General features: G+C 48.8%; 2 protein-coding genes across 2 annotated transcripts; both read right to left on the reverse strand.

The window, feature by feature from the left end:
• Positions 1-7,623: 7,623 nt before the first annotated feature.
• Positions 7,624-58,753, reverse strand: PKP1 (plakophilin 1). The gene is made up of 14 exons (XM_073320054.1): positions 58,552-58,753; positions 49,885-49,985; positions 38,138-38,535; positions 30,099-30,243; positions 28,697-28,904; positions 27,158-27,335; positions 23,947-24,061; positions 23,229-23,384; positions 22,720-22,896; positions 16,581-16,734; positions 15,693-15,879; positions 10,614-10,698; positions 9,363-9,466; positions 7,624-7,693 (listed from the first exon to the last, which is right to left on the reverse strand). Exons 1-13 carry the CDS (start codon positions 58,751-58,753, stop codon positions 9,395-9,397), a joined length of 2,178 nt encoding a protein of 725 aa, XP_073176155.1. The 3' UTR covers positions 7,624-7,693; positions 9,363-9,394.
• Positions 58,754-68,842: 10,089 nt separating this feature from the next.
• LOC140901495 (uncharacterized) lies at positions 68,843-104,929 on the reverse strand. Its single transcript, XM_073320421.1, has 8 exons — positions 104,627-104,929; positions 93,812-94,416; positions 92,639-92,792; positions 90,711-90,831; positions 86,688-86,842; positions 69,850-69,954; positions 69,346-69,442; positions 68,843-69,009 (listed from the first exon to the last, which is right to left on the reverse strand). Exons 1-8 carry the CDS (start codon positions 104,927-104,929, stop codon positions 68,843-68,845), a joined length of 1,707 nt encoding a protein of 568 aa, XP_073176522.1.
• Positions 104,930-106,064: the final 1,135 nt, after the last annotated feature.

The following is a 106,064-nucleotide window of genomic DNA, read 5'->3' on the forward strand; positions in this document are numbered from 1 at the left end:
TTACCAGGAGCCCCCCAGTACTCCTGGTTGGTGAAATGAGGCCTCTGGAAGCCCTGTACAAAAGCAGTTGGAGACTTAGGATTTGACTCTTTGTAGCTAGTGTTCTCCATGTATAGTCCACGCCGCAGTTTGCTGTCCATATCACAGCAGTCATCTTCCTCTTAAGTCTCCCCACCCTTTGCATCTACACCAACTCAGCCAAGAGTAGGATAAAGGGTGGAACTGAACTATAATTAGTGTCAATTGCGATGATCCCTTCCCCTACTAATTCCATATGCAAACGTGTGGACATGGTCCAAAAATGCATTCCAGCTTTAATCAAGCTGGTCCATCGTGTCCTATCCTACTCCTCTAGCTGTCACTATCTCTGATGCTTCAGAGGAAGATGGCAGGAGAGGTATACAGAACAATACATTGGGCAGCGGGATTCCTTCCTGACTGCTGCAGCATAAGATTTGGGAACATAAAATATAGGACCAAAAAGGAGCCCCGTGGGCCACTGAGCCCGCACCATCCCGAAAATCTTGTCATAGCATTCCATTTGTAAATGTGTCAGGATCTTATCTTACAACTAGTTTGGTTGGTTGTCCTCACTCCTCCTAGCTTCACTCCTCCGATACCTAGAAGCCTTCTACTCATTTTCAGCCCAAATCAATGCCGGTCTGTGACATCTTCTGCAAAAATGTCCGTTCTCTTAAATAACTCTTCTCCCTCATTGGTGTTTACTCTCTAAATACATTGGCAGGTAATCTGACCACCTCTCAGCCCACATTTTGCTAGACCAAACAAGCCAAGCATTTTTCAGTCTCCTCTCCGAGGATCAGTTCTCCATTGGATGGGATGGGAACCTGGGACACAGTGACCATGAGATGGTCGAGTTCAGGATCCTGACACAGGGAAGAAAGGAGAGCAGCAGAATACGGACCCTGGACTTCAGAAAAGCAGACTTTGACTCCCTCAGGGAACTGCTGGGCAGGATCCCCTGGGAGAATAACATGAGGGAGAAGGGAGTCCAGGAGAGCTGGCTGTATTTTAAAGAATCCTTATTGAGGTTACAGGGACAAACCATCCCGCTGTGTAGAAAGAATAGTAAATATGGCAGGCGACCAGCTTGGCTTAACAGTGAAATCCTTGCTGATATTAAACACAAAAAAGAAGCTTACAAGAAGTGGAAGACTGGACAAGTGACCAGGGAAGAGTATAAAAATATTGCTTGGGCATGCAGGAGTGAAATCAGGAAGGCCAAATCACACCTGGAGTTGCAGCTAGCAAGAGATGTTAAGAGTAACAAGAAAGGTTTCTTCAGGTATGTTAGCAACAAGAAGAAAGTCAAGGAAAGTGTGGGCTCCTTACTGAATGAGGGAGGCAACCTAGTGACAGAGGATGTGGAAAAAGCTAATGTACTCAATGCTTTTTTTGCCTCTGTCTTCACGAACAAGGTCAGCTCCCAGACTACTGCACTGGGCAGCACAGCATGGGGAGGAGGTGACCAGCCCTCTGTGGAGAAAGAAGTGGTTCAGGACTATTTAGAAAAGCTGGACGAGTACAAGTCCATGGGGCCGGATGCGCTGCATCCGAGAATGCTAAAGGAGTTGGCGGATGTGATTGCAGAGCCATTGGCCATTATCTTTGAAAACTCATGGCGATCGGGGGAGGTCCTGGACAACTGGAAAAAGGCTAATGTAGTGCCCATCTTTAAAAAAGGGAAGGAGGAGGATCCTGGGAACTACAGGCCAGTCAGCCTCACATCAGTCCCTGGAAAAATCATGGAGCAGGTCCTCAAGGAATCAATTCTGAAGCATTTAGAGGAGAGGAAAGTGATCAGGAACAGTCAGCATGGATTCACCAAGGGCAAGTCATGCCTGACTAATCTAGTTGCCTTCTATGATGAGATAACTGGCTCTGTGGATGAGGGGAAAGCAGTGGACGTGTTATTCCTTGACTTTAGCAAAGCTTTTGACACAATCTCCCACAGTATTCTTGCCAGCAAGTTAAAGAAGTATGGGCTGGATGAATGGACTATAAGGTGCATAGAAAGTTGGCTAGATTGTTGGGCTCAACGGGTAGCGATCAATGGCTCCATGTCTAGTTGGCAGCCGGTATCAAGTGGAGTGCCCCAAGCTTCAGTCCTGGGGCTGGTTTTGTTCAATATCTTCATTAATGATCTGGAGGATGGTGTGGATTGTACCCTCAGCAAGTTTGCAGATGACACTAAACTGGGAGGAGAGGTAGATACGCTGGAGGGTAGGGATAGAATACAGAGGGCCCTAGACAAATTAGAGGATTGGACCAAAAGAAATCTGATGAGGTTCAACAAGGACAAGTGCAGAGTCCTGCACTTAGGACGGAAGAATCCCATGCACCGCTACAGACTAGGGACCAAATGGCTCGGCAGCACTTCTGGAGAAAAGGACCTAGGGGTTACAGTGGACGAGAAGCTGGATAGGAGTCAGCAGTGTGCCCTTGTTGCCAAGAAGGCCGATGGCATTTTGGGATGTATAAGTAGGGACATTGCCAGCAGATCGAGGGACGTGATCGTTCCCCTCTATTCGACGTTGGTGAGGCCTCATCTGGAGTACTGTGTCCAGTTTTGGGCCCCACACTACAGGAAGGATGTGGAAAAATTGGAAAGAGTCCAGCGGAGGGCAACAAAAATGATTAGGGGACTGGAACACATGACTTATGAGGAGAGGCTGAGGGAACTGGGATTATTTAGTCTGCGGAAGAGAAGAATGAGAGGGGATTTGATAGCTGCTTTCAACTCCCTGAAAGGGGGTTCCAAAGAGGATGGATCTAGACTGTTCTCAGTGGTAGCAGATGACAGAACAAGGAGTAATGGTCTCAAGTTGCAGTGGCGGAGGTTTAGGTTGGATATTAGGAAAAACTTTTTCACTAGGAGGGTGGTGAAACACTGGAATGCGTTACCTAGGGAGGTGGTGGAATCTCCTTCCGTAGAAGTTTTTAAGGTCAGGCTTGAGAAAGCCCTGGCTGGGATGATTTAGTTGGGGATTGGTGCTGCTTTGAGCAGGGGATTGGACTAGATGACCTCCTGAGGTCCCTTCCAACCCTGATCACCCTAGCAGCCCTTTCCTGCACCTGATCTGGTGCCTTCATCTTTCTTGAACACAGGGGACCCATGTTGATCACAATAATCCAGTTGAGGCGGTCTGACCAGTTTCAAATGGGCGTTTTACTCTTCAGTACTTCCACCGGCAGGGAAAGCAAAACCACCACCCTCCAGAGAGAAAAGTTCAAAGACATTTCAGCCATTTTTATTGGATTTCAGATTTTTCCAGTGAAGCAAATACATATGGTGCAGCCAAAACAACTGACACTATTCTCACATCTCTACAGCATAGACCGTACAGCTACGGATGGGTCAGTTACAAAGACAGATGATGATCTGACACTTCCCTTTCCTAGGAATTTACAATACATAAAACGAAGCACATGTGGGGACCCCCCCCCAACCCACAGAGCTCACCTCAGCCTAAGTTAAGGGGGTTATTTACATGACTACTGTCCTCTGGAAATATCAGGCCCAAACATGTGCGGCAGGGCCAGCATTGGGTATGTTCCCTCCCTGGTAATTCTCTTTCCCCCTCCCACCCACCCACTACAAACAAGAGCACATGCTATGTACACTGGGCTTGTTCTCACTGGTATTGCTTTGGGGATATGCTAAGCCCAATTTTGGCATTCAAACACCAACAAACAAAACATCCTTGGCTCAAAATACACTTAGAATGAGGGAGGAGAATATACTGTCGAAGAGGATGTCACAGTTAAAGATATGCATTTACAAACCAGCGCCTCTCTGAACAGTACGGTGTTACTCCTGGGAAGTGAGATTTATGCCCTTACCACGTCAGGTGTTTTGCTGAACTCTGTTCTCTGGCAAATGAGCTGCTTTGAGGGGACACACCCAGCCACTTGGTTGCAGTGACCTCTGTTATCCCAGTGGGCTGATTTTCCTTACAACCGTTTTATACCAGCATCATTCCACTGACTTCAGTAGAGTTACCCCAGATTCACACCACGGTGCGAGAGGAGACTAGAGTCTACTTTCACCAATTTTTACAGGGAATAGTAGCTGTAAAATAGCTCCGGGGGCACAGAGATGGCTGATAATGTGTGATTTGCCATATCAGCTTCATGGGCTCTCTTATGTGATTCAGTAACTAACCCCACACTAAAGGGACAATGTTTTTGAAGAAAGAACAAGGAGGACTTGTGGCACCTTACAGACTAACAAATTTATTTGAGCATAAGCTTTCGTGGGCTAAAGCTCACTTCATCAGATGCATGTAGTGGAAAAAATGTTTTTGAAGCTATTTTCTAGCTTTAGCTAAAATGCTCTATGGAAGTAATGGAATTTATACCAGGTATGGATCTGGCCCTTTGAGTGCAGTAATTACTAATGAAATCCTATCATCTTTATAAAGTACCCAATTACAGCAATTTGTGCCTTAACGAAAAGTGATATACGACATTCAGCTACTCTGCAACTGACAGTGATGGTGCCTTAAAATAAAGGCACTGTATGTCAATTAACTGCAAAATTACACTGCAAGTCCCTCAGTATGCCATTGATGCATTTAACAGTTCATCAGGTTGTCCCTATCCTTCAGTATGCCATTGATGCATTTAACAGTTCATCAGGTTGTCCCTATCCCTCAGTATGCCATTGATGCATTTAACAGTTCATCAGGTTGTCCCTATTAACTTTACAGCTATGGACATTCAGCTCCAGAATTTCAAAGGAGTGTGTCCCATTTACACGTACAACTCCATGCATAAACTGCAAGCGTACAATTGTTGAGATTGCACCTACAACCACCAGTAATGAGAAATGTGACGCCTGCCAAAAATATGCACAATGCACTTTAAAACAGAAAAGATATCTTGCACAAGCCAAGTTTGATGTTCTCCTAAGAACATTTTGAATAACATAAATGGAGCGGTTACGTATTTGAAAGGTATGATGGCATCATGTCCCAGGGCCAAATTCCCTCTTGAGACTGGGACTATGATTTTGTTTAGCCTACAAAGTTGACAAATCCATCCCAGGGAGCCTTTGTTCTCCATCTGTTTCACTTGGCTGACATCCTTGCACAGAAAGCTCAGAAATAAACATGTATGGGTACAAGCAAAGAGATATTGTTCATCAAGGTGCAAAGGGTTAAAAATACCTTTTGCATCCCAAGTGAAAAAGCAACTGGCTAACAGCTTCCACCCTACCATTTCCTTCTTGCCTTTTTACCCGGGCTGGAGACGCCCTCTCCATTCTACTGTAAAAGGGTGCAAGTTCTGCCCCTTTGCTCAGACCTAGAGAATAGCCATAGCAGGACCAACCTAAACTCGGTGAACCAGATCCCAGCTGGTGTAAACTGACAAAACTCCACTGACGATAACAGAGTTTGCTGCATTACCCCAGCTGAGGAGCTGACCCTAGACTTTTGCCTCCCAACAAAACACTTGCATTATTTTCCTTCTCTCTCACTCACTTCCTTAATGACTTCTTTCCAGGAGCTCCACGGAGCCCTCGAATCTGTAGAATGACTTGTTTGCGCTAAGCAATGGTGTCACATGCAGGACAACTAGCCCAGGTCTTCTGCAAACATGTTCCATTCACATAGCTGATCCTATCCCTTTCCCCAAACAACACACGTTCACTCAACAGCACTGGAGTTAGTGTGGACTTTTTCAAAAGAGCAAGACAGAGCCATCGGTTTCATCCTGCTAATGTCATAGAAGAAACTGATTAAGAAGAAATATACTGGTAGGTCTTTTCTACCACATACAGGATGAACTGGATAGCATCTGGGACCGGAAAGTATTCCTGACTCTCTAACTTCCTTAACCACTCAAATACTAATATTTTATGTTGGTTTCTACCAACAGTGATAAAACAGCTGTTTGTCTTTGCCTTTTATCCCCATTTAGTATGCACAATGTCCCTGGGAAACAATGTCATGTCCCATTGTCAAGCTGAGCCTATCTAATGCCAAGCTTTGCCAGTTACAGCATTATTAGGAAAGCAATGGCGGTATTTAGTAAGATACATGTCTTTTATGTTTGCTGTGGTGTTTTAAATGGTTTCTGGCCTCAGCAGCTTCCATGCTCTAGACTATCGGTGACTAATGTACAGTAACATACAGCTTATGAGAAGATTTTCCGAGGCCCTGCTTCCAGTGATATTTCTCACACATGTTTCAGAGTAGCAGCCGTGTTAGTCTGTATACGCAAAAAGAACAGGAGGACTTGTGGCACCTTAGAGACTCACCAATTTATTAGAGCATAAGCTTTCATGGGCTACAGCCCACTTCATCAGATGCATAGAATGGAACATATAGTAAGAAGATATATATATATATATATATACACACACACACACACACAGAGAACATGAAAAGGTGGAGTATGAGGCTAATTAATTAAGATGCGCTATTACCAGCGGGAGGAAAAACTTTTGTAGTGATAATCAAGATGGCCCATTTAGACAGTTGACAAGAAGGTGTGAGGATACTTAACATGGGGAAATAGATTCAATATGGGTAATGACCCAGCCACTCCCAGCCTCCATTCAAAGCCAAGTTAATAGTATCTAGTTTGCATATTAATTCAAGCTCAGCAGTTTCTCGCTGGAGTCTGTTTTTGAAGCTTTTCTGTTGCAAAATTGCCACCTTTAAGTCTGTTACTGAGTGGCCAGAGAGGCTGAAGTGTTCTCCTACCAGATTTTGAATGTTATGATTCCTGATATCAGATTTGTGTCCATTTATTCTTTTGTGTAGAGACTGTCCGGTTTGGCCAATGTTTTTTACTCCTGCTCATAATAGCTTATCTTAATTAATTAGCCTCTTACTCCACCTTTTCATGTTCTCTGTATGTATAAATATATCTCCTTACTATATGTTCCATTCTATGCATCCGATGAAGTGGACTGTAGCCCACAAAAGCTTACACTCAAATAAATTTGTTAGTCTATAGGGTGCCACAAGTACTCCTGTTCTATTTCTCAGACATGAATTTGCTTCTTGAGATTTAGAAACCATGTAACCTATGAGAGAAAATACTTATCTCTGAATATGAAAGCTCACTTGACAAAGAGTCAAAAGCAGAAAGAAGTCCATGTCCACCAAGTTTAGAAATAACCAGCCATCTAAAACATTATGGTTTGTATCTGTCTACAGTGGCCATCTACAATGGAATAAACACATAGCATATAATTAGTAGTTTTACACATTTGCATAAGAATGGGTTGTGACATGGGTTGGTACAGTTGTGTTTAGTGCATATATACACACACACACACACACCCCTATATGGTGGGATTTTCCTAAGTGCCTAAGTGGGTGAAGGTGCACAACGCCCATTGGCTTTCAGTGGAAATTGTGGAATTAACTGTTTTAAGTATCTCTTTGGAAAATCCCACTCTGTGTGTATCTGTGTGTCTACACACACACACACAATTTGAAAAAAAGAGTTATTGACAACAGAAAACTTTAAACTCAAATTCCTCCTCCCCCGCCCTCCCCCCCAAAATGCTTTAAAATATCTGTATCAACCACAAAAAAATTGCATACTTCGTTTGCTTTACAGTTGGATTAACTCTATAAACACTGTATATCTGTAATGTCCTAACTGATCCCTTGAGGTTTAAGTCATTCCAGACACGAACCAACGACAAACTCTGCAAGGGAAAGACAAACAAACACCTTGATTACTCATTTCAAAATGTCTTTTTCACATTCAGAAACGTCCTCACCCTTTGACTCTCCGTAATCCTCACATCCTTTCCCTGTGCTGTTCCCCTCCCCTCCCTGAATCTGTGGTAAGGTTACAAGTATCTATCAGACCATGATTCTCAGCGGAGATGGTTACATTATTTGTCACAGCTGAAATTCACCGCTGTGCAGGGGGACTTGATTCCATCATTTTTGCCCCACCACGGGGACATTTTGGGGGGCCCACAGTGTTTGACCACACAGGACATACCGGGGGGCCAATTACTAATTTTGGATGCCCCAATTTCTGGGGTGCCCAAACGCCAGATGTGAAAGGCCTGATGTGTTAGAGATGCTGAGCAGCCCCAACTCCTGTTCGCTTCAGTTGGAGTTATGGGCAATCAACACCTCTGAAGATCAGGTTCTCCCAGTGGCATGCAATTGTGCATTTGCATCCAAAATGGCGACTTTCACACAGCGTGACGTCACGCACACCATGCGTGTGAGGCCACGCTGTGCAGCGGATGCCATTTTGTCCTACAAAATGGTGTCCTCCTTGTGGTGTGACCTCACACGTGGTGCATGCATGCCATTTTGTTTGCATGTTTGGAGACTGGACAGAATCGTCCCATGGGCACAGCCAGTCATGGGGCATCCAGTACATGTGTGCATAAAATGACGGCATGCCACTGGACCCTACATGTCTCAGATTGCTTGACCAAAAATTGAAGCAATGAATTTTAGTGAGTACTTCAAAATCCTGGTGGCCTTAACCTCTCAGCCTTAGCTTCCCTACCTGAAATATGCAGATCCTAGTACACTTCTTAGCTATCTCAATGGGCTTTTCTGAGGACTAATGAGGCTCATAAAGTGCCTAGAAGCTGTTAAGTGCCATATTAAATTTGGGAATCATTCCACGCTAATCACAAGGTCTGATTAATGTGACTCGTGGTTCAAGAATTAACATGTTCTTGGAGAGAGCTGAAACAGAAGCTGCATTGCCCAATAATTGCATTCTGCAAACTGCTGTTGAACAGTTCATATTCTAGCTTGGGAAGAAAGGTCAAAGCCACTGAAGGGCTGTCCTAGTTGTAGAGAGGAGGTGTCATGGTCACATCACATGCTGTGTTCAATGTGCGAGGCCCTGTACGAACATAGAGAAGGTACAGTTTCTGTCCTGCCGACCTCATCCGTGTAGCTGTTACACCATGTGAGTCGGAAGGAAATGGCTTCCCTACATCTTAGACCAATGAGGCAATTTCTGTGTTAGAAACAGCTAGGGCTGATGATTGGAATTTTTTCCTCCCCTATTGAAAATTTGGACTGTTTATTGAAAAACCAAAAACTGGAAATTTTTGTTGACCTAAAACTAAGTTTTTGGCCGAAAAGGTTTTCGATTGAAAGTCAAAGGTTTCTTTAAAAAGCACTTTTTTAGTGAAAAATGTCACTGACTCAAAAAAACCCCTGTTTTCTGGTGAAACAGGGTTTTCATGGAATATTTGCAACTGGCCCTAGAAACAGCCTCACATGCTTACCAAATGTAAGTGAGCAGAGCAGCATTTACATGACATGACACTGCTGCTGGTTTGTCCTTGAACACCATGTTTTTTCCAGCACTGACAATCCCCTTCTCACCTGCAGGCTGAACTTGTGCTGAAGGTCTCTGCTTAGAATCTGGAAGACAGGGTCCTGAAAGTGCTCCCGGTTAAGGACCCCAACATGTTCTTATCGAATCCTTGCTGCAGAATGAGACATGGAAGTTATTGGAAGGCAGTTAATGCAGGTAACTTGCAAATCAATAATTATCTAATGTCATTACCCATGAGTCAAATTCCTCAGTCCTACCTCAAAGGCCACCTGCATCCAGCAAGTTGGCTGCATGCACTCACTATGTCCTTTGCAGAAACGTTAATGTTGTATGCACCTTATGCAATCTTTTGCCTGCACAAAGCATGCAGTGTGCATGCAAACAGTCACAGTTATTGAGGGAATGAGTCTTTCCTGCATTGTCTTCCCACTATAGATAGCAGGACCTCAACCTGCCTTGCTGAGGAAATATCGTTGCCTATACTGGAAAGTCAGTAAGGATCAGGTATGTATGATGCATATTTGTGCAACGACCATGTGTAAAATATGCTAGAGTGACTGTCATGTCAAATTGGAGGTGGAATTGGTGTCTTAAGGAGGGCTGCTGTAAGGTTAAAAACAGGAAAAAAAAAACCCTCACCATCAACCTTTGTGTGGATTTGAGGCCCACAAGTTGCCCCCATTTTCCACACTTGCCCCTTCCCCTCAGTCAATCCTTTTACTCCCTTATGCTCTTGGCTTTCCATGGTGTGGGGAGGAGAACCCCGGTTTGGTGAAAGAAACCGGTCTGGAACAGAGGCTAGTCGCGACTCTGCCAGTTTGGGGATTTTGCTGGGGAAGGAGAGGGAACCTGACAAATGCTGGCTGCTTCTCTTGTTGGTCTAACGGATTATTCTGTCCCTGAAGTAGGGGAGGTGACCACAGGGCAGGTCTGGGGATAAAAGATGAAGTGTGGGACTAGAGAAAAGGAACCCATGTTGGGGGCTGTCACAATCACTTCTCTCGCCACACAAGTTAGGGACTGCGTGGAGCTGCTTCTTCCACTCGCGCTGGCTTTGCACCAGTGGATCTGCATGGGCCTCAATGGAGTTATTTACACCAGCGTAAAGGAGAGGTGAATGAGGCCCATATGTTGGTGGGCAGCTCCAAGGGCACTCTCAAAGCCCCTGGCTTTTCTCAGACACTGGCAATATTCAACACTGACTTACATCCCTAGCAAATTGACCTCGGGGGTAAATCCAGCCTGCTGCTATCCAGTTAGCTGAGAATCAGGAAAAGGCTAACACTTAGCTTCCTCACCTGTTTGAGAATGCCCTGGAACTCCCTGTATGACCACAGATCACTCAGCAGGAGGCGAGCGGCTTCAGCTGCTTTTGGACAGGAGCTGGAAGGATGAAAGAAATCCAGTGACTCTTAGCTGGCCACAACCCACCAATGCAAACAACCCAGCCCCTGTCAGCATGGTGTGAACCAGCTCCACCATTGCAGAGGGTTGGCCAGCCACAATGGAGATCATTCAGCTACATGCTCACAGGTTGCTTTGAAGACATCATTTGGGCAAATGCCAAGGAGGAGGGGGATTTCTGGGATGGTCCAAAGGGGAGTAACTCAGAGGAATGGGAGGAAGCGGAGCTAAAGAGACACTTCTGAACTGTAGAATCTAAAAAGCTGCAAGACAGGAGGGAAATGGCACAAGCCCCGACTCCTTTGGAACTAGATAGCACAGCTCACTCAGTAATACAATGAAAGGAACAACCTCGCGCTACTTTGGGGGGACAGCTGAGATGCGACAGAAGAAACAACAACAATACAGGTCGAACCTCTCTAGTCCGGCACTCTCTGGTCTGGCAACATCCATGGTCTGGCATGATTTTATTTTGTATTTTATGCTTTATCTACTTATTTCCTTGTGCCAATACAGTAAAATTTTGTAACAACACTAACACTTTGTTACGAAGAAAGCCGATAAGCCTTGGCTAGGCGGCGTTGCAAGCGTTGTTTCATTTATTCGCCCCAGCGAGATAAAAATAAAAAGAGACCCGTTTGACACAATATTGTTCAGCAAATTCTCTGGTTCGGGACTGGTCAGGTCCCAAAGGTGCTGGACCTGTACTAGTACCACCCCTGAAATACTTACTCAGCAAAAATTAATGGGAGTTTGCCCAAGTAACAACTTTGTGAACAAGACTCAGGCCTTCAGGGGTTTGCTTCAGGTCTTCTAAGATTTTGGAACACTCCAGACCCAGAACTGGATCCAAACTTCACGGCTGACTCTGATCACTATAACAGGCCCAGTATAAACCCTGACCACCCCGGACTTTCAGAGAGTTCTGACACAGTTCATACTCTGCAACTTGGCCCCAGCTCCAGCCAAAACCTGGACAATGAAGTGCTAGAAAGCAACTCATGCAGGGATGTGGCCAGCTCTAGGTGGGACGCAGCTGTGTCCACATGGCCAGACAAGTAGCAGCAGCAGATGCTGGTCAGACTATGTGAAATGAAGTTGACTGACTATTGGTAAAAACAAACTGACCCCTCCAAACAAGTGTGAAAATTACAGGCAATGATTTCTGCTGAGAGAGAAGGTCAGTTTATACTATGGCCGATGTACACAGTGGCTGGGTTTTTGACTCTGGAAATCTTTCGGCCTGTGACAAGCTAGAGGCTCTACCCAGTTAAGTCCCAAAGGAATGCTGTAAACCTGTAGCAGATTAAGGGTCTGATCCAATTCCTAATGAATCTTTCCACTGACTAATGGAAAGCTGGATTGGTCCTTGTTCACCAGAGGTTGCAACAGTCCCTGGGAGGTGGGAGATCCCTGTTCTAGTCCCTTTGCAGAGGAGGGACTGGAACCGTGATCTCCCACAGCTTGGGCAGGTAGCCAGCCACAGGGGACAAAAGAGTGATTTGCATTTTATTAAAAGGGCCCAGAGATGGCGGATCCCTGTTCAAAATCCTTCCCCTCAGCAGGCACAGAGGGGAATTGACCAAGGAGATCCAACATTCCAGGTGAGCACCCTAACCAATATACTATAGAGTATATTTAATTTCACATGCTTAGCGGTTGCTTGGCCTAATCAATGGTTAATTAAAATGGAACAACTTCAACAAAAAAGCCTGAGAGCGCTTGCTGTTTAAACCTCTCCTCAGGCCTCAGCAAGACTTGAACTCAAGTCTATAATAACCTAGGGGCTTCCCTAGCAAGTGGGCTACAGAGGACTTCTAATGCTTAGGCCCAATTAATAGTTAATTAAAGTGGAACAGTGTCAACAGGAAAGCCAGGGCAGCTCCCTGTTCAAATCCCTTCATGACAGTCGGTCGCTGGAGGACTCAAACCCCTGTCTTCAGCGGCCTGAGCAAGCCCCCCATCCCTTTACCACAGAAGGCTGCTTACAGCAGTTTTTTGCCCAATTCATATTTAACTAAAGAAGACCAGCTTCAGCAGGCAAGACAGAAGGAAAATGTTGTTTAAATCCCTTCTTTTCATTAGGAACAGGGAAGAATTGAGCCAGAGTCACTGCCATTTCAGGTGAGTCCCTAACCACTAGGCAACAGAGGACTTCCTGTTGCTGTGTCTTGCCTTGGCCCAATTAATAGTTAATTGAAGTGGAACAGCTTCAGCAGAAATGACTAACGGAGCCCCACCTCACCATACCTCTAAGTCCAGCGGTTGGGACATTCACTGAGATGTAGGAGAACGTTGCTTAAATCCCGTCTCAGCAAACTGCAGGTGATTGAACCAAAGCCTCCCCTAGTCTAGGTGAGCACCCAAAATGGTGGGCTAGAGAGTGATTCTTAGGCTTTCTGTGGCCCAAGTAATGGTTAATTATTTAATTAAAGTGAAACCGCTTCAAGAAGAGATGGAGAACAACCCACATCAGAGAACCCCTGGGGTCAGTGATCAGGGCACTCACCTAAAAGAGGGTACACCCTTGTTCCCATCCCTTCCCATCAAGTACAAGGGGAATTGAAGCACATCCCAGCTGAGGGCCCTCGCCACTGAGGAAAGGGTTAGACAGTAGACAGCCACCTTCTTCCCCATCTCCCCTAGTTGTGCTCTGTGGTGCTGGGCAGGTACTTGACAATCACCCATGAAATGGTGTAGACGCCTAAGTCACCTGACTGCAGGAGAGGGGTTCCTGGCTGTGAATCACAAGCAGAGATAGGGACCAAACTCCGTGACAGGCTGGGCTTAGCATGGTCCTCCACCCCCTCGGCAGCATCCCCCAGTGGCTGGCTTAGGTGGCTCCCTGCCTAGCGTGCTGGCTTTTGGGGATCCCATTCTGCGGTGCCGGTCTCTCCCCATTCACCGGCGAGGGAGCCTAAGCACCTAACTCAGGCGTAGGGAGTCCCGAATACTGCCACACCCAAGTCCCTGTGTGCTGAGACAGAGGGGAGCCGAGTCTACTTGGCCCATATTACAGGCAAGCAGCTTGGCGACCGTACGGGCGCTGAGAATGGACATGACTCAGGCAAACAGCCCTGAGACCAAAGAGGGGTTGTTGGGTTCATACCACAGACTCACCGCCAAGTCCCCAGGAGCTGCGAGTGGGCCTGCTTTGTGAATGCCACAAGCACGGAGATCACTGGGGAATGCAGAATAGGCCCCATCAGTGCGCACCAGAGCCTCACCCCTGCAAACCAGGGTGGGGAACTGAGAACAAGCAGTCTCACTGCATGCCCTAGACACAGAGCCCTGAGCCTGGGGGGCCCAAATGGGTGAGAGAGACATTCTGGAGCTCCCCTTTCCCCCGTGCTCCTGCGGGGGGAAGGGGAGGCGCAGGGTGAGAAGAGCGCTATACAAGCTTGAGCCAGTAACGGTGTAGTGACTGGGCGTTGCTCATGAAGTCTGCCTGCCCATTCTGCGCTTCCATTTGCTTTTCTCTGTGTGCCTTCTCCACAGCTCCAAACACTTCTCTGAGTATCTGAGCTTTCTCCAAGACGAGTCTCCTCTCACCTTCTGGGAGAACCTCATTGCTCATGCCGGTGCCAAGTGCCAACCAGTTCAAGCAATTCTCTGCCTCATTTATGAGTTTCAGAGTAACAGCCGTGTTAGTCTGTATTCGCAAAAAGAAAAGGAGGACTTGTGGCACCTTAGAGACTAACCAATTTATTTGAGCATGAGCTTTCATGAGCTACAGCTCACTTCATCGGATGCATACTGTGGAAGCTGCAGCAGACTTTATATATACACAGAGAATATGAAACAATACCTCCTCCCACCCCACTGTCCTGCTGATCACTTTAGATAAGCTATTACCAGCAGGACAGTGGGGTGGGAGGAGGTATTGTTTCATATTCTCTGTGTATATATAAAGCCTGCAGTTTCCACGGTATGCATCCGATGAAGTGAGCTGTAGCTCACGAAAGCTCATGCTCAAATAAATTGGTTAGTCTCTAAGGTGCCACAAGTCCTCCTTTTCTATTTATGAGTTTGTGGATTCTACTGCCATGGTTATTGCTTTTCCTCAGAGCCTGGCTGATGACTGAAGCACCAAGTGGATAATGCACTGGACTGTGACTCAGGAGACCTGGGTTTGATTCCTGACTCTAGCATTGGCCTGCAGGTTGACCCTGCCTCAGTTTCCCCATCTGTAAAATTAGGATAATGATCCTGGCTTTCTTTGTCAAGCACTTTCTAGGAGTATCGTTAATAATAATAATGCTGGGAACCCAGAGCTATAGCAACTGATTGAATAAGAGGTACATGGGATTCATAACAACATCACTGATATTTAGGGCTGGGATTTTCAGTGGAAGTTAGGTGCCCAAATCCTATTGAATTTCAATGGGATGTAGGTTCCTAACTCCCTTAGGATATGTCTACACTGCAGCGGGGAGGTGTGACTCCCAGCATGGGTAGATAGACTCATGCACCAAATAGCGGTGCGGAGATTGCAGCATGGGCTAGCTGCCAGAGTCCAAGCCTGCCTGAGCCCTGGATCCAAGCTTAATTGGCTTGCCTGAACCTTGGCCCCTGCCACAACATCCACACTGCTCTCATTAACAACTCAAGCATAGCTATATGCGTCTGCCTACCTGCGCAGGGAATCCCGCCACCTGCTGCAGTGCATAGCTCCCAGGCAAGCCCCAGCCTCGATACAGAGGGGTCCCCACTGAGAAGTGAGCGCTTTCCATTTGTCACCACAAGATGGTATCTGAGATTCTGCAGTCCTCCCCCATAACAAACATCACGGCCTTCTCAGCCCTTACAGTGATAGTACCTGGTGACCGCTGGGTCTTTACCAGTGGTCACTGAACAGCATTGCATCAGGGATGCAGTTGCTCTGGGCCCCATGGGCATGTGCACAAGTTGGCTGCATAATCTCTTAACGTGCTTGCACATGGCCCTCCAGCCTCCTCTTTGCCATCACTCACCCATTTCGGCTCAGGTTTACTACATTATTTAGCATGCTGCTCGTCAAATAAGGCTTGGCCATCTGCGGGTTGGACATGATTAGGTTCCGCATGGTGTAGCAAGCGGAGGACATGATATCTCCCAAATTGCTGTTGTTCCCGGACTGGAAGGCCAGGAGACGGGACACATCTGGAAGCACCTGGGGAGCTAAAGAGGAGGAATATTCCAGTCAGGACTGAAATAAAAACCAGTGCAGATAAATCAGATACTTGAGTAAGTCCTATGCAACACAAGGGCTGCAGAATCAGGCCCTAAGTGAGGCATTAATAATCATGCAATAGCTGCTGTGGCCTAGATCTCATAGGTATCTATGCGCCTAACTCAGTGGGAGTTACACACCTAAATACCTTTGAGGATCTGGTCCTATTTGATCGAAACAATAACAATGGACATGGCTTGGTTACGCTCGGGAAACCGTATACACCACCCCAAGAAGCCAAGTCCAGCCCAACCAGGGGAAACACTCCCTCTCCCAGAAAGAGGCCCAGAGAAACCAGCTGATCTCTCTTATCCATGAAGCATGCCAGGGATCAAGTGAGAGGCCCACTAATGGGATGAAGTAGCATTTGTTAATCAGACTGTGCACGACTCCAAAAGATGTCATAAGGGTTCCTTATGGTGGCTACAGGCCAGGACAAATAGCATCTCTTGGCCAGCATCACAGCCCTGATGCTCACCAGCCGTGGGGAGGGGACGTGTGACATCAGTGCATTTTTTTTGACGAATCTATGTCTGGTGGTGATGCTTGGCATAGTTCAGCTGATGGGTTTACAACAGAAGATGGGCTTGTGAAAGAAGGGGAGAGGTTAGTCAACCACTCAGAAACTGCTTTTATGGAAGCTCCTTACCCATGGTTTTGTGGAGAATAGGATGTCGGGACATGTTGCTCAGCAAGGAAGCCCCAGATCGGACAACTTCACTGTTACTGGATTGGAGGAGCCGCGCTATACGAGGCAAACCCTTCTCCTTTAAGCCAATCAGCTGGCTCATTGCATTGGACATCTAGGGGATAAACTAGAATTTGTTAGTGATGCCCAACCCATGCAGGACAGGTGTACTTGAACAAAAAAACTTCAGAAACAGACTTCAAAAGAGAAACTGCAGAACTAAAATTTATTTGCAAATTTAACACCATTAATTTGGGCTTGAATAGGGACTGGGAGTGGCTGGCTCACTACAAAAGCAGCTTTGCCTCTCCTGGAATTGACACCTCCTCATCAATTATTGGGAGTGAACCACATCCACCCTGATTGAATTGGCCCTGTCAACACTGGTTCTCCACTTGTGAGGTAACTCCCTTCTCTTCATGTGTCAGCATATAATGCCTGCATTTGTAATTTTCACTCCATGCATCTGAAGAAGTGGTTTTTTACCCATGAAAGCTTATACCCAAATAAATCTGTTAGGTGCCACCGGACTCCTTGTTGTATCCATACAGTATTTCTGGGTATACACACTATAGTATAGCTAGGTCATAAAATAATCATCAATATCATACTTTATTCTTCTGTAGCCTCTTGGATCCAAATCCTCAAAAGGAATTTAGGTGCTTAACTCCCATTTATTTCAATGAGAATTAGGTGCCTAAACACCTTTGAGGATCTGGGTCTCTCCTATGCATCCCTCTCTGTCCATGAACAACTTATATTAGGGGCTGGGGAGTCAGTTCTCGCCTCAGCCTGCGTGGGGTGGGAGGGTGCGGGGACAAGGTGGGGAGGTTTATGAGCTTAAATCCTATCAACATTAATTGGAGGGTTTTGAGTTTCATGCACAAACTGCCCCTCCCCTGCCACCCATCCCACCCCAAGAGGAACAAACCACTCCTTGTACAGCTAAATGATACTTTTTAAAAGACAGGTTTCAGAGTAGCAGCCGTGTCAGTCTGTATTCGCAAAAAGAAAAGGAGTACTAGTGGCACCTTAGAGACGAACCAATTTATTTGAGCATGAGCTTTCGTGAGCTACAGCTCACTTCATCGGATGCATACCGTGGAAAATACAATGAGGAGATTTATAGACACACAGAACATGAAAAAATGGGTGTTATCATACACATTGTAAGGAGAGTGATCACTTAAGATGAGCTATTACCACTTTTAAAAAGACAGGCACTTGCATGAAGTTCTGTCCTTGTTTACACTGGTGTAAATCCAGAGTGACTCCGTTGGCTTGATGCATGCCCAGCAACTCAGTCCATTCAGTTAGGTGCCTACATATGGACACAGAAGCCTGACTTTACGCCTTGTTTTTTGAATTCTTGGCCTCAGAGACCAACACTGAACAATTTTATTATGTTGCCAGACAGCTGCATTCTTTCTTCCAATAAAGGCATGTATTATTGGCATAGGGTCGTTTCTCCTCTCGGGTAATCAGCTGCAGTTCTAACCACTAGCACATTCTACTGGGTTGCCATGACAGACAGCTTGATTGCCCACCCTGCGTACACCACAGACATGTGTTGTGTTACCTATTGGTGCTAAGAGGATTGAGGTAAGTATCCCAGGACACTGAGGAGAGAACGGATCCACTAGCCTGTGACCTAAAGGGCTAAAGGATTCCATTCTGCAAACTCCCTGCACGTAGAATTCTGTCACCTTCAATGGAAGATCTGTCTGAGGAAGGCTTGTAGGATAGGCTTTGCAAATTTCCTTTGCAAGTTTCTCCCTCGCAATGTTGAGCTCATTAAAATTCACATTTGCACATGAAAAGATAGTCCAACGGAAAAAAAAAAAATCATGTACTTCCATGTCATTTATGTGCTGCTTTTGTTTTGTGCTCTGCAGTTCATCTCATGGCAACCCTGCAGTACTCTAGGAAATTTTGGGAGTGCAAACAGAGATCAATATAAGGAAAAATGCTGTAAATCTTAGCTGAAAGGAACGTGGATCTAACACACAAGGCATTGTGTGTCCTAGATTTCAGCCAAAAGACTCAGCTTAACAAAATGAAGTTTATTAATTGCCTACAAATACCACATTTCAACAAATCTCTACAGAAGAGACCTGGAATCTTCATGGCAGGAAATCTGAGTAGCGTGATTATTCTGGTAATAGAATGCTGACCAGTGTAGCATTCCATTCCATCTCCCCTTTTAAGTTCTACATTCCTACCATTCACAAAACTCTACCTTCCTGAGTCAGTAACTCACCTCACCAATCTCCCTTTTCCTTTGTTGACAAGTCTTTTCCTAAAATACATAATCAATCCCAGCTCGAGCCTGGGATATTCAAAGGTGTCTAAGAGAATTAGACACTCAACTCTAAAGGAGGGGAAAAATTCGTTTTGGGAAGGATTCTGAAAATTGGCTTTATTTCGAATCGGAAATTCTCTGTGAAGGAAAATACTGAAAAAAAAAGGTTTCAGGGTGGTAGGAATGTTCATTTCAACAAAACCATTTCTTCTCAATGCTGACTTTTAAAAAATGTAGTATAATCTAGTGTTTTTAAAAACGGAAACAAAACGTCATTTCAAAATGAAACATCAAAATGTTTTGTTCCAAAAAACATCAAAACCAGACGTTTCAACATTGTTTTGGAGGAAAACCACAAAGATAAAGTACTGCCAAAGTTCTAGTGAAATCAACCTGATGTTGTCAAGGTTCCTCCCCCACTCTGAACTCTAGGGTACAGATGTGGGGACCTGCATGAAAAACCTCCTAAGCTTCTCTTTACCAGCTTAGGTCAAAACTTCCCCAAGGTACAAAATATTCCACCCTTTGTCCTTGGATTGGCCGCTACCACCACCAAACAAATAGTGGTTACTGGGGAAGAGCTGTTTGGACACGTCTTTCCCCCCAAAATACTTCCCAAAACCTTGCACCCCACTTCCTGGACAAGGTTTGGTAAAAAGCCTCACCAATTTGCCTAGGTGACTACAGACCCAGACCCTTGGATCTTAAGAACAATGAACAATCCTCCCAACACTTGCACCCCCCCTTTCCTGGGAAATGTTGGATAAAAAGCCTCACCAATTTGCATAGGTGACCACAGACCCAAACCCTTGGATCTGAGAACAATGAAAAAGCATTCAGTTTTCTTACAAGAAGACTTTTAATAAAAATAGAAGTAAATAGAAATAAAGAAATCCCCCCTGTAAAATCAGGATGGTAGATATCTTACAGGGTAATTAGATTCAAAAACATAGAGAACCCCTCTAGGCAAAACCTTAAGTTACAAAAAAGATACACAGACAGAAATAGTTATTCTATTCAGCACAATTCTTTTCTCAGCCATTTAAAGAAATCATAATCTAACACATACCTAGCTAGATTACTTACTAAAAGTTCTAAGACTCCATTCCTGGTCTATCCCCGGCAGAAACCAGCATATAGACAGACACACAGACCCTTTGTTTCTCTCCCTCCTCCCAGCTTTTGAAAGTATCTTGTCTCCTCATTGGTCATTTTGGTCAGGTGCCAGCGAGGTTACCTTTAGCTTCTTCATAGAATCATAGAATCATAGAATATCAGGGTTGGAAGGGACCCCAGAAGGTCATCTAGTCCAACCCCCTGCTCAAAGCAGGACCAATTCCCAGTTAAATCATCCCAGCCAGGGCTTTGTCAAGCCTGACCTTAAAAACCTCTAAGGAAGGAGATTCTACCACCTCCCTAGGTAACGCATTCCAGTGTTTCACCACCCTCTTAGTGAAAAAGTTTTTCCTAATATCCAATCTAAACCTCCCCCACTGCAACTTGAGACCATTACTCCTCGTTCTGTCATCTGCTACCATTGAGAACAGTCTAGAGCCATCCTCTTTGGAACCCCCTTTCAGGTAGTTGAAAGCAGCTATCAAATCCCCCCTCATTCTTCTCTTCTGCAGGCTAAACAATCCCAGCTCCCTCAGCCTCTCCTCATAACTCATGTGTTCCAGTCCCCTAATCATTTTTGTTGCCCTTCGCTGGACTCTCTCCAATTTATCCACATCCTTCTTGAAGTGTGGGGCCCAAAACTGGACACAGTACTCCAGATGAGGCCTCACCAATGTCGAATAGAGGGGAACGATCACAACCCTCGATCTGCTCGCTATGCCCCTACTTATACATCCCAAAATGCCATTGGCCTTCTTGGCAACAAGGGCACACTGCTGACTCATATCCAGCTTCTCGTCCACTGTCACCCCTAGGTCCTTTTCTGCAGAACTGCTGCCTAGCCATTCGGTCCCTAGTCTGTAGCTGTGCATTGGGTTCTTCCGTCCTAAGTGCAGGACCCTGCACTTATCCTTATTGAACCTCATCAGATTCCTTTTGGCCCAATCTTCCAATTGGTCTAGGTCCTTCTGTATCCTATCCCTCCCCTCCAGCGTATGTACCACTCCTCCCAGTTTAGTATCATCCGCAAATTTGCTGAGAGTGCAATCCACACCATCCTCCAGATCATTTATGAAGATATTGAATAAAACCGGCCCCAGGACCGACCCTTGGGGCACTCCACTTGATACCGGCTGCCAACTAGACATGGAGCCACCGATCACTACCCGTTGAGCCCGACAATCTAGCCAGCTTTCTACCCACCTTATAGTGCACCCTTTACAGGTGACCCTTTACAGGTGAGAGGAGCTTTCCCCTGGCCAGGAGGGATTTCAAAGGGGTTTACCCTTCCCTTTATATTTATGACAGATGTCATGAAGCGTTTGGATTTAGGCAGAGTTGCATATCCCAGAGGCATATGGTTCCATCAAAATTTCCCAAACCAGCTCTACCCAACTCCCACTGAAAGTCAAATTCCCTATGCCCCTTTGAGAAGCCTCACCCCACTGACAAAAGGGATAATTTTCTCAAATTTGAAAGAAATCAAAGCTTTTCATGTCCAAAGACTGAGCAAATCAAGGCTGACAGGTTAGTGTTATCCTTTCACCAGCTAGACATGCAGCAGAAGACTTCCCCAGTGTCATCGTCGGTGACCTTTGGGTGGGATGCTGTAACACACAACACTTCTCTGCGCTGTGTACCCATGGGACCCCAGTAACAAGCAAGCGCTGAGAGAATGAGGAATCAGTCAACACTACATTCAGCTAATGCAGCAACTCATGGTGTCAGACTCCATTAGGTGGTCGAGGGACAGCTGCATAGAACACATCCCCGGACATCGGCAATACCAGGAGGGATGAGCTGGAGTGCCGATGAGAAGCGCAGTCAGAAAAGTAACAAATACTTTCTTCATAGATTGTATTTTCTAAAAGGACAACCAACCTCATTCTCAATTACCGAGGGACAATCTCCACTCGTTGATATACTTTGCTTCCCACAATCAGCTCTCTGTACAACTTTTCATGAGTGATGTACCCGAGTATTTGGATTCTAATATCTAAACTGTATTGTTAAATCTATTCACCGAAATTTGGGTTATTGCTGATAATGTACTCTAACATATGATTTTTAAAAAACTAACTTTGTATTTGTGGATAATCTAAACACTATACCCAGATGTACAGACACTCTTTTCCCAACTTATGCATTATCTGTCTCTCTCTATATTTTTAACATTAGCTTTAATAAAATTTTAAAATCCATTCATTTATCTATTTAGCCATCTCACTTAAATTAAAATCAATGAAGTTTAGGCAAGAACAAGACCAGATATTCACCATGCCCATCCCCTATTTTGCACACACGCAGATAGTGTCTTAGGCCCAGTCCTTCCTACCTTGGCACACAGACCTCAAAAGGCAACACAACCAGGGTACTTCTGCTGGGTGAAAGCCATGAAGAGTGTGTGCTGTGCAACTATGTCCATCATTGCTAGTATGGAAGAAGGTTTGCAGTGTCAGCCCTAGCCAGAGGAGTGCTGAGGGCGTGTCCAGAGGATCCACGGACTAAATCCTCAGTGCACTCTGTGTCGGATGTGTGCGTGCAATGGCATTAGAGTTTAATGCTGTAATAGAAACTGTGGAGCAATTCAAGGGTGCTCTGCAGTTTAGAAGAGGTGCTTTCCCCCTGTAGAGCCCATTGAGGTGTGAGTGTGTGAGAGAGAGAGAGAGAGAGAGCGCTCACCAGTCCTCTGCTGGCAGTGAGGTTCTGCAGGGCCCCAGCACAGGCCTCTAGGGTGGCATCTTTCTTGCTCTGGTCCATCAGGTTCAGGTATGTGCGGATGGCATCAGAATGGTAGAGCCAGCTGGGCCCTCTGGGTTTGTACTCCTCATCGGGAATGGGTAGAACATACTCATCAATCTAAGGGGAAGTAATAGATTGACATCCAGGAGCTTGGCGTTTTCTACATGAATCACACGTCATTATCCCTGGTTGCTTGGGCGGTCACATACAAATATCTGCATGCACCTATCACGTACAGACAACACATCTAGTGTGGCTGGGCATATGCGGCCACTCTCTCAACTCTCCCAGGTGTACCAACTGGAGGACATGTTACTCTATGTAACTCCTCATACCCCTTTTCTGGTCCTGATAATGCAGGGGCAGGGCAGCTCTTCACTCGAACCCAGTGACAGGGGCTGAGTGAATGGTGCATTTTGCAAGCACTCAGAATCAGGAGCACGTCTTACCTCCAGCTTCCCACTCCTGCTGTTGAAGCAGCCTGTGAGGGTCTTGTCCACATAGGCATTCCTGGCCATGTGGTTGAGCTGGGTGTATTTATTGGGCACCTCGGCATCCAGGCGGTAGGATAGATTGTGCAGGATACAGATGCAGTTCTCCACGGACTGAAATCAGCCCCCGAAAAAACACACAGTTTTACAGTCAGACAGGAACATGGAACAGTATGCGCATTGTAACAATATTTAATGACAGTCAATGATGTGTTGCGGTGTAAGGCAGATAAACCCTGCTGCCTGAACATAAATATAATACACCAAACTCTGAGGTCCTTACTCTGATTTTATTTATGGCTTGTCTACATAGGGACATTCTGGAAAATTAATCTGAATTACCTTTTAAAGTGGATTAGTTAAACTGCATTAAATCCCTGTGTGGACACTCTTATCTGGAGTTAGAGTAGACTTAATCTGATTTAGTTTAATTCACTTTCAATTCACTTCTAAATCAGAGCCAGATTTTCAGAAGTGTTCAGCATACAGCAGCGACCATTGTGACATGTAGGCCAGAATTTTCAAAAGAGCTCTGCACCCATTTGCGCACCAAAATCAATAGCCGGACTATCAAAAGAGCTGTGCACGGTCAGTGCTCAGGGTGTACTACTAATTGGCTAGGGCTAGGCACAGGCTGGTGAACTGTGTGTAAGTGGGAAGCTCATATGTCTGGTACCTTGTCATCAGGCCGGCTGGCAGCCACACAATTCTGGGTATAAGTCATGACTGAGTCAATCAGGCCAGGGTAGTTTCTCATGGTGTGACGTCCAGCATCTGCAGAACTCAGGTTTCTGAAGGAAGACATTTTATAAAATGTAGGGAGATAAAGCAAGACAGATAAGCAGCTCCGTTAGCTGGGTATTTTCCATCAGCCACTGAGCTCCCTACATAATTCTGTTTGAATTCAACCCACTTGGAAGGATTGCCTTTATAGGGTGAAATTCACCTCTCTGCAGGGGGCCAGTGCACCACTTAAGTCCCACTTCAACTCTGACGACTAAAGTGGGACCTAGGTGGTGTATAGGCCTTGTCACGTTCCTCTCCAGAGGGGTGAATTTCATCCATGGAGATTTTCCTTTTAGGGTAAGTCCAGAGGGAAGATATCCCCTTAGAGAGAACAATGTAGGTACAGTGGGGACACGCAAGATATCTGCTTAGAGTTATTTCCAGAGAGAGGGTAGAATAATGAGTAGCTGGAGATTGCCACAGAGAACAAGGAGCCCACCTTCAACGGGCGTAGGTCAGTGTAGCAACATTGACTTCAATACCACCATTACCACACAGCTCTTTCTAAACAAGCACATTTATTCTTAAAGTGAAAACATTACAGAGAAAACATATTAAATCAATACAACGTACACGCATGCTAATAAGCTTACCAGAGATCACCCCAAACTCCAGCAGGCGTTTGGGCTGGTGACCAGTCCTTCAGACCTCACACAGAGGGTTTTCTGTGGTCATCAGTTCATAACAAGAACCCCCATGTCTCTCTGAGTCCCTCCTTTCTACTGTTTGGGTCTCTGATCTTGTCCTCATGTGACAGGTGACCACCATGACTAGCACACAAAGGTCCCCTCCTCAAGGCGAAGCTTTAAAAAGTACCTTGTTTAAGAGAGTCCTTTGAAGCCCCTAACATTTCCCAGGGTTTACATGAGTCGTGTCTCTCCCCTAGAGACATTACATACGATCTCACAATACGAACTCCTAAAATACTTTAACTGAATTCAGTAAGGTTTAGCTTAATCCAAGAAGGTTTGTCCAGGATATTGCCGGAATGTGTCATCTCTCTCACACGGGGACACCAGGTTTTAAGAAAAAGGGGCAAAAAACTTAGATTTAAGTGGTGATGGTTTCGCTGCGCTACACTCTGGATCAGGCGTTGGCTAAGACAGCAGAGTTTTAGCAGCGGCATGACATGATCTTGTTTTAATGCACCGGTAGCTTGCAAATGAGTGGTTTGCAATAGCTCACAGACATCTGCCAGACAGAAACTCTTAACAAACCTGCGTGGCTAGGCTTTTGTCAATGAGCAGATGTCCAAGTCCCGCATTATTCAAGACCTATTTTAGGCCCAAACTGACCTCAAGTTTGGAATTATCTCCATGTCATTGCTATGCATTATGGGCACAAGACATGACAAACCAGTGCACAGAAGACTGACCCTGCCCCCTGGATGGCTATTTTTGCAGTATCCCCCAATACTGCCATTTCTCCATTAACATGTATCCGCATATTTGAGCTCCAGTGCCTTTACAGGGATGGAGCAGATGACAGCCCTGCTTACAAGAACCATTCTGCCGCATAACTGCACATGGAAAGTTCTCCTCCAAGAGAGGGATGGAGGCAGGAGCGCGCTGTCCTTCAGAAGTGATCTCCAGCCTCTGGGGGCTGATAGTGACAGGCAGAGAAAGCTGCAGTCCCTGCTGCAGTCTGCTTCATCAGTTTCACAAGCGAATGTAGCTCCCATTAGCTAGCGTGTCTGGTAAGGGCGCGGTCTGTTGCTACATTCCCTAAGGCAGAGCTTTAGTTCATTAAAGTACCTAATTATACAGCTTTTTCATCTCCCCACTGAGTTGTTCCCAACGTGATGGGGAATTTGGAAGCTGGTAGAAGAAACTGCAAGTCAGGACGAAGATCTTCATGCCAAGAAGTTCTCTGGCTTTTCCAAGGAAGAAATAAAACCATCCCAGGCCCAAATACAAGCCTCTCACTTTGACACCGACACTTACACTGGGATGGGCCAACACCTAGTGACTGTAACTGGAATGAATGGATCCAGTATGAAAAAAGAGAATCAGCTGGAATTTGCTGGCAAGAGATAGTCATTAGAGCTGGATCGAAAATCTGGGGGTTTAGTCCCACACAGAAAATTTTGACTTTTCATCAAATAATGGAAAACAATTTTTGTTTTTTGGCAATCAAAATTTTAAAAAAATTCAGCTGAAACCTGAACATTTTTGGCCCAGAACCACCAGCCTCATCCCCCACCACAAATTCCTTGTGTTAGCTAAAAAATTTCAAAAAGTTTTCTAATGAAAAATCAAAACTTTCCAAGGAAACAGGACACTTTCTGTGAAAAATTTTTGTTTTATCAAAAACCCAATTTTCTGTTGAAAAACAAGTTCAGTGGGAAATGTTCATCTAGCTCTAGACACCATGAAAACTTTATGAATAGGCTTGGCAGAATTTCACTTGTATTTTTTTAAATCATGACTGGCGTGGAGAAAGTGACTAGGGAAGTGTTATTTACCCCTTCACATAACACAAGAACTAGGGGTCACCCAATTAAATTAACAGGCAGCAGGTTTAAAACAAACATAAGGAAATACTTCTTCACAACACACAGTCAACCTGTGGAACTCCCTGCAAGAGGATGTTGTGAAGGCCAAAAGTATAGCTGGGTTCAAAAAAGAACTAGATACGTTCATGGAGGATAGTTCATCAACAGCTGTTAGCCAAGATGGTCAGGGATGCAACCCAATGCTCTGGGTGTCCCTAAACCTCTGACTGCCAGAATCTGGGACTGAACAATGGGAGATGGTTCACTTGATGATTGCCCTGTTTGTTCATTCCCTCTGAAGCAACTGGAACTGACCACTGTAGGAAGACAGGATACTGGACTAGATAGACCATTGGTCTGACCCAGTATGGCCGTCCTTATAATTTTGATGGATAATATCAATCATGCTTATTTTTAAGCTTTTTATTTATTTATTTTTTAATCAATTTAAATGTTCACAGTTGCAGGAAATTTTGGGAGATCAGACAATAATTAATGACAGTAGATGTTGAGATTCAAAAAGTTAAAGGTTTATAACTGTTAAAATAAGGGGTCCATTTTAAGCATAGCCACAAAGGGTGTGAGCGATGCTTGTCTGCTGACCTACCTCAAACAGCCTGTAGCATTGAAGAATACCTCAGGGTCAACAATTTCTCTTGTCCTATTACTGACACCATCAGACCACCCCGAGAAAGGGATGATAACACAATCTGTCAAGACAGGGAGGGCTTCGTGTATCAAATCTTCTTTCAGCTCATCAGTGGAGGACAGGTTCCACAGCAACCCTAGAAAGAAAATGCAAGACAAACATTAAACCTTAAGGTCTTGATGCAGTAAAGGCCTGAATCTCCTATCACTAACATTGCAACTAGGGAATAACTCCATGAAAGTTACATCCATGCAAAACTGGTGCAAAGAAGAAGAGAATCAAGCTCTAGGTCTACAATCGAGGCATTCAAGATAGCCCCCAGGTTTGGAGAGACACGCTCTGGTCCAATCTCCCCATCCAATCTCAGTTCTAACAGAAAAGGCAGTTTCCTCTGTAACTAACCAACATGTCACTCCATGATCAACCTGCGTGGTGCTGCGTGTGCTGTTCAAACTAGGCTTCCCAGTACAGACCCAGAATGTCACCTCTTCTACCTAGTCCACGTTATCTTGAGAAGGGTCTTGAAACTAGTTCTCCCATAATACATTGTACTAGCTCAGTGGTCTCCATCCTTTCCAGGCAACAAAAACCTCTTGTATTTCAAGCAGTGTTCACTGCTTCCTATTTAACCATGTGCCCTCTAACCCCCCATGGGACTTGGGCATACTCTAAGTTCTAGTTTCAGAGTATATACAGTTAAATGGGAGACAGTAGAGGCATCATACCGGCCTGGGACAGAGGCCCTCTATTACAGTACAGAATGGAGCCTGGTGTCCCAGCCTCAAAGATCATATTTCTGTACACATTTCAGTCTGGGGCAGTGAGGGGAGTGGACCATTTACCCAAGGCTCAAGTACACTATAATCAAAGACAACTCGGGCTGACCCAGTGTTAGCACATGCACGTGATCCCAGTAGAACCCAACTCTTCAGGGTAAGCCTGGGACACTAAATAGACTGTGTAATATTCTCTGAAACAAACCCCCAAAACTCACCTCCTGTCAGACCAGGAAGGGGAACTAAGTGCCAGAGGATGGGACCCTCCTCTGAGAATGCCCTGGACCCAGCTCTCAGGTGATCACATGTAGGTCCTGATGGCTCAAAAGCCCTTGATGGTCACAGCTGTGGTGGTAAACCTGGTTGCATAGGTGTGATCTCTAAGTCTCAGACCTGATTCACAGGCCAGTGGTTGGGAACCCCTAACACTGTACGCAAGATTCACAAAGCTGATAAATTGGGCAATCCAGGGGCCTGATCCTGCACAGCCTCGCACTTTGTGTTGTCATTTGCACATGGGGAAAGCGAGTACAAAGTGTCATGCTGGTCTGATAGTGTTGTACTTTGCACAGGTGCATATGGCAACGCAAGGTGGCAGGCAGGTGAATCTCAGGCCCCAGTATCTAGGAGCCAGATCCCCAGGTGTTATAGGCTGGTGTGGAAGTCAATGGAGTTATCCTAAGTTACACGAGCTGAGGCTCTCTCCTTTGCTTGCATGTACCTGTCAGCTGTTTCTGTATTTCAGTGTTCGGAGTTCTCCTCAGGAGGCTCACACACTCCCTTATCCCATTCTGCCGTCGGGTTTCTAACTTGTTGGCAGGATTTCTGAAGACCAGATTTCTAAGAGCCCCAGCTGCAGCCTGCTGGACATTTTGGTTTGGGCTGCGGAGGAGTTCAATTAGCTTGCCAATTCCACCTAGCCGGTAGACCTGCGAGAGGAGAAGACAGACAAGGATCAGCATCCCATGAAAAGCTCATCTATTTGCTCTGGTGTATTAAAAGACCACGGCGACAGAAGTTAATGCAAGAAGACAGCATAGCGCGTACTAATTGGAATGGAAAGGATACCCTGAGCATTACAGGATGGCTAGACCCAAAATACCCCATTTTTTACAAGGCAGTCAAATGGCTTGATAGCTATAGTCAAGAGCGTCTGTGCTGACTGCCTTGATGACTAGGGTATAAGATTAGTGGACAGAGCACTGGACTGAGATCAACTGGGTTCTATTCCCGGCTCTGTTATTGACCTGCTGGGTGATGTTGGACAAGTCACTTCATAGCTCTGTGCCTCAGTTACCAAATCTGTAAACACAGGGATAATGAATTATACCAATTTTGTAAAGCACTCTCCACTCCACCTATGAAAAGAGCTGGTATTGTTACTAACAGATGTCAACAATTAAGACTTGCAAGTAATGACCTCAGCTGGAGTAAATTAGTGTTTGCTCCCACTGACTTCAGCAGTGCTACGCTGATTTCTGTCACCTGAGGATCCGGCCTCACGAGTCTTATTTCTGCGGTGAAAAGCTACCTAGAGACCACATTATAATTGTAATATAGCAACATTCCATAGTGCTTTATACAGAGGCAACACGTATGTTGGCGTAACATACACTCAGAATCAAGGGGCCAAATTCTGGGCTGATGTGTAAGGGGACGGGGGTGTGAATCTAAGTCTAAGGCAGCCTACAGTTGATGTAACATACATGTTGATGAGACTGGGAGAAGGTAGCAGTCACACAAGCTTAGACTCTCTGTAGATTGGTAGACTTAATTAGTCTCAGCACTGAATTGGTCCTACTTCTCTGAAGTAACCAGAGCTCCTGTGAAAGGAATTCATTGCTGTGAGCCTAGGAGTTAGTGAAACCACCTGTTCATGAATGAATGAAACTGTCAGCTGGGGAAAAATGCCTTGATATTTGGAAGCCTCACTTAATGAGCCTTGGGGCACATTTTCAGAAAGTGCTCAGCACCCACAATTCCAGTCGAAGGCAATGGGAAATAAAGATGTTTGGCACTGCTTGAAAATCAGGCCCCAGAGGTCTCACGTGGACCTTCTAAAATGAAGGCACCCAGACCCAGAGCCCACTTCTGAAAATGCAGCCACGAACAAGTTAGTTTACCTCTTGCTTGGCAGATTCATCCTGGAAGCAGGTGTGCTGGAGGTAGTATGCACCCATGGCTTGAGATTTCTCATCCGAGGAGCACAGGAGCTGTATGGCTTTCTGGATGGTCATTGCCACGTTGTCCAACTCATCAGTGCATATTCTAAACAAAAAGAAGGGAAAGGAGTGGATCAGTCGCTATGTGGCAAGTGCAAGATGCTTTAGAGGCTGATGACTTCTTTGAAAGATGCCACCAGATTCAAGTAGGCAACGGCCCCTCAGCCGACTACCGTTAGAGCTTATGGGTTTGTTTATCTAGACAGATCTATCAATACTGCAATATGGTCCCTGCAAAGAGAGCTGCAACCACCAAGAAACCTGGTGGGCTAAGTATTCAGGTCATGACTCAGTTTTTACCCAGTCCTTACTCCCACTGACATCCATAATAATGGAATGTCGTTGTTTGTTTACAGAAAGAAGACTGGGAAACTGCGTGTGACCTCTTGTAGATTTCAGAATGATACCCATGATCATACGCATCTACCTTAACCTTTGGGGTGCTAAATCACAGTTTTGTTTCAAGGAAAGCCATTGCTGTTTGTGGCCATGTTATTGTCAGAAAAAGAGCCTAGAGAGGGAGGTTTTAAGTGGAGTTACAGATGAACACCGACAGTGGAATGATTGCAGATGTCTATAGAATCCCGAGGTGAGTTACAAGAGAGTATGGACTTGGTGTGGGGCAGGGGGGATGGAAAGCGTGGGAAAAAACCCACCCAGACCTTTGAAAATGCACCTCCTTGCCGTGGAAACAGGGGGCCTGATTATCTCCTGCCTTGCACCTATGCAGAGTGGGTAGAAAGTGCTCCCAATTCACAATGCTAATGACAACACAAGGTGCAACGCGAGGAAAAATCAAGCACTAGCAGTCCAATTGTTTGTTTAATTTTATTTAAACAATTAACTGAATGCAAGTGGAAAATGGTAGGTCACAGGATGGGTGAGACTAAAATGTTCAGGGGATTTGGTGGAGCAAAGCATCCAAAAGTTCAGCTTCTGCCATGATGTTTTCCCTTCTCTGCGCTCCCATTTACATCAGTGGGGTTTTACCGTTGACTTCAGTGAGGTCACGATCAGGTCCTGTCAGGACATTATGTCTTTGGGAACTGGATGTTTCTTGGTTTCAGCATATGGAGGGAATATCCCTGATGGGAAAATCCAGCAGACTCTAAAAGAGAATTATATCTTTTCTATGGGATTTTTAAATTAACCTATGAGATTCTATATGGAGATATGATCCTCTATTAAATTCTATTAAACAATCCACAGAAAGGTGTCATTCTCTATTATGTTGTATAGGCTGTCCAGAATAATTTCCATGGCATTCTAATGGTTTCATCTCTACTAAGTTCTATAGGGCTTCCCCATAAAGGATAACCCCTCTTGCTGAGATTTTGTTATTAAGCCAGAAACCAAGAAGTGCGGAGTCATGTAAAATGGGGGCAGGAAAGGTTGACTTTGAACCTTCGGAACCTCAGAAGATGTTTGGTTCGGGCCATGTTTTGGTGAAGGTTCAGGATAGTGTCATTTTATCTAAACCTTTCTGACCATCTCTACCAGGCTGATGGTAGCTTTGGAACCAAATCCCTCTCTCCACAAACAGAACAGGCACAGCATGAGCTGTGACAGGAGAAGTTTCTCCCTCCACTGTACCCATGCTGTCTGGGAGAGGAAAGTAGGAAAGTTCTATCTCCAGGGATCATTCAATCTTTAGCCATTCTGCTGAGAAGACCAGCCGATGACTGCCAGCTGTGATGGCGGCTCTGATGATGGCATCCAGTTCTAGAAGTTCTCAAAGCAGGGGCAATTTTTATAGGCGACCCACCAGGGTCAGTTTTTCAAGGACAACTCCCTACACGGGCATTTCTACAGAGTGACAAATCCATCCCCAGCCAGAACCATAGGGGGAAATCTCTGCAACCAGCTCCAGTTCCACAGTGGAAAGGGTCAGTAACCAGAATCCATTTTCTCCAGGGGAATTCATCCAGGGGAACAACTCCTCACTCAGGTTAAGTTCTACAACCAGAGCAACTAAACAGAATGGAAACTTTTCTTTTTTGTTATTGAGAGTCTAGGGGCCCAGGGGACAAAGGAGCAGGGAGGAGCTAAGAAAGCCACTGCTCATTGTTTATTAAAAACATTACAGAGAAGGTAATATCCACAAGCCCAGCGATTCCTAACATATGACTCAAACCCCCTTGCACTGAACACCTTTCCACAACCATTAGGAACTCAAATATGGCTCAGAGCATTGTCACTCATCTTTGATCCACCCAAATAATTACAGTTGAAGCTTTGGCACCATAGGCAGCTAGCTAGGAGGATTCCCTTACATTCTTCATAGATTCATAATGAAGGCCAGATTGGACCACAGTGATCATCCTGTCTGACCTCCTGTATAAAACAGGACTAAAATTTCCCCAAAATAATACATGTTTTGAATCAGAGCAGATCTTTAAGAAAAACATCCCATCTTGATTTAAAAATTGCCAGTGATGGGGAATCCACCAAGATGGGGCATTTTTCTAAAGGATCTGCTCTGGGAATTATTTTGAGGGAAGTTCTATGGCTTGTGTCATACAGGAGGTCAGTCTGGATGATATAATGGTCCCTTCTGGTTTTCGAATCTCACCCTTGGCAAGTTGCTTTAATGGTTTGAGAGCTAAAGACCTGAGAGCTGAACCCCAATGTGCTATTCACAAGACACTGAAAGGAGACAGTTTTCTTCCTATCGTGAACGATTGCAGTACGAACCCCAGCCATGCCAGCTGTGATGGATGTCATAACAAAAAGATGCATCACTCTACCTTTGGGAAACAGACACACACTTCAGGGGACTCTTTCTGGCCTCTAGTGGACCAGGCTGTGATTACTTGTGCTGATAGTCATTTGCAGAGGCAGTTTACAGCAGGGAAGAACCACTCAGGGCTAGGCTCCACATTTGGGATTGACCCATGGTTCCATCAGCATGGACAGGGAGGATACACTCCCTGCTAGTGACCTCTCTTCAGTCTCCCAGTCATCTCCGGAAAGGAGCTCCACCAGGCATCACGACCTCCACCAGAGACGGGTCTGCAGTGGCTGGAGATAGCAGGTCAGTGGGGGGTTGCGCTCTGACTTTTCAGAGGACTTGGTATTGCGTTGCCAGGATGTCCTGTGTTAGCCACACATGGACAGTGATGACCCTATCAGGCTTCGTCCTGCATTCCGGCCAGGCAACAAGTCCAGAGGATCCCATTCGAGTCAACAGCTTTGCTGCCTGTTCCATAGCATCCAGTCTGATGCCTGTGGCCCTTTTCTTTAGCCAGCTCCGGTTTCTCTCAGGTTTTTAGTGCTCCTGTGTCAGTTATTCTCAATACGACTTACGGCCATGCCCACACCTGCTGTCACTTCTGAAGTGATGAAGCATTTGCTCCATGAGATGTTTACCAACGGGGGCAGGCGGGTCACTGCATGCCATTGCCACCGACAGCCACGGTTCACAGCCACACATTTGAAGGTGTACCCAGCGGATGTATCTGAGCCTCTTTCTTCCACCTACAGCTGAACAGTGAGGGTAAAGCAAACACGCCAACCACGTCTTGAAAGATGATCGCAGTGCACATCCGGCATTATGGCGGACACTGTTCCCCTTCCGAAATTCAGGGCCTGCTACAGCTCAGTTCCAGCAGTCCTCATGCTAGGGAGGGTCTGCAGGTACCAGAACTCACCTTTTCCTCCTTACAGAGAAGAGCATCGAGTCCCTCTCTGGCAGGTTATCATGGAGAAGGTCTAACTGGCCTAGCACGGTGGGATTTGAATCTGGGACTTGAAGTGCTAAAGGCAAGAGCCTCTACAGCTTCAGCTAAAGGTAGGACCTCCCTAGCTGGTGGCAGTAATAGTTTCCTGTCCTCCTATGTGTACCAGCTGGAGAGGAACAAAAGATGCCCTTGCTCCTAGTGTGCTTTATATACAGCATGCCCATCACTAATTGCTCATAGCGTTCAGTTTGAATCTGGTGGCCTTGGAGCAAAGGGAGCTTTCTCCTAACTGGGCAGAATCGCTACAGATCATTTAGCCAACATGGCCAGCAATGAGTGACCAAGTGCTGGCTCCAGATGACACACCATACGACTGGAAGAGGAACTGACTGCAAAGAGTTCCACTTTAGGGACAATCAAATGGCACTACTTGGGAACTGAGCAGCTGCAGCAGCCATTGGAATAAGCACAACAAAAGACATGTTCTGAGCCCTCAAAGACTTTGAGCTGGGACGTGTGGTTCTCAGTGAGTCCCACCATGCCCCAGGGCGTAGAATAGGAATATCATGCTTTACCTCCAGGCGAAGGGGGAAACAGAGGTGAGCAAAGAGGAGATTGTCTGCTGTGAGTTAAACAAGCTGAAGATGTTGTTATTCACATAACCACTGCGTCTGCCTGATAACTGTTCAGAGCAAACTCTCCAGCCAGGACCTGGTGTACTGGGGGGAAGCTACAGGTCTTCAAGAGGGAAAATTCTCAAATCAGACCAAGATCTACAAGCAGATCTGAACAAGTTCTACAAGGGGTCAACTATCCCAACAGAACCAGTTCTACAAGGCGGGGGGAAACCCGCAACAAGGTTTTGTTTTACAAGAACAACAATTCCACAATCCAAATCTACGAGAGACAATACGCTTCAATCACAGCCAGATAGGGAAGGGAAGCAATTCCCCAACCAGAACCAGTGGTATATGACTGGAGTCCTTCTTGTACAGAAAGTACTGCACAAGAGAGGTCATTTCTAGAAGGGGAAGATTTGTTGTCTAAAGAACTCAGAGAAAACACACAACCAAGAATAGTTCTAGAAGTACAATAACACCCTGACCAGATCCAGTTCTGTACGAGGGATTACTCAGTCGAACTTTCTAATGCACTTACCATCCTGGTACCAGAGTGTAAATAATACCATAGCCATACCAAAAAGTTAAATCAACGGTATTTTCCATTTTCTCTTGCTAAGAGCCACTGTGATATGTGCTTGTAGTTCTTTTTTAATTCCACTCATCCCCTTCTTCCTTTTACTTCTTTGTACTTCTCCTCCTCCTCCTCCTCCTCTTTTCTCTGTATCATTTACTTGTCCCCACCGAGGTAGCTTCAGAATTATTGAAGAAAAGCCAGGGTAAAAGGATGTCTTTACATTTTCCCAGCCCTATTCCACAGCAAGACCTCTCCAACCTCAGCCAGTTCTACAACGGAGATGGAACTAGCAGATGGAACTAGAACCAGATTGGCTACAGGGATCATTCAGAACAAGTCCAGCTCTATATCAGGGGTAATTCTCTGTCCAGGAATGGTTTTACAGCAGGGAGAGCACCCATATCAGAATCAGTTCCACAAGGAGGACCACTCGCGATTGTAAACAGTTCTCCAAAAGAGAAAACACTCCAATCCAGCTCAATTTTGCAGGGTACAATGCCTGCCTATGCACTGCATCAACCTGGATCGATTCTAAAAAGGAGAATTTACTCAAAACAAGACCAGTAGTGCAGTGTGGTCAACCCCAAAACCAGGGCTCTCTCTGGAGAGGACCATCAGTCCAGAGAGATTGCTAACAGGGACCCCAGCCAGAACCCAGTTCTGCAAGAGGATAACTGCACAGAACCTGTTCTACATAGGAGGCAATACCTCAAGCACTCTCAGTTCTGTGGTGGGGAACCACTTATTCAACTGCATAACCATGTCCAGTTGTTCACAGGAGACAATTTGACAAGCAAGGCTAGTGTATCATTGCAGAAAACTTATCTGACACAAAACGTTCCTAGTATGAGGACAACGCCCCACACAGTCCCCATTCTGCAAGGTGAAAACTCCACCTTAAGAACCACTAGTACACAGTGAACAATGCCACAACCAGGGAAAGTTCTCCAATAGTAACCATTACTCAGCCAAGCCCAGTTCCTCAAGGACAACTCCTCTCAATGATGAGGACAGATGCCCAAGAAAGACCTGTACTTCCAAAAGAACAAAACACTGTCTAGGTCTCCAAGGGGCAGAACTCTCCAGCCAGATCTAGTTCTGCAACAAACTGCACCCAGCCCAGAAGCAGTTCTATAAAGACGGCATGTCACCAGTGAGAACACTTCTACAGAACCTAAAAAACGCACAGGTGACAACTCCTCAACCAGACCCAGGTTAATAACAACCCCCATCAGAACTAGTTTTCTTCTCCCCAGCCTCCAAGCAAGAGTGGCTTTTCAAAGGGAACAGCTCCTTAACCTGATCTACACAGAGGAAGTGTTCTTAATCTCACTTCGCTCTAGAGGGCACCACTCACTAGGCAGAGCCACTTTTACCAGACAGACCACTCCCCAAACTAAACTAGTTCTCTGGTGGGGGACAACCCCCCGCCAGGTTCAATTTTAAAAAGGACTAAACTCCCCATCCAGAACCAGTTCTACCAGGATGACACCTCCCCAGCCAGGTCTAATGCTTCATGACAGACAACTCCTAAATCAGAACCAGTTCTGCAGGGTGAGCCACACCACGAGCTGGGAGGGTTCTGCAAAGGGGACCACTCCCTAACCAGGGGATGTTTGGAACTGGAGAGCATTTCTGACACAAGGGCAGTTCTCCCTGGAGTAAATCTTCAGAAAACCACAGCCATTCTTCAAGACAGCATATCATTCCATAATTACGAGTAACTCTACATATGAGAAAAGCCCCGTGTATACCAGCTCTTTCGGTAGGGAAACAGCGACCCAGCTGGGACCAATTACTTAAAGGCAACATTCACCTTATGCAGAAAACATCTTCATTGTTGCAGCTGTTCACAGGGTGTATTTCTTCACCCTACAGCCTCTCAGCCTACTGCCCGTAACTCCTTGGTCAGAAATTCCTGGAATGAATTGCTTCTAGTTATGTAAACGGCGGCTTTCCATCCCAAAACAATGACAGGGTTTATGAAATGAGCCAATGGACAACATCACGCTCTGAGCAATGTGCCATCCAGCCACAAGGTAAGCCACGGCTAAACTGAGTAACATTTTGCACATGTAAAAGAAGCGAAGAGTGCGCATACATAAAGCCAAATCGCCAAAAGATAATGCATCAACAGGCCAGTTCATGGAGTCTCAGACCCTGCTAAACAGCTGTGGACAATTTTCAATGAGGGAGATTTACAAGTGGTATGTAAAGCTAAGAGCCAAAACTCAACGATGATCAAGGGGCATGAACTGGCCCCCATAATGGAATTTTCACAACCTCTGGTTCGTGCTCTCAGGCTGAATTAGGCAAGGCTTTCACGCAGATCCTGTTGTGATCGCTATTTTTATTGTAATTATTCATTCTATGCAGTGAAGCAGCGCCTCATAAACCAGGGCCCTCTTGTGCTGGTGCTGTACAAACAGAGAAATGGCTAGTGAGACAATGCAGGTTTGAACACCATGGCTCAGAGCATCACCTCCTGAGCACAAGCCAGGCTCCTCAATCTCTGAATGTAGATGTTTGAGAGAAAGTGACGTTTGGGACACGACGCATCCCTGCCACCCCTCGTATACCTCTCACACTTGTAAGTAAGTATCTGATGGGATTGCATACTGCGTATAGGGAAGGGAATGAGCAGAGTAGAATAGATCACAGCATAATTTGGGATCCGATTTTGAAGTACTTTCACTCTGTCCTCTTTCTGGACAAACTCCCAGTTGGACTAAATCCAAGGCCCTTAGTGAGCGTCTGCTCGTCCTTACTCGCCTCCTGCAGAAATCAGCCAGTGCTGCCTAAGCAAAGGCTTGGTTTGGGAGTGCAGTGGGACTCAGTACCTCTCAGGATCAGACCCTTGGGAAGGACTCCAGGAGCTGACCATTTGGAAATTGGACTTGCAGTATGAAAACCGGTGCTTTTCTGTAGGGAAATGAATGCCAACCCAAAGTGGCATGGTGAGCAGGGGAGGCACACAACGGAGGTCCCTGCCATTCTAGCGGTATCACCCTGCAGAGAAGTCCCAGGCTAATCCACTGACCTCACAGGCACGTGGGAACTCACCTGGAGCTGGACATAGAATGCCCATACACCCCGTCCTGCCTGCCGCCCGTCACGGGCTGGGCGTACAACGCATCCGGCTTGTTGCAGGAGAGGCTGTGATCCGGGATGGGTTTCCTAGCGGTCCCATGGTGGGTGCTGCAGCTGCTGTACGTGCTCTGGCGGTTCAGGGCGGTCTTTTGCACGGCGTGGCTTCCCACCTGGTTTCTCCTGAGCGTGCCCCGGGGAGGCTCACAGCACAGGTCAGGCTCACTCCGGCTGCTCTTGAGGCAGTAGTTGCCACCGGGACTGGTGGGGCTGCAGACGGTTTTGTTGAGGTGCCGGCTGCCCCAGCCCTCCATCTGACTGTAAGAGCTGAAGCGTCGATTGTCTGTCTCTCTTTTAAGGGTCCCGTTGTACATCTGAAGGGGGAGGAAACAAAACAATTAAAAGGGGCTTGAAGTGACTCCCAGGAGTTCACCAAACGGGGCCAAATCCTGAGGGGCACTGAGCCCTGGCTTTAATGGGAGCTGTGGGCACACCACACATTAACTACAACAGGACCTGCTCATGGTACTTTGATGATCCCCATTATCCTAGTATCTGAGCACCTCACAATCTCTACCATCTCTCTCCTCACAGGTAGGGCAGTGTAATATCCCCATTGTACAGCTAGAAAACCGAGGCTAGAGAGACTAAGTGACTCACCCAGGGAGTTTGGGGCACAGCAGGGAATTGAACCCTGGTCTCCTTGCATCAGGTTAGCACCCTAGCCCCTGAACTACCCCACCTCCTTGTAGTTTTACTTAATATTGTGTATTAATATTCATCCCAAAGGCTTCTAAGCCTCTTACAAACTCTAGATACACCTGACCTACCTCGCCTACCACCAATGTGCAGCCACCTCTGGACTGGAACGTGGCAGCCTTTGAACAGAGTGCAGCAACACTGCCATCCAACAGAATTTGGCAGGGCATCAGGGCACCTGTTCCATTTCTCACAGACTGGGATCCGATATGTACCCCAGGGGTCTGGAGCTCAGGTGTCTGTGTCACGTGAAAGGCATCACGCCCGTCCCGTTACAGACGCTGACTCTAACCCTATTCTATCCTTCCCATTGCTTGCTTTGTCCTTATTAACTCTTCTTACCCATCTTCCACCCTGACAGACACACTAACCCGTAGGTGAGAATTCCCCCGTGGAGGCCCAAAATGGGGCCCATGTGGGGAAAAGAGGATGGATTTATGCATTAAAGGAGTGAATGAATAGCTCATGCCAACAATAACGTTTGAAGTTTTGAGAACAATAAGGTGGAATTTCTTAAGAAATGCCAGGGCTAAGCCAGCAAAAAGCCACCGTATTTAGTTAAAAGAAAGGGGCCCAGTTCTGACCTGATACACTGGTGTACATCCACAGTGACTTCAGTGGAGTTACTCCAGATTTAGGCCAGTTACACTGGGGTGAGATTCTGTTGCAACAACACTTCTGGATGCTAACTGTGGCATCTGCCTCTCAGAGGCCTGCACTTGGCAGAGGCTTGGGAACGTTGCCAGCTAGGAAAGGGGGTGCTAAGGTGTTTTACCCCACATAAAAAAAACCCAAACAAACCCAGGCAGTTATGGCAGCTTGCCTGATAGACACCTAGTAACACTGGAATTCCTGGCCCATTCCTCTTACAGCGCAGTGGAACCTGCATTGTCAGGACACCCATGCGGACACAGCCTTCGGTCCCAGTTACACGGCTCTCCTGGTCAGCAGAAGATGCCAGTGGGATACGAGCGCTGCTGCTAAGGCAGCTGTGTCGTGAGGAGGCCCCGCGGCCATGCTGCAGGCCAGAAAAAAACGGAGCCTTTGTCCACTGCCTGCTCAGTGCTATTCTAATGTACTCAGGTCCTTCTTCTTCTAATGTACTCAGGTTCTCCCATCACCACTGTGTCTGAGCCCCTAGGCAGGGAGAGCTGCGAGACACGTTGTCCCGATGCCCATGGCCAGTGCCTGTCTTTGACAATGAAGGAGCCAGGCACAGAGAGCGCGGAAGGGAAATAAAACGCACTCCTTAAATCTCCATCAACAGGCCAGGCCCTGAGCTCCTTGCTCAGCCCTACAAATGCTCATGGACGATAGGAAGCTACACCCTGAGATCCTGCCATGGGGCTAAAGCTGCTCTCAGTTCTAGCAGCATAAATCTGGAACGACTCCAGAGCAACTCAGCATCACTGAGGACAGAATCTAGTTTTCATGTTCACTCAGTCCTAACCCAGGCAGACTCCCATAAAAGATTAACAGAAGTCTTCAAAATTTGGCCCACCAGCATTGAGTGGCATTAGGGTTAAACTGGTTCCTCACAGGACCCCCCCATTAGGCAGGGCTCCTAATTCCACACATCCCAGTTGAGTGGAGTGAACCGCACTCTACTGAACAAGGGAAGGCTCCCTTTCTCTGCATCCTCCAGCTAAGCCAAGCTTTGGCCCAATTTGCCCTGAGAGAACAGGGTAGGGGAAGAGATGACTTGGTAACTTACTGGTCAGCTACAGCAAAGAGGAACTGGGGAATGATGAAACACTGTCCTGGGCCCCCATCCAAACCCTCCCTATGAATTCTGGAAAGGGATAAGCCACAGCCCCATACAAATTAGAGCTCCCTTGGAAATTCAGGCCTCGAACTCAGTGTCCGTGGTTGAGAGTGGGGCTATAACGTTGCCCTGCAGCTCAGAACAGGGCAGCTGCAGATTTTCACCTCATGAACTCCCTGCCTACCCTACACATAGGTGCTGAGTGGATTTGTTGAGAGACCCACTTCTCTGCTTTGGCCTCTGCTCTACCTGCATATAAGGCCTGATCCATAGTCAGTGGGAGTCTTTCCACTGACCTCCCAGGGCTTTGCCTCAGGCCCATACCGTACACAGCAACCCTCAGATAACGACTAGGGCCATGACACTTGAAAGAGTTCTAGAATGGGAACAGCCCAGCAGCTGGCAGCATCCGCAGTGAAGCTCATGCGCTGGCTTCGGTAATGAGCCTCTCACCACACAGCAGCTGTTTTCCCAGGAGTTTGCAAGAGGTTTCCCAACTACCCTACCCCACCCAGATAGGAGCTGTGCTGACTTGCTGGTGAGGGCTCACTGTCTACCAGACAAGAGCCTTCCCAAAAAAGGCAATAAGCTGGAATTTGCCATTCCAAGAACAGTGGGGAGGAGAGACAGGTTATCAGCTAAACAACTGCCTGCCTGCCGTGCTAAAATGCAGGATGAAATAATTCCCCCACTGCATACACGCCAAGACAAACAGTGTGCTCACGCCCCCACCCACACACCTCCCCATATCTGATCTCCCGGCAGACCCCCGATGTGAACACATAGAAAAGAAAAACAGCAGCTTCACATCAATAATATATTAAGTCCTTAATGGAAACATAATAGATAGCTGAAAGGCTGCAGCAAAGGCCCCAGGAGCTCAATATCTCTGCCAAATTGCTGACAGCTCCTCAAAATAATCCTACCAGAGTGAAACCCTGCACTGACTCATAAAGGGAAGCCATAGCAAGGGGGAGGTACTCAGTCTAACAACCTGCTGCGTCTTTATTCCACCCAGCCCGTAGAGATCACGTACCCTTGAGAGCTTGCAGAGAGCAAAGGTGATGATGGGTAGGCAGGAGAGAATGAGCCCAGCCACTCCTGAGATGTCAGAGCCTCACCCCACACTAATTGCATCCTCACCATTGCTAGAAGCTTCCCAAGGGTCACTGTGGAGGTTCCCATCTCTAAATATGACGTCTCCGTGTAAAATGTAATACTGAGATGGCTTTGGTCAAAGGCCATCTCCTTGGGGCCACTAATCATTGGTGCAAGGGTGGCATTAGCCACTGGATACAGCCAAGTCTTCCCCACACAGCCATGACTGGTTGATGGAAGTTGTCACAGGGCTGCTACTCAGCGAGGCTCTCTGGTGTGACACTAACCCGATACACCTGCCTGAAACTGTTACCAGAGTCCATCTTATACACCCACCTGCCTCCCTCATGTGTATTGCCCTTTCCTCATTGCACACAAAATCCTCCTCTGAGCTGCTGGGGCTGTGCTGTGCATTCAAGTAGCACGTCCACAGCGGGTTTGTGTTTGTTGGAAGGCAGAGGACATTTGGTCCTGCCAACTATTCACCAGCTTGAATTCAAACCTCTGCTGACTAGCATACATGAGACGATGAGAACACCTGCTGCAGGCAGCTTGTTCAGACCTCCAGAGTAGTTAAGAGAGCCCACTTATTATCAGGAACCTTTAGTCTGACCCCTAGGTTACCTAGGGAGGTGGTGGAATCTCCTTCCTTAGAAGTTTTTAAGGTCAGGCTTGACAAAGCCCTGGCTGGGATGATGCAGTTGGGGATTGGTCCTGCTTTGAGCAGGGAGTTGGACTAGATGTCCTCCTGAGGTCCCTTCCAACCCTGATATTCTATGATTCTATGATTCCTTAGCCAATCAGTGCTGATCCTGTAAGAGGCCGGTATTGAATCATATGATCGAGACCCTCCACCCTTCCCTAGGTCCTACTTCCTGGAAGGCACCAGCACAAAGAGAAAGAGCTACTGGCTGGCGAGTTCATTATACCCGGTATTCTAACTCTGACTGAGGAATGAGCACGTCCACCAGAAAAGCAGCAGGGTCCCCTCCAAACCGAGGAATTGCTCTGGCTTCCCTGATAAGCTCATGAGCTAGCCAGCCCTGCCTTTGAACCGCTTTAACAAGCGACAGGGGAAGGTCCTCTTGCCTGTGTCAGTCAACTCAGGTTGCAGGGACGGAGGAGATATTTCCCCTGCTTGGATGCAGTGTGACATCCTGCTGGGGCGTCCCTTCCTCCCCTCTCAGGATGAGCACAGGGGCCAAATCCCAGCTAAGTAGGCTCCAGCATGCCTCCTTCTCTCTTCGCTGAACAGAGTTTCCTAACCACGCAGAATGTCCTCTGCTGTCACACTGATCTGGGGCTTAGGCCAGGTGGGGAGGATAATCCAAAAATCAACAGCTGGCACAAGTGAGGGAGGGAACGCTCCTGAATACAAGGCCTGCTTCTCTACTCCCCATCCCCAGATTTATGGAGAGGAGAGGACAATCGGGCCAACAGACTGGGTCAAATCCCCTCTCATTTACACTGGACTCTGGATCTGCCCTAGGTAGAGCTGAGCAAAGAACTACTTTTTCAGTTTGGTGGCTGAACTAAAAAATACAAAAATTGTTCGTTTCATTCGACCCAAAATAGTTTCCCCCTCCCCCCCATTTTGTTTTTTTGGGGTTTTTTTTTTTTAACTCTTGGTTTGTTTTAAACAAAGCTAGCTAAACTTCTAAATGAAACTTCATTTCAAAATGAAAGAGTTAAAACATTTCATTTAGAAAATGTCAAAACAAAACATTTTGACTTGTTCCATTTTTTCCCCCCAGACAAAAGTATTTGCTGAATTAGAGCCAAATACATGAATAGTTTCACTTGAGCCAAAGCTGGATTTTTTCAGTAAATAAACAATTCATCTGAAAATTTCTGACTGGCTCTCGCACTAGGGTCACAGAGCAGTCTGGATCCCTGTCTAAAATACACAGTGGTTATATACCTATCTGAGCACAGTGTCACCGGCTGTTTCCCCACCTACGCCAGTTTCCTGGTCATAGCAAAGAGAGGACCAAAATATATTCGTGAATTACAGCAGACATTGATTGCTCAAAGGAGATGTACAAGGTAATGAATGTAATGAACATTCAGGGAGTCCCCTGGAACCAGACCCAATAGTACGGGGTGGGAGAAAAGGAGCAGGAGAGGGGACACAGAGAGAGAATGTGCTGATTATAATTACCCTTGTTCTCCTTTATCATGTGGTGTTTCTCAGTTGGGAATTCCACTGGTTTGTACAGTCATCCAAGAGGATTGCTCATGTGCGCACACACACATACTCACATTGGATCAGACAGGGTACAGGTCACCAAAGAATTTGTCCAAATCACTTCTTTTCTCTAAAATGTAGCTAAATTGATCACTTAATTAACTCCAAGCGTGGGCTTGGTGCCTCACCTGCAGTGCTCTCGACCTAATATCTAGCCAGCCATCCGTCCAATCCAGGGTGATCGTACCGTATAATAAGAGAATCTGAGCACCAAAAGGTAGCTCTGAGGAATGGCATTCAACCACTCTGCTTCACCTTGACCAGAAACTGGGGGCTGCCCCATGGGATCTTGTGGGGGGAAAGGAATGAGCAGCAGGGTAAAATTGATTAAGGATGCCTTGTTCACCATCTAGACTAAGGGGAACCAACTCTGGAGCAGGAGGAGAACATGTTGCAGTGGGGGAGGTTTAGATTGGATATTAGGAAAAACTTTTTCACTAAGAGGGTGGTGAAACACTGGAATGCGTTACCTAGGGAGGTGGTAGAATCTCCTTCCTTAGAGGTTTTTAAGGTCAGGCTTGACAAAGCCCTGGCTGGGATGATTTAACTGGGAATTGGTCCTGCTTTGAGCAGGGGGTTGGACTAGATGACCTTCTGGGGTCCCTTCCAACCCTGATATTCTATGATTCTATGATTCTATGTGACTAAGCAGTTTATGCACCCAAGACTCTTCTCCACTTTGCAAGAATCATGTAATTTTTCCTTTCCATTACGTGGACAAGTATCACTTGGGTGAAGCCAGGTGGTCCAGCATTTACTATGGGGAACAGGCTTATTTGAGGATTAACAAAGCGGAATAAATCACTACTTCCCACACACACCTGCCACAGACCCCCAGGCCATAATACAGGGATCTGAACTTCTCCTGGGTGTTTGCTCAGGGGTTTGGTTCAGCCTCACATCTAGCTTTATTATTTTTTTAAGAGTGCAGAGCAGGGCTGGCAAAGCCCAGAAATTGCCCCTGAAAATGAGAAATGAGGCAGAAAATCAGGATTCATTCTTCACTGCAAGTTTTGCAAATCTCCATACAAAAGCGCAACGAGAGTCCCCACACAGAGATCTCACAGTGAGACTTTCTGCTTTTCCTACAGCAGCTCTGCGCAGCCCTGAGCAGCATGGATTCCCTCGGTGAGTTCAGAATTTCGTACAGTCCCTACCAGCAGGGCAGAAGATCCACGGCGATACTGTCTAAACTTGTAGCTCTGGAAAGCTGAGGTCCTCCTAGTCCCATTGACTCCAGGGAAGTCACACGTATCCTGCTAGGGCCCTGAGTTTGAGTCTGAAATTCTCATCACCCCTGTGAAACGACCTTAGAAATCCAAGCCTAGTCCCTAGGGGTCATTGATCCATATAAAAATACAATGAGGAAGGGGGCTGAGGGGCAATGGCAGAGTTGCAAAGGTAGAGGAGCTCTAAGAGTCAGAACTTCTCTGACCAAATATCAATCCATTTCCTTTACGAGCAGTAAAATCCACCCACATCTAAATTAACAAGCGTATCTAGGACACCATTCCTCAGCCCAGGATTTCAAAGCACTTTGGGATAATTAATTAAGTCACATAACACCCACAGGGGGTAAGTAAAAATGTATCATTATCCCCATTTTACAGATGGAGAAACTGAGTCATGGCAAGTCACATAACAATATTCATTAGTATTATGGTTAACAACACTTAGCCCTGTTATGGTGCTTTTCATGCACAGACCACAAAGCACTTTACCAAGAGGGAAGAGTCATTCTCATGATCCCCACTGATCAGATGGGGAAACTGAGGCACAGAGAGGCGAGGTGACTTGTCAAGGTTGCATGTCAGTGCCAGCACCAGGAATTGAACCCAGATCTCCTGATTTTCTTTGCAACTCCACGACACCCCCACACACTCCAGTGGCTGGACGTTTCTGAATTCTGCACCTAAGAATGCAATCTTTTTATTACCCAGCTCTCTCTCTCTTTTTTTTTACTCATTCCCAGTTTCAGTTGCATTTCTAGAGCAACAGACAGCAAAAAAGGAAATGATGCCATATAAACATGTTGAGACCGAGTCTCTCCCAGGCCGCAGGGAAAAGCTACAGCAATGAAATATGACTGGGTCCCACCCTGAGTGATGGGTGGAGAACACCCTTGATCTTGCTTGTGAAATGGAGTGGCTGCTGCACGGCACGGCACAGCAAGGGGAACACTTGCAAAAGCAGCAAAAATACATTGTTCCTCCAGAGACGCTCATCCCCTCCCATTCACTTCTGGAAGCTGCTTCTCTGTCGCAGGCAGAGAGGTAACTTTGATCTAGTTCTGTGAGGAGCCAACTTGCATTGGCCAGGGAAGCAAATGTTAAGCTTGCGGCTATTGTGAAGGATGCAAAACCTTGGATCGGGACTCACGGATTTGGGCGCCTGCGCTTGTGGTTGTATGAAACAAACAAAATTCCTTTTTCTTTAAGAAATATGCCCCAAGCATCCTTTTTTCTCCACAGATGTTTCAGTAGCAACAAATAACGACCTTGATCCTGAAATCCTAACTCAGGCAAAACTCCTGTTGAAGTCAGTGGGAATTTTGCCTGCAGAGAGAGTGCAGGACTGGGGATAACAAAGCCATATTCCATGGTCTGCTAAGGCCCATTCTGCGCTGCAGCTGGTGGAGGACTCAGTGTGAGCAGGTGGACTCTGCTGGAAGAAAGCAGGTAGCTAGAGCTCTGCCACCTCCTGCACCAGCTGCTTCCACAAATGTCATGAGTTTGAGGGTCTCAGGACAGTTCCTAGTGGAGAAGTGTCACAAAAGGGCATTTACTCATTAATGTAATAACAGGCACTAATTTACCTCCATTTACTGTCCATGTTAGCATCATCATCAGACAGACCAAAGAGTTAAAGGGTCATGGACACCAACTTATGGCCTCCTTGCTAGGATGGCCAGCTGTCTGCCTCGTTTGCAGAGACAGAGCACTCTGCTGCTTAGTATGTACCCATTCATTGGGCAAGCGGAGCACTCAAGCCTCTAGGGCTGCCAATCCAACACCTTGCATTCCCCACAACATTAACATAAAAGAAAAAACTAGAGGGCAGGGCAACATCGGCAGGGAAAGGCAACCGCGGGCCTAAAGGGTCTTTTGCTGTGCTAATTATATGGGGCTTCTGCTCCAAGCATTCCTTCCCCTTTCAGAACCCTCTGGGTCAGACGCTGGTCAGTTCAGTACAACAGCTGCAGCTTGGATGAGTCCCTGGCTGTCAATAGGTCTGTGATCACCAAGATGGGGAAGTGGTGGCAACCTCTAGGTTCAGGACTGACATGCAAGCTGCCTGCAGGTGCGTACAGTACCTGCAAGGGCCTCTCGCAGGCTCCCGTGCATGACTCAGACCCCACTGCGCAGTGTGGCTCCATGCAGCCATCAGCGAAATGAGATCACACAATCCACCACTCCCATGGCATGATGATGTAACATTCAGAAGGGCCCACATTTACCTAAACACAGGTCCTCTTTCTGTCAGAACAATCCGACATAAGACTGTTGTACCATGGGTCATCAGCAGGGATAGAACCCAGGACTTTCATCATCAAAAGTCTCTACCAAGGGAACACCAAAGGAGAGCACCCATAGGGCCAAGTTCTGATGCCCTCACTCGGGTTGAATACTACCTTATTCCATGAGTGGTCCAACCGATCTCAGTGGTGCCAAGTGCAGAGTAAGGTACTACGCAGCAGGAGTGAGGATATCAAAATCTGGTCTTTATTAATAAGTAATTTGCAGGCTTTTATCTATGTGTGCCAGCCACTAGTGAGAGACATGATCACACATGCTTATCGAGAGTGCATCACATAGTAAAATGAGATACAAGGGAAAACCCAGGAGTGACCATGCAGATTCTCCAGGTAAAGAAAACTGCAGAGGAAAGAGAATAAACGAGTAACACGCAAACCATAGGCCAACCAGCAACTCCATGTACTTCCTAGATAACTTCTCTTATCACCAAAGAGACATTGGGTAGAATCAGTGATTCAAGGTCACCTACCAAAAAGAACAATATTTAGAGTGCAAATTCTTCAGGGCAGGGACTGTATCTTACTGTAGGGGATAGAGAAGGATTTCCTTTAGTACTTTTCATACTCTGGGGATAGACAATCAAGGCTTGCAAGGATTATAATGGATCACTGTGCCCAACGTTTTGTCTGGACTCAGTGCAAAACCATAAGTGATGTCACGTTCTTATCACTGCCCTGCTAGCTCAAAAACCTTTAAGACTTCACAGAAACGATAATTCTAATCAAGACATCATGAAAGGTGTTAAGGAAATTGCCCCTCTTATTATTGCCACCTTTTCCATTTCTTAAAGTAGAGGAAATGCAAATGGGAGACACACCTGCATAACAGAGTTTAGACATTTTATTAGTTTCAAGCAAACTTGAAGACAGAGCTCAAAGTTCGCTGAAAACAGGTGGTGGTGGAGGTTGGGTGGTGGTGGTGGTTGCATTCCTTTACTACCTCTAGGGAGCAAGCAGAGTGGAAAAAGAAGTTCCCCTGTCTGGATGTAGTGTGTAATCTCACGGGCCCAAGCAGATTTAGGCCTGGGGTTACATTTTCAAAAGCACCAATGTAACCAAAGACTCAGCACCGTTTTCAAAAGTCACCAAGGAACTTAGGACCCTCACTGAAAGTCTATCGGACTCAGCCACTTTGAGGAACTGTACCCCTGGCCCGTACCTGGAGAAGAGACCTTCAGAAAACAGCCAGGTGCGGCACAAGTCAATAGTGAAGTCGTGCCCAGCTGCAATGCTAGGGGGCACTGTGCTGTTGCGGGTGCCATCTTTGGGAGAAGATGTAGAACAGAAGCCCTGATCATTCCCAGTCATCTCATCTGCTTTTTTCCAAGAGGACTCGGTGACCCTGAACCCTAAGTCCTAACTCTAACCAGCACTGAGTTTGGGGATAGGTTTGCATTCGGATCTGACCTGTGAGTTCATTGCTAGTTACCACTCAGGTCAGATACACACTCTCTGCCTGCTGCTCATTCAACACCGGGCGCTCCTGGTGGCCACAGCTGTTGTCGGTCAGCTGGCGCTGGCTAGGGGATATGGAGGATCATTCAACAAAGCAAAGCACAGAAGACGTGAACCAGTATCTAAATTGTAACCAGCCTTTGGCTTTCACCAGCCAACAAAGACACAGCATTTATAGCAAACATGCGGGAACAAGAGAAGGAGCAAGAACAAAGCTAAATAAGGGGAGATTTAAATCCCCAAACTGCCAGCTGCACCCCCAGGGTGTTTTTACACAATGGCCAAATCACTGAAAAGTATCACCAGGCTTTGTAGGGTGCTGCAAATACCACTCAGGTTATCCTGGATTCAGTGCCATCAGCTTGGCTAAACAGAGGGCTCTGAAATGCAGCATTTCCGTCTCAGGCAGAGCAATTAGGTGGGGCAACAGCTTCAGTGAGACCTACCTTCCTACCTACCCCCCGCACTCCTGTCACTGAATCTTTCCCTTATTTGCAGAGATAAGCCTGAAGCAAAATACTGGATCCGATTTCAGAAACAAGTTTCCTTGAACCTACCCCCATAATGGCCCCAAACCATCCACCCAGAAGTAGAGGAGAGTTCTGATCCAGATTGTGGACTGCTGAGATCCAGGCTTCTTGTGCTGCCCAAACAAATTTATTACCTCCGTTCTCAGGGGAACAAGAAAACTTCCTCCCTTGCCCACCTAGAACATCTGGAGGCTGTTGATGTCCATCTTACTCTTGTCTCCACGGCACAGTTGGCTCCTCATATTGACCAGCAGTCCACTCCTATGGACTCTCATGCTGTGAGTTGCTCTCTGTACCCCCCAATAGCAAGGCACAGAGAAAAGAACACCTTACCGGATACCCCCAGTTGCTGTTTCCTGTCTGGGCTTTGGCATAATAGCTGCCCCGGGTCGTCCCATAGTTAATGCCATCAGCCAAACCATCATACATGGAACCTGCAAGCAGAAGAACAACATTAGGAACGGAAAGCTAAGCTCCTATGTGGTTTGCATGTGGGACAAGGAGTTCTTTGTTCTCTGATGGGTCAAGGTCTTCCCTACTGTCCACCAGAGAAGGACAATGGATGTATCACAAATCAGGGAGAAGAGAAGCCCTCTCTCAATGGACATGGCTGCATAAGGCTAGAAGCCCCTTCTGAGTAGTCATTGGGAAAGGAATAAAGGGCAGGAGAGGGGTGATCCGACCTTCCAGTCACCTCTAAGGATCACAGTCTTCCATCTTTTCTTGTGTTGGGTAATGCCTTGCTCCGAGAGCAGTCCCATGAATTTCAACTACTCATTGTGAATCAAGGTGAAAGATTCTAGCCCTTAGCTAATGGTGGTGGAAATGGAGTTTAGAGGTTCAGTTCTGTCCTTATCCAAATCTCTTAGATCAAGAAGAAACCCTGCAGGTTTTCTAATCAGCTACCAGCATAACTCAGCCCAGAAACATGAACTTCTCAACAGCCTACAACTGACCAGCCCTGCTGTGTAAAGCCTCTTTCCATCTACCTCCCACTGGCAAACTCTAAGAAGGTAATCCTTGCTTCATTTCGCCAATTTCCCCTTCCTTCCAAAAGCCTTTTATATGAGGTCACATTGACCGTTAAGAACAAAGATTAGAAGAAGTGTTAACTGTCCTCCAAGCTGGAACTCCATTGTACCTTGTGACAGCACAATACAGTGTGAGTTAGTAAGACCTACATTTTTGAAAGTGCCCACTAATTTTGGGTACCCAAAATGAGACATCCAAGGCCTGGTTTAAGGAAACGTAAAGACCCACTGGCTCCAAATGATGGAATTTCACTGGAGCGCTAGGCACTCAACACCTCTGAAAATCAAGCCCAAAGCATCTCAATTTGAGCACCCAAATTAGCGGGCACTTTTGAAAATTTAGCCCCTTCATCTCTTGAATTTCCATTCAACACAAAAGTCTGGAAAAGAATTTGTTCCATTTCAGAATGAAAAAGCAGAATTTCAAAATTTCACACGGAAAGGAAATCTGAAAAAAATAATCAAAAATACTTCATTATGAAAATTCCAAAAGAAAATTGAGCCTGGAAGCCCAAGCTCCATGGTCCCTGGCCCAGCCATGGCTGCCAGAGCTTCCAGGCTCTCTGTCAGTCTGGCTCACGGAGAGCCAGAAGCCAAGAAACTCTGGGAACCTTGGCTGAGGCCCTCCTAGGCTCCCAGCTCTGGGGCAGGCAGCCTGGAAGCCTTGGTGCCCACAGCCCCAGGCCAGTCTGCATGGCTGGCTGTCCCAGAGCTGCAGACTCTGAAAGGCCTTGGCTCAGCATTCCACCTGGTGAGCTTACAGGAAACCTGGCAGATTTCTGATGGACACCTGCCTACAGGTCATCCAAAGGTTCCATGAAATATTTTGTGTTCTAGAAACAGGCATTTGTTGATAAAGCCTTGTTTCATCAGAAGATTCCTCACCAACTCTCTTTCTCTCTCTTACATCTTTGACTGTTTGGTGTGCCAGCTCTGAGACACCCTGCAGTCATTCACACTGAGCTGTTCCTCTTCAAAGTGCCTTACAGCCACTAATACCAAGATCCTCAAAGGTATTTAGGCTCCTAACTTCTAACTCATTAATAACACCCACATTGGGGCATGAACAAACATGGCGCAGGTGAGCACTCCAGCCCAGCCAGCCTCTGGAGGCTGGCACATTCTAGTTATCACTCTAGGCCAGAGTAATAGCATGGAGGATGACCACGACCGTGTGATCATTCTAGGCTGGAGCACTATACCAGAGGGGGAGAAACACTGATCCAGAAGAGGTAGGAGAAATTACCCAGAATGGGCATCTGCAGGGAAATTTTCCCCGACCCCTCAGTGCCCATGTCTAGACTGAAGATTCTATTGTCCATTAAACTCAAGAGGTTCGGAGAGTAACTTCTCTAGAACCAATTCTTAATTTGGGCCAGGACTGAGCACCAGCATCTCTAGGCTTGGTAGTTCACAGCCCCGGCACGTCTGAGCTTGCCACATCAGTTATGAAAGTGAAAACCATTTATTGAGCCCCGGCAAATAATTGCTTGAGCCCCAGCACCTCTTTCATTACAAATTAAGCACTGTCCAGAACTCTATTAATTTCTCTATAACCCTACTCATTTCATCCGTATTCACTTCCAAAGGACTTTCCTATAAGGGCTGTATTGGCAAGACATGTGTGGACGGATGTACGGCACACTCGCATCTCTCCAGTTTGAGTACTCCCCCACTCTGTGCATTCCCCTGGCACAATTCTCCATGTTGATTTCAATGGGACAGGTTACTGCACTGAGTGCTGGGGTGGGGAAGGAGGAAGGTGGGACATGAATCTATGGGTTTAACCCATGCAGTTCTTCCCGGTGATATGTGTTAGCTAACAAAGCCAGCACTAGGGACAGATCCTTTGGCCCCAGTTGCCTGGAAATAATTTCTTAGCTAACGCTCTCCTGATCTGTTCTCACGTCCAGTAACACCCAGAGTGGAGCTTCTATGCCTTCCTCCCTTGCCCACTTCCCATGCAATTCAACAGCTCCCCTTTTTGTAAAAGGGCCACTCTCTGCAGCCTTACAGCTCTGCAGGCTGGGAACTTGCTGCTTTATTCAACTTCATGACAAGAGTCAGGAGAAAACTCCATTAACTAAAAGTAAGGGAGGGGTGGAGCCTGGCTCCATCCCATAATGCTCTGTGTAACCCAGCTAAACATAGCACAACTACTTCATTACACACTCCTGAGGCCAGGAAGGGTTTGGTGCTCAGGGCAGGTCGTGGGCTTATCTGACCCTCACTGTTTTGGGGATAATTTTTCCCCACCCCTCCTTTTTCATAAGGACCTTGCCCTGAGCTGCAGCAAGACCCTTTCTTTCCCTAGCTGAGCATCACCCCGAGTCATTCGCGCTCGATGCTCGTCAATGGAGAGAGTGCTAAATGCTTCTTGAACTGGGTCACCAGCCAGCAGAGTTGCATGGTCATGGCCTGCCAGGCTGACAGATATTGTCTCACTGTTTCTTTGTACTCCCCCCATCGGTCTGTAAGACTTAGACTGTAAGCTGTTTGGGGCAGGGGCTGTCTTTTTGTTCTGTGTTTGGACAATGCCTACACAATGGGGTCCTGTGTACTCCAACAATACAAATAATAAATAAGCCCCTTTGAGGCACATGTTTGCTTTCCTTGTGTAGCCTCATTACTATGGGCTGGACTCGCAAGGAATTTTGCATCACGGACAGTTCGCCCCCCCGTGAGATTTAACAATTGGCATTATTACTGAGAATTTCTGTTGTATATATAGCACCAAATGTGCTATGCTCTTTAAAGCCTGGGGTGTGAAATCTGCATTCTCCACTGTCATGGAATTGTGGCCCTCAGCTGGTAGAATTGGACAGGAAATTCAAACTCCATGCAAGAGAGCATCAGGGGCATGGGGAAATCAGTGTAAAACATCAGCCTCATTTTGTCCTGTCCTACTTAAGCAGTTGATGCTTCGGTTTATCATGAGCGGGGGGGGCTTTGATAGGAGAGGAGGACAATGTAGGTCTCCCATAATCTGCCTTTCCAAGTGGAGGTGGCTGTTGTGTATCCCAGATCTCGAGGCTCTGGAATTGAAAGCCAAAGTCTCCTGGAAAATGGCATGGCGAGGGGTGGAAAAGGGAGAGTACCAAGGAAAAGTCCCAGAGGAGGAGCATTTATGGAACTCTTTATTGGGGCTGGGAAATCCGCTGGTCCTGCTCACTGGGGAAGAGCCTACACTTGCCACCAGAAGTATTGAGACCTAACGGTTCAATGTGTACTGTACACCATTTATTTTAGCCCGGCAGTTAATGAGATCTTTAAAACGCATGCACTTGGACTAAGCCGGAGTCTGTGTAAGCCAGAGGGTTCCTAGTGGCAGGGTGAGACACAACACGAAGGACCACACCCTCAGCAGGTGTGGATCAGCATAGCTGCCCCAGGGGTACTGGCAGAAAGAAAAGTGGCACTGGAACCATTTGTATAGTGGGGGTGCGGAGAGCCATTGAACCAACTGCAAACCCTGGATACAATGAGAACAGGAGGACTTGTGGCACCTTAGAGACTAACAAAGGTATTTGAGCGTAAGTTTTCATGGGCTACAGCCCACTTCATTGGATGCATAGAATGGAACATATAGTAAGAAGATTATATATATAAACACACATACAGAAAACATGAAAAGGTGGAGTAAGAGGCTAATTAATTAAGATGAGCTATTACCAGCAGGAGAAAAAAAACTTTTGTAGTGATAATCAAGATGGCCCATTTAGACAGTTGACAAGAAGGCGTGAGGATACTTAACATGGGGAAATAGATTCAATATGGGTAATGACCCAGCCACTCCCAGCCTCTATTCAAAGCCAAGTTAATAGTATCTAGTTTGCATATTAGTTCAAGCTCAGCAGTTTCTCACTGGAGTCTGTTTTTGAAGCTTTTCTGTTGCAAAATTGCCACCTTTACGTCTGTTACTGAGTGTACACGATGGAATCCACTTCAAGCCAGGGGGTGGGGCAGCACGCTTAGTTCCGGCGCCTGTGAGCTGCACTGAAGTCAACAGCAGCTATGCTGATTTACACCAACTGAGATCTGGGCCACAGCATTATAGTTTGCAGCTGTACACACTAAAGGTGACATTGAACAGAGAGATGCTGGCAAGAGCAGGCTCGGGGCTGGTTAGACTGCTGTATGGATCTCTATCGTTCCTTAGAAATAGCTTTTCTTTTACAAAGAAAGTAAGTCTTTTGGGTCTGCCCCTGCAAACCTTGTGTCCTGCTGAGAGGGTCTTCAGTAGGGCTGCCCATGTGACTAAGGGCTAGCTGCAGTGAGTGAGTTGCAGGAATGCCATTAGTCAATGGAAGTTAATCAGATTCCTCACAGGCAACCTGACCTTAAGCAGGGCTAAAAGGACTGATGGAGGGATAGGGGAGGAGATAAGCTATGTCAATGGAGCAGTTTTTCCATTTTTTTTGCAAATTCAGAAGGTTGTTTTTTTTCCAAACCTTATCTATTTAAAAAAAATGCAAAGTGACACCACAGGAATAAACCACAGCCACCCAGTAAACAAGGAACAACCCAGGAACCCACACCACAGCAAGGGAATGGGTGTGTATTAATCTCGTTCATGTAGCGGAGAGCAGCACAACAAGAACCAATGGCTGGAAGTTGAAGCCAGACAAATTCAAATTAGAAATAGGGAGAGCGATTAACCATTGGAACAAACTAGCAATGGATAGCGATGCATTCTCCAGCTCTTGAAGTCTTCATCTCAAGACTGGCTACCTCTCTAGAAGACATGTCTTAGCCAAACACAAGTTACTGTGCTCAATGAAGGGCTAATGGGATGAAATTTTATGGCCCATGTTATGGCTTTAAAAAAAAATATCAATGTATGTTTATTCTAACAGCTCTGGAGTACGCAAAGTCCTCTATCCAGCCACAACAGAGATCGGCCTGGGGCGGCAACAGAGTAAGCTTCCCACACTCACTGCCATAGCAGTAGGAGCTGTAGGGACTCATCCCAGGATGAGAGAGTTCATTTTCCATGGCCCATTTATTCACTGGCCTCTCTGCACAAGGTGGGCACTGAGTCGCTGTTGATGAAGACACCTGCTCACTCAGAATCAGCCTGATTTGGGGTGGAATTTTCAAAAAGCACCTCATTTTAGGACCACAAGCCCCGTTGACTTTCTACAAGCTCCTGGGTCACATAGGACCTTTTGAAAAATCCCATGCTAATCCAACTCCTTTCAAGTGACTTTGCTTTGAGATTCCACCCCCGCCCCACTCTCTAGGGAACTTTGGGATATCTGCTCTGATTCTGGGACCTTGTGCAATTTATATATCATGTGATGAACCCAGCACAATGTTGGGTGCCATAACATGAAATGCTATTTAGTCCCTGAATACACACAGAAGAATTAAAAAGCAGAAAATGTCCCAGAGTCGATGTTTCCTAAATATCTTGGCCAGGAATGTCCAAGGTGATTACCAACAATTAGCCAAATTTTCAACAGCAGCAGCCAGGTGTGAAGCATGGATTTAGGAGCCTATCTACCTAAACAAGGTGCCTGGTTTTCTAAAGCACGGAGTGCTCTGCAGTTCCCATTGAGATCCATGGGAGTGGTGGGTGCTCAGCACTTTGGAAAATCAGGGTGTTTATTGGATCAAATCCTCAAGGGCGATTCTGTTTCAGAATGTAAATATCTGCCCAATTTCTCCAGACATTTTTGAATGGCACCCACTCCTGCCCATCAGCCGTAGGCTGAATCCCCAGCAGAGCTGTGGCAAAGGTGTGGGGCAGAATCGTCACGGACACCTGCAAAGATTTCTGCCTACAGTTGAGGTGTTTGTGGTGAACAGCGACCATAACATCACGAACTGGCAAAGTTGTCTGAGTCCCTGCCTCTTCATCCGGCACCTACTGTCAGCCTGGTTTGTTTCTTATTCCACCAGATCCTGAGACCACAAAGCCTTAATCGATAAAAGTGAGAGGAGCTAGGAACAGATTTACACATGACCACATCTTCCAGTTACCCCTGTGATTAGCGCCTTCAGCTGCCACAGACAAGCTTGCCTCTGCCCTCTTCAACACCAGCTCCTGGCTCCCACAATCACAGCGGTCACAGCTTCATACACTACCATCCTGGCATAGTATGGGGTACTGCCTACACACATTCCGCCACAGAGCTGCTACATCCCCCATGCAGTGGGTTTGGCATGCAAAGGAAATAGTTCAAGGGGGCTTAGGAAGCCAGCTGGAACTGTATAAACATTTGGCCCCTACCCCAAACTCCATAATGCAGCCCTGCTTCTCCTCGGAAGCCAGCCCCACATTTGAAGTCAAGTGCTGCTGTTACCTAGAACATTTGGATATTTGACCCCTCTCATATTTGAGTCATCTATACATATCTGCCTTGAGACTCTTACAACCTTGCAAAGCCAGTCTAGATCCTCAAGGGTTGAGCAGAGACCTTTGCATGTCTCATTCAGCATCAGTATCACTCATCCTTCCTGCTAACACCTCTCACTATCCTTCCATCACAGCTGGACATCTTCTCCCCAGGAGGATGTGTCCCAGCTTTGCCGCTCTGACAGCAGGAGTGAAATCCAGATCACAAGGCCACTGGAAATCACAAGCACAACTGAGACCGGAATAACTTGGCGCAATGGATGGTGAGAGCGGCTCAGCTGTAGGTGACCCAATCAGAAAGCCCTTCCTGACACATGGACCACGCTGCACGGGGAGGGGGAGAGGGTGGGGACGCAGTTTGGCTCTGAGGTTTTTTTGGTTTTTGTTTTTTTCCCCTCTGCTGGAGAATTTCTACAGTTCCCCAAAGGAAGAACAATGAAGCAAACTCTAAAGAGAAAGGATGGTCCTGGGGTTAAGGCTCTGCCTTAAGAGACAGGGCTCTTCAGTTCTTTTCCCATCTCTGCCACAGACTTGCTGTGTAACCACGGATGAGTTGCTTTGCTTGTACCTCACTAACCCGGTCTGTAAAATGTGAGCAACGTTGCTGACCTGCTTTTCAGTCGGGTTCATAAAAGCGCTTTGAGCTCAGGTGCACAGTTATAGTAATGAGCCGGGGGAGAGATGATTGTCACCTTTCAAATGTGATAGGGATTCCTCATCCTCCATCATCTCCTCTTAGGTGCTAACAAATCGACAGAGCAGCGATTGCTAGAGCAAACCAGTGATTTACAAAGCGCATTTACATTTACAAAGAATGTATCCTGTGATTTACAAAGCGTGGGCTCTCCATCACTCTAAACTCCTTAGCATGCCTGAGCTGCTACACTGTCCCTGTGTAAAGACAGCACATGTCTAGCTGGCTGCATTGAGCCTTGCAGGGCCATTACAGGAAACCATGCGTTGGGCTGCTCATGGTCAGTGTTCCTAAGCCTGGACTAGAGGCACAAAAGGCACAAAGCTGTGAGCCCAGATACAGAGCAGGTCATAAGACATTTGGCAAATAATCCAAACAGCAGGGAAATACTCAGAGGAAAGCTGGGAAAATAGATCACTGTCTGGGAAGTGAAACACTATTTAGAGTCAGGGAACGAGTAGTTAATAATGCTTTGCACCTTCCATCTGATGCTGCCAAAGCACATCATGAAGATACATTAACTATGCCCCAAAGCAAGCCATGAGAAGGGGATGATTGCCACTTTCCACATGGGGAAACAGAGGCACGGGTGGTTAAAGTCACTTGCTCAGGATCACACAGCAACAGTCAGGGATTGAACCCAGAGGTCCTGACTCCTAGTCCTGTGCTAGCCCTTCCAGAGGCTGTAAGATTTCCTGCCATTTCCTCTGGACAGAGAAATCCCAGCAGGCAACTCCAGAGAAACGGGCCAGCTTGTCTCTTTTCGACAAAACCCAGCAGAACCAAATAGCCTAGATTACAAAGACCCCAAATAAAAACCCACTGTGGGTTCTCAGTTGGCTCAGGGAGGGGGAACGTGAATCCCTTGCTACTCGGAGCGCGGCAGCGCGGAGCAAACCCTTCCTTTGTTTTACCTCGGTTGGAGTGCCCAAGGTTCGACGACTGAGAGGATTTTTGCTTCTGCCGTTTCACCGTCATCATCACCTGCTCCTGGACTCTCTGTTTTCCCGTGCCCCTAGTTTTCAGCTTGTGATCCGAGGGCAAGGCCAATGTAGAACTGGCCTGGTCTTGGAAACACTCATAAGCCAGGGCTGTTTTCAGCGGAGAGTGAAGCATGGCTGCAGAGAGAGCGAGTGGAGTACAACTTCACCTGACTGCACTTCAGAAAACACAATGGTAACAATTCTTGAGCTGGGGTTAAACCTCAAGAATCCCTCCTTGCCATACGGCCCTCTGCTGCTGGCTTCTCCGCGCTCCTTCCCCTGGCTCTCCGGCTGGGGTGTGAGCTGGCACGCCCTCCGTCAGACTGGATATACAGCCCCCTGCCTGCACACACCCACTCCGAGAGCACAGCACGCTCAGCTCAGGTGCTGCAGGGCAGGCAAGTTATTGCTGACCTGGATGCGATTGCGCTTTTTACACTCATTACATAAATGCACCAGGCAATAGAGAAGCGAGAGCAGGCAGGTGGAGTGGGAGGGGAACAGACTCGGGAAACTTCATCCTCGGAGTGACGGCTTCCAGTTCCCCTTCATAGATTCATTGCCAGCTGTGTGTCTAGATAGAAAACTCACCCTGCGTGACCGCCCTCCTCCCCGGCAATTGATCACTGGGCCCTTCCCCATGCAGCCTGCTCCCGCCCTTCTTTGCTTTGAGGTTTTTTCTTCTCCCTAGTATGAACTGGATCAGCATCCAGCACCAACAGCCTAGGGGATAGGTGGCTTCTCTACGCTGCAGGGTAAATCCAGGTCTGCTACAGTGGCCACGCTGCAGTGTAAACCCGGGTTTCAATTGCTGGACCCAGGTCTCTCAGCCGTGCCAACGCGTCCGTATTGCGCTATGCTGAACTTCTGACTTTGTTGCAAGCCCTGTCATTTTGCAGCTCAAGCTGCAGATCCAAGTCTCAGCAGGACTCAGGCTCTGACCCACCCCCACAGCAGAGTCCATGGGCACAAGTCCAGAGGAGTTCCTGGCCCAAGTCAGACTGATTTCTGCACGGACAGGAGCGGGGTTTGGGCTCAATCCAGAGTTTGAGCTGCCTGGGTTGACAGCGCAGCACAGACGTACCCTATGGGGCAAGAGACGATTTCAGACGTGGTGTCTGTTCAGAGGACGTGTGTGGGGGTGACGCACTACACAGAGCTCAGGGGAGCTGGGTTCAGATCCTGGACCTTCCACAGACACCCTGTGTGACCCTTGGCAAGTCAATCTCTCTCTGACTCCGTTCCCCTTCTGTCAAAGGATAACCCTCCCTTTGTCCACTTAGCCTGAAAGTTTTGGGGGGCAGGGAATGCCTCCCACCATGTGTATGGATAGTGCATAGCACAATAAGGCTCTGTGCTCGGTTAGGGCCTCTAGACCCTGTTCTAGTCCTGCCACTGAAGCACAATGGGGAGCCCTCCCCAAGGGAGACCCCTCCAGAGTCAGAACTGGTCCTACTTCTGCTCTTCATTCCATGCACTCAACAGGAAAATGCACGGGACCCTGGCCCGGATCCTCAACCGTCTGTAGGTGCCTAATTCCCATTGATTTCAATGGGAGTTAGCCCTTTGAGGACCTGGGCATCACTTCCACTCCAACATGAAGATGGCCTACAGCTTCTCACTAAGAAAATCAAATGCAGGTACCGGATACATGTATAATACATGTGTAACCCTTCTGCCCATCAGAGTCAGCAGCAAGAAGGGCCAGGTTCGGTATCTAGGGGTTCCGTTCCAATAACGCAATGCAAAAGCAGCTCGAGCCCCCACCCAGTGACCTGAGACAAATATATACCACCCCCCTGGGCGCCTCTAAGAAGCAATACTTCCCCTCTTGCAAGCACAGAGTCTGAGTGTAGCAAAAGCCTTTTAATAACAGAGAGAAACAATGTGGCATTATGTTGGGGAAACACCACCAACAGGATTCATAACACAACCCATGAGCAAAAACCCACCCCAAGCAAATTGGGCCATGTCCTTTCCCTTTGGTTCTTGAGTCCAGCAACCCAAAAGTCACCCAAAGTCCCAAAAGTCCAACGACCCAAAAGTCTCTGTCCTTGGTCAGGGCAGCCCCAGAGTTCAAAAGTTTATCTACAGTTTTACCTCCCAGCCTGGGTGGAAATGGGGGGGGGTTAAGGGGCACCTTATGTGGTCCAAAGCCAACTGCCTTGCCTCTGCATGGGGCTCCACTCCGCTCTGCTCCACCAGCCATCCTGTGAGCCACTCCAGCTGTCCCACAAACTGTTCTGCTCCACCAGCCATCCCATGAGCTGCTCTGCAATATAGCGTCAGCCCCCCTCCCCAACACAGCACTTAGTGATTTCAGCTTTTAGTAATTTTAGCTCTTTAGTGATTTCAGCTTGTAATAGGGGAGCCTCAGTGCTGGTGCATCATTGACCCAAAGTGAATTCAGCTCAGCAGCCTATAACTAGACTCCTAATAGAATCAAAACTAGCTCTGATATTCCACAATGGAGAGAGAAGATACATTTAGAGCCCTCACCAGGGAGCCCATACCACCAAATATTAACACCTATCCCCAACCTCTCTCAATTCACTGCATTTTGGAACTATGACCCTTGCCTAGCGAGTGCTGCTTAGTTGATGGTGAGTCCCTCCATCATAACAAAAGGCCAAGTACAGTTCCACTGTCCTTGATTCACACAATCAGGATACTAACAGTTTATTCTTCCTGCCCCAATAACAGAGAAACTGGGGCTCCTACAGCAGCCAAAGTGATCATCTAGGCAGGGGGGTGTGCCTATGCAAATGAGACCAGCCCCTGAAGTTCTTTTCCACAACCTGCCACAATTTGCCACCAGGCGTCAGGGTAGAGCTCATCCTGACTCTGCTTGCACATGCATAAGAAGCAGAGCAGGTCAGAAAATTTAGGAGTGGGGGAAATTTACGGGGGCGGGGGGGGGGTGTTGACATTAAAAAATAGAAAATTTCAACCCAAAACTACCAAAACCCATTTCCCCCTCAAATTTTTTAGCTTTGAGTTTGTCAGTTTTCCAACCAAAAATATAAACATTCTTGGGGAACCAGATACTCCCTGCAACCATTTTTGTTCGGTCAAAAGCCCAATTTTCCAGCCCTAACAAACAGGTGCATCTGTAGGACAGGGAGTGTGAAACAGACAAATTCAGATGCAGAAGCAGGCCGAGGCACTAATTAGGATCGGTGTAGGCACAGGTACCGCTGAGTACAGGTGCAGGGCTCAGACACGCTTCAGGAGGAACAAGCTCCTCTGCATTTCTGTACAGAGATCCTTATAATGCAGAGACTTTACATGCTTCATCCTGAGGCTTCTCCTTACTGGACCTCACTGACACAGAGGGTCAGTGATCTGGCTTTGCATGGCCGGAGGGCTAACTTGAAGTGCTGGCTGGGGTCACACATAAGGTTGATGGGCTTTGTACAGAGATGTGAGGAAAACACAGAGGGGACTTGGTCACCATTTCGTTCTGCCCTTTTTCACACCTCCCTGAAACATTTTGTGAAAACAGTCATTTGACTAGGGTGACCATACGTCCCGTTTTGGCTGGGACAGTCCCCTCTTTCAGCTCTGTCCGGGCCATCCGTCCATTTTTGCCAAAACTGGGCATTTGTTCCAGCTGCAAGGCAGAGCGGGGGAGGGGGGTAGTCAGCTGAAGGCAGCGCTGCTTACAGAGCTGACCCCCCCCAGGCGGCGCGGAGCTCAGGTGGTCAGCCCCAGCCACGGGCGGGTGGTCAGCCCCAGCCGTGGGCAGCACAGGGAGGCCAGCTCTGGCAAGCCCAGCGGGGGCGGAGAGGGCATGGCTTGGGAGAGCCCCAGCCACCCTGTTTTTACTTTAAGAAATATGGTTGCCCTTAATTTGACTGCAAAAGTGCCACAAATTTCACACTTTCGTGACGCCAGGATCACTATCAAAACAGCGAGAAAACACGGCAACGTTCACACAAAGAGCACTTCAGGTGTAGCTACGAGTATTTCACCCACTTTTCTTCTCACTTTAGTCCCTACTCACTCGCTTGTCCACTGCACGACAAAGTTAATTATCCCTCATCTGGGATAACCTACACCGGTGGAGCATCCGCCAACCAAACCAAAGAGTGCGGTTTTTAAGAATCTTACTGCAAAGAACCAAGGCCATCAAAATCACCGTAAACAAAGGAGCGTCCTTGCAGCTCAGTGACAATGGCAGGTCTGGCCGGCATTAGAGGCACCATCTGCACCGTGACACAGGGGAGACAATGCTGAAGGTGTGGAGACTCAACCCCAGACCTGCTGCGGTGTCTTATCAACAAGCAGGGTGCAAATCCATGCATCTGCAACTGTCATTAAGCAAAATGCCCATCTGCTGTCCTGGGGTGGAGCACACGATTCTCTAAGGCATCACAGGAGCTTAAGATGTGAGCGATGGAAGTGTGGCGGGCAAAAGCAGCTGCTGGCCAGCTTCCAACGAGGTGCCTAGCACTGATGGATGCTTTCACATACCGGAGCAGAACATGATAATGCCATGAGTCACCGCTCCACACCTCGCAGACTAAGGGTGACACACCTTGTGCATCTGGCCTGTTCAAAGCATTTTTGTTCCGAGTTTCTGGGACTCTTGCCAACCCGCTGATTACAATCAAAGGGCTCGCTCGCCTGATACTGCTCCCAGAATGCTGCAGACCTCTCTGTTGGAACTTGTCGAGCGCTCCTGAATTGACAATGCCTACGGAGCTCGCTTTCAGGTATCTTCCCGGGAAAGAACAGCTGACCGGAAATCTAGCCGTCCACCAGATTTCCAGCATCAGCCCCTGACCACATGTAATGTTTCACAAAAGGCCCTTTCCTCCCCAGCAATCGGACCCACGCGATGCTGCCGTGGCATGTGGACCTGCAGAAGGAGCTGGCTGGATGGCCTCGCAGCCAAGTGCGGCCCAGCAGGGTGGGATTTTGACTCCTAATTACATGCCACAGCACTGAAGCACATAACATTAGAATGGCCCCTTCTATGGCACTGAGGAGGAGAAGGCTTCGGGGGGGGGGCACTGGGAGTGTCTGGGGCAGCCTCCCCAACATTGCTCCTGCTTCCAATGAGCCCCCTTGAATCTCCCACCACCACTGTTCCCTCTAATTTTTGACAGGCCGTGTGCGCAAAAAAATGTTTCTGTGCAAATTTGTGTGTGCGCGGTGTTTCGCCGTGTGTGTGGGATTTAGGGTCTGTGTACGTGCGCACACGTGCACAGCTTAGAGGGAAGAGTGTCCACCACCCCGGCCCCTTCCCTTTCGCCCTCCTGTCAGCAAGACCCTGAGGGAGCCAGCTGCCGCATCCTCCTTTCCCTGGCAACTCCAATCCCTAGCGGGGCCATTGAGAGCAGAGCAGAGCCAGGTCCTCTGCCCTCCAAGCTGGTGCTATCGTGTCTGGGAGGAGTCACCGCAGGATAAACCCTGCTCAGGCCCTGCAGCCTGGTCGGGTGAGTGAGACGGGTGCTGCATGGCATGCCTAGAGCAGGGCCCAGTGTGCTAGATTCGGTACAGACACCAAGTCCTTGCCCCAAGGAGCTCACACTCCAGACAAGGCAGAGAGGAATGTTCTGATCCCCATTTTGCAGCTGGGGAGGTGAGGCCCGGAAAGATTAAGTGACTTGGCCAAGGTCACACAGAAAGTCTGTGGCAGAGCAGGGAATTGAACCGAGGTGACCTGAGTCCCGGGCTAGTCACAAGGCCAGCTCCTCCATCTGCCATTGGTATTTACAAGCTATAACAGCCCAGAGATCTTCCTGTGGCTCTGAGGTTTTGCAAAGCTTGGGTTAGTTTTTACAAAACTCAAATTTGGAGCCAAATTTGCACCTTAGAAATATCAATTTTATGCCAGCAGTCTCTCTGTAAGCCTGAGAAAAAAGTGAATGTTAATATTTTCCATAGTTTATGGCGCTCTGCTGGCTGCAATTAGCCAACTGGCTACAAGCGCGACAGGTGTTTATTGCCACTGGGACAGAGACTTCAAGCCTCTCAGAGGCCAGGTCCTGCCTAAACCCAGCTCAGTGCTGGCAAGAGGCACCATTTCTTTGTGAGTGACGGGATCTCAGCCGGGCTGTGGCCCATCCCGTGATGACATGAGAAACTCCAGCCCTCTGTGAATTCCATCCCTGCCTGGGGAAACCCCTCTCATGGGCCACTTCCCCCACTGTCCCACCGCCTGGGGCAGAGCAGCCAATCGGGGCTCCTGCAGGGCGCAGGCAAGACTCCCACCTCCTTCCCACCCCATCCCCAGGGACTGACGCCGTTCTCACAGGAGAGGGAGAGCAGAAAGCATTCAGCAGTTTAGGGCAGTTCCTCCGTCCTATGACCCCAACACCACCCTGCCTGGGAAAGGGCCCCATTGCAGCCTGAGGGACCTGAGAGAGGGGACGAAGAACACCCAGAGGAACAGAGATGAAGCCAGGAGTGGGGGAGATGACAGAACTGATGAGAGGACAGGATTGATTTGGAGGTTGGGGGACAGAATTAATTGCTGGGCAGGGAGCAGGCAGATGAGCAACCATCTCAGAGAGGTGATTAAGAAAAAGCAGAAAGCCTACAGGGAGTGGAAGAAGGGAGGGATCAGCAAGAAAAGCTACCTTATTGAGGTCAGAACATGTAGGGATAAAGTGAGACAGGCTAAAAGTCAAGTAGAGTTGGACCTTGCAAAGGGAATTAAAACCAACAGTAAAAGGTTCTATAGCCGTATAAATAAGAAGAAAAGAAAGAAGTGGGACCGCTAAACACTGAGGGTGGAGTGGAGGTCAAGGATAATCTAGGCATGGCCCAATATCTAAACAAATACTTTGCCTCAGTCTTTAATAAGGCTAATGAGGAGCTTAGAGATAATGGTAGGACGACAAATGGGAATGAGGATATGGAGGTAGATATTACCATATCTGAGGTAGAAGCGAAACTCAGACAGCTTAATGGGACTAAATCGGGGGGCCCAGATAATCTTCATCCAAGAATATTAAAGGAACTGGCACATGAAATTGCAAGCCCATTAGCAAGAATTTTTAATGAATCTGTAAAATCAGGGTTTGTACCGTATGATTGGAGAATTGCTCACATAGTTCCTATTTTTAAGAAAGGGAAAAAAAGTGATCCGGGTAACTATAGGCCTGTTAGTTTGACATCTGTAGTATGCAAAGTCTTGGAAAAAATTTTGAAGGAGAAAGTAGTTAAGGACATTGAAGTCAATGGTAAATGGGACAAAATACAACATGGTTTTACAAAAGGTAGATCGTGCCAAACCAACCTGATCTCCTTCTTTGAGAAAGTAACAGATTTTTTAGACAAAGGAAACGCAGTGGATCTAATTTACCTAGATTTCAGTAAGGCATTTGATACCGTGCCACATTGGGAATTATTAGTTAAATTGCGTAAGATGGAATCAATAGGAAAATTGAAAGGTGGATAAGGAATTGGTTAAAGGGGAGACTACAATGGGTCCTACTGAAAGGTGAACTGTCAGGCTGGAGGGAGGTCACCAGTGGAGTTCCTCAAGGATCGGTTTTGGGACCAATCTTATTTAATCTTTTTATTACTGACCTCGGCACAAGAAGTGGGAGTGTGCTAATAAAGTTTGCGGATGATACAAAGCTGGGAGGTATTGCCAATTTAGAGAAGGACTGGGATACCGTATAGGAGGATCTGGATGACCTTGTAAACTGGAGTAACAGTAATAGGATGACCTTTAATGGTGAGAAGTGTAAGGTCATGCATTTAGGGATTAATAACAAGAATTTTAGTTATAAGCTGGGGACGCATCAATTAGAAGTAACAGAGGAGGAGAAGGACCTTGGAGTATTGGTTGATCATAGGATGACTATGAGCTGCCAATGTGATATGGCTGTGAAAAAAGCTAATGTGGTCTTGGGATGCATCAGGAGAGGTATTTCCAGTAGGGATAAGGAGGTTTTAGTACCGTTATATAAGGCACTGGTGAGATTTCACCTGGAATACTGTGTGCAGTTCTGGTCTCCCATGTTTAAGAAGGATGAATTCAAACTGGAACAGGTACAGAGAAGGGCTACTAGGATGATCCGAGGAATGGAAAACCTGTCCTATGAAAAGAGACTCAAGGAACTTGGCTTGTTTAGCCTAACTAAAAGAAGGCTGAGGGGAGATATGATTGCTCTCTATAAATATATCAGAGGAATAATACCAGAGAGGGAGAGGAATTATTTAAGCTCAGTACCAATGTGGACACAAGAACAAATGGATATAAACTGGCTACCAGGAAGTTTAGACTTGAAATTAGACGAAGGTTTCTAACCATCAGAGGACTGAAGTTTTGGAATAGCCTTCCAAGGGAAGCAGTGGGGGCAAAATATCTATCTGGCTTTAAGATTAAACTCGATAAGTTTATGAAGGAGATGGTACGATGGGATAACATGGTTTTGGTAATTAAATATTCATGGTAAATAGGCCCAATGGCCTGTGATGGGATATTAGATGAGGTGGGATCTGAGTTACCCAGGAAAGAATTTCTGTAGTATCTGGCTGGTGAATCTTGCCCATATGCTCAGGGTTCAGCTGATCGCCATATTTGGGGTCGGGAAGGAATTTTCCTCCAGGGCAGATTGGAAGAGACCCTGGAGGTTTTTCCCCTTCCCCTGTAGCATGGGTCACGGGTCACTTGCTGGAGGATTCTCTGCTCCTTGAAGTCTTTAAACCACGATTTGAGGACTTCAATAGCTCAGACATAGGTGAGAGGTTTTTCGCAGGAGTGGGTGGGTGAGATTCTGTGGCCTGCGTTGTGCAGGAGGTCAGACTAGATGATCATAATGGTCCCTTCTGACCTAAATATCTATGAATCTATGAGTCCCGCACGGCACTTTGCTGGGCCGGCTGAGCCATGAGCGAGCCTGAGGAGACGGGCTGCTGGAGCAGGGCTGGTTTTTACCACAGCACAAGACGGTGACAAAGTTCAGTGCAGCAGCAGAATTGCTAGCGGTAGGCAAAGGGCGTTCTGCCTCTCCACTGCCCTGGGACCTCATCCCCCGGACTGAGGACTCTGCGCCCCCCTGCTCCCGGCTCTGACCTACAGATGCTGACTGTCATGCATGGCCATGCATGACTGTCAACCTGACTGTCATGCATGGCCCTGCTCCCCTTGCTCCTTATGCTCAGCAATGGCTGCCTGCAGGGGCATGAACTGAGTTACCAAGGAGTTCTTAACTCCCCAAGCCCTATCTGAATTACCTCCTCCCCACTCAGACCAGACAGAGCTGGGTTTTCAGGTTGCCTGGACCAAAAAAACATGTATCCGTAACCATGCCCTGGTGTCTCATGCCCTGGTGTCTCGAACTGCTGCCGAGCCATTCGGTCCCTAGTCTGTAGCGGTGCATTGGATTCTTCCGTCCTAAGTGCAGGACTCTGCACTTGTCCTTGTTGAACCTCATCAGGTTTCTGCAGAAAAGGACCTAGGGGTTACAGTGGACGAGAAGCTGGATATGAGTCAACAGTGTGCCCTTGTTGCCAAGAAGGCCAATGGCATTTTGGGATGTATATGTAGGGGCATTGCCAGCAGATTGAGGGATGTGATTGTTCCCCTCTATTCGACACTGGTGAGGCCTCATCTGGAGTACTGTGTCCAGTTTTGGGCCCCACACTACAAGAAGGATGTGGAAAAATTGTGAAGAGTCCAGCAGAGGGCAACAAAAATGATTAGGGAACTGGAACACATGACTTATGAGGAGAGGCTGAGGGAACTGGGATTGTTTAGTCTACGGAAGAGAAGAATGAGGGGGGATTTGATAGCTGCTTTCAACTACTGGAAAGGGGGTTCCAAAGAGGATGGATCTAGACTGTTCTCAGTGGTAGTAGATGACAGAACAAGGAGTAATGGTCTCAAGTTGCAGTGGGGGAGATTTAGGTTGGATGTTAGGAAAAACTTTTTCACTAGGAGGGTGGTGAAATACTGAAATGCGTTACCTAGGGAGGTGGTGGAATCTCCTTCCTTAGATATTTTTAAGGTCAGGCTTGACAAAGCCCTGGCTGGGATGATTTAATTGGGGATCAGTCCTGCTTTGAGCAGGGGGTTGGACTAGATGACCTCCTGAGGTCCCTTCCAACCCTGATATTCTATGATTCTATGGAGATCAGCACCCCACGGTGCCAGGGGCTGTACATACAGCTGGGGAGAGCCACTCCCTGCTCTGAAGATCTAACCCAAAGGGTGGGATGGGAGACAGGCACAGAGAGGCAGTGATTTTTCCCCAGGTCACCGAGGAGCAGAGCTGGAACTAAAAGCCACATCTTGTGAGGCCCAGTCCATTGCTGGGTTAATGAGGGTCCTGACAGCCAAGCTGGAGGGTGTTTCTGACTGGAGGGGGCTGTAGGCCTTCAGAGCGAGAGATGCTTGTGTCTTTTCCTCTGGGCTCTGAGCATCTAGAGCATGAGACGCTGCAGGTTTAGATGCTCTCCGGCAGGAATACCAAACAGAACTGGCTGGGCATTTTCCATCAGAAATTGCAGATTGGACAAAACCAAGACTTTTCATGGGAATGTATTAGTATCAATGAAGCTTCTGTGAAACTAGAAACATTTTACTAGTAAAAGTATGTAAGAGAACACTGAGAAGAGAAAATCAGTAATAGTACTCACATATATCACTTTGTATCCATAGATCTCCAATTGGTTTATAAAGGTGGATAAGACAACTATCTCCTCTTTCCGGATAAGGAAAACTGAGGCACTGAAGGCAAATGACTTGTCCAAAATTACACAGTGAGTCTTCTTCGAAGCTTGGAACAGCACTCGCCAGGCCTGGATCCCAACTCCCCACTCCAGCGACTGAACCGTGTTCAAGAAATAACTCCCACTGTACATGTGAACACCAAGCAGGCATTCTCAGAACCATAGACATGAAAGGCTAGAAGAGACCTTGTGGGGTCATCTAGTCCAGCACATTGCACTGAGGCAAGACCAAGTAAACCTGGACCATCCCTGACACGTGTTTATCCAAGCTGGTCTCAAAACCCACCCCCCACCCCCAAAGATGGGGGTTATTATTCCAAGGATTCCTCCTGCTTGTGTTAACCTATCGATCAACAGACCATGAGGTCACATACTAATATTTTTGACACACAACACAACTCCACCTCTTTCGTCCAGCCTCATCAATCCATCAGGGATTCCACTGACATTCCAGCCATCATGCCGGGTTTCATTCTGTGCTGCGCTACATCATAATCTCCATCATTTACTATCACCTCTAGATCATCTCACCTTTTCTCCAGGCTCCTGGCCGCTGTGCACAGCCTCTTGAATATTCTCCTTCCTCTTCTTTATTTCAGAGAAAATCCATCTTCTCCCTTGGGCTGTTGGAAACACCTGCCAGAGAGAGAGAGAGGGGAGTCCCCAGGATAATGACACAGGTGTACACTCAGTCAACAACAGCACATCTCTTTGCTACTGGAAGAGGGGATGGGGGCAGGTCCCCTCCTGCTGCAGGTGCAGTTTCCCTCTCTTCCCGAGGAAAGCGACTGTCTGGGAGGAGCCACACACTTTAGGGGCTGAGAGTGGATGTGCCATATCCCCTCCCTCCGAGAACAGTAACTCTGTTATAATATTTATCAGGCTGCAACGCTAGAGACAGACAATGAAGAGCATGGAGGTGAAGTTCCTTGGTTAGAATAAACTGAATGGAAAACAAAGAAATGACAGTCGCTCAAAGGGGACTAAGCTACAGCAACCTACAGCTGCTTTACTTCTGAAGGAGAGCCTCCGCACAGGTGTTTAATGCACTTTAACGTCACGCCTTTAGTTAATTCAGCTTAATTTGTCTGAGTATGCCCTAACAGCAGTGTCAGTGTAAGACACAGGAGGTAACTGTCCTGCTCTACTCAGCACTGGGGAGGCCTCAGCTGGAGTACCGAGTCCACTTTTGGGTGCCACACTTTTGGAAAGATGTGGGCAAACTGGAGAGAGTCCAGGGGGAGATCAGCAACATTGAAAAAAGGTTCCAAAAACCTGACCTGTGAGAAAAGGTTAAAAACATGGGCATGTTTAATAAGAAAAGGCAGCTGTGGGAGGACCTGATAAGCATTCCGGGGTCTTATACGGAGGACAGGGATTAATTGTTCTCTGTGTCCGCTGAAGGTAGGACAAGAAATAATGGGCTTATTCTGTAACAAGGGAAATTTAGGTTAGATATTAGGGAAAACTTTGTAACTCTAAGGGCTGTTGAGGTCCGCAATAGGCTTTCCAAGACAGGTTGCAGAATCCCCATCACTGGGGGCTTTTAAGACCTGTTTGGACAAATACGTGTCAGGGATGGTCTAGGTTTAATTGGTCCTGCCTCAGAACAGGTGGCTGGACTATATGACCCCTCAAGGTCTCTTCCAGCCCGGCATTTTTATGATTCTGTGAATGCCTGCTTGGCACCCTGCTTGGCATTCACATGTGTGGTGGGTGCTATTCATTTAACATGGTTCAGTGGATAGGATAGAGGGTTGGGACGGGTGGGTTCTTTTCCAAGCTTTGAAGTGGACTAGCTGTGTAATCTTGGGCAAATCACTTGACTTTAGTTCCTCAGTTTTCCCCATCTGGAAAGAAGAGATCTTATCTACCTCTGTAAAGTCATTTGAGTTCTATGGATAAGTGACGTGTTGAGTATTACTAATTTTCTCTTTTCGGTATTCTGTTATATACTTTTACTAGCAAAATTTTTCTATCTGTTTTGACAGACAACTGAGTTTTTCACTATATGAAGTTTTTCAAGGAAAGGGTCTACTTTCCACAGAACATTTCATCTTTCGGGGGGGGGGGGGGGGGAGGAACACCCAAAACTGGCCCTAGTGCCTCATGGGAGTTGAAGTTTGGAGTCCTTGCATTCCCATTCTCCTGTACAGAGGGACTTCCCCAGCCAGACTACATCTGCTATGATGCACCATCGCTTCTCAGTAGAGGGGAGCTCTATCGTGGGATATGTAGTTCACGCAGGGACCCCAGCCTATGAAGAAGAATGGGAGCACAAGGAACTTTAACTACAGCTCTCATGAAGCACCCCGGCAGTGTTTCCAAAATGAAAATTTCAGTCAAAAGTTCTCAAGTTTTAATTTTTTGCCCCCCAAAATGGAAATTTTCCAGGGGCAGGGGATGTTTTCTGACCAGATCTAACTTTTAGCTTGCAATCCTTCATGCCAGCCCCTGTCTTTGTATGTACCAGAGACACAATATCAACACCCACTTATCCCATTTACCTGTTCTCCTTCCCGGGTTGTAAGTGACTAGTAACTACAGTTTGCTTGTAAGTGCCAAGCCCGGGGAGCCCAAAGAGGCAGGAGGCAGAAGCTCAGGTGCGTGTCACAGAACGCTGCCAATTCCATTGGACCTCCTGCGTCACCGTGGCTTGACGTTAAGAAGATCCCAGTGCACGTGTGGCATGATAGGGAACATTTCACAGAAGTCCCACTGAAAATATTTGTCCCTGCACGTCAGAAGGCAGGTAGACCGCAAAAGCCAAATACAGCCTGGGCATAAGCAGGCACAATGCTATTGGAGTCACTTATGCCAGGACCGAATTGGATGGTGTGGCTTTAGGAAATCCCGGCCTACTTTCAGCCATGCAGAGAGGGAGGGGGAATCTCGGGGGAGATGTTACATAATGGTTTAGCAACGTATACCCCCAGTCATAAATATAAAGCGAAGGGTAAACACCTTTAAATCCCTCCTGGCCAGAGGAAAAGCCCTTTCACCTGTAAAGGGTTAAGAAGCTAGGATAACCTCGCTGGCATCTGACCAAAATGAGCAATGAAGAGACAAGATACTTGCAAAGCTGGAGGGGGGAGAAACAAAGCCTCTCTCTCTGTCTGTGTGATGCTTTTGCCAGGGACAGAACAGGAATGGAGTCTTAGAACTTAGTAAGTAATCTAGCTAGAGAGGTGTTAGATTATGTTTTCTTTAAATGGCTGATAAAATAAGCTGTGCTGAATGGAATGGATATTCCTGTTTTTGTGTCTTTTTGTAACTTAAGGTTTTGCCTAGAGGGATTCTCTATGTTTTGAATCTGATTACCCTGTAAGGTATTCACCATCCTGATTTTACAGAGGTGATTCTTTTTACTTTTTCTTTAATTAAAATTCTTCTTTTAAGAAACGGAATGCTTTTTCATTGTTCTTAAGATCCAAGGGTTTGGGACTATGGTCACCTATGCAAATTGGTGAGGATTTTTATCAAACCTTCCCCAGGAAGGGGGGTGCAAGGTTTTGGTGAGGATTTTGGGGGGAAAGACGTTTCCAAACAACTCTTTCCCAATAACCGATTAAACGTTTGGTGGTGGCAGTGAAAGTCCAAGGGCAAAGGGTAAAATAGTTTGTACCTTGGGGAAGTTTTAACCTAAGCTGGTAAAAGTAAGCTTAGGAGATTTTCATGCAGGTCCCCACATCTGTACCCTAGAGTTCAGAGTGGGGAAGGAACCTTGACACCCCCATATGACACAACTTGGCAAAGTGATGCAACGAGGGTGTGAGTTATGGAGCACTAACCTAATAAGGGGTGGTGCACAGCTTGACTCACAAGAGTGTAGGTGCTTACGTGATGACACCTGATGCATGCCAGGGCTCCAGATCATGTGGGTCAGTTGGATACTGGGGACAGCTCGTACAGGTACACGCCTAGTCACCCCACACCTGGGTGCAACCTGGAACCATGTAGTCTCGGGAGTGGAAAGGGCCTCACAACGACTCACCTCTTCCACAAAGGGGAGTCACTCCTCTTAGAACTCTCCCTGTGGCAATTTTCACTTGGTGCCTGGGGACTGTTGTATTTAGATGGACCAAAGGTGTTAACATTAAACAGTGTTAAACAAAGTGCAGGGTTTTGTATACAGAGACCACACGCTGCTTAGTACCATGGCAAACAGACCATCAAAAATCCTCTTACCTTTTATTAAAGATACAGAAAAGAAACAGTTAGAGCATTTGAAATGTAAAGTATTAAGTAAGGCTCTCATCTGAACAGCTTGAGAGTTTTTAAGAGGGAAAATCCCTGGGGTGACAGTCTCTTAGACGGCAATAACTGTCCATTTTGGAGAAAGAAAGAGGTTGGTTGAGATGGGATGGGATGGAGCTGCTGCTGCTAGAGTCAGATCCCGTTTCATCTTAGGTGGTGGCTGGAATTCAGCTGGAGCTGGAAGGAGTGGCGATGCCACCTAGGTCCGTCTCTCTGGCCCGGTCTGGTCAGGATTAGGACAAAGGAGGTCTGGAGTCTCAGGAGACAGTGGGGGGTGGCAGCCATGAAGGTGAAGCTTGCTCCAAAAGCCTCCTTCTGTTCTTCCATATTCTCCTCCTCAAGCCTCTTCCTTTTGGGGTCCTTAAAGGGAGCACTGGGTGGAATAGTCCATCCCCTCATTATTTTATCCACTAATTAGGCCTAATATCCGAGACAGGAATTTTGGTTCATGAATTTTCAGTTGCACATTTTCTGGTTTTACCATGCATGATTTCAACACAGTCCTTAAGCCATACGAGCAAGCCCCCCTTTTGTTTAGACTAAGTTAGGGTTTTGTGTGTCTCCTTTTTATACCCTTTCCCGAGCAACAGTATAGGTTTTGTGACATTTTATTAACTTAAATGAAAAACCATGGAAAAAAAAAAAAAGCACAACGCAATTGAGGGTAAGTTGTTAGGCCCAGTGATCACAACAGGACTTAGATCCATTACTTGTAACCTGCACCACTGGAGCTCTATCCCGGCATTACCCCGGAACCTACCACAGACACACCTACACGCCCAGAAGAAACACCCCAGAGCAGTGCAATATGCTGGCTACTGTGCGGCCCACTGCCCTCTATTGGATGGAATCAGATCTGGCTGGGTATTTACGTCACCACTTAGCAGCTGGAGGTCCCATAAGAGCCATGCATACTACGCCTACTGACGGCCAATGGGAATTTTCCACTAGCCTGAGTAGAAGCAGCAGGTGGTTTTGGACCTCTATGAAGACCGTACGTTCTCTTCACGATGCTGGGTAAGTTCATGACTGGATCTTACAATGCCGCCACTAACGACGTATTCACCAGCTTAATTATGGGCTGGACCCAAAGTCCCTTGAAGTCAATGCAAAGAGTCCCATCGATCAGGCCCTTGGTGAGTACCTGGCCCTGGGAGTACCTGGCCAGTCCTCACTCCACTATCAATGGCAAAATTCCCACTGACTTTGCCGGTAGGCACTTAGTGCAAGATTGTTAAAAGGTATTTTGGCATCTCACTCTCCATTGAAATTAACAGGAGTTAGGCACCTAAATACTTTTAAGAGTCATACCATAAGTAAGTAGGGGCTAGCCAGTATCCAACATCAGTCTGGATTTCTAGAGGGCAGGATCTTTGCAGCAGAAACAGTGTATTGTTAGCAGGCTTTAGACAATGCATTCATTACTAGGTTTGGGGATTATCTATTACAAAATGAGCCTGTGAAACCTGTATGGACCTGCTTCAGTTGTCTCCTTCTCCATTTATAGGACAGCGTGAGGCTGAGAGCTTGAGGATGTGCTCTAAAGCCTTTCCCCTCCAGGTCACTGGGTCTGAATCAGCCCAGCTCACTGCTAATCAGAAGTCATTTTCTGATGGCAAGTGATTTTGGTGGGTTTCAATCTAGTTCCTTGTGGACAAGCACCCACATCCCACTGCTGTCGGCACTAATCGGCCATCTCATGAACAGTCTCAGCAGAGGCCAAAATATAAACGGACTTAAGGGCTCCACTTCTCTTCCAGCTTGAGAGCTGCCTTCGGAGTTAGAGCAGTGTGGGGGAGCACGCCCTGCCACTGCTCATGCCACAGCGTTTGGTGGAGAAATAGAAGGTCTCAGCCTCAAGAGGCTTTGGTTTTCCATGAGCCGGATCACCCGCATGCAGAGTGACTGTGAAACACGCAGTACAGAGAAAAATAAAATCTCCCTGCAAGCAAAGTTCCCGGAGCTCTTAAAACACACGGGGGCAGATTCTCGGCCCTGCTCCGCTCCCTTCATCCTGCTCTGGTTCCTGTGCCACTCTCCCACCCCAGCGCCTCGTGACTGAGACACGATGGGGGCAGGAAGGGACAGAGAGGGGCAACTGCCGAAGTAGAATGTGCTCCAGCTACCACCAGCTGGCGGACAGTCCCTTAAGGTGAACCTACCCTGCAATAAAAAACCCACGGCACCAAGTCTCAGAGTCCAGGTCAGTGGTCGGGAAGCTAAAAAATTGCAGTGTAGGCATTTGGGCTTGGAGACCCTCCTCCCTCACCGGCCATGCAGTGTAGACATACCCCGAGGGACCAGAGTTAGTGGCACAAGTCAGAGCAGCGCTCAGGCCCAGAATCAGAAAGCTGTACCTGGCTCCTCTCCGGTGTCAGCTGGACATGAATCAACACTGAATACAGCCCACTGTACATATACCGGCACAGACCACCCGCAGAAAGTCTCTACTCACGTCACACACTGGCCGTGCTTCTATAACGGTGTGTACAAGGCCCCGGGACAGAGCCCCAGCTCCCCCACACTGACAGGTCAGTGCAATGGCTTGGCTTTCCAATGCACAAGCGCAGGTGAGACTTGTATTGGCAGCTCTCCCATGAAGTGCAATCAGACCCTAGTTTTCTCTTCCTGTGAGAACCCCTCTCCCCCTGACCCAACAGGGGGAGGGGTAGCTCAGTGGTTTGAGCCTTGGCCTGCTAAACCCAGGGTTGTGAGTTCCATCCTTGAAGGGGCCATTTAGGGATCTGGGGCAAAAGTTGGGGACTGGTCCTGCTTTGAGCAGGGGATTGGACTAGATGACCTCCTGAGGTCCCTTCCAGCCCTGATAGTCTATGGCACGATAACAGTGTCTCTTGGAGCACCCAGACTTTTAGGGCCAGCCCTTGCCAACGAGGGAGAGGAATGGTTTCAGATGGTCCAGAGAAGGTGGATGGAGCAAGGTCTGTCTAGCTGGAATGACACCGAGCACAGGAAACGTTTCCTGTTGGAGCAGCAAGATCTACAGAGCAAGGAACAGACTCGCACACGATGTGCTGGTAGGAGAACGTGTGGTAGGAAACCTTCTTGCACTGGCCCCTAGGGCAGTCGTTCCCTAACCGGTCCATGGAACCCTTGCTGGTGATCTGCGGAGAGCTGGCTAGTCCCCCAGTGCTGTCTCCGCCTCACCTCCAGCTGCTTTCATTGCATCAAAGACCCTTCAGATACATTAAATCCTCTCCAAGCTTCACTTATCCAGGTCAGCAACTGCTGCCCTGGCTCGAGGGACCATATGGGACTGTAGGTGGGAAGAGAGAGGGTCCATGCGATCAGGAGGGAGACTGATTGGTAAGGGAGAGGAAGGGTCCAAACCATTCACTAAGTTGTAGGTTAGGCTATGGACACATCTGGGAATCCCTGACCCAGAGAACACACCAGAGAACCCATGTGATCGTTCCCATCTCTAAACCAAGATTGTGGAGCTCGTGTTTCAAGTGAGTTGTAGCTCACGAAAGCTTATGCTCAAATAAATTTGTTCGTCTCTAAGGTGCCACAAGTACTCCTTTTCTTTTTGCAGATACAGACTAACACGGCTGCTACTCTGAAAACTTTCCTCAATGATCCTTTCTTCAGCAACTCTGATAACCAGTTGAAAGCCAGGGAGTTTTATAGAGGGCTTCCTTACCCAGAACCCTTTACGAGAGTGTCAGCCCATCATACACAGCAAAATCCTCCAAAATAAGAGAGATGAATTGTAGCCTTGGATATGTGAAAAGACTCATCTAAACCTGACCTTAAGTGTTTAGTGAGTGTTGGGAATGACTGGTTCTGCTGATGACGGAAGAACTCAACTGGGGTTCAGCGTTAGGAACAAGTTAAGGGAACACAAAACTGTTGAATTTTCTTCAACCAGTTCCCTTCACTGCTGAAGGCCTGGGTAGGATGGGAGGGTTAGTCCCATGTACACTCCTTACCTTATATCCTGGGACTTGCAGCTGAATCACAGAAATGAGCAAAGAAAAAGGTCTATTAGCTTCCCTTTCCCAGAGTTCCCTGCAGTGCATTAGCCAGAGTTGTAAGGCCAGAGAGAAGGGGTGGTGGGAGTCCACCCGTGGGAATTAAACCCAGCTCTGCTGTGGGATAGAGCACTGGCTTACCCTACACAGCACTTCATGAGAGGCAGGGGGTATACTTCAAGGTGGCCAAAGCCATGTTACTGGGCTATTTTCTGAACACTGGGAAGTAACAGGTGAAATTTCAAGGCCACAGAAGCTCTGGCTAAAGGGAACGCACCCCGCTGTCTGACCCTTCTGAAGGACTCCCATGGCTAGCCACCAGCATGGCAGCTAAGATAACCAACCCCCCCTGGTCCCTGAGCAGCTCACATGGTGGGATATGGCTTGACAGGTGGTGGGCCACTCCTGCTGGTCCAAAGTGCCCCAGGCTCCTACCAACTCTCCCCTGCATTCAGAAGAGTCTGACCATCTGCAACCACTCTACTGGAACAGCCATCTGGGGCACCATCCTGCCTCCATTGCACAGGAAATGCAAGCAACTTCTTGGGGGTCTCAACACAGACCTGGCCAACTCAGTCTCCCCCTAGGACAGCAGGAGGCAACCCCTTCCCTGATCTCTTCCGGCTGAGTACAGGGGACGGGAAGGACTTTTCCAAGAGAGGCCATCGCTGTTCCTGCTTTGCACAACCTCTCGGGTGTGAGCAATCAGCAGAGGGGCACCTGGCCCATTAGCCAGAGCTGAGCTCCCTTGGTAGCTAGAGTCAGTGAGTGCCATTGCTTTTTGAGTTGCTCCCCACGTTCAGCAGAGCTGAGCCTGCGTTGTGTCTGCACGTGGTGGTTTGATCAGTTCAGGCTGGCATGCTGAGCTTGCCTTGTGCATGGAGTTTTGCAATCAGTACTATCAGCGCCGCCTTGTTTCCATCTTGCCTGAAGATGGCCACGCAATAGGTCTAGGAATACATTGGACATTTGTCAGAATGGGGTTTTTGTGGTGCCTGGAAGGTGCTGCGGAATCCACCTCAGGCTGTCCTGTACCTTCATCACAGTGGAGATTCCCTGGGGTCTGCCTTGTGTGTCGCATTCTCTGCCGGCATTCCTGGAGGGGTAACACCCCACCCTTCTCTCTCAGGTGCCCTGGCACAGGAACCCAAGCACTGCCTCTTCCACGCCCCTCCCCATTTCTGAACCCAGGGGCCCAGCTCTGTGATTTGCTTGGTTTGCTGCAGAATTAATAGAAAAGCTCCCTGCCCACAAACGTGTGTCCCTACATTAAAGGCAGCTTCGTCCCGTGCTGATGTTATTAAGCTAGTGAGTTGCTGCAGCTTCCAGGCATCGCTAGATAAGCCGTGTGAAAGCAGCTCTCTGAACATCGCCCCATCTGTGCCAACACGTTTTGTTCTGCCCCACCTGCGTTCTGAGCTGCCTGTAAATTAGGCTTCACTGCTACCTTTGGCCCCATGGCCATGCCGACGGCAGGAACAAAGGCCGCTGATCACAACGCCCAGGCAGGCTGGAATGAAGTGGCAGCAGGTTCTCGGACGGGTGGCCAGATCAGCCTAGCAAGGGGGCACACTGTTTTGCAGTGAGCCCAGTAGCCAGGTGCCCCTAGGGAGCCCCTTAGAAGGGCGAATCCTGCCAGCTCCCAGAGCAGGATGATGAAGGGATCAGTCATGCCAGGGAGCGCAGGAATTTTGGCAGGTAAATGCCTGGAGAGGGCAACAGAGGGAGCATCTGTAGCACAAGGGATGGAACGAAGGCATCTCTGTGGAGTGAGGGACAGAGCCAGGAAGAGCATAAGGGGTTGGAGGGGAGACTGCAAAACCCAAACTACCACCTGATGATCACTTTAGATAAGCTATTACCAGCAGGACAGTGGGGTGGGAGGAGGTATTGTTTCATATTCTCTGTGTATATATAAAGCCTGCTGCAGTTTCCACGATATGCATCTGAGGAAGTGAGCTGTAGCTCACGAAAGCTTATGCTCTAATAAATTGGTTAGTCTCTAAGGTGCCACAAGTACTCCTTTTCTTTTTGCGAATACAGACTAACACGGCTGTTACTCTGAAACCAAACTACCAATGTTTGCCAAAACTGGTGGGTTTGGCTTTGACTTTGGTTCAACACAGGCCTAGTCTGCATCTCGCTCCCACTTACCCGGAACTCTCGAACTCAGGGCATTTTGGCGACATGGTTCTGGGCCCTCTGCCCATCTCCCACAGAGGCTGTGATTCAGCAGGGAGGCAGAGGAGAGGGTAAGAGGAGATACGTGGATCTGTCCACAGAGCAGCCTGCGCTCCCATGTGGGGCACCAGTGTGGTCTCACCGCTTCCTTCTGTTAACTGAAAGGATGGATGGAGGGTGTCCTAGGCTGGTGCACAGACCCTAGGAATAGGGGTGAGCCAGGACTCCATGATGCCCCAGAGAACCCAGCAGTCCAGTGGGGGAGGTGACCTGGCTATTCCTCCAGTTCATCTCTAAGGAGCAGCTCACAGTGGGTGCAGAGAGAGGACTTGGCAGAGGAAGGCTGGAAAGCTGTAGATGCTCAGAGCCCAGGGGAAAAGATACAAGCATCTCTCACTCTGAAGGCCTACAGCCCCCTCCAGTCAGAAACACCCTCCAGATTGGCTCCCAGCAATGGACTGGGCCTCACAAGATGTGGCTTTTAGTTCCAGCTCTGCTCCTGGGTGACCTGTGGGAAAATCACTGCCTCTCTGTGCCTGCCTCCCATCCCACCCTTTGGGTTAGATCTTCAGAGCAGGGAGAGGCTCTCCCCAGCTGTATGTACAGCCCCTGGCACCGTGGGGTGCTGATCTCCATGGGCAGTAGGTTGGAAGGAGTGGAAATTTTTGAAGACGACAATGTATGGGAGGCGAGGGATAGGCAGGATTGGGGTCCTTCACTGCAAAGAAGGGAACTCTAAGTCCCCAGCTCTGGACTGCTGGTGTCCCTGGCAATTCCAGCCGCATGGTTTTGGATGCCACCAGGCCCCTCATCTCTATGTTCTTGAAATTCACATTCCTTATTAAACAGGCAGAGGCAGTTACACGCTATAAGCCAACCAGGCACTTGGCTCTGTTCCTAGAATTCACACCTTCCATTAAGGACTCCTGGGACATGGCAAGGCTTTGCTTGGAACGGGACTATGTCTGGGGTCTTCCAGCAGAGCTGCTGTTCTCTCCAAGACATTGAGACCCATGCTCGGAGCCGCCCGTACACTGGGCAAGGTGCTCGTTGAGATTTATTCATTTACAACACAACCTTCCCCTGCCATGTCCAGCAGAGAAAGACATTACCCCAGATCCACCAAGAGGCAACACTAATCCTCGGTGTATGGGACGTGCATACGGCTAGCAGGGACTGGAGTGGGGTGAGTTTGGGTTTCCTCAGGGGACAGCAGGTGCTGGGTTGCCGCTTTGAAAACTAATAGCATCTAACTCCCAACCCAGCAGGCTCAGGGAGACACATCACACTTCCAGCTTCCACCAGCAGAAAGCTAGGGCCTGTCAGCACTCTAACCAGCTATGGGGGTGGAGGGACACAGGGACGCTAATCTGTATTGCTACTTCTCCCACTTTCCTGCTTGAGCGGCAGGTCAGGCTTTAGCTGGCTGCTTGTTTATCAGCTCAGCACCATCCGCTCTTCTCCCTGGAAGTGACCAGAGTCTGGGGCTGCCAGAACTGGCATAGCTCATGTCCAGGAAGCGGCTACCTGACTGTGAATTCCTCATACAGGCAACCCTGGGATAAGTAACAAGGGCTTTTGCTCCTGTTTTCAGATGTTGATAATGCACCCATCACCCTGTTGTCTAGAAGAGGGCTCAGGAGACTGTGAGCAACACCAGCTTCGCCAGCTATGCCCAGCTGAAGGAGGGGTCGTAACCCCAGCTGAGGCTCCCCCGCATGATCTACAGTCCCTTCCCTCATTCCTCGCAGTGAGAAGAAAACTAGTCCCTAGAGTCCACCACCATTGCACAAACAAATCATCAGTCACTTGGCCCAAGAGCTAGGTGAGCCATCGCAGATTAGGGTGTGCTTCAATGTCGCATGGCTGCAAATCAATAAAAACCCAGCACGAGATGCCCTTTGTTAGTTCCACTTGACAGCTGTCATCTAGCTTCCCTTCTCTATAGCACAGTGCCTAGTCACCCCTTATTTTAAAGGGGATGATGGCCTGACAACAGATCTCACCCCCAGATCCACTGAAAAGCAGGCACACGGCCTGTTCACATGTGGGCACAGATTACAGAAATGCTACAGTACTTAACATTTGTGGCACGGGAATTGCTTGCACAGCTCTATCCACCTAGCAAACATCACTGAGCCAGCCAAGGACCATGTGCAAATCCTTTCCAGATGAGAGGAACAGCTGGAAGGTTGATTTGTGGAGGTGTCTCCTCCTTGGAAGAAGTGGTGGTGTTCTTGCATTTCTGAATCCAGCAGGGCTTATTCTGAAAAGCTAAAAGTTCACCTGCTACCTGAATTACACATGGTGGGAAGGGATCGAGTTTGCAGTGGGAGTGAAGAAGCAGGTTAGCACTGTTACCCGGCAGGGATCGGGACTGGCAGCCTTTTGGGGCAGATGGAGCAATGTAAGTTGAAAGTGACTAGAGCCCTGCAAATCGGTGGCTATCCACTTTACATCCGCAGATATCCAAGGACCCTTTTTGCCCATCGCGGATGGATGAGGATCCAAATGTGGTATCTAAAGCCCTGAAAATATCCGCTTTATAGCCGCAGATGCAGGTATCCACGGATCATTTTTGCAGGTTGGAGGCGGATACAAATTTTGAATCCGTGCAGGGCTGGAAGGGCGACGCAGCATGCAGGCAGTTATTTGAGAAGAGAAGCAGTTTGCTGGCCCAACAATTGGTGGGGTTATCAACGCTGAGCTCAGCTTTGCGCCATGGGTACACAGCAGTAGGACAGCAACCCATTTCCGCACTCAGTAAGACAGCCATGTACAGCCTGCTTCTGTATAAGGCCTGACTCAATACAGAAACATATAGGTACTAGGCCCTTCCAGCAATCCTGCCACGATGAGAACCTAGGCATGTGTCAATTCTCCTCTCACCCCCCTTTAAATCAGGAGCACCCTCACTAAGGACAACAGAGTTCCTGGCATACAAGCAGAACGAGATCAGAATCAGGCCCACACTAAGCAGCCTAGCCCTTCACTTGGCTGGGCAACTGTAAGATGTTTGGCTGGCTGCCTCCAGCCCTAAACCTGTCTCAGGCCCCGTTTGCAGCCACGTAAGTGGAGAGAAAGCCAATGGCAAGCACAAGCTAAAAACTGGCTCAGAAAAAGAGGAATCTGATGTACACGCAGCAGCAGCAGCTCCCATGGCACAGGACTTGAATACACTGATTAATTAGGGTTAAACTGGTGGAAGACTGTGGGGGCGTAGGCACTGGCATCAGTTTAAAGCTGGCTTGTATGGGTGCAAGCAGAACCCCTATACTAGTTTTTACTGACCCAGGCTACATGGAAATGGGTCACAATCCAAACACCAGAGAGTGTCTCCACACCCAGCCTGGCACAAGAACCACCAACCGTTTAGTTTCTTGGGGGCCTAGGAGAGCAGGGTTTTAAAGCTACCCCAGACTTACCCCACTCTTGGCTTTCCTACTTTTTATTCGGTACCTGCAGAAAAGCTTCAGCAAAGGGCTTTGCTGGCCTTGACAGCACGAGAGGAGCAAGGGGTCTGATCAGAGCCTGGCTACATACGTGGACAATGTCCAGCTAGTCAGAATTAACGTTAGGCCAGATTCCACGTTCCCCAGAAACAGGAAACTCCATGTCTGCTGAATGGGAGAGCTGTTTTGTTACAGACTCAAGTACTTCACCCTCAGGCAGGGGAACCCTATGGCAGGATGGGCAGTATGCCAAGAAGGGTGGCCGTGGTCCCAGAGGCTCCCAAGAGCAGGAGAGGGGCTCAGGGAAGGATCGATGGTTTGCATACAGCACTCCCTGTTCTGACCCACCATGGTTTTTTCCCCTCCATCCCACAGGGCAGCCAATGGGGCCTTGAAATTGGAAGATGTCTTACTTTGCACTCTGCCATTTCAGGGAAAGCACTTCCATTTCGCATGAAGCCATGCGAGCCCACACCTGAGCAGAAAACCAGTTTAGAGCAAGGCACGCTAGGGACGAGGCCAAATATTGCACTGCCAACGGAGATCCACCCAGGGCAGGTTTTGGTTTGTGCCCTTTGCTTGGTTTCTAAAACAGCTTTGGCAATTCAGCACTTGCGGCCTCCTGAACTGGCAGCCAGCTCCTTGCCAGAGGCTGAAGCACACGGCCCAGAAACCTCGAGGCCTCCATGGGGCTGAGTCACAGACACAATTCCTACCGCTCAGGCATGAACGAATAACAGCACCTCCTTCGGCTGTGGACAGCCAGAGAGCGGTAGCTTCCCCCTGGACAGGGGAAAGGCTGGAGCTGCTTTAGGTACATGGTAGCAACTGGGGGAAAAACCCATCGTTTCCTGTCTGACTCTGGAGGCATTAGATAGTTTGCACAGAATCCCACCTCTCCCCTTGGGGTCCTCAGGCACGGTCAACACACCTTCTGCTGAGGGGGGCTGAATACACGCATGATCAGCAGGGGTGTGAAGAAGCAGCAGGCACCGCTCAAGAGACACACTTAGTTTCATGGGGCTCAGACTCCCAGAGTCTCAGTTGTGTCCTGTAGCCTGTCCTCACAGTTCTGGATGTCCCCCACTCGCTCAGAGCGGAACAGGCTGCTTTGGCACCTTTCTCTGCCCTCCGACAGGCTGAAGATCCATTTTGCCATCCCTACACATCATACGACTCCCATCTCGAGCTCGCAGTGCACCACCTGATTTTCTGCACCCAGCGTCCTGGCGAGCCAGGGGCAGCAGCAGTCTTGTCAGCCCAGTTCAGGTGATGAGAAAACGCTGGAACGTTCTGGATCCCCGAGGGCCCCCTCAGGCATTTTGGGAAGGCATCTGCCGTGTGTCCGAGCGGATAGCACCCAGTGAGCTTAGAAACAATAACTGGCGCTAGAGATGGTTGTTGGAAACATAGGTGTGTTTACACACACACACAGAGTTTTCATTTTTCCCCACCAAAAATAGACCCAAACCCCAAAATATTTTGACTGGTAAATGCAGCTTCATATTCCCTCTCTTTTATAGGCTCCGCTCCCCATACAAAACTGTAATTTACCAGAGAGCATTCTGGGAAACACAGTCCACGCAGTCTATAGAGGAGAATGGGAACAGACATCTGAACCACAGCTCCCATGAGGCAGGGCAGCACCATTTCCAAATCACAGTGTTTCAGTTTGTAGAACTTGCTTTTTTAGGGGGAGAAAAAAAATCTCTACGGTTTTCTGCAGACAGCGGGCATCGCTTGGTACTTTACACAGTCCAGGCGCAGAGGGAAAGCCACCTGCCAACGTGTGGCAGAGCAAGGAACTGAACATGGATTTCCAACATTCTAGTTCTGTGCTTTAACAAGGCTGTCCTTCCTCCTTTCAGTCAGCGCAGAGTGAACGTGTGGAGGAGAAGAGGACAATTTAGGCAGATTGTCTCCTCTGTGACTCTAGAGTGGAGCTATCCGAGCACCCACTCGAAGTCACTCCAAACCCCCACTCCCACATCAGCTGGCAATCTGGGGAAACACTCCCCCATTTTCTTTCTGACAAGAAGAAGCCTCTGTGTTCTGACCTTCAGCCACAGAAGGCATTATGCTCAACCCCAACCCTGCCAATTTGAGACCCACAAATCTCCATGGGGTACATATGTAGCACCAGCCAAGAGTCCTTCTGTACCCACCACCACAGGACACAAAACCTCCAAACTGGGACTATGGGGGTGGAATTGCACACACCTCCCATCTTTGCAAGGTGTCTCATGGTGGACCCATAACCTGCTTTGTAGACCCCTCTCCCACCCTGGAGCCTGCTGTGTTGAGAGCTCCAGTGCGTCTTCCAGGGATGGGCAGGGGAAGGAAGGAGAAGAGAGAAGCAGGTGTATTGTGCATAGGTCAGCAGGCTGGACAAGCCATTAGTAGCCTGCAAAGCCGCCCGAGAGAGTTGTATACATTAAAATAAAGCTGCTTCCCTTCCGCAGAATTAGACAGAAAAGCAAGCACACCTGAAGCAGTCTGAATGCACTGGTGTTTCACTTGGGGGAGATCAGAGGTCCAGAGAAGGCTTAGTCCACCTTGCAATGCTACAAGAAAGCTTAGCATGACTGTCCATCTGTTCCAGGGTAAGGCTCAGAGTAGAAGAAGCCATAGCCCTGTGAGGAACGAGCAGCCCTGACTTGCAATATCCTCTGCCATACAGGCAAGCTCACACCGTGCCAGAAGCAACTGGCTCAGCCAGGAAATTTCAACTGGAAACACGCACACAAAGAGGTAGTCCCACATCTTCAGTGGTTTGGCTGCATCCAGCCATTAGCATCATCCCTGCATAAGTTTTAACACTTCTGGCATGCAAAGCACTGGGTAGAATCCTACGTGGGCAGCAGGAGAACATTCCAACAGTTGCTACTGAAAATAATAAAACCAAAAAAATCCCTAAATAAAGATGTTTACAGGCCAACTTTACAGACTCCGGCGCTAAACGTCCCCCACAATCAGCCTTGTGGTGCAGCGTTTTGTGAGAGCAAGCCGCACATCTGTGGCTGCAGAGTGGCTATATACGCACACACACACACAGAGTTGCCCATGTGCACACGGCTGGTGGCTCAGTTTAGGTGCTTACGTCTGAAAGTTTAAGACGGATCTTGTCAGTTGCACTTTCCAGGAGCCTTCAGCAAGGCCTGGGGCTGTTCAGCCTGCCATCCCATGGGGGTACACAGCTCCCAAGAGAGGGGCTATTAATTGGAATCCCATCTACACCTATCATCCCTGTAAGGTGTAATTACTGTAAAGAAAACCAAAGCAAACCACGGTTGTGTCCAAGTAAAGCAGATGCCACCAGCTCAGTAACCCCTGCTCCCAAAGCCCCAGCTGCTTGCTCCAAGGGCTGCATAACAGTTTCCGTCTAGGCACACAGCATCCAAGACACCCTCGCGCTGGACAGGCTCTGGTTGCCCATGTTGGCAATGTGTATTTTGAAGCCAGAGTCTGTGACGTCCACAGCTCTCACCGAGATGCCCACGGAGCCATGAGCGCTCAGCCCCACCAGCCCCAGCATAATCACGGGCTGGGTCGGGACACGGTGCGGGAAGCTGACCTCGCGGACACGCGGCCACACACAGCTGCTCTCAGTCTCACAGCGGGTCTGTACTTCTCCTGAGAGACCTGGTGAGGGCGGGGGAGAGAAGGGAAGCAAGAGATTAGTTTCCTTCCCCTTCTGTTGAGGGCATCAAGCCAGTCTTCCCACTGTCCCATTGCAGGCTCCATTTCTGTATATCCTCCATCACCATGAGAGGCAACCCATAACTGCAGAGCCAGAGTTAGGAAGCTCAGGGACCAAGCTATTTACACCATCACAGCTGAACGATGTCCTGGAGGAAGGTGTATCGGAGATACACAGTCCCGTAGCTTTAAATTCCCACCAGGCCTCCATGAAAGGAATCCACATTAGTCAATGGCATTCCCCTGCAGCGGGGAGAGAAACTTTAGGGCAGCAGGACTGTATCATGCTCTCTGGTACGGGGCATAAGCATTGCAAAGCACAGTGCGCTCCACCCTCGGGGGGATGCCCCGTATTTACAGGGACAGGAAATGGTCACTGCACAGATCATACTCAATTTTGGTGCCCTCCAGAGAGTCTCAGCGAGCCTGGAGGGTGAAGAGCCAGCTGGCAGAGATCTACCATGAGACTGCAGAGACAGGAGTCATTTAGCCTGGAGAAGCACCCCAAGGGGCTGGAAGGGGACAGCCCTGAGCAGAGATCTGGTATCACAACACAAGATCAAGGGAATGCTTGGCACACCACAGGGAAAGGAACATGCCATCACTAGAGATGAACACCCACTCCTCCAGGAAAACCATCAGTGCTGTGACAAGTAGAGGGGCTCCTAATTAACACACAGTGACACATGACACGTTCTCACCGACTAGTGTTCCACGGGGAATGGGAACCACAGCACCAGGGAACTACACCCGGAGGGGAGAGGGGATAGGACAGGGGATGGAATCCCAAAGAACCAAACCAGGGAGAGGTGTAAGGAACCCAAAGCAATTCAAATCAGCTCTAACTGGGGGGTCTGGAGTCGCAAGCTCTGGATGGAGCCAAACCCAGAGCCCTAGCCATAGGCATCACAGCCACTCCCCACTGCTCTAGTGTGACGGGGAGTCCCAGTGAGCCTGCGGTCAGGGTCTCATCTCAGTCCCTGGCTGGGTGCCTGGGAGAGGAACATTCAGCCCTGAGGGGGGCAGGAAGGCAGGCAGATGGCAGCTCTGCAGGGAGCCATGTCCAGCTCTCCTCAGGTGAAAGGACCCTGTAGGGCGAGGAAGCCCTGGGCTCGGGGGAGAGCCTGCCTCAGGAGGGCAGAGACCTCGTTCTGCTCACCCTGACATGCCTCCCTTTGGGAGCGAAGAGGAAAAAACACCTGCATGGCAGTTTCCAGAGGCTCTGTGGTAGAGTGGGGCACTTCCCCTCCACTGAAAACCCCTTACCCCCACCAGGGATCTGGAGAAGCCCCCTAAGGACTCACTCTTCCTCCCCTCATCGGGATTTCCAGGGACTGAGATCAGATTTGATTTTGTAAAGAAACCCCCCCCCCCTCCTTGCTGCCTTCCCATGCACAGAGCTTCAGGCACTTGCAGTCCCACAGCGCCCCCCTGTGGATATCACTGGATACAAAAATTTAGCTGCAAATTTGGATTAAGAATATGGAATGTCACCTGTCTCAGATGGTTCAGAGACTCTTGCCCATCCTGCCACACCCAAGCACACTGTCCCTGCAGGCTTGGCCATGTGTTGCTCACCACAGCTGCTCATTGGCTCATAGCCTGAAACATGTTTATCCCAGTTGTCTAACTGCAGCTCTATCAGTGCCAGCGTCTAATCCTTTGGGGGAAGTGGATTCAGCCCCTGCTGTCCTGCAGCAGTGGGTTCCAAGGGCCAGTTACACACTCCATGAAAATTTCCTGTTAGCTATTTTAATGTGCGCTGCTTCTGTAATTCACTGGGGAGTCCCCTTGTTCTTTTATTATGCTACTGGGTAACCAGGAGGCCGATGGACCTTCTAGCTCAATTATTATTTATGTACCTCTGTCATCAATTCTCCTTCCCAAAGGAAACAGTCCTAGGGATGGATGCATCCCAGGTGTGACTCCACCGACCATGGACTTACACCAGGCCAGGCTGCTCTCTGGTCTCCAAAGCCTCTGCGCAGAGACACACTAGGTTTCCAGTTACTTTGTTACCCTTCATGCCAGTCCCATACAGAGGCCTTTCACCCCACGTTGGGTGAGAGGTCTACTATGCTTCCTACTGTCACTCGCAGCCACCACGTTGAGTTGTGCCTGGCACCCTGCCGAGGGCTGAAGCAACAGCAGCAGCCAGCCCACAGTCCTTCCTCACACTCAAAGACACTGATGGTGTTACCGATCAGCTCTGTGTTCCTGGGGGATCAGGATGCAGTACCTGTCTGATTCACTAAAGACCTCTCCCCCCTCCCCCCCCCCCCCGCCGCGTCTGCTTGAACTGAAGCCATTCAGAAGACAGACAGACTTACAAAAAGCAATTAAATGGCGGTGGGAGGCATACCTAAACCTCTGGGACACGGGTGACAGGATTAAGGAAACTCCCCTAGCCTCATTTGCATCAAAGATGGGACAGGGAGGCATCTCCTTTCGCATACAGAATGGAATTCTCCAGCACTCCAGACCCTCAGCTGCCACCACCACCTGGACCCCCAATCGATTCAAGCTTCACGGAGTAGTGAGAACCCAGCTCTCTCTCTCTCTCTAGGTGTAGCCTTCTAAGCCCGATTTGTGGGATCAGTTATAGTTTTCTAAACCTGACTTTTATAATATTAAATTGAACTTAAATTTGATTATAAGTGGTTTGTTTGGCTCCCCTTGTATGGTTATTACCTGGCAATAAATAACTTTCATGATTAAGCTGCTTGCTTCTCTCTCTCCCCAACGTGGGTATTTTTTGGCTTCCCCATTCGCTCTGCAGCAACGCTCCCTGCAGTGCCCAAAAACCCTGTGGGGTTTGCTCATCCAGCGGGTTACGACCAGAGCAATTGTAACGTGGAAATAGGGATAGGGACGTGCTGAACCTGGGGTATATGAAGGTGGCAGCTTGGAAGTGCTGCTTGACCCGGCCTGCTGAGTCCAGGGACATAGAAGGGGTCAGCTTGGGAGTGCTGATTAACCCGGCCCTCTCAGACGCGCTCGGTTAATGTGTGTATGTTCGTCTGATTCTGGGGCTGGAAAGAACCCAGCCCAGGGGAACCGAGGTCCTGCAGGACAGCTCCACTGGGGGGTGCGGGGTGGGGGGTGGGGAACAACTGGCAGCAGGGAGAAGCAGAGCTCCGTAGGAGAACACAAGTGACACAAGCAGTACGTGGATAGAAGTACAGACCCTAACACCCCCCCGCGAAGAGTAACCCTCATAAATGAGCGTACCGCAGAGTAATGATCAAATCTGGTAACAATGGACACGTGAAATGGGGACCTGCTCCACAAACGCCCTGTTAGACAGACAATGGTGGGAGCAGGAACCGGGACCCCAGCGTGAGCTTCGACAGCTCTCAGCGTCTCCTCCGCTAGTCAGAAATCACTCCAAATGGGTGTTTTGAGGGCAGGGGGTGGGGAGAAGAGCTTGCGGTTAAAGGGAGCCTGTGCAGGGACAGCCAGAGGGGCCCGCTGGGCTGGCATCAAAGCTCACGGACAACACGACTGCCGCAATAACAGTGCGCTCAATAGTCTGTGGACTCGCTTCCCCTCCCCCCAGGGCAAAACTACGCCAATCACTTGAGCCACTGAAGTCTGCACAAGGTTGAGCCACCAAGCACTGGAAGAGAAGAGACCCAATTGGCTTCTATCTCTGGCTCCCAAGAAGCATGCAGGGGGGTGCATGCATGTGCCCATCTGATGAGCAAGCAGAACACACGGCAGGGGTGGCTCCTAACACCACAACCAGTTGTTCAGTCTGTGGGTCTCCCCCACCCCACCCCCATGGTCCAGGAAGGGATTTTGCTCTTACATTGCTGCAAGCTGGTGCCCAGGCTGCTCTCCAGATTGGCCATCCCAAGCTTTAGACCCTGCAGCTGCTGCTCCACGGCAGTGGAGAGCTGTGTGTTCAGACTGACCATGCCCAGCTCCACCTGAAGAAAGAGAGGAAATCCAGGGCATGGGACAGACTCTTTGCTCCAGGCACAGGCTTCCTCAGAAAGCAGCGCGTGGTGAGAGTCATGGCCACATGCCGTGGCCTCCCTGTGGGGCTGGGAGCTACCCCACCCTGCAAGAGGCTGTCACACACATAGGCAACCACACACACAGAGATTCCCCGCTTGCAGAGAGTTCCACTCTCCACAGGTTCCAGGAAGGTGCCAGCTACTGCCAGGTGAAGGGCTCTGTAGCAAAGGTCTGCGTGCAAGCACGTGGGGAGAGATTGATCAATGGAGGCAAGAGGCACTGGAGACTGAAATCCTCTGCTTTTGGTTCGGAGACCTGCACATCCTCCTGCACCGCAGGGAGCAGCACTGCCCACATCTGCACTCTTAGGGCTCCTAAAGCCCAGTTCCAGCATTCCTCCTTCCTGCAGGAATTTGCTTTGGTGGGTTTAGGCCCAACCCAGAACCTCACGTGACCAACCGTACTGCAAAACCCTCTTCCCAAAGGACATCCAGGTACTGAGCTGTAACGCTCCCCCCGACCCAACAGCTGAGAAATTCTGCTGGGAAGTAAATCCGAGGGATTCTGCTACCAAAATAACGTCACATTCCATGAGCCCAGCCAGCTCGCTACAAGCTGATAACCCTCCAGGGCCCAGAGCCCAATGCGGAGCTGTGATGCAGAAGCTCTCACTTGTGCGTTTTGCAGGACACGTACCTTCAAGACCCACCTCTGTGGATGCAGACTGCCCTACGCTGCTTGACGTGACAGCATTTCAGAGTGATCCCAGCATGCCAGTTGCATTTGTTTTTAAAATCTGCAATTCCATGTCTGTCCCCCACATACGTGCGGACTCCGTGGGTGCTCCAGCCCTGGAGCACCCACGGAAAAGAATTAGCGGGTGCTCTGCACCCGCCAGCAGGCAGCTCCCCCTTCCTCCTCCCCAGCGCCTCCTGCCAGCCCTGCCAATCAACTCCTCCCCCTCCTGCCCAGTGCCGACTGCCCGCCACATTCAGCTGTTTCGCAGTGTGCAGGAGGCTCTGGGAGAAAGGGGGAGGGGCAGGGGCAGGGATGAGGCATGCTCAGTGGAGGGGATGGAACTGGGAGGGAAGAGGCAAAGAAGAGATGGGGCAGGGATGGGGACTTGGGAGCAGGGGGCAGAGTGGGGGATTGAGCACCCCCCAGGCCTGGAGAGAGCCAGCACCTGTGTGCGTGTCCCCCCACATCCTCCAGCCCTTCTGAGATCAATAGCCAGGCCTGGCCTGTTCTCATGGGTAGCTCTGTTTCCCCTCACCCTTCGTCATGTAAAGCGAATCACTCTCATTCCTCCACCCCCTTAGCCCGCTTTGTATCTCATTTCTGAACTCCTCCGACGCCCGGCCAGCATCTCCCCCGGGCTCTAACAGGCCAGTAGAGCATCTGAGTTACGAACCGCCCGGTCAGCCACACCCCTCATTTGGAACCACAAGTGCACAGTCAGACAGCAGAGACCAAAAGAAGCAAATGCTGTACAGCACAGTACTGTATTAAACGTAAACTACTAAAGGGAAAGTTAAAAAAAAGATGTGACAAAGTAAGGAAACTTTCTGTGCTTGTTTCATTGATGGTTAAAAGCAGCGTTTTTCTGCTGCACAGTAAAGTTTCAAAGCTGTATGAAGTCAGTGTTCAGTTGTAAACCTTTGAAAGAACAACCTCCCTTCCCGTGGTGCTCGTACCTCTGAGGTGCTACTATATTGCTTACTTCCTCTCCCTAGGCCACACGGGAGTAACCACAGCATGCTGGCCCTGAGTCCTCACCTGAGTCACATGGCCCTGAAGAGCATGAATAGCAGTTTCCAGCTCTGAGATCCTGCCCTGCAGCTCTCTCCTCTGGTCAGCAATGCTGTGCAGCGCCTCGTTCACCCGCTCCTGCATGGCTGATCTCTCCATCTGCAGCTGCTGGATCTGCACCCTGGAAGGCCCAGAGAGCAGAGTCAAGACCTGCGGGTCCCCATGGAGCTGCAAACACTGGCTCTCACGTGCCACTGGGCACTTGCATGCTGAGCGGCAGTCTGAGATACAAGCCTGCAGCGAATGCAGAGAGGGGATGCCACAAAGCCAGAGGAGAGGGCAGACTGCTTCCTAATGACCTCTGAAGAAGGCTACATTTCACTCCAGCTCTTCATTCAGCTGCACAGGCTTCGGAGTGGGCTAGCAGACAGAGGACGTACCCAGAGCCCCTGTAGCTTGTAGTCTGGTTGCTAGGCTGTGCCGAAGCCTGTGTCACTGGATCTTCACTACCGTTACCCATGCTCACCCACGGCTGCTAGCCTGCACCACCCCATCTACACTACTGTTACCCAGGCCAGCTAGATTAAAGCTTGGGTGGGTATGCCTACCCATGCAGCCATCAGACCTTCACTCGCAGCATGGACTTCCCCTCGCCACTAGCTGGCGGGGAGCAGGGAGCCACTACTACGGGAGGAGAGAGAGGAGTCCTGTAGGGAAACACTGCTATGCAGCCCAGCCCAAAGCAACACCCCTCGCCACCAGGACTCTAGGCCACAGACACTGGAGACGGGCAATGGGCTACCAGAGCTTCCTACCACAGCTGCCCGCTGCCCTGTATCCACACAGGCTTTGCCCAGTTTATTTGCATGTGTCCCAAGCGATGGAGCAAATGCTTCTCCAGGCAGGTCTCACTATAGGGAAGGCCTCCCTTGTATTCAGGGCAAACGCTCCTGCTCTGAACTGCATCCCCTCGATTTTAGCCACATCCCCACAATAACTATACCCCGCTTTGGTGTTAAACCCTCCAGACATGGCACGCTGCTCTGCTCTCTGTAACGAGGGCTCCGCTTGGCTAGACGTGGTCAAATCCCACGCTCTGCGGCAGGAACCATTTGTACTGCACTTAGCACAATGGGGCCCTGGCCTCTCAGCGCTACCGCAATACACGTAACAAACATCAGCCTCGAGGGGCCATCATACCGGAGCTTCTCCAGCTGCCGAGGCTCAGAGCCGTCGCTCCCTCTCTGATTTGCTACCCCTTCCTGTAGCCCAGCCAGAGCCTTGCTGTTCTGCTCCAGCTGCAGCTGCAGGCCGTGTGCCAGCAGTGTGGTGCGGTTGAGGCTTCCCTCCAGGATGAAGGTCTGGGCTGACAGGGAGCCCATGCTGTTCTCCAATCTCTCGCCGGCCACCTTAGCGTACTCCACTTCCTGCTGCATGGCTTGCAGGCTCTGAGCGTTCTCTTCCAGGCTCCTGAAGGAGCTGGTCAACGAGGCCACGCTCTGCTCCAGCCTGGAACCCGACGCCAAGAGCCCGGCCACCTCTTGCCTCAGCATCTCCAGCTCGGTGGTTCTCAGCTGCTCCAGCTGGCTCTGCAGTGCAGCCAGCTCGGTCCCGGAGGGGAGCTCTCCTCTCAGCTCACTGATGGCCTGCTTCACTTCCACCTGGAAGGCGGCAAGCTTGCCGATGGGGTCAGAGGCCCCGATGCGCTCAGCAGCGGCAGAGGCTCGCTCCAGTTTCTGCCTAGACAGCATCTGGGCCAGCTCCAGGTCAGAGAGTCGCCGCTCCAGCTCCGCCGTGTTAGACAGCTTGGAAGGAAAGAAACACAGTGTGAGGAGGGTGTTCTGGGACCTGGGGACAGCCAGAGAGACGAGGCCATGCCTGGGACACCTGGAAATGGCCACCAATAGGGAAAGCATGGGGTAAAGCCTGCCACATCCTCCTCAGTGGGAAGCATGAGTTGAAGGCGAGAGCAGGGCCAGGAGGAGAGGAGACCCCCACCCCCCAACAGTAGCCAAGTCCTGAGAGGAAGAGGAGGAGTAATAGCAGGCACCACGAGTCTGCTGCCACTGCCCTCCTCCAGTCACAGCAGCTGCTCACAAACAGCCTCTCTAAGACCTAGGCCAAGAGAGGTCAACCAGAACGTGAAGCATTTGGCCCAGGACTAGCCTGGTCCTAACTACAAGGGTAGTACGGGTTAATCGCAGCACTTGTGTGGGTCTTCCAACAGCACAGTATCTGAGCACCTCACAATCTGGAGTGGATTTGCTGTCTCACACGCCTGGGGTGGGGCCAGGTGTGGCACAGCGGGGAGCTGAGATACAGAGACTAAGAGCAGATCTGCACCGGTATTAGTACCTAAAGGTGTAGAGACACCCCTTGTGGGGTTTACAAACTCCAGCCAGGTACCTCGCCGGCTTCAGGAGCTTTTGTGAATCCCACGAGGGGCCTATCTGCCCCTATAGGCATCTACGTACCTTTGCCGAGCAGGCCCTGGGACGTGTCCAAGATCAAACAAGAAGATGGTGGCAAAGCAGAGAATTGAACCAGGTCATCCAAGTCCCAGGCTAGTGCCTGAACCACTGGCAAAACCAGCAGGGCAAGCTTCACTGAGAACCAGAAATTTCAAGAGCAACTTTGGCTGCCCATCTCAACTGCAATGGGCATGTCCCTGGTTACTGGGAGCTCCTTAAAAATTTTATATTGCTTGCAATGAGGATATGGAAGCGTATGTATGTCTAGACATCAAAGCACCAAGATGCAGTAAGGGCCACTTCTGGGAGCTTTATTAATCCTGTCTGCACAGCATGGGGATCCACTGAGCACACACTAACTCTGGCAGCCAACGATTTCAAGAGAGTGGTGACACCTTTTGAAAGCCAAATCTCACACCCCACTGACTTCCTGACAGAACTGGGGGTGCTCAGCACCTCTGAAAAATCAGACCCTGGTGTCTCAAGCTGGGTAAGAACATAAGAATGGCCAGACTGGGTCAGACCAAAGGTCCATCCAGCCCAGTATCCTGCCTACCGACAGTGGCCAATGCCAGGTGCCCCAGAGGGAGTGAGCCTAACAGGTAACGATCAAGTGATCTCTCTCCTGCCATCCATCTCCACCTCTGACATACAGAGGCTAGGGACAGCATTCCTGACCCATCCTGGCTAATAGCCATTAATGACTTAACCTCCATGAACTTGCTTCATTACAAAATGAATGTGCTGCTCTTGAAGTTTTGGCTCAAACATCCCATCACAACATGCATTAGACCAATGTCCACCCTGGGAAGGGTTCTCTGGGGCCCTCTTCTACAGTCGTTCCAGAGTCATGGCCAGGGATCTGGAGGGGTCTCTGCAAAGCAAGTGCTCAATGGAGCCATCAGTTTAAAGCTTGTTTGTAAGCAAGTTCCTTCACCTCTGCATTAACAGCCCCTTAGAATGATCATTGGAAGCGACGCATTGTAAAAATCCAGTGCTGCCCCTGGTTCCCTCCACTTGGATAACAAAACAAACAGAGCCGGTTTTGCTTTTACAGGCCATGTCCTTTCAGGCTCTCCCCGAGGGCATGTTTGGTTCCCAACAAGCACGGAATATTTACTGACATTTAAAAAAGGATTTTTTTTTGTTTTCTTTTTTTTAATTGTGAAGACATTTTCACAAAACTACAGACAAATCAACTAAATATCAAGCCAGATTTCAGTGTATCTAGCCATAGTAAGAACACCCTACAGCCAGCAAGGCTACCCAGCCCTGCATCTTGGGAGGTGTTAATTCACAACCTGTGCCACTCTCGCTCTCTGGCATTGATACTGAAACAAGCAACATACAACAGGCTTCAAAAAAGATGCAAATAAGAAGCAAGGGGCTGCTCAGTCAGGAGGCTGTAGCTGCTGGGACCACTACACAACATTCAATTTAGGATTACACTGGGCAAATCCCAGAAAAGAGCTGCAAAAGATTTTAGCAGCCTGTCATCACTCACTAGACCAAGCTATGGCTCTATAGACAATTGTTGGCTCTAATGGACTCCATTTTTTCCTAAAATAGAATGGTCACACCTTAGCACAGACATCTACATTCCCATCTGGCAGGGCTGAATGCTCATGAAAAGCACCACTGTCAGGCTGCAAAACTAAGTTCCCCCAAACCAAAACCAACAGATTTTTAAAAAGCCCCCCCGAGAAGCAGTTTCTGTTGGGGTTAGCCGGCCCCCAGGATGCTTGCTGCTCTTTGCTTGCACACGAGAACCTTGAAACAGAAGCAGAGGCTATTCTCGTGTGTGTTTCCCGCAGCTCCTGCCACAAGTTAATGGTGGAAATTGAAGGGACATCAATTAAAAAAAAAAAAAAACAACAACAACAAACCCAAAACCTAAACTATCATGACCAACACCCAGGAGCACCAGAACCAGGGGAACTCCAGCTTTCAGTGGGCTGACTTTGGCTACAGATAAAGTGCTGTCAGCTGCATAGCATCTCCATCTTGTTTGGGTGAGTACCCCCCAAAAAGAAGCGTCCTTGCTTGTTAAGCTGGGAAATGAAGACTTCAGTGACTGGCATGGAGCACAGGGGCAAGTACAGGCCTGGAGAACAGAGTCCTTTCGTTAAGCAGTGGAAGTGCATTTTCCCCCCGCTAATACATCTCAGTCCTCCCCTGCAGGGACCCCCTGTTGGGGTCTCTTGAGTTTTCAGCCTCTATGCAGAAATTGTCAGCAAGGAGGCCAGTTTAGGGAGTCTACATTGGTAACATCATGGTGGTCTCCCAAGGCCTTGCTGGATTCCATTGGGCAGATCTGCCCAGCAGGTCCTGGACTGGGCCCCTCCCACATATGTGAAAGCTGAGAGCTGGCAATCACTTCCGGTCACTACTGATTGAGACTGGAAGGTTCTGTATCCCATCATGGGCGGGGAGTTCTATGGGCCCGTGGTGTCTGAGAACCAGGAATACTCCTGGCCCGGGGCCCAGCTCGAGCAATGTTTGAGACCGGGTCTCTCCCTCGGCCCCGCCTTCCGCTCCCCCCCAACGTGTCCCCCAGGCGATTTAAAACAGCCCCCACCCACCACCGGCAGCGGGAGCTGAGCAGCTTCCTGCCTGCTCGCTCCACTCGGCTGCCGGCCCCTGGGCGGGGTGGGTCTGGGTCTACAAGCGCTGCTCCCGCCCCAAGCACCCCTGCCATCAATGGGAAGCTGCGGGGGCAGTACCTGGGGGTAGCAGAGCGTGGAGGCCCCTTAGCCCACCCTGCCTAGGAGCCTAAGTGCCAAACCCCCAAAATCCCTCCCAGAACCTGCATCCCCACCCCTTTCCCACAGCCCCCTCCCACCCCCAAAATCCCTTCCCGAGCCTGCACCCCCTTCCTCCGCATCCCCTCCCGTCCCCAACCTCCCTCTCAAAGCCTGCACGCCCACCCCCAGCCCAGAGCCTGCCCCCCAGACCCCCTCCCCCACCCAAACTCCCTCCCAGAGCCCAACCTCTCACCCCTTCTGCACCCAAACTCCTGCCCAGAGCCTGCACACCTATCCCCTACCCCAGCCTAGGGCCTGCACCCCAGACCTCCTCCCCCCGCCCAAACTCCCTCCCAGAGCCTTGGGCAGGAGCGGGCTCTGGGCACCACCAGAATTTCTACAAACCTGCCACCCCTGTATCCCATTACCAAACTGGCTAGTCCTTTCTGTCAAGCTGTCTTTGGGTCAGAGAGATCTCTCATCCCATTGTAACACTGACAATCAAACTGCTTCTGGTAACACTGCAGAGTGCCAGTGACCAGACAACAGGCTTGAGATTAACAGTTCCCGACAGCTGGCCCACTTCTCCTTAGTATTGAGCCCCCCCAGAAAGGAATTGAAAAGGGGGCTGCTGGAGCAGCATTCAGTCAGCGACCAAAGAGTTATCTGCTAACCAGGATCAATGTATAAGAGTTATTATCCAAACCTTACCCACAGCAAGTCAAGCTGCCTTATTAATTGGGGACTGGTCCTGCTTTGAGCAGGGGGTTGAACTAGATGACCTCCTGAGGTCCCTTCCAACCTTGATATTCTATGATTAAGTATTTAACTAGCAAAGGAAGTGAGTAACCGTGCTGGGACTGTCAAGGTTCCTTCTCCACTCTGAACTCTAGGATACAGATGTGGGGACTGCATGAAAGACCCCTAAGCTTATTCTTACCAGCTTAGGTTAAATATTTCCTCAAGGTACAAACTTTGCCTTGTCCTTGAACCCTATGCTGCCACCACCAAGCGTGTTAAAGAACAGGGAAAGAGCCCCCTTGGAGATGTCTGCCCTCCAAAATATGCCCCCAAGCCCTACACCCCATTTCCTGGGGAAGGCTTGATAAAAATCCTCACCAATTTGCATAGGTGACCACAGACCCAAACCCTTGGATCTTAAGAATAATGAAAAAGCAATCAGGTTCTTAAAAGAAGAATTTTAATAGAAGAAAAACTAAAAGAATCACCTCTGTAAAATCAGGATGGGAAATACCTTACAGGGAATCAGATTCAAAACAGAGAGAATCCAACTCGGCAAAACCTTAAGTTACAAAAAGACACAAAAACAGGAATCTACATTCCATCCAGCACAGCTTATTTACCAGTCATTTAAACAAAAGGAAATCTAACGCATGTATAGCTAGATTACTTACTAACTTAACAGGAGTTGTAAGGCCGCATTCCTGATCTGTTCCCGGCAAAAGCATCACACAGACAGACAAACCCTGTGTCTCCCCCCTTGAGATTTGAAAGTGTCTTGTCCCCTCATTGGTCATTTTGGTCAGGTGCCAGCAAGGTTATCTTAGCTTCTTAACCCTTTACAGGTGAAAGGGTTTTGCCTCTGGCCAGGAGGGATTTTATAGCACTGTATACAGAAAGGTGGTTACCCTTCCCTTTATTTATGACAGGGACAAAAGACTGAATCGACAGAAAGAACCAGAGAGCAAGCGAAAGCCGCATGGTCAGAAGTCACTTGGCTTGTATGTTCCCCCACCATGCTACTGTGACAGGGATAAGCGGGCAGGGATGGAACGTAGGCTGATGTGAGGGAACGGCAGCAGAAGTTGCACATCTGGAGTGGATTTAGGACACTTTTGTGCAATGCGCGTTTCTAAACAAACAGGAACTCTTATAAAGTGACAGGAAACTCCTCTGAGCACCTGCACTAGCCCTTAAAGAAAGGCCTCAACAAATTTAAACAGCTGAAGGCAAATGCTTTCAGCGTCCAGACCAGAGAACTTAGTGCAGCTGGCTGGAAAGTTCCTCTCCAGTCACAGAGAGGGGTCAAACCACCACCATACAGAAGAGTCTCTAACTAGGGAGAGCGCAAGTCAGGGTTGAGGGTTTTAATCCCAGCTCTACCACTCCATCTAGCCTTGGGGTAGTGACTGGCCTGAGTGACAAGAGGCCACTGATTTTGGCTGGGGCGGGGGGGAATCAGATCCCAGGGGTCTCAAGTTGGGCACCAAAAATCAGTGACCACTTGTGACCACATTGTTCTAGCAAAAAGAAAAGGAGGACTTGTGGCACCTTTGAGACTAACCAATTTATTAGAGCATGAGCTTTTGTGAGCTACAGCTCACTTCTGATGCATCCGATCCGATGAAGTGGGCTGTAGCTCAGGAAAGCTCATGCTCAAATAAATTGGTTAGTCTCTAAGGTGCCACAAGTCCTCCTTTTCTTTTTGCGAATACAGACTAACACGGCTGCTCCTCTGAAACCTGTCACTGTTCTAGCAGTTTCCCCATCTGTAAAACAGGTATAATATGCTATGGCAACAGCTCAGAAGCACGCTGAGCTGCGCTACAGGGGTAGGATACCAGGAAAAGTGAATGTAAATGGAGAATTGTAGGTGCTTACTTAAAACGATGGACCACTTTGGAACTGATTACGTGCCAAGTGTATTCATTTTAATTCTGGGTAGGCATTGGCTGGATCCGCAAATAAACCTATGCGGTCACTGCTGGATTGCTTTACGTTCCAGAGTTTTGGTGAAACTGAACAAGCAGATGGATATTACTAGTAACCAAGAGCCACTACATGGCAGGAGGTGGAAAACATACTTCTCTCCTCCCAGGCGTGAGCGGGGCTTTCCCACGTAAGTTTAGGAAGAAGGGGAAGAGGTTACATTCTGTTGTCCCAATGCTATGATTTGGAGTCTGTGGCCAGCATACCCCACTGCCTTCTCGAGCCAGGAGGGATGGCTCGGAAGTCTCGGATTCAGCTGTGAAATATCTTCACTTCTGGAGCGATAGGTTCACATCCCAGCAGGGTCAACTCTGACCACTCAAGATGGATAAATACCGTTCTTAGTAGTTTACTGCGCACTGGGCTTTGAGTGGAGACCAAAGCCCTGCCTGAGAGCAGGAGTTTGCCCCACTGGTCACTGGATAATATTCCTCCCACCATCTCAGCCGTGTGGTTGGCTGTACACTAGTCAACGGCTACCCTCTACGCAGGCGGCACTGCATTCTGGCAGTGTGAGAGGCAGGTAGTTCACTTTGGATTAAGGGAGACCTATAAACGCAAGATAACAGTCACTGAAGAGTCCCCGCAGCTGCTGGTCAGCGCGCCCGGTGCTGGGCTTTTCAAAAGCGCCGCACCCAGCAGCTCCCACGGTGATATTTATAGTTAAATTTCTGCAAATTCTAGCCACATGGCCCATCAGTGAGGGAGAGCGCTGCCCACGGCCCCACACAGGCACAGACCCCTAGTAACGCAGAGTCACTCCGCAGGGATTAGACCTGCACGCTGCTGTGGATTCGTCAGGCACACAAGCAGCCACAGAGCTAATGAGAGCGGGTTCACATTCAGGTGCCTGCCACTTGTTCGAAAACAACATGCCACAGCTCCCGAGGGCTGCATCCCTCCTTCCAGCACATGCAGCGTCTTGGACAGACAGCAGTGAACGACGGCCCAGAGGGGAATTTTCTCACAAGCAGGGTGCATGCATGCACATGAGTCTAATCACACATGGGGGGGGGGGAAGAGGGTCTGGCACAATGACAGCCCCAACATGGCAGCTAGCACCAGACACACGCTTCCATTTTGGAGGAGAGGAAAAGGTGGATCTGTTGCCTCCTCTATTGTTAGATATTAGCTGTACCACTGCAGTGTCTGGGAGTCCCAGTCATGGACAGGGACCCCCCATCCTACTAGGCACTGTGCAAACAAAAAATGGTCTCTGCCCCAAGGAGAGACAGTGAGAGGCAAACTGATGGGGGGAGGGCTGGTAGCACAAGGAAACAATATCAGTCAGCATGTCATTCCCTCGTCTCCATTCCCATTTTCCTCCCCGCAGCAACCGTGGGCCAGGCCATAACAACCTTCTGACAGAGGAGGACTAGCACGGACAACCCGCGGCCCCCCATCACTCAGCAACTCTGCTCACAGCTTAGCAAGGGGAATCCTTACTGAGCAGCGGATAGCTCTTCCTTCCCTGCCCTGGACCCTCTAGCCCGCCAGTTCCCACCAACTGTAAATATACTGCAGGGTTAAAAAGAAAAATATGGATAAGGAATTAATTCCACCTCACCCCTTGTGCTACCAAACCCTAAATACTGGGTTTTTAAAAGGTGTACAATTGGGGGAAGGGGGAATAGGCCTATGGGACTCACAGTGCAGCATTAAGAAAATAACATGCTTTATATATGAGCCAGCAACCTGTAAAGTCTTCATAGCTGGGGGCCAGGGAGTTGCAGGGACTGTTCTTGAGTCGCTAACGGAGTCCTTCCCATTACATAAAGTGAGGTTTTAAAGAGACAAGACATCACTCCTAGAATAAGTAGTCAAAATGGCAAAGTCTACCAGTACGTTATACTTGTAACCACTATAAAGCAGGTTTCAGAGTAACAGCCGTGTTAGTCTGTATTCGCAAAAAGCAGTAGCCTACATCCAAGCAGGAAGTTGAGAGAGGATTTGGGTCTTCATTTTGTAGCCAACAAAGTTCGCTTCTACACCAACACTACCAACAAAGTAAGTCACAGGTTTCTCCAGCACTGTCCTCTAAAGCATAAGGCATTGGACACTTTCAAAAGCAGGGCAGAGGACCGGTTTTATTCCATCAGACCACTGCTCTGTCAATGCCTCCCTACCAAGAATGAAACTCATTCCCTGTGCTGGGGGACGGACGGACAGACAGACACTATACCTAGGTACCACCTAAGCCCTCTTTAGAGGCTATTTTAAAGACCTCTGCATTCACCCCAGATGAATACCAAGGACAGTGGCTCTCAACCTTTCCAGATCTTTGTACCCCTATTAAGAGTCTGACTTGTCTTGTGTACCCCCCAAGTTTCACCTCACTTAAAAACTTACATCAGATGTAAAAATGCAAGTGTCACAGCACACTGTTATGAATAATTGCTGACGTCCTCATTTTTATCATATAATTATAACCTAAATCAATTGGGATAAAGAGTATTTACATTTCAGTGTACAGTGCACTATAAACACGTCAGTGTCTAGGACATTTTAGTCTGTACTGACTTCGCTAGTGCTTTTTACGTAGCCTGTTGTAAAACTAGGCAAATCTCTAGAGGAGTTGATGTGCCCCTGGAAAACTGAGTACCCCCAGAGGTACTCTCCCCCCTGGTTGAGAGCCACTGACCTAGGTCATTGCACTTGGAATAATTTCTGGTGCATATAGCAAATGGGTCTAAAGCTTATGTCATGTAGACACCACCCATCCTTACATGCAGCGCAAGCACGTGATAAGAAACAGCAATAGATTCTGCTGCCCTCAAACACGCGACGGTCTCAGTAACTTCAGAAGGAACGTAGGGCTGGACCACAACGACAGAGCCCAGAACAAGGGACTGTGGGGAGCTGCGCTGCCCCTGAGGGAGAACCAGGAGAAGAATGTGTCCCAGATGGGTCGAGGTTCTGCTCCAAGAGGCAAACTCCTTTAGCGTGTCATTACCACACAGCCACAGATGAATTTCAATGCCAGCAAGAATTGGATAAAACCAGTAACAGTGCAGCCACATGCCGAGAAGCTTCCTCCATACCGTAATGCCAGCTCCCCATAACCCAGTACCATTCCAGCCCTACTCCCCACTGCATCTCATCCTGGACTTGGCAGTCCAGCCTACCACTTGTAACAAAGAGACTGACAACCAGGCCAGAGTTCCTTTGTTCATGCCACTAAGTTCACTCACCCAGGATCTTGATCCACAGACTGAGATCATTTCCACCCTAATATGGAAATCAGTTCTATTAACCCATTGTGCCCTGCTGCAGGCAGGGCAAGAGAAGAAGCCACCCTAATGTCTCAGCTCACACACTATGCATTCCTGCCCCACTAATCCATGGATAGCTACGATTTGAGAAACCACAGCTGTGAATTTCTGGGGGAAGTGTGGGGGTTGTTTGGGGATGCTACCTGTGTCGTGTTCATTATCATTCTCAAGTACCTCCTTGATTTTGGACCAAAAACAACAGCTGTACTTTCTTTCACAAGCCTCCCTCCCTTACCCTGCACACAGCTGGGAGAGCCTCTAGAGCAGCGGTTCCCCATTTCTCTGACCATGGGGCGTAGGCAGGATATCCAGGGTGCAGAGCTGGAAGAGGACATGGATTTAGAACAGCCCCAGAGAGCCAGGAGGGCACACAAGGGGCTCAGAGGTGAAGAATACAAACTAGAGCTGGGGAGAGCGACCTCCATGGAACCCCCCTGCCCAGCTGGGAGTCAGTGGATCCGCAGAGCCTGGAAAAATGTCTTGTGGTGTTGCATGGGACGCCCCCCCCCCCCCCCCCCCCAGGCAGCGAGACGGTTCTCTGCTCTCTGTGCTGCCCCCACTCAATAGCAGCCCCCACCGGGGCAGGCAGCTGCAGCTCTCCAACAACAGCCCATGCATGCGAGAACTGGAGACCCCTCAACAGCCGCCCCCACCCCGAGACACTCGAATACAATGCATGTAAAGACAACAGCCCCCTGCTCCCAAATCACTCACCCCACCCCACCCCCCAAGACCTGAGGGTCGCCCCCCCCCTTGCCGGAGCCGCGGACCCTGGCCCACCCCCCAGCACCCCGCTACCTGCTCTCTCGTCCCCTGCTCCTGCTCCCGCAGCGCCTCCAGCTCGGCCAGGCGGCCCCGCAGCTTCCCCAGCGCCTCCCGCAGCTGCTCCAGGGCCCCCAGCTGGTGCACCAGCAGCCAGCCCAGCAGGGCCACCCCGGCGGCGGCCACCCCCAGCAGCAGCAGCGCCAGCGCGGCTCGGCACCCCCAAGCCCAGGCTTCCCCGGGACCGGGACCCGCGGCCGCCCGCTCCTCCGTCCAGCCCGGAGCGCCCGCGCCGTTCTCAGCCCGCCCTCGGCCGCCTCTGCGCCGCTTGACCGCCATGCTGCCCGCGGGCGGAGGGGCGGGCGGGACCGGGCGCGCCGCGGGGGCAGTCCGCCCAGCGGGGGCGAGGCGGGCGACGAATGCAAAAGCGAGCAAGTTTCCGAAGCAGCGCAGCGCCCGCGAAGGCGAAGTGCGCGGGGGCCTCCGGCTACGGCGACCGCCGCCCGCCCCAAGCGCAGCTAACGCGGCCGAGGCAGTCGGGGCATTGCCTCCCGCTGTGGCGACAAATTCCCCGGTCCGCTTGCGGGCTTCGCGGCGCCGCCCGAAAAGTTGAGGCCGAAAGCCAAACTTTTCACCTCCTCCGCCGAAGAGCGGGCAGAAAACTAGGGCAGGGCAAAGGGGTTGCGATTGGGTCCAAGGGAGAGCCCTGAACCAATGAGGAAAGCGGAAAGCCCAGGAGCGGAGCTGGGCGGGCAGGTAAACTGAGCCCGGCCCAGGGCCCCACGGGGAAGGGGCTGGCGTGCGGCAAGCAGGGAAGGTGCAGGCTGCAGGAGGGCGGGCCCGGTCGGCAAAGCGGACGGGCCGCTTCAAAAACCACCCAGGAGGAGCGAGATGGGCGAGGGCTGGTTGGGTTGCAGCGCGGAGTCCAAGGCAGGGCAAAGCTGACCCCCCTAGCCTGCAGGTTTCAGAGTAACAGCCGTGTCAGTCTGTATTCGCAAAAAGAAAAGGAGGCCTTGTGGCACCTTAGAGACGAACCAATTTATTTGAGCATGAGCTTTCCTGAGCTACAGCTCACTTCATCGGATGCATAAGTGGAAACTGCAGCAGACTTTATATATACACAGAGAATATGAAACAATACCTCCTCCCACCCCACTGTCCTGCTGGTAATAGCTTATCTAAAGTGATCATCAGGTGGGCCATTTCCAGCACAAATCCAGGTTTTCTCACCCCCACCCCCATACACACACAGACTCACTCTCCTGCTGGTAATAGCTTATCTAAAGTGATCATTAATATGGGCCATTTCCAGCACAAATCCAGGTTTTCCCTAGCCTGCTGTGACAGCCGTGGGGGCTTAACTTGGCACTCAAAGGGTGTGTCTACACTGCATGTCAGCTGGGGTTTGAACTCGGGCCCCAGTCGAACCCTTCTTTCGCCCCTACCGGTCTACACACAAATCACGCTAACCTGA

The sequence above is a fragment of the Lepidochelys kempii genome, chromosome 21 (assembly GCF_965140265.1).
Source record: "Lepidochelys kempii isolate rLepKem1 chromosome 21, rLepKem1.hap2, whole genome shotgun sequence".
NCBI lineage: Eukaryota > Metazoa > Chordata > Testudines > Cheloniidae > Lepidochelys > Lepidochelys kempii.

Bases quoted from the DNA above. Each gene is read 5' to 3' on its own strand.
- PKP1 (XM_073320054.1), bottom strand. From the start codon at position 58,753: ATGCTTCACTCTCCGCTGAAAACAGCCCTGGCTTATGAGTGTTTCCAA. The intron at 22,897-23,228 runs GTAAGACGTGCT...ACTTCCCCTTAG, and splicing joins GCAGGAGTGGGAAGCTGGAG to ATTGATGAGTATGTTCTACC. The intron at 15,880-16,580 runs GTAAGGAGCTTC...CCTCCTCTTTAG, and splicing joins TATTCTCCACAAAACCATGG to CTCCCCAGGTGCTTCCAGAT.
- LOC140901495 (XM_073320421.1), bottom strand. From the start codon at position 104,929: ATGGCGGTCAAGCGGCGCAGAGGCGGCCGAGGGCGGGCTGAGAACGGC. The intron at 90,832-92,638 runs GTGAGGACTCAG...CTCTTTCTTCAG, and splicing joins TTCAGGGCCATGTGACTCAG to GTGGAGCTGGGCATGGTCAG. The intron at 86,843-90,710 runs GTAAGAGCAAAA...CGCCCTCACCAG, and splicing joins GGGCACCAGCTTGCAGCAAT to GTCTCTCAGGAGAAGTACAG.